Raw genomic sequence first — 144179 nt, 5'->3', positions numbered from 1 at the left:
GGTTGTTGTGAGGAGAAACTTACGTATGTAGTACACTGTTCTGAGCTCCTTGGAGAAAGAGCGGGATATAAAATGTTAATAATAATAAAAATAATAAAAATAATAATAATGGGGATGTGAGTGTGAGTGCACTATATATTGTGAAGTGTGTGTGTGTGTGTGTGTGTGTGTGTGTGTGTGTGTGTGTGTATCAGTGAGGGGACCATTTTAAAATCTTGTCTCTGGGCCCACTTTAACCTTGCTACACCCCTGCTCTCTCTCTCTCTCTGAGATTTCCTTCTCCCTATGCTTAGTAAAGTTATCTGTCAGATGTTTGGACAGGGGCGCAATTTCAGTGCTTGTCCTCGGTGCTATTTTCCCTAGATACGCCTCTGGATAATATCTCAAAGTTCCCCTATGTTTCCAAGTGGGAAAAATAAGCATTTTTTCTCTAAAGGTTGACAGAACTGTCCTGGAAAAGAAGAGTCCCTCTTCCAGCAATGGTCAAGTTGAGGAAAGAACTTATCTCTGCTAATTTTAACCGCATCAGTCCTTATTCTCAACTCCTAGTTACTATGCCATGTGCAAATCAGGCTGCCTGGAGCAAAAGTTCACTAATGAGTCAAGCTCTTCCATTCTACTATCACCTCCTTGAGACACAATCGCAAACATGGAATTTGGAAAGCTCAGAAAGGTGCTTGATCCTTTGCATTTGATTGGAGGATGGATTATGAATAGGGGGTACTTTCACTTCAGTCATGATTTCTTGATTTTTAAAAATATACTTCTGTTATTGTGAGAATTATGCTCAAACAAGAACTGTTGGTTTTCCCAACCTTAGGAAGGTGTTTCACGGCTCTCAGAAGGGAAAATTCTTCAAACGTAAGCCAGCCAAGTTAATCCAGCAGGAACACTAGGAATACTTCAACAATCTTTTTATCTTCTCTGAGGTTATGCTATAGATTAAGAGAAGTGATGCTATTCCCATGGAGATGAATGGCAGTAGCATCAGGGGACCCAGTGTTCAAAGAAAACGTATTTTAGATGGACAAAAGGTGGTTTCATTTTTTGCCTTGCTTTTTAAATTGGTCACATGTCAGTAGCTTGAGAGTGATGATTCATTTCAGTGACCTGATTGCATTATTGACCAAGATTCCATGATGACCTAGAGAACGAAGTACATTGAATTTTTCTTTCTTGTAAAAATGATGTCTATGTCTCACTTTGTCAAACTTGCTTTTAAAGATGTGAAGTTCTGATAATGGAGATGCCAACAGCAATCTTGCATCCTGGGATAGAGGAGGAGGAGGAGGAGGAGGAGGAGGAAGAAGAAGAAGAAGAAGAAGAAGAAGAAGAAGAAGAAGAAGAAGAAGAAGAAGAAGAAGAAGAAGAAGAAGAAGAAGAAGAAGAAGAAGAAGAAGAAACACTACAAGCTCTCCCTACTTTTCCTTTTTCCTCTCCAGTGACAACAGAGTAGAATGTTTATATTTGCTTTAAATCATTTTTTAAAATGATCCTTACCGCTCCTATGCAGTAAGGTTGGAGTGAGGCAACAGCCTTGGCTGACATCCAGACTAAGAAAGCAGGTGTGCAAGCAATGTGCAGCATGCACAGAGAAGGGGTGGGTTTTTAAAATTATATCCCCTGCATAGCTGTGGGCTGCATGACCCACAAGGAAATATATTCTGGAGTCACAGTCAGCTACAGAGAGACTCAGAGAGCAGCAAAAAGAGCACCCCCTCCCCAGGGGTACAATTGAGCAGATGGGTTCAAAGAACTCGTGGCCCCCAACTCCTGAGGGCCCTAGCTCCACCGCTCTATATTTTCTTCATTATCTCCCTCACTCCAAGGGGCCACCAATAGAGGGGCGAACACGGGCCCCCTCTTCCCTAGCTACACCCCTGCCCCTCCCCCATAGCACTGTGTGTTCCCTTCATTAGTCTGGATGTTAACCAGAGAAGGCAGCAAAGCAATGGTGTCTGCCTTTGCAGCTGGCGTAAGCAGGTCTCTCCATTGCTCAGACCAATTAGAAAAACTTGACTTGGAAACATCAGGAAATCAAGGTGCCTGACATACTTTGCTATATTGGTGCAAGAGGCTTCTTTGACAGATGGAGCATTTATGCCTGATGTTTCTCTTTAGCCAAACCCAGGAAGTGATACAAGGACTGAAAATTTTAGCAAAGGCTAAACCCAATTCAGAAGTCTGTCTGGCAGTCATGCAGGATAAGGAGTGGTGGCCCCCAGGGGTCATGGAGAGGGCTCCAAAGTAGTGGCCCCACACTTTGGAAAGCTCTATCTTTATGTATTTCACCACCTCACAAAGACTTGGCATTTTAGACTTGCTCACCTGCTTTGATTTTATTGTAGGTTTTGCAGATTTTAATGCTGTTCTGGCTTTCTGTCTCTCTCTTATTATTGCTGCTGTATTGTATTGTTTTAATGGCTGTGTTGGTCACCTCCTTGAATCTTTGGAGAAAGGCAGATTTCAAATATTTATATAAATCCCCAACTGCTACCCATAGGTCACTACTTCAAAAAAAGATTTAATTCCTAACAAGCATCCCAACTTCAGCAACCAGAAATCCCAGACTTGTGGCTGGAATGTAAACTCAATTGTCCATAGTTTGGAAAATGCCACAACAATATGTATGGTAAAATCAAATTTCCCTATCCTTGGTGCAGTCTCTTTTGAAGAGAAGATGTTCTAAACTGTCTGGAAAAAATAAAAACTAACAACTCACCAGAGCCGGATGGCATCCATCCAAGAGTCTTCAAAGAACTCAAATGTGAAATTGCTGACCTCCTTGCTAAAATATATAACTTATCCCTGCAATCAGACTCTGTGCTGGAGGACTGGAAAGTAGCAAATGTAACACCGATTTTCAAAAAGGGATCCAGGGGTGATCCGGGAAATTACAGGCCGGTTAGCTTAACGTCCGTTCCAGGCAAATTGATGGAAAGCATCCTCAAAAATAAAATTGTAAAGCACATAAAAGAACGGGCCCTGCTAGGCGAGAACCAGCATGGCTTCTGCAAAGGGAAATCTTGCCTCACAAACCGTTGGGAGTTCTTTGAGAGTGTCAACAAGTGTGTGGATCAAGGTGATCCAGTTGACATAGAGTACCTGGACTTCCAAAAAGCTTTTGCCAAAGTTCCTCATCAGGATGCCTCTGAGTACCAGTTGCAGAGGAGTAACAGCAGGAGAGAGGGCACGCCCTCAACTCCTGCCTGTAGCTTCTAGCAGCATCTGGTGGGCCACTGTGTGAAACAGGATGCTGGACTAGATGGGCTTTGGGCCTGATCCAGCAGGGCTGTTCTTATGTTATGCAGAAAATTGTCAAAAGCTATCACCCACTTTGATTCCCAGCTGACACTGTGCCACCCAGGATCAAGCCTCATACATCTGGGAGTGGCGTTCAGCAATAAAGGTGCAGAACACATCCATCTGGAGCAGAGCCAAGCCCTGAAGGGGTGGCACCTGCAGAAAAAGCCATGCTCAAGTATATTCCACATGCTCACAAGTCTAAACAATAACATCCATACATGATAGCATGCATGATAGTGCTGCTGCCATGAAGGGCATGCAAATAGATTATTGTGCTCTCCAGATACCACCAGGGATGTGTGAACTGGCTTGAGGTCGAGCCGGTTCACACTCAAACCAGCCAAGTTCAAGGGCTTGTCCTTGAGCCGACCCCCACCCCAGCCTGTTTGGGGCTGGTTCAGGCAGGTTTGGGTGTCCGTGACATGGTTAATTTAAAAAATAAAAATAAAAAAACTAGATCACACACTTACCACTGCCAAGGGCCTCTCCCCAGCCTCCCATGGGCCATTTTTGCCTGTTTACAAGCCACTTTAGCAAATGGCCACCATGTTCACACAGAGGGCTGAAATGGGCCAGAATCAACCGTGGCAGACCAGGGGGGAGACCAGCAGGGGAGGGGGAGGGGGAGCCACTGGAGACCCCCCCAGTTGCTGCAGCAGCCCCCAATGCTGCTGAAGCCCTCAGCGGTGGTAAGTGTGATCTTTTAAAAAAGCACCTGTGTCTGGCACCCCCAAACCTGCCCAAACTTGCACCCCCAAACCTGCCCAAACCTGCCCAAAATTCAAACCAAACCAGGCCCCTCATTCGGGGTGCCAGAAACAGTACAGATTTGAACTGAACTGGGCAAACTGGTTTTGTGTACATCTCTAGCTGCCACCACTATTCTCACTTTTTTCTTTTTTACCAAGCCACTTGGAAGGCGGGTGGTAGTGGAGCAAAGCAGTGCCAGGGAAGGGAAGGGAAGGGAATGGGACAGGCAAGGGAGAAGAAGCACTTTCCTATTTCACCTTCCTTCCTCTTCCCCATAGTGGTTGTGGCCCAGGGATCGGGCAGCAGGGCAAACAAAATGGTGGCAGCAGCAGGACATGAGTGACCCACCTGAGGTCATGCCATGACCCACAGCAACCATGTGTTGAAGACTTCTGCCCTATATGCACACTGGCATGGGGAGAAGCTACAGTGTGATCTATTATTATTATTATTTCTTGTTTACACAGTCAGACAGGTGTTATTGACTGGTTTGTTTTATCCAGACATAGAGTCCTTCCCAAGGACCTGGGATGGCTGAATTTTATTGTCAATTGTTATAGATATCGTCGCAGAATATAGGCTGTTCCCAGTAAAGCTGCTTTTTGTAATTGGCTGATGGTGATTTCTGTGGCCCCTATGGTGTTGAGGTGCTCTTCAAGGTCTTTTGGAACTGCACCCAGGGCGCCAATTACCACTGGGATTAATTTGGTCTTTTTCTGCCACAGCCTTTCAATTTCAATTTGTAGATCTTTGTATTTGGTGATTTTTTCTATTTCTTTTTCTTCTATTCTGCTATCCCCTGGTATTGCTATGTCGATTATTTTGACTTGTTTTTCTTTCTTCTCGACTACAGTTATATCTGGTGTATTGTGTGGCAGATGTTTGTCTGTTTGTAGTCGGAAGTCCCATAATATATTTACATCTTCATTTTCATTTATTATTATTATTATTATTATTATTATTATTATTATTAATTCGATTTCTATACCGCCCTTCCAAAAATGGCTCAGGGCAGTTTACACAGAGAAATAATAAATAAAAAAGATGGCTCCCTGTCCCCAAAGGGCTCACATTCTAAAAAGAACTACAAGATAGACACCAGCAACAGTCACTGGAGGTCCTGTGCTGGGGGTGGATAGGGCCAGTTACTCTCCCCCTACTAAATAAAGAGAATCACCATGGTAAAAGGTGCCTCTTTGCCCAGTTAGCAGGGGATCTAGCCCAGGACTTCTCATATTATCCCAGTGGCGCAGCAAGGATTGATGTTTTCTCGTGCAATTCCAGTTAGTAGCACAATGAGGTTTGAATAAGAGTATTGGGTGTTTCTGTAATATCTGTGTATTTACAAATAAACAAGCAGAGCAAATTGGAAGCATTGGACTCCAGCCCCAGGTGTACAGGTTCTTGTCTCTGGCCCTTATATTGCTATTAGAGGCATGACAGCCACTAATCCTAAACCAGATTCCCAAAGACTTTTCTATTTTAGCCAACTCCAGTAAAAACTCCCAACTCTATGTATTTCAGTAGCTCTAAGTCACCTTAAGTGGTGCAGCGGGGAAATGCTTGACTAACGTACCCCTGCTAACGTGGCATAGAGGCACCTTTTAACGTGGTGATTCTCTTTAATTATTATTATTTCTTGTTTACACTATTGTTATTATTATTATTATTATTACTATTACTATTATTACATTTATATCCCGCTCTTCCTCCAAGGAGCCCAGACCGGTGTACTACATACTTAGGTTTCTGTTTCACAACAACCCTGTGAAGTAGGCTAGGCTGAGAGAGAAGTGACTGGCCCAGTGTCACCCAGCTAGTATCATGGCTGAATGGGGATTTGAACTCGGGTCTCCCCGGTCCTAGTCCAGCACTCTAACCACTATACCACACTGGCTCTTAGCAGGGGGGAAGTAACTGGCCCTATCCACCCCCAGCACAGTATCTCCAGTGGCTGTTGCTGGTGTCTATCATGTTTCTTTTTAGATTGTGAGCCCTTTGGGGACAGGGATCCATCTTATTTATTTGTTATTTCTCTGCGTAAATCACCCTGAGCCATTTTTGGAAGGGTAGTATAGAAATCAAATCAATAAATACATAAATACATAAATACATAAATAAATAACAAGTGGAAGGTTGCTGGTTCAAATCCCCACCGGTACTATATCGGGCAGCAGCGATATAGGAAGATGCTGAAAGGCATCAGCTCATACTGCGTGGGAGGAGGCAATGGTAAACCCCTCCTGTATTCTACCAAAGAAAACCACAGGGCTCTGTGGTCGCCAGGAGTTGAAATAGACTTGACGGCACACTTTACATCTTACTTTCCAACTGCAAATTGCTTCTCCCTCTCTCATCGACCGTCTGCCAAATGGATGAGTGTGTGACTGGCTAGAGAGAGATTCCAGGACATTAAAGGCCATTAAAGCCTTTGTTGTTGCTAAGCTCCTGATCACCCACCAGTTGTTAGGTAGGCAACCCATAGCGTTAGACCTATTCACAATAATCAAGGCAGCCAAATGCACAGTAATGAAAGCAAAAGCAGAAAGATTCAACAGGGCTACTATAATGAAACTACTCCCCCCCCCCATTGATCTCTTTCCAAACTGCTTCAGCCACAGCCAATTGCTCCCCCTCTCAGTTAAGTACAGCCTTCCCCCATGTTGGCAGAGTAACACCAACATGCAGCAAGATGTGACTGAAATTGAAGCAAATGATCGGCATCTGCAAGACTTTTTCGGGGGAGGGGGGCATGGGGGACAAAGGCTGCACTCTACCCAATTACCTGGGAATAAGAAGCCTCATTGAATGCAATGGGGCTGCCTCAATGGGGGGGGAGATGGTTGAACTGCCCCCTTGCCCCCATCCAGGCACCCATGAGAACTCCCTGCCTGACAAACATTTCTGCATGTCTGTTCTGTAAGATCACAAGCAAACCAAATTGCTCTTGCAGAGCCTACTTTGCTTCCCATCTCTCAGATATGTTTTCCTCTAGTCCCCCTAAGTGATTAGAGGTGATAGAATTATGATGAACTTGCCAAGGGGAATGGGAGTGAAGGAAGCCAGTCAGTATATTTCGGACTTTGACCAATACCAGAACACCTAAAACAATTGTACAATTGAACAGTTGTCCATATTAATAACATATCTGTACATTGGTTCGAACCATTAGCGAGCGGAGTATGTTGCACTTGTATTGCCGAATATCGTAACTTTGCAACTGCATGAATAATAGGTGAAATGGTGCCTGCCTATTAGCAAATATTTAACATAAAATTCATCCAATTATCCTGGCAAGTTTTGTAGAACAGATCAATTAATCTTCACCTAAGACCAATATAAAAGACACATCGCAGGAGCACATGTGCAATTGACTCGGCCCCATCAGACTTTCAGGGGCAATATCTCTGCTCAATCAGAATTCTAATAGTTCTGAAGGGAGGGCATTCATACATGCCCCCGAGAAGGCCCACCTATGTTTAGGGAAGGGAAGGAAGAATAGATAATCTACTGGATGTGTTCTCATCACACCGCTAAGCAGGTGCCCTAGATGTCATCAACAGATTATTCGGAAACTCAATATCCCAAATCCTTCATTTAATCAGTTCTTTGGCCCCATCCAGTCCCACAGAGAGGATTGCTTTCGGTGAAAGACTGTAGGTATGAAGGAAGCCTAAATAAAAGGAGTGTGCTTGCTGACAAGTTGATTACTGAATCCCAGCAGCAATTAACTAACATGCAGCACTGAGAAGTTATGAAACACGTACGGAGGAGGGAAAGGTAGATCTTAATAGCAATTAAGTTATGTGCATCGGGTGGAAGCATGCTGCTTCAAGAGCATGGTTCATAGCCTTAAAAGCTGTGAGCAATTAAATGAGGAACCTGTCAAGAGGGCACCACATGCAGAATAGGATGCTATTAGCACTCCTTTAAAGTTTATCTCCCTTTGCCAATGAATGCCACCTAAGCAGAATGGCTGAAATAACGAAGTGGAGGGGATTTTTATTTCAACCAGTAAATCATACTAAAGTCTTGGCAGCCACAGATTTTTCTGATTATATTGAAACTCAGCCTTTGCCCAATTAGCCACTGTAAGAGATTTTAGACACCCCAAGACTCCCTACAGTCAGGAATAAATGGGGAATCCAAAATTCTCACATTAACAGAGACTGGATTCTTTTGATGGTCTTGGCTATTAAGACTCCCAATACCCAAGAAGACACGAGGAGAATGAAGAGGTGATATTTAATTAAAAAGAAATTATTCCTCACCAAAGTTTTCAGTAACAGCAAAAATGCTTCTCTCTGTCTTACAGCAATTAGACAATTTAGGCTGGCAACTCAAAAGATCGTCAAAAGTTCTCCCCCTCCTTGTGGTTATTCAATTCCTCTGGGCTTACCAAAAGGAACCTGATGTTTCCTCTTTCTGCGTCTAATACCTATTCCTAGACTGGGATTTAAGTACCCTTTGCCCAGTCACCTACGCATTAACAATGATTGGGTAGAGACGGGGTCCTGACCATCAATAACCCTCAGTTAAACCTGTTCCCCTTGACATTTAATATTATTGGCCAGAAAAATAGAATATGGTTGAAAACAGGGGCGAGCGACCCTTCCAAGCGGTACGCTGAGTCTTTATGCACTCTCGTTTCGAGACAGTGTAAAATGAGGAAGTTTGCCTGAGCTGACAGGCTGACTCTCTCTAATTTTAGACAAAAGTTTAGGTGGGGGCTATCCTTGACAGAATGGAAGATTACACTTTGCACTCTGTATAAGCTCTGGAGGTGTGTGCTCAACCATAAAAGGATGTCTAAATTGAACGCAATGTGGGAGAACAGGACTCCACCAAAGTGGGAGTATGTATATGGAACCGTGAAGAGGATATCTAATTTTGGACATAGTGAGGGGGATTTGGGAATTCACCTATATGACAGCATTCGCTCATGAGCTCGTGTCAGGGCCAAGGCCTAAACTGCATCAAGCAAATGGACTCATGTCAAGCGTTTATCTAACATAATATGGCTAACTTATCTAAGCACCTATTCAATATAAAAATGATCCCAATTGGATCTTTCACCACAAAGTGTATCCTCAGCTCCACAGTACTCTCAGTTTCTGTCCCCTTCTCTAATAGCTCAACAGTAGCTCTCTGGCAGAGCCAAGAGATGCTTTTCAGTACACACAAGGCCTCTGCACACAACTATCAACACCAAGGTATCAGACCTTGTACCCTGGTTTGCATGGTTGTGTGAACTCATGAACCCAGATCCCCTCAACCCAGATTGCTCAAGCAGGGTAGCCCAGCTTTTGCACCCTGCTCTTAACCAAGGTAGGAGGAGAGAAGCACTCTCCTACCTTGCTTTTCTGGTTGTGTGGATCCATTTACCTTTTCTAGCTACTGGGAACTAACAGGCCTGGAAACAATAGAGAGCTGTTGCTACGGGGCAATCTATGAATATGCCACTCTGCAAAACTTACCCTTTGATCCTATACATGCAGCTGCTTCAGCATGGCTAGGGCTGCCTGCTGACCCTTCATAGCCGATCACAGGACAGCTGCTGATGTAATAAGGCTTTCTAGTCTACTGGCAGCACTAAGTATGCTAGAAAGACCTGATAGGCCTTCAGAGGACTCTTTATGCTTCCAGCTCCTGATTTCAGCAATAGATGCCTCGCCTGGCTTACTCCTGTGTCTCCTGGGTTTGCTGACCCAAACAGAAGTTCTGATCATCAGTTGTTACTAGTCCAGGAGTTCTCTAACCCCCCACAACCCACCCCCATTTGGAACCCCCATGTCCCCAGATGAATGAAAGGCCCTACACGTGAGTTTTGGATTATATACAAATATACTAAATAAAATTCCTTCCTTCCTTCCTTCCTTCCTTCCTTCCTTCCTTCCTTCCTTCCTTCTACTACTACTACTTCCATTAGCAACATCTAGACTTTTATTTAAATTCAATTCACTCTTTGCACTGTACATACATGCATACATACATACATACACTCTCTGATTTGCACAGCCAGTTCTCCTATGAGGTGAGGTGAAGTGAGGTGCCTTCCTCAGGCAGCAGATTATTGGGGCACCAGTGAGGTGGCAGTATGACCCCACATTTAAAAAGAGGAAAAAGGGGATGAAGGTGTGCAAAGGGGAGGGGGGACAGATGCACAGCGATCTTCTGCTGCCACTTCTGATTGGACCCCCTTTCATCCACCACCTGCTTTTGTCAGTGAAACTGCTCTGGAGAGATTAGCAAACACCCTGAAATCTACCTTTTGGGCTCACATGGGGAATTTAGCTCAGAAAGGAACAGGTTCCTGTAAGTTTTAATTTGTGCAAATTTGTGGATGCATGAAACGAATTGGATGGAGGCAAGATTTAAGTTTCAAAATACAAGGAGATATTTATTGTAGGAAGGGGTACAAAGGAGAGAAATGTGTGGTTAAAGCATCATTACTATCAGAAATATGTTTAACTGCAATGAGGCATTTTAGCTTAGAGTCCTAATTTTGTACGTTCCCAGGTGGGCAAGAGAAAGAGGCTGTTAGAGAAGGAGGGGGGTTGGATCTAAGAAAGGGGAGCATAGATTTGGGGCCCAAGGAGGGGTGAAGGCTCATATCACCTGGTCTGGATGAAGGGCTCCGGGGATCACTGATGAACTTCGTTCCTCAGGTACAGGTCAGGCCAAGGCAGGTGCGATAAAGTTGGAGGGGTTAGTCATTGGAGGTGATTCCAGGAGTGTGCTTCCTCCTTGGTCCCAGCTTCCCATATTAGCAAGGAAGACTGGGCAGATCAGGCTGGGCAAGAAAGCTGATCTGTAAAATGGCACAAAAAATGCCTTGTATCATGGCCAGTAGACAATAAATCGCCCTCAAAGTTGATGGAGCATATGATGGAGTCCCAAGTGAGGGGCAAAAGGGAGCACACTGGATCATGTAATTGGGGGTCCTTCTACCCAAAAACATATCCTGGGGGCAAATTCCAATTTACTGTTGCTGTCTAACAGGTGTGCTGGGTGAGACTAGCAAGGATCCCATTGTTGCTGATCTTCCTCCCTGAGTGTAACAATGTGGGAATCACTGAGGTATGCCAAGGCTTTCCTCATGAAAACAGAGTGCATAGATGCAAGAAGGGGCATCTGCATAAACAGAAAAGGCCAGTAAACTAATCAGATGGGTGCATCTCTTAGGCTCGTATCACTTGCTCAACCTTCTTTAGCTCCACAGGCCTAATTTAGGGATTTAGCTCCACAGGCCTAATCTGTATTCATCCTGTTGAGCTTCCTGTTGGGCAAATTAGCTGACTGCTATCCTTTTTATGGGAGGAGGAGAAAGAAAAGGCGGTTCACCCTGAGTGCAGAGTGGCCTTGACAGAGTGGCCTTAATCTGTTTATAGTTAACTTCTGGGGTCTACTCAGGATTAGGGAGAGCATGTATCTGCTCCCCCTTACAGTTTGCTTGTTAGGAACCAAATCTAGGGGTGACTGGCCCACTGTCAATAAGTGACAGTGGAGAGCTCATCATGCTGTGAGGCTCCTGAGCATATACAGAGTGAGATCTCTAAGCCTGGAGACTCGAACACAAATGAGAGGGCTCCTAGGAACCTACAGAAAAGGCTTTGCTAGCAGTACTTTCTCTGACTGTCAACCCTCTCCCTTCTCCCTCATGAATCCCCCACATTTTCCCACTAGTCCTGTGCCTATTTCCAGCAGGCATCTTGGATCCTGAGATCCCTGTTCCATAGCTCTTCTCTTTTTTAGGGCATTTTCCATTAGAGGTGTCCAGCACAGGTGAAACAAAGCTTAAATATTTATGAACTAGCTGACCCCACACAGAGCTTCCATGCAGTTGTGGACTGAGCCTGTGGCACACACACACCCGCAGTGCTCTCACTCACTCGCTCTCCCCCGCAGCACTCTTGCTCGGTCTCCCCCCACAGTACTCTCACTTGCTCGCTCAGCCCCCACAGCACTCTCGCTCGCTCACCCCCGCAGTGCTCTTGCTTGCTCGCTTTCCCCCGCAGCGCTCTTGCTCGCTCGCTTTCCCCCGCAGCGCTCTTGTTCGCTCGCTTTCCCCCGCAGTGCTCTTGCTTGCTCACTCCCCCCACAGCGCTCTTGCTTGCTTGCTCCCCCCACAGCGCTCTCCCTCACTCGCTCCCCCCACAGTGCTCTCGCTTGCTCTCCCCCCGCAGCGCTCTCACTCGCTCGGTCAGCCCCCACAGTGCTCTCACTCGCTCACTCTCCCCCGCAGTGCTCTCATTCACTCGCTCAACCCCACAGCACTCTTGCTTGCTCGCTTCTGCCCACAGCGCTCTCGCTCGCTCGCTGTCCCCTGCAGCTCTCTCACTCACTCTCCCCCCACAGTGCTCTCACTCGCTCTCCCCCCACAGCGCTCTCGCTTGCTCTCCCCCCACAGTGCTCTCACTCACTAACCCCCCACAGTACTCTCGCTCGCTCACTCCCCCCGCAGCACTCTCGCTCGCTCTCCCCCTCAGTGCTCTCACTTGCTCGCTCAGCCCCCACAGCGCTCTCACTCGCTTGCTCGCTCGCTCACCCCCACAGCGCTCTCGCTCGCCCCCCCCCCCCGCAGCATGCTCACTCGCTCTCCCCTTCGCAGCGCATGCGCTTGCTCTCCCCCCCCCGCAGCACTCTGGCTCGCTCTCTCCTCCCACAGCTCTCTCCCCCCCCCACAGCCCCCATTGGGCGGGCCAGGGCCCGGCCATCCTGCCGCCACCTCCCCCCTCCTCCTCCCGGCTGATGGGGCTTTGCCCGCCGTCTACCCACCTCCTCACTGCCACCATTATTTCTCCCCGCCATCGCCTCCTCTTCCTGGCCGGCAGGGCTTTGCCCGCCGTCCACCCACCTCTTCTGGCCAGAGGGGCTTTGCCTGCCAGCCCTCCACCTCTGCATCCTGACCACTGCCATTATTTCTCTCTGTTTCAATGCTGGAACTCTTGCACGCCCTAGAGCATCTGCACATTAGTACTTGATTGCTCCCCTCACCTCAGAGATCTCCCCACCCTCACCTGAGCTTCATTCCTGCTCCTCCTTCATCCCTTTGCTTCGATCTCCCTCACCCTTCTTGGTCATGGCTGCAGCATTGCTGCCACCTATTGGCCAAGCTGCAGCCCCCTATTCCCAGAGACCTCCCCACCCTCCCCTGAACCCGGCTCCTGCTCCTCCCTGCAGGAGCAGCAGCAGTGGTTGACCAGGCTGTTCCTCGCTGCTGCCACCACCATGGCCGCTCGTTCCCCTCAGGCTACTGACAGGCCCAGGCCCATCCCTTGCCCTTCCTTCTGTCTCTCTTCCCCCTCCTTTCTTTTTCTCTTTCTCTCTCCTCCACTCGCTCTTCCCCACTCTTTCTTCCCCCTCCCTTCATGTTTTTTCTCTCTCTCCCTCCCTCCCTGAGTTAACAGATTTTGTTCATCTTGTTTCCTCATCTAATTCACACAACGGCAGCCTCCTTCTCCTGAAGGGGCTCTTTCCTCCCTCACGACCCATCTTTTTCCAGACCCCTGCCTGCTATCCTTTTTTATATAAAGATTCCTCTCCTCTACAATCAAGAACATCTTCCGACTAGTAAGAGTTGCATTCCAACTGACCTTAACCATCACAGGTTCCTCCTCCTTATCTGCATAGGGAATCCCCACTGCTCAGTCACCACAGTGCCACAGTCTCCTCCTCCGTATCTGCATAGGGAATCCCCACTGCCCAATCACCACAGTGCCACAGGCTCCTCCTCCCTATCTGCATATGGAATCCCCACTGCCCAATCACCATGGTGCTTCTGCTCTCACAGGCTTCTTCTCCCTATCTGCATATGGAATCCCCACTGCCCAATCAGGTGCTTCTGCTTGCAAACTCTGTCAGCCAATCGCTGCCTTTCTACCACATCCCCACGCATGGCCCTCCTTGGAGAATTAATAATATAGATATTCACTAAAGGTCTTCTGTACATGCCATAGCTGAAACCGGAATCTACATTAATTTTCCCGAAATCCATTTGACATCCAGTAAATAAATTCAGTTACTTTCTGAAGCAGATTTGGGGGAAACAGGGTTCACCCATTCTTACCCTAACACAGGAACTAAGCCACACCATTTTTGGAAGGGCGGTATAGAAATCGAATAAATAAACAAATAACATAAAGGATGCTTGCAATTGACAGCAACATGTGTAAAAGCCAATTGCTAGATTCCTGGATACATAAGACACAGATAGATCATTACTGCACTCATGCCAAAGAAGATGATTCACACAAACCATTTTGATTGTGACTGATACATGTTACCCTTCCTCTGTGCTTATGCAAGAACTGCTCATTTTCCCCCCTATTATCACTGAGAAAGAAATGATTGAATGCGTAAAATCTTTCCATACATCTCACATAGTTCCTCTCCAGTGACACTCATAAAATGGCACCACAGCCAATACATTACTCAGACAAAATTCCCAAGTACCCTGTCATGCTTTAGAGATATCCAATTTGATTCTTTCTTTAATGCTTTAATAATCCTTAAAGAAAAGAACAATCACCATTTAGACATGTTGCATTCATTAATAGCTTTAGGGAAAAATGTTTCTTTGTTCATTTATTAATTATGATACTATTTTATTAATTATTATACTTATTTTAGTCCATTTTCCCCATGATCCCTAAGGAAATTCAAGGCATTTTTATTTTCTGATAGAAACATAATTACTTTTTCATTCCAAACAAATGAGAAAACCCTTTTAATGAAGGTATGAATTGCACTGAATGTAATCTTAATTATTCTTAAATTGTAATTTAAAACTGTAGGAGCCGTACTGCTGTTAATAGTTGGAATGAGTACCCAGGTCTGGCTGTGGTCTTCTGTCTGGATTCTCAAGGCAAATATGATTCACTTAAGTGAGGTTTGCACTGGCAAGAGGCTTTGAGGATTCTATTGCTCATGTAAAGATTGTACCTGAAATTCTTATGGGTAAAAATGATTCATTTGAGTGCTCACAGAAGTGTCTGTTCATTCTGGTCTCACTGCTTTCTTTTATTATTTTATTTTATTTTATTTTATTTAACATATTTATATTCCACCCAAAACACAAGTCTCTGGGTGGTTTACAACAACCAACCAGAGCTTTTAATGGACTGAATAATTTGCTGTAATGACAACAATAGATTTCATGATGGCCACATTCTCATCCAACACCAGAAGTGAAGGAGCCTCTGGTTTCAATTTTTGAATGTCTGAATGCAGGCAGCTACAGTTACGGCAGAAAATGGATCTGTGATTTCCCCAGACAGAGAGTTGTACCTTCAGTTTGTAGTGAGGTTCACTGCCAGGACCTCCAGTTCTGCGGTGCCTGCGTTACATCTGAATGTGGCACCACAGTTTGGAATTGAGGGAGGAAGCTCCTCCCTCTCTCCAACTGTGATTGGCTGTGTAGGCTGTTCTTCAAGCAAGAAGGAAGCCCGCACAGCCAGTTCTCCCTCCTCTCAGCAGTCTTGCTGACTGCAGAGAGGAACTCTCTAGTATGTCCGAATATGGGGGGAGGGGCGCAGAACCACAGGTCCATTGGGCCCATGGTTCCACATCACATGCCAATATGGCTGATATTTCTCAAAGGTGAATTATCTTGAAAGTCACGTTTGAGTTTGGTCAGTTTCAGGAATTTGGGGCAGCACAGCAGTCCTTTTCTGCTCTTTGTCTTGAACTGCAGGCAAAGGCAACAGTTCCTTGGAACTTGATTTGACAACTTGACCCTTCACGTCAGCCCTGAAACCTCAGCTCAAATGCTGGCATGCTGCTGCACTAGGACTCTTCCACTTCAACCAAGTGAATGGTCTTATTTGTACTATACTGATGTGCTTGTAACCAAGCCATAGCTATTCTCATGGGTAATACAGTATATAAATGGGCCAGTGACATCTGTATATCGACACTGTTGTCATCTTCTGAAATGCAGCTCTAGGGACAGCTTCACCTGCAATTCCTTCCTATTATCCATAGTCAATCCAACATACAATTCTTCCAACTCAGCAACTCATTTTCTCCCATATTCTCTCTAATTTAAATCATTTTCCTTCAGGATATTTATCAAATTGCTGTTGCTGTGCAGATTAGCACACTGACACTACCTATGGTTTTGTGGTTTTTTAAGGCCATCTTTTCTACTCTTTGCTATTCTCCTTTTTGCTTGCAAGAGAACTGTAAGAAGATCAAAATATTATTTTTTTTAAAAAACCCACCAAGAAGTTGATGTAATGGATACTCAACTTAATCTACTCTAGATCTCTCTCTCTCTCTAAGCTCTGGGTTTTGGTCAGACCTGGTTGAGGTCTTGTTTTACCTTGGCTGACAATCCTGTCACTGTATAGCAGATGTCGAGCACAGTGTAGAGCTCTACAGTGTAGCGCAATGTAGAGCTGCTCAACTTTGGCCCTCCATCAGATGTTGGCCTACAACTCCCATAATCCCTGATTATTGGCCATTGTGGATGGAGATTAGGGGAATTGTAGTCAAAAAAACAGCTGGAGGGCTGAAGTTGAGCACCCCTCCTGTAGAGGAATTGCTCAAAATAAAAAAGGAGGGGAGAAAGATTCGGCAGTTCCCCCATCTGTACATCTGTATGGAATGCTTACACCTCACATTATATTATGAGCAGAGTGGAGCAGGCGGGCACACTATCCTGCTCCTCCACCATGGAAAAAGAACCTTTGCCCAAGTAATGCTCTGATCACAGCCATTGATATGGCTGGCCTACAAATACATCTGTACTCTTTGCACTGTTGGAATAAACCATATCCAGATAGCAAAAAAATACTCTTGTGAGATTGTTGTAGTTAGATGACTGTCTACTCTTCTGTCCACTAATTTGTCAGTAAAGAAGCGTGAGGAAACCAAGAGAATGTTTTGCTAATTGCTCAAAATTATTCTGGATGGCTTCCATACTGGAGAAGGCCACTGCTGAAAAATGTGGCAAAAGCACATACTTCCAGCCTCCTAAGAGAGGCTGAGGAAAGGTGTAGGATAACCTGATCCCCCTTTCCCCCTCCCCTGACATTTGTGTAGAAAATAGAAGGCAAGTGACTAAATGAGAAAGTGATGGATTTAAGAGCGAGCCTAGAAATGAACAGCCAAGACAGAACTATAGCAGCTCAATACAGGGTCTGCCCTCCCTAATGTAAACTGCTGCTGACTTCAAAGAATGTTCTGTTGTCGTCTAACTCCATCCGATGCTCAGCTTATATATTTGTGTAAATAAACCAAATATTACAAACACACCATCAGTCTGCACTGACTCTCATTCCAAAGGAACCAAATCCAAGTTTCAGTGCACCATCAGGGACCATGGGACTTCTCACTGCTCACAGAAGTGAGCAGTTGGAGGCAGTAGAACAATATTTTTGCTACATTTGGCAAAACAAACTAACACAGGTAATATATACATTCTAAAATATATGAATACCAATATGTATACATTTATAAATGTATAAATACCAATTCACCTGATTTTACTCAGTGTCCATTCGGTCCAACAGGTTACAACTTTAATAGTACTGTACGTATGCAAGCCATAATTCAGTGTGGCTGTGAATCTATTTTAAAAATGAAAGAATACTCAAAATCTTACAGAGCACATCTGTATGTTCAGCCTCCTTCAGTTATTTACTTAAATCCCATTTGCTGCCAGGGGAAATAACTTTTGTTTTAATTGAACAAATTTTATTGCTACGGTGGCAATATAAAGCTATGAGCTGTTTAGCAGTTATTATTGTGAATCTTAGAAACCCATCTTTTCTACTAGATTTGTTTGGCTCACAGCCCAGTACTCAATGTGTTTACTCATAAGGAAGTTGCACTGAGTTCAATGGGACTCACATGATGCAGGATTGCAGCCTTAGAATAAAAAGAGATGTTGCCGATGGAGGTTTATTCCACAAATTATGCAAACATCTTATTCATTACATTTTCAATATTTGTCAGCTCCCCCTTTGTGCTACTAATTCCAGGAAATGCCCAGAAGGTATTCACTGTAATCAGAGAACACCGAGTAAATTTTGTGTATCGTGTTGGAAATCTGCTACTGTCAGCTGTAACCAATTGTCTTCATTACTGGAATATATTTTGCCCAAGATAGATGAAGGTGGAGAACTGATATTTATAGACCTAACACTTCATCTGCCTAATGGGTTGATGCTAATGTTATGGAGGGATAAGGAAAAAATTACTGGTAAAAATGATAATGGCTGGCATACTGTGCAAGAGTGTGGCATTGCATTTGTGCAATTTGGACAAATGCAAAATATGTGTAAGTTGTGTTACATTAGAGTAAGCCCATTGGAAATAATGGGGTTACTAATGTGCAACCCATCTTGCACAAAAAAATTGCATTAGTGCAACTTGCACAGCTTACACAGATTGTGCAAATGCACTATGCCAGCCACTATGTGTAAGGAGGCACTTGGGTGACTTGGTCCTAAGAAATGGCAGTAGTTCATTAAGTACCAGGAAATAAAACCACATCCTAATACAATCAAGTGGGGCCAATCGCCACTTGCCTTCAAAATCCCACTATGACTGGGAAATAATGGAGGCTTACATTGTGTTGCTTGGTCCATAGCCAATAAGCAGTCTTCAGGATGCTGCCTAAGGACCACCTGTGTACTTCCTCTATTCACGCTTATCTTCCCCCTTGTAATTCCATTGTCTCCCCATCAGGGGAAATGTGATTTTATGACAAGCTGTCCAAAATATACAAGGGGTGGGTGGCACCCAAACCTTTGGTGCAGCAATGTGTTATCATAGGAAACACCTTCTGTAAGTGTAGGGACCTCTTGTCTGAGCAAAATTCTCCTTCCTACAATGATGCCAAAGGTTTGGATGCCACTTAGGATGGTGATACCATTTCTTGGTACAATACCGATACCTTTATCTCTTTGCATATTGGGAAAGGAGCAACAAGCTACAGAGAGAGGTGGTGCTTGTTGGTCACAGAGCCAGTTGTTTTAGGTTTCCCAGTACACATTTTTAACTGCTTTTAGAATTAGAATCTGCAACCCTTGCTTAACAAACTTTCTAACATGATTTGCCCGTGTTTGAGATAAAGAAGACATGAATGAATCCTTAAAATTCACTGCTTTAGATAAGAATGGTACAATAAGGGAAAGAATTGCTCTGCAAGGTGATCCCTGACACCGTCATGAGTTTTCAGTTTCTCATGCAAATAGGTTTGACGCTGAACATGTTCGATGCCGAACCAGTTCGGTTTGATGATTCAGGGTCAAACCGAACCACCCACTGTTCCCTCCCCCCCCCCCCGGCTCATTTGGGGAGTTCACAAGGGGTTTTTTTCTTCATTTGTTTTTGTTTTAAATTAATATTTTTTTAAACTTACCCCGGAGGGGCGATTATCAGAGGCAGTGGGGTGGGAGGTGGCTGCATAGGTTCTACCTCCCCCCACTGGCCTCCCATCTGTCCAAAACCAGCCATTCTTCAGCCCATTAGGGCCTCTTCCCCATTGGTGTAGCATCCATTTTGGAAGCCGCCACGCCTGCTCAATAAGCCTCTGCAAGGCCTTGGCATGACCCAGGCCGGATGGGCTGGATGGGCTGGTTTTGGACAGATGGGAGGCTGCCATGGGGAGGGGAAACTTCCACTGACCCCTCCACCTCGGCGCCCCCCCCCCGAGGGGGTAGTTTAAAAAAAAATTTAAAAGCTCCCACCTTCACATTTTTATATATTTATGTTTCCACCAAAGTATCCTATGACTAGATATCTTTGTTGCAAAGAAGAAGCACCAGAGGTTTCACATTTAATAGGTTTTGACTTTTCAATTTCAGGGAGAGGGTTGAGGCAGTCAGCCCCGCAGCTTATAGAACTGGGTGATGCCAGTGACTCATGAGAAGCTGCCCAGGCAGACAAAGCAGGCACTGCATGGCCAAAAATGGTGTCGGTCAATCTTTGCTGTGAGTGTCTGATCATCTAGAGCTTCTTCAGCAAACTTCCTGCTGTTGACATCATGATGATGATGATGATGATGGCAACCACAATGCCACCTTGTCCCCCCAGCTGCTCCTCTTTTCCTCCTACCAGACCACTATCCTCTCAACTGCCACCCTTGGCAGCTCCACACAAGCACAGCCCCCATTTGGAATAATGGAAGTAGTGCATGATATGCGATCTTGCAAGAGTCAGCAGAATCAGTACTGTCCTCCTGCGCAGCAGCATTACAGCATGATTTAGAGTCCTGCAGTGGTGTGAGTGGGTCTTCACCTCTTGTGATATGCTGCAGGCCTAATGGTATAGTGCTGGAGGGATGGGCAGGGATGCAGTCCCAATACTTTTTTTTTTTTTAACCTCCAGGGTCTCCACGGGGATGCAACACCCTTTGCTTTCTTAACAGAAATAATATGCTTATCTTGCTAATCCAACGGTCTGTTACATAACTGATTATCACACTACAATTGATTTTATTACCATTCTTCCTTTCTTCTGTTACAAGGTGGATCCTTCACTCTTTGTGGTTGACAATCCAGGCTGCTCTTCTGGGTTAATATCCACATGAGTTTCAAGCTCTGTACAATTAGGAAACTATCCTTGACTTCTTTTAACAGAACACCCCCCTCCAATTATTGCATCTATCTAAGTAGGAGGAGTTGCTGTTGGGGTGGGTGGGGCTGTTGGGACCCTCTTGGGCATTATGGAATTTGTGACTACCCCATGGTGCAGGACACATCAGCAAGGTCTCAAAGATCTTAAGCTACAGTCTTTTCCAGCCTTGCCACCTGAAATCCTTTTTCATTGGAGGAGCTAGGGACTGAACCCGGACTTCCTGCATGCAAAGCATGTGTCCTAATATTGAGCTCTAGTTTCTCTCTGAAATATATTCCTTCAACTCCTTTGCTAATTGTTGTTTCATCATTTACAATTACCATCAGCCCTGAGCCTTCCAAAGGTGGTAAATCATCCATTTAAACGAATGTGAGCACTTAAGCAAATGAAGTTGCCTTATACTGAATCAGAGCATTGATCCATCAAGCCCTATATTCTGTCGCTTGCATACTGGCATACTCTGAATTAATGCATGATCTTCTCAGATACCAAAATGTGATTGGAAACTCCTGTTCAATGCTCCCTCCACTTGATGGTCACTATTGCAAAACTGAATGAATGCATGAGAAAACTTACTTTGGCCAAGTTCAGACAACATAGGAAACCAAAGGTTCCTTCACCTCCAGTTTCCAAAGCCAGTCATCTGAACTCAGAAAACCGGATTTAAGTGACCTCGCCAAACTCCACTTTGGACCTTTGGTCAGAGTTGAGTTTAGCTATGTTTAACCTGGTTTTGTGGTACAACCATTATGTAAGAATGCTGGCACCAAAGTTAGAGGCCCATGGAGCCAGAGTTGAGGGAGGAAGTTCCTCCCTCACTCTGGCCAGACTGGCTGTGCAGGCTGTCCTTCTGTCAAGAAGGAAGCCTGCACAGCCAGCTCCCCCGCCTCTCTGCAGTCTTGCTGACTTCAGAGATGCAGCTTTCCCTGTCGTCCAAACACAGGCAGCATAGTGGAGAGAGGAGCACGGAACCATTGGACCTGCTCTTCCACTCTACATCTGAACTGGGCATAAATCTTTGATTGTGAACAAAAAATGTAGGGTTGCAATACTCTGGCATCACACACACACACACACACACACACACACACACACACACACACATACTTTCAGTGGGGTTCATGTCAGACTCTGGCGCAAACCCTGGCAAAACAGCTGCTGCCAATATTTCCAGTATTACCTGTGCTGGAGCATAGTGTGAGTAAAATTGCCTCCAGAAAGTCACTTGCAATGTCTTACACACTAATTACATTTCAGTTGTGGTGTGATGTACCTCTTGGTGATCTTCCAACAGTCTCTGCTTTGTTGAAAAACGGTATATAAATATTCATCGTATTTGTATTCTCTAAACATCATGCTACTTTACTACACTAACATCTATGTACTTATTTCTCTAAGAGGGGCCATGTGTGGGGACGTAGCAGAAAGGAGGCGATTGGCTGACAGAGTGGGGGGAGGAAAAGAGGCGATTGGCTGACGGGGGGAGGCGAGTTGGGAAGGAGTTTGCCGGCTGGGGTCAGCTGCACAAAGGTGCTGCGGAAAGCAGAGGGCCAGCTTGGAGGCCATTGTTACTGCCCACCCACCACACCTGCTGTCGGGAGGGAGCTTGCCAGCTGGGGTTGTGAAGCAGGGAGTTCGGGGACTGGGGACGGAAGGAGTTTGTGGTGGTGCTACATAAGGCAGCAGGGAATTTGGTGGAAGGGGATGGCTGGCAGGACTGAAGGACAATTGGACAATGACAGGCAGACACAGGCGAATGAGAGAGTTGTGTGGGGGGAGAGTGATGTGTGGTGATGTGGCAGAAAGGAGGCAATTGGCTGACAGGGGGAGGAAGGAGGCGATTGGCTGATGGAGGGAGGCAATTGGCTGACAGCTTGTGAGAGTTCGGAAAGTGAGAAGGCAGCAGCTGGAGAGGAGTGTGGGCGTCCACTTCGGAAAGCCAGGGAGCTTGCTGGCTGGGGTTGTGAAGCAGGGAGTGGGTGGGAGCGAGCGAGGGAGCCATGGGGTGGGGAGAGAGAGCCAGCAAGGGAGCCACAGGGGAGAGAGAGAGAGCAAGGGAGCTGCAGGGGGAGAGAGAGAGAGGGAACTGCGGGGTGGGGGGAGAGAGCGAGGGAGCCGCGGGGGTAGAGAGGAGTCTGGGAAACATACCAGTGGGGATTTGAACTGGCAACCTTCTGCTTGTTAGTCAACCATTTCCCCGCTGCGCCACTTAAGGTACCTAACATCTTATATATATAGCCACATACTATTTTCTGGCCCACATGTTCCACAGGTAAGCTTCTGCCTTCCCTCCAGCCCTCCCCAGCCCCAGCACCTAAGGTCATGTGAAAGACCTTACTGTTTAGTAAAGATGGGTCAGATCAGCTTTGCTAGAAAGATTTTCAAGTGTGGGTCATCTTTTAGATTATCATTTGAATGGGCAAACCTCTCTTAGGAGGTACATCTAGCAACAAGCGATGTACTTGCAGTATTATTGCACCATGCAACACTCCTGAACTGATGGTGGCTCCTGTTGGCACATATTGAGGTCATTTACGCAATCAAAAACTGAGTTCTACCCAGGTTTGGGAACTGTGTGTGCTCCCAACTTTTGGTTGTGTGGAAGCAAAGTAGGAGGAAAACCTGAGTAGAGGTGATTGTGTGGAAGCAAGATTAGAGGCAAAGTTACCCAGGTTTTCCTCCTACCTTGCTTCCACACAACCAAAAATTGGGAGCACACACAGCTCCCAAACCTGGGTAGAACAGTTTTGTATTGTGTGAATGACTTCATTGCTTATTTGAGGGAGAAGTGATATCCACCCACCCCACTAGATAATTGACACAACTGACTGCCCATGGGGAACATACAGCAATAAGCCAGGATCTGGGGTCTGGGGCCTTTAGAACATGCAAAAACTTCATAGGACCACAGAGAGCAGGCCTGGCTCTTCATAGTTTTGGCAGCAAGTTATGATGTACAATGAAGCATCTGTTTGTTATAAAGGCACCTCAGTCAAGAGAGTTGGGCTGGAACTACCTGGGTTGATAAGTTTTTAGTTTAGCAGCTAATGACAAATTCCATGGCAATCCATACACTTACTACAGGCTATTGGTTCATGAATGTAGGAGTAAGGCCAACAGCATACATATGTTTAATTAATCATCTTGGACATTTCATTATCATTTCCCATAAATCTGAGAGTGTTTCCCCTATCTGAAAAATATGTAGCCTGCATGGACATGCTCTCAAAAATCTGATGCTTGTCAGATGTGTGTGTCTTCCATCTAAAGATGTATGAAGAGAATGGAAATAGGGGTTTTCTTATCATTCAGATAAAGGGCTGATAAACAGCATGCACATAGAGGTGCCAGGTGCCTTAAGCATGGAAGCAGACTGCCAAGCAGAAAGGGAATCCTGCAAGTATTGCATGCATGCCAGTAGCTGAAAATTGCTTACTGAAGAATGGGAATTGGCATCTTGAATAGAAGCAGCTAGTCAGCGGAGAAAGGGGATACAGTGGGAGAAAAGGATGGGAAGTATTGGCTGCAGTATATATGAGGGTGAATACATGTGACCATTTACAAAATGATCACACAAAACAATAGCCCTGCAAAGGGGAATGCTGTCTGTCACATCTGCCTGTGTTCTAGGGTGAATTTTGCCACTCCCCCCACACTCCCACTTCCCTGCACCTCTCACCTGGTGTGTGAATTAATAGTAAATTGAAGAAAATCAAGCCCATCAGGTTCCATTTTCATTATTCACAGAATGAAAGCCTATGGAACCCAAATCAATGGAATGTCATTGAAGGTATTGATGTATCAGGCCCCACTGGTTGTCATAATGAAGGTGCCTGAGGGCTTACCTTGTAGTGTGGTGGAGCATCAGGTGCTTCTAAAGTTGAAAAAGAGCATTAGAACTCCCACAGCTGCCTTCTGACGGCTGCCATGTTGTTTTCTCACAATGCCCCAAAACAAAGTAACTCTGGACAAAGTCTTTTTGAAGGAAAAAAGCTCACTGCTCTGCTGCACTGCTACACAAGACCCCTCCCAAGTTCCTTCCTTTCAAAAAAAAAAAAAGGATAATGAAAATGGAGGGGTTAGTCTGAAATGGATGCAATTTTCTCAGATATCAAATAAACAGGGGCTTAAACAATGAAACACTTCGCATCTGTGAGAAGTACGAAAACAGATGGAATAGTTGGCTGGTTTGTGATGCACCCACAGCTGTATTCACATGTTATGTTCAACACACCTACAATAGCACAATTCCAATCAATATCCTGCATTTGAAGGACCTGTAGCCAGATCCACATGTCAATAAAGACATGTACATTGGTTATTCCATTCAGATATTAGAGTGAAGTGTCTGTTAGATATTAGAAAACATCTAAATGAGTTGATGTTGTTGTTTTACTGCAGATGAAACTGAGTTAGGAATGTGCAGACCATTTTGAGTCTGAAACATTCCAACTCAAAACAGGCCATTTCAAGTGTTTCGAGCTGAAAAACAGAACACCTTTCAAATGAAGAACCTGTTTCAAGCTCGGAACGACCTGTAGGGGTGTGCACAGACTGGTTCATGTTCAACGGGTTCATCATAAACTGGGCCAGTTCAAACAATCCATTCACAAACCGAACCGGCCTTCAAGAAGATAAGCCAGTCCATGATAGGATCAAACTGAGCCCAGTTCATTATGGATCAGTTTGGCGGGTTTGTAAAGAGCAATCCAGTGAGGATTCCCCTTTTCAAGCAATGAGGAAGCCTTCACAACAGGCAGCAAGACACAGCTAAAAGTAGATGATAAGGTCCTCTTCTTTCTGTCCTGGCCCACTGCAGAGTGGCGGTGCTCCCTCCTTTCAGCAGCCCATGCGCAGCGATGTGGCTCCAGCAATGACCTGGCCTCCACGCATGCATAGGTGTGCATATGAGGCCAGCTTCCCTGTAGCTACTGCACCAATGATTTCTGTACATTTGAGGAGCTGGGTTTTTTTGACAGTAATACACTAAACTGAGTTAAACAAGAGCACATACATGTGTGCAGATAACTGTTTGTGAATACAACATAACGAGGTCATGCACATGACCTCACAGCTGGTGCTAGAAGGGCTTCAGGGAAGGCAGGAATCTGCCTGCCTTCTCTGGCAGATGAGCAGCATCCGCCTGTGTCTTTGCCATGCTGCATGCCCACACGAGTGGCAGTGTGGCGAAGGCTGAAGCCAGAAGTGGGAGGACTTTACCCTTCCCTCATCCCAGGGTGCGCTGTGCCATGAACTTGGTGGCTGCTTGCATTACAGCAGCCGCCGCGCTTGGAGCTGCTACTGCTCCCCCCGGCTCACTGCTGGAGATGGTAGCGAGTTGGGGGGAAGCCTTTTAACCCAGTGGCGATTGTTCTTATGATCACCTGCTGAGGTTGAATGAACCTCCGGTTTGTTTAACCTCGGCTAAAGGCCGGGATTAAAAGTCAGGTTGGGCAGAATGGCAGCGTCAGGGTCAGACTCTATCCTGGCGCTGCACATGATCAACCCAGATCAGGCTGGTCTGCCCTAGCCTGGGTTAGGCTACTTGTGTGAATAGGCTTAGTGTCTGTTCTCTACATTGTATTCACTTCAGCCACTGTATGGATGCTTGACTAGGACCAAGACAGAAGCACTGAGGGATCCAGTGGCAACTGCCTTCTTACATAGAGCATTTGGACATACACAGCAAAATACAGCGTCAACCAATAAAACATAGCTTTTGAAGTTTCAGGGGTCTTTTGACTGGGTAGTAACCCCCAGCTTTTGTTGATAGCCATTTTTTAATTGAAGCAAAGAACGATGATGTTTAGAATGACAGGGACTACACATAGGTCACACAGGAAGCTGCTTTCTACTGTGTCAGGCCATTGATACATCTAGTTCAATATTGTCTGTCTACACTGACAGGCTGCAGTCCTAGAGAGTTTCAGACAGATATTTCCCAGCCCTATGTGGAAACACCAGGGACAAGACTGGAATCCTCTGCAAGCAAAGCAGATGCTCTTCCATTGGCCTATGGTCCTTCCCCAGCGCATGACAGCTAGATAGGGAAGTTACAGCCAGGCAACCTTCCATCATGCCAGGACTTACCTAGCAACCATCATGGCTGAAGCTGAGGTCATAGAAGAATGGGAGGAAAGTTGCAGCCAGACACTATATTGTCATGTAGGTGGAAAGATTCATTGTAGGTACTGATAAGTTGCATTTAGTGAGTAAGGCTGATGCCCTGCTTCCCATTTCTTCATTTGATTCAATGTGATGTAGGGGACAAGGATACTTAGGGAAGGAGTGGAAGTATCTAGAAGGACCCATCATTGACTTAACACCAACTAGGAAGGGATGGGCTTGGGGGTTAGATTGTTTGGGTCACATTTACATATTCATATGTAAATGTGACCCAAACAACCTAAACCCCAAGCCCACCCTGACCCCCTCCCACTTGGTGTTAAGTCAATGATGGGTCCTTCTAGATGCTTCCACTTCTTCCCAAAGTATCCTTGTGTGCAGTTCTTTTTTGGATTGAGGGGAAATGAATGCAAAGGTGGACACAATTGAACATTTGCTTTTATTGAGCAAGATCCAGACTAAGGCTGCATTCGCATAATCATAGCAATCCTGGTTAAAGAGTTATGCAGATTTCCAGGGAATCCTGATAAAACCGCTGTGGTTAAACCACATTTAACCAGGATCGATAACCAGGATGCCTGATTATCTATCCTGGTTAAATGCAGTTTGACCACAGCAATTTGACAAGAACTGCCTGGAAAATCTGCATTCTCACAAACAGCTCAATTGGGCTCAGATATCCTGGTTAACTCTTTAACTAGAATATCTGTGATTGTGAAAACACAATCTAAGTTAACCATGACTAATTCCCATTGAAATGAATGAGACTTCTTAGTAATGTCTCATGTATTTCAATAGTGTTTAATCATGACTAACTTAGTCTGGGTCCTGGCTGTTGGTTCAAAAAATAATCAAGTAAATGCTAGAAGGGATCACAGTAGAATGGCTAAAAAGGGATATACTGCCATATACTGAGTCAGACCATTGATTCATCTAGCTCAGTATAGTTCACTCTGACTGGCAGTGGCTCTCTAGGCAAGAGATTGTCCTTAGCCCTACTTGGAGATGCTAGGGATTGAACCTGGGACCTTCTGCCTGTTAGGCAGATGCTCTCTTTATGCTTTAAAATACTGCAAGCCATCCTCAGCCTTCAAATTAGGACAGGGTATACATGGAAGCAGAAATGAACAAACAAATGTAATGGCTGTGCAAAAATCATTGGCCACAGCAACTTATAATTGCAGACCTGATGCATAATTAAAAATTGCCCAAGTGTGAGGAACTGAATCATGACTTTCTTTTTGCGTTCGTTTAGGGAAACGGTGGGAGCTCATTCCCAAGCGAACGTTTGCCTGAATACACAGCGCAGGATGAGGTCCTTAACAGCTTCTGAAAAACCCTAATAAATTCTCATCAATACACGAGAGCCATCATGGATAAACTAACAGCTTTGAAATACATGTGCTTTTGATTCCATTCACTAATGACAGGCCTACTGTTACTGAAATGTAAGGGGATTGTGGTGTGTATGAAATTCCCTTTCCCCCTTTGTTAGTTAAATTAAAAAGAATAACATTCTCATGAAATGCATTGCATAGAACTCCCTAGAGGGCTGTTTTAGGAACAAATATAGCTTTGTTGTGAATGCATCATAACTGTTTTCCCTGGTCTGATACATGTGCATGTAGGGACTGTTAAAAATGCATATGGTTTATCCAACAAAGGGGAGGTTTGCTGCATTTTATAACCTAAATGTGCATTCAGACAATATTAAAAAATTGAAACAGCAATATTTCCCTGGCATTCCATTAGGATTCCAAACAATCTATTACAGTCTAAAACATAATTTTATGTGTTTTGAAGATTAATTGCAAATTCCAGTCTGTGCAAAGGATTTGCTGTAATGGGAATATGAATATCAGAAATGCAAAGCAACCAAGCCTGAGTCTTAAAGTTTCCTTGTGAGTCACTGACTGTGGAGACTGGGAAGAGAAGCAGAAAACAGAAAGGAACCACTGCCTCCAGATATAACACAAGGAAGCTCAGGCTGGGAGTGGGGAGGAGACAGGGTTGCCATATTCAAGCTTCCCAAATCCAGGAAACCTAATTTGCATACTATGCAAATTGTGCTGCAACTAACGGGGGCTTGGACTGTGTCAGCTTGTCTCGTTGACCTTGGTCTGGAGATATTTCATAGCCTCCTTAGCCACCCACCTCCCCCCAACTTGGCGTGGACAGCTCAGAGGTCGGTCTGTGTAGCTGTGCTTTGCCCTTTCGTCTTCCTGAGTGCTGGCAACTATTTCCAGCTGTGAGCACTAATTTTCATCTGCCCCAGCTTGGAGTCACCTGTGAGAGAGGGGACTCTGAGTTTTTGGGAGCCTATAAAGAGGGAGGGAGCACCAGCAGCACAGCCAGTGGCTGCCAAAGCCGGCTGCCAAAGGGGGGCGAACTTTGCTGCCTGGCCTTAGGTGTGGGACCAAGGGCCGGGGCATACTATAGTCCTACTGGTTCTTTTAGGAGCTGCAACAGCTGATTTGCCCACTTGTTACTGAGCCTAGGTTGAAGTTAATTTGTAATGTGTCTGGGTTTGTCTGGAGATGGGGAGACAGGGGGCACCTTCGTTGAATGTAGGGCAGCTATACTGATGGTGGTGGGGAATAGAAGAAGTAATGTTGGCAGGTCAGCAGGCCATTTCAGGGGAAGGGCAGCCAGACATTTAATATCTGTCTTCCCCTCCGGTTGTCCTGCCCTCCGGTTGTCCTGCCAGCTCTTTGACTTCGGGGAGCACTGCTAACAACTCACATAACTTCAACTTGCTCCTTTGCATTGCCAGGTTGGTCCAGAATAAACCTGAACTCATTCATGATTTGATTATTGATGAAGGGGCTGACCAGGTGTGTATCAACGAAACTTGGTTGGAGGAGTCTGGTCATGGCTTCTACCTCCAGGGTATTCTGTAGAGGAGCAGGTGAGGGGACACGGGTGGGGAGGTAGAGTGCCTGTGGTCTATAAGGATAACATCTCCCTTACCAGGGTCCCTGTCAGGGTATCTGACCTTATTTATAATTTTTGTTTTAATTATTAACTGATTTTTAATGGTGTTTTAATGTAAACTGCCCTGAGCCTTTTGGAAGGGTCATATAAAAGTTTTAATGATAAAAAATAATAAATAAATGTTGGCTCTGCCGGTGATCCTGTTGATGCCCTAGTGGAGAACTGGAAAAACATGATCACCAGGGCAGTAGACCCGATTGCTCCCAAGCGTTCCCTCCGACCTGCTTCAAAATTGGCCCCTTAGTATACAGAAGATCTACAGGGGCAGAAGCAGCAAGGTAGGTGACTGGAGTGAAAGTGGAGAAAGACTCGACTAGAATCTGACAGATTATGACATAAAGCACATTTAAAGATCTATGCACAGGCAATGCATGTGGAAAGAAGTAGTTCTTTTCTGCCCGTATTGCCTCTGCAAGTTCACGTCCAGTGGAGTTGTCCAGGGTTGTGAGGGGACTAGTAGGTGCCCCAACTTCCTTGAATCAGAATTTTGAGCCATCAGTTACCCACTGTGATGTGTTTAATGAATTCTTTGCAGATACAATCTCTCATATTTGGGCTGACTTAGATGGAGATGCCACAATTAATTTGATGTCAGAGCTGGAGGTGTCCAGCAACTCCTCTAATGTGGTTTGACTGGATTGGTTTCAGTTAGTGACTCCTGAGGATGTGGACAAGCTGCTTGGAGCGGTAAGCCCTACCACTTGTTCTCTTGACCCTTGTCCAACATGGCTTCTTCTATCTAGCAAAGAGACAGTCGTAGGAAGTTTGGTGGAAATTATAAATGCTTCTCTGAGGGAGAGCAGGATGCCTTCTTGTCTTAAGGAGGCAATTATTAGACCTCTTCTAAAGAAACCTTCACTAGATCCTTCAGAGTTGAGCAATTACAGGTCTGTCTCCAACCTCCCATGGTTGGGCATGGTAATTGAGAGGTGGTAGCCTCTCAGCTCCAGACGGTCTTGGAGGAAACTGATTATCTAGACCCATTTCAAAATGGTTTTCGGGTAGGCTTCGGGGTGGAGACTGCCTTGGTCGGCCTGATAAATTATCTCCAATTGAGAATTGACAGAAGAATTGTGACTCTGTTGGTCCTTTTGGATCCCTTGGCGGCTTTCAGTACTATTGACCATGGTATCCTTCTGGAACGTCTGAGGGTGTTGTGGGTGAGAGGCACTGTTTTACAGTGGTTCCACTCCTACCTCTTGCACAGATTCCAGATGGTGTCAATTGGAGACTGTTGCTCTTCGAAATCTGAGCTTATGTATGGCGTCCCTCAGGGCTCAATACTGTCTCCAATGCTTTTTAACATCTATATGAAACCACTGTGTGAGAGATCATCAGGGGATGTGGTGCGGGATGTTATCAGTATGCTGATGACACCCAGATCTACTTCTCCATGTCATCGTCATCAGGAGATGGCATAACCTCCCTAAATGCCTGCCTGGAAGCAGTAATGGGCTGGATGTGGGAGCATAAACTCAGACTGAATCCAGATAAGACGGAAGTACTTATTTAGCCTGGCCATTTGTACTTCGAATGAAAAGTCTGGATTGATTTGTTCTAGGATCCATTGGTTTGTTTCCCTGGCTGTCCACGGTATCCTCAAAAGTCTTCTCCAGCACCAAAGTTCAAAAGCATCAATAGTTTTTCTGTCCTGCTTCTTCTAAGTCCAACTTTTGAATGCATAGAGTGTCACTGGAAAAACCATGGTCTGAACTATGCTAACCTTTGTAGGTATAGAAATGTCATGGCATCTAAATATCCTTTCCAAGGCCTTCATTGCAACCCTACAAAGTGCTAGTCTATGACATATTTCTTGACTGCTGGATTGAGTGACAAAATAAGGCCTGAAAGGAAATGTGCTACTGGGGACGTGCTATTTCCCTCCAGATCATAATGCTGACAATGACTGGAAGTTGCAGAAGGAAATCAGGGAGGCATCAAAGGAGAGACAGGGCAGTAATAATGGGTGAATTCAATTACTCATACACAGACTGGGTAAATTCACATTCAGGTCATGACAAGAAGGTCAAATTTCTAGAGACTCTGAGTGATTGTTCCCCAGAACATTTGGCCATGGAGCCAACCAGAGAGGAGATGACATTGCATTTAATCCTGAGTGGCACACACAACCTGGTGTGTGATGTCATTGTCATGGACCCTTTAGGGAACAGTGACCATAGTGCAATCAAATACAGTATACATGTGAGGAGAGAATCACCAAGGAATTCTGACACAAACACTTTGAATTTCAGAAGAGGAAACTTATCTAAAATGAGGAGTTTGGTGAAAAGAAAACTGAAAGGGGAAATCAGGAGAGTCACTTCACTCCAGAATCCATTGAGTTTACTCAAAACCACAATTCTAGAAGCCCCGTTAGAATGTACTAGGAGGACCGAGAGGATGCCAGCATGGCTAACAGGTAAAGTCAATGAAGTTATAAAGGAGAACACGTCCTTCTGAAATGGGAAGGCCTGCCCAAATTAAGAGAACAGAAAGGAACACAAACTCTGGCAAAAGAAATGCAAGGTGACAATAAGGGAGGCAAAAAGAGAATTTGAGGAACATTTAGTTAAAAGCATCAGGGGGATATCAAAAGCTTATTTAAATACATCAGAAGCAGGAAACCTGCTAGGGAGTCAGTTGGACCATTAGACAACGAGGGAGTGAAAAGGATTATTAAGAAGGATATGGAGTTTGCAGAGAAGCTAAATGAGTTCTTTGCATCTGTCTTTATAGCAGAGGATACTGAGTATATACCTGTTCCTGAACTGGGCTTCTCAGGGACAGAGGCTAAAGAAATGAGGCAGAAAGAGGTGACAAGAGATGATGTTCTAAACTGTCTGAAAAAATTAAAAACTAGCAAATTGTCAGGGCCTGATGGCAGCCATCCAAGAGTCCTTAAAGCACTCAAATGTAAAATTGCCAACCTCCTTGCAAGAATATATAACTTATTCCTACAATCAGGCTCTATACTGGAGGACTAGAAAGTAGCTAGCCAATGTAACACTGATTTTCAAAAAGGGATTCAGGGATGATCTGGGAAATTACAGGCCTGTTAGCATAACGTTTGTGGCAGGCAAACTGATGGAAAGCATTCTCAGGGATAAAACTGTAAAGCACATAGAAGAATAGGCCTTGCTGGGGAAGAACCAGCATGGCTTCTGCAAGGGTATTTTCCTCCCCAACCTTTTGGAGTTCTTGAGACTGTCAAGGGGTGTGTGGATAAAAGTGAACTTTAGACAAAGTTCCTCATCAAAGATTCTTGAGAAAACTTAGCAGTCATGGGATAAGGAGACAGGTGTGGGACCAAGGGCCGGGGCATTCTATTCATTTTCAAGGTTTTCAAGAAGTTTTGTTTGAATACCTTTCTGTCCATTAAAATGTTGTATGCCCTGCTAAGTGAGCAAAGAGACACCTTTTAAAGTGGCGATTCTTTTATACTTAGCAGAGAGGAAAGCCATTTCCCCTGTCCAACCCCAGAACAGCATCCCTCCATAAATCCCATATTTATGCATTTATTTTTCTATTTAAACTGCTCTGAGAACTTTGGTTGAAGAGCGGTATATAAAAATCCATAGTAACAGTAAAAAAAGAAGTATCACAATGGGAAAGATTCTGTGGTATTTTGGGTTTCTGGCATCTGTGAAAAGGCCTACAAAAATACTTTTTCTAAGTCTTTCTTTATTAACCTGACTTTTAACTTGTTTGTTCAATTTGGTTAATTTTATTGCTTTTATGGTTTTTTGAATTTGTTTTATTGTTGTAAGCTGCCCCAAGCAGTAGTGCACTGGATGGGCAGGGTATAAATATTTTAAATAAAATAAAATAAAATATAACTGAAATATGAAGGGCCAAGCAGTGGGGAAATGCTTAAATAACTAGCAGAAGGTTGCCGGTTTGAATCCCCGCTGGTACTATATCGGGCACCAACGATATAGGAAGATGCTGAAAGGCATTGTCTTATACTGCGCTGGAGGAGGCAATGGTAAATTCCTCCTGTATTCTTTCAAAGAAAACCACAGGGCTCTGTGAAGTTGAAATCGACTTGACGGCACACTTTACCTTTATGAAGGGCCAAAATGTTGCAGACAATGGCTTCTGTTTTAGTTTTACAACTGCAAGTTGTACCAGCAATTGCAGAGTCATTAAATATTTTGGTAGACAACTTACAAGTGCAACTTTCCAGTAGCGGCCAGTGTGGGTGCTCCTGGTGAGGGGGGGGGGTGGCAGGCAGCAAGAGGCATCTTAAGGTGTACTGCCCAGCACTCCCTGCAGTGGGGGATTGACTCCACCACTCTCCTGGCTGCCAGCAGGGGATTGGCTCTACAGAGACCAGGTGAGTGGCGGAGGTGATCTGCTGCCGCAGGGATTGCTGGGAGTTGTGCTGCTGCTCCAAAGTGTGGCGAGAGTGGAGGTAAGCACCTATTAAGTTACCCTTAAAGGTGCCTCTCGCTGCAACCCACCTCGGTGGTGCCTGCACCAGTCGCTTTTGCAACTTGCTGAATTAAAAGGTTAGTGATGTTTTACCACATGGAATGCTAACATTGCTTCAGCAGCTGCAACTTTCCTTGCTTCGTGCTTTTTTCTAATGAAGTAAGATGAAACAGGGCGAGAGAGTTGAAGATGAAGCAGCTGTTCTGTGCTTAGATGATTTAATGTGGTCTTTGATGTCACATCTCCCAGCATGACTCACCAGAAAATAGCAACTGCAAACCTTATAGAAGGTAATACATTAAGATCCGCTACTTCAGAAACCAGGAAGTTTTTTTATTTAATATGTGTTGGAAATTCTCTGTGGTGAGAGAATCCCTTTCTCATTATAGCAGAGTGCACAGAGGCACAACACAGCAGATTTAGTTAGTCATGCGTGTATGCTGAGAGTAAAGTAACTTGGAGCCAGTTCATAGTTTCAAATCAATATATAAGGCATTTATTAAGGAACACCATTCTAGATAGGAAAGTGAGGAGTTAGGATCTCTAATCTATCTATCTAGCTGGATGCAGATGGATTCTGCATCCTCTCTGCACACATGGTGCAGGGAGAGGAGCTTGCCATGTTGCAAGGTAGAAGGGCAGGTAGGGAAGAGAAAGGGATTCTCTCACCACAGAGAATTTCCAACAGGTTATGGGCCCAGTTGGCCTCATTTCAGGAGGCCAACTGGGCCCATAACCTGTTGAAAATTCTCTGTGGTGAGAGAATCCATTTTCTCTTCCCTACCTGCACTTCTGTCCTCCACTGTCTGAGACAAGAGACAGCGCAAAGTCCTTTAACTTCCAAAAATATGAAGCTGGACTCTTGAAACTAATTAAAGGTGAAGATAATTATATATTGTAAGAAATCTTTAATGTGGTGATTCTCTTTATTTAGTAGGGGGAGTGTAACTGGCCCTATCCACCCCCAGCACAGTACTTCCAGTGACTGTTGCTGGTGTGTGTCTTATGTTTCTTTTTAGAATGTGAGCCCTTTGGGGACAGGGAGCCATCTTATTTGTTTATTTCTCTGTGTAAACCGCCCTGAGCCATTTTTGGAAGGGCGGTATAGAAATCGAATGAATAATAATAATAATAGTAATAGCCCTCAACTCACTTGCACAGGCTGCAGTATCCTTCACATAATCAGTGCTTCCTTTTCTTATGCATGGGGATTCCTTACTATATTCCTTCCTGGAATGTAGTCCAGTGATTCCTTTGTTTGTCATATATAACACTTCATGTGGCAAAGCATTTATAACTCAGACTCTGATACCACTAGGGGGAAAGTTAAAATTACTAAGCCTTGTGGAAACTGGACGTGAGAGAAAAGTGAAATCTGAAACTACAAAAGAGCAGGTAACTACAGGACTCAGGAGGGATGCAGAAGTTGCTCTAGATCAGGGGTTCCCAACCCTTGGTACTCAAGCTGTTGCTGAACTACAACTCCCATCATCCCCAGCCACAATAAATTATTTTCCAGCAATGTGTAGTTCTATGAGTAGAAAGCATTTGTACAATAATTCACCCTGCAATTATCTCCCTTAGTGTCACTTCAGCATCCCCCTTTAGCATCTGCTGTTAACCGGGGTGGGGAGAGTTATCCAAATCTGTCTCTTTTCTCTTTCTGGGAGAAAACTGGTAGCAGAACTTGCAGGGAGAGGGAGCAGCAGTAAAAAGAGGCAGAATGTGAACCTATTGCTAAGTATGCATAATTGCAGCAGCGGGTGGGGGGGGGGAGAGAAATCTGCCTAAGGGGCAGATCAGCCCCTGCTAGTCCCATTAGGAAGCCGGAAGTCAGCATGGGATTAGGCAGAGAAGAACCTCCAGGGAACCTGCCAGCAGAAAGCATAGGCCAGACCTGGAAGGAAGGGAGCCCTTATAGAACTTACAGAAGTTGTTTAGCTGGCCCAGGGAACTTGGAGAGGAGGGCTCCCTTTCCTCCTTTGTCATTGTTGCAGTCATCTGTGTCTTGCAGCCTGGCTTGTGAAAAGAGTGCACTGAGGATTCCAAGAACAGGAAAGGGGTGTCGCAAGAGCCAGGAGTTCACTAGCAACAACTAGGTCTACAGAAGCAGCAGGCACATAACCACAGCCAGCAGGAGGCTAAGCAAATCTGGGTGAATGAGCAGATGAACTGGGCACTGGGGGACAGAGCTAAAATCCAGTAACTACCCAGAAATCCAGAGATTACATATAGGCAGCATTTGCACATAACGCAGAACCGGAGGTTGCCGGACCAGCAGTTAATTTTTGAAACCATGAATCACATTGCAGACATTCACCCTCCATTTTTTTTATCCTCCAGCAACCTCCGTTTTCAGGGCAGTGGAGCTTCTCCCTCTTCCTGGTCTGCCAAGCTATTGAGACTTTTTTTCCAGAATGTTCTCCTGCAGGAGGCAAACTTCAATCATCCACTACAGTACTAGTTGCAGCATTCGTCCTTAACACAAATCCACAGCTAAACGGGGCAGAGGTTAGTAAGACACTGCAAGCTTTAAGCAAGAACAGCTGATAGGACCTCATCAGCTTAATTGACTCAAGGCAAATATCATGGTCTTGTAATGCCTGGGGTAAATAATGACACCTAAAATCTGATCTTCCCTGTGGGCGATGATATCTCCCTAGAAGTAGGCAAATTTCTGAGGCCACCAAAAATGTCTCCCCCTCACAATGGAATTGACACAGCAAGAATATCAGCAGTTAAGCAACTTCAGCACCAAAACATTTTGGAAAAAGAGAATTGTGAAAGTCAGTCAGGTATAGGGTTATGCGTTTTGTATTTTTTCTGTTTCGATTTGTACCAAATCCAAATCAATCTCATTTTGTATTTTGTCCGAAATTAAGCCTTCCGAATGACCCCAGTTTTGTTTTGTATCCGAATCCGAATCTGAACCCGAATTAATTCAGATTAAAAAATGGGTCATGTGGTCAAAAGAGTGAAGAGAATGACCAATGAGCCAGCGTGGTGTAGTGGTTAGAGTGCTGGACTAGGACCAGGGAGACCCAAGTTCAAATCTCCATTCAGCCATGATACTAGCTGGGTGACTCTGGGCCATTCACTTCTCTCAGCCTAACCTACTTCACAGGGTTGTTGTGAGGAGAAACCTAAGTATGTAGTACACTGCTCTGGGCTCCTTGGAGGAAGAGCGGGATATTAAATGTAAAAAAATAAAATAAAACTGCCTTGGTACTATGGAACAGCTTCAAATGTTCATTTGACTGAACTGGAGTGAGCCATAGCCCAAACAAATCAGCCTACTGTTCAGAATTGTTGAGATTTATCATCACTGCATTTAAGAAAGTGCAAAACCATGGATCATGGTTACAAGAAAGAGAGAAGCAACTAAGATTCCTGGGGATGTCAATAGATTGACAGATGTGTTCCCCACCCCCCTCCTTTTGTCTCCCGTAGTCCCATGTGGATGACCTGTCCCTGTAATGGCAAAAGTTGTGAACCCCTGGCTTAGACATCATGTTCCACCAAATTACATTGTGGCCTAAATTACATTAGACTGCTCAACTTGGGCATCAAAACTTAGACACCACTATAACTCATAAAAATCAGAAAAACAAAATAGCTCTTCAAAAGAGCCCTGAACAAGTCAAGAGATTCTTTCTAAACCTTGGGAAAGAAAAACCTGTGTAATTTCAGAACTTTCCTAACCAGCTTCTCGAAAAGCTTCTCCACACAATTTATACCATGGCTTTTAGCAAGAACTTTGGAATTGCATTGAGCTCCCAAAGATATTTGGGTAGTTCTGTCTCAAAATGCTGTCTTCCAAATCCCTTTGCAAGGTCAGTTTGCATTTCAATCACACGGAATACAACACTTAACTAAACTATTGATGCTCAATGGTTTTTGCATATCTTATCTTCTGCTAATCACTCAGTGCCTCAGCTGGAGTGGAGAGAGTCAGAGAAGTCAATTTGAATTGCAATGCTTTTCCGAAGAACAAAGCATTCTGTCCGAAACACAGTCATTTTGATTTGGAAACAAAAATCTATGTTTTTAAATTCTTGATTTTGTTTTGGTTACAAAACCTCTGAAATTGCCATTTTCGGGCACAAAACATTTTGTACCTGAATCGAAATGCACAAGTCTAGTCAGGGAAACCCAGGACAAATGCAGTGTTACTAGGTAAACATACTCTTGTGTTGTATGTCAGCCATACACCTTAATTCTGACTATTTTTGGCCTGCCCAAATGCCCCTGCTAACTTGGCAAAGAAACACCTTTTAATGTGGTGATTCTCTTTATTTAGCAGGGGGACAGTAACTGGCCCTATCCACCCCCAGCACAGTACCTCCAGTGACTGTTGCTAATGTCTATCTTATGTTTCGTTTTAGATTGTGAGCCCTTTGGGGACAGGGAGCCATCATATTTGTTTGTTATTTCTCTGTGTAAACCGCCCTGAGCCATTTTTGGAAGGATGGTATAGAAATCAAATGAATAAAATAATAAATGGAGTTTTGCTTTTCAAAATGGAAGCCAGTAATGTCAAACTGGTCACATGCTAGCAACTATGGTCATAAGTCAACTATAAGTCAGGTCTATAAGTCAGCTGTCACAAATGCATTTCTGCCAACAAAACAAATAACCTCAGTATTAATATATTAATGACTGATTAGCAAACTCCTTGGGCATTAAAGGACTCTAGTACTGAGAAATTCAGTACAATCTGACAAGAAAAAACAGACAATTGTTACCAAGCAATAATATAACTTATCTTGAAAAGTGTTTTTCTTTACCGGGTTGGGGGGGGGGAGGGATAAGCATCCTCAGGTACCAGAGTACTTTCAGGGGCCACCAGAGCCTCACCCCCCATTCCACCCCACCGCACCTCTGGGGACTGCCAGAGGCTTGTCCTCCACTCTTCCCCCTGCAGCCACTATTGCTAAGAGAGGGCACATGGCCTACTGCCATTCCAAGCCGATGCTTTGTTCAAGCCCTGACTGGGTGCTTTTTTCTCTGCCCCTGAGCAGAGGAGGAAAAGAAAGTGCTAGGACAAAGTGCTGACTGGAAGCGGCAGAAGAGCGGCACGGCCCTTATTGTAGATCGTGGCCACGTCCCCTGAGCATGATGTCATATGTAGAGCTGTGGCGGGTGCGCACTTATGCCTGCGCACTAAACAACAATACAGGGAGAGGCCACCAGGAGAAGCTTGCCCCGCAGCCACCAATGAGTTCCCTACACCCCGTTTCTTTACCAGTGAAATCTGAAATCATAGCACCACAGTGTAACATACAGTAAACGCATATACTGAATGAAGCTATTCACACATATGTGCAAAACCAGGCTATGGGAGCCTTGCCCAGTTTTGCACACACATGTGAACCACTGGGATCAGGCCCAATCCCGGCAGCTACATGGCAACAAACTTGCCTAAGTAGCCTCCCTCTAAAATGGGGTTAAGGGAGCGAGCCTCATGTTTTTGATTGTGTGTCAGCGGCAGCAGCTTGCAGCCACGGCTGGCACACTCGCTGGGGGGAGGGATCCCTAGAAAGCACCATGCATTATTGGAGCTCCAGGGGCATGAGGCAACCACCATACTCATGGCAACCCCAGAGCTGCCGGGCAGACCACTAGTCATCTGGGTGGGCCTTCTGCCTGCCCAGAGAAGGAATGAAGATCATCTGCGGGGAAGGTAAATTAAACCAACCTTCCCCACAGACCGCCCCGGAGCTCTTCTCACTGATCATGAGAAGCGCTCATATGTCATGAAGACATTTGTGTCCAAAGCAAGATTAAGGGCTCTTTCTGTATTCCTAGGCAATCACATAATGCAGCATTCATTTCTTGGTTCCTCTGCATTAACTTTTTTCTTAATTAGATTCAGGTCCCTTGGCCTAGTCATTGTAATATTCTTACTGCTCTGTGAAAATTACAAGTCTGCTTAATTATAAGGAAATCCTTTGAATTGCCTTGCTTAGAAACAGCAGCAGCTGTTACCAGCTACTAGACCAGTAAAGGCACTGTAGCTTGAAAACTATAGGCAACTGTGCATTCTTTAATTCAGGTTGCAAACCATGTTGTTATGAGCCATTCGGCTGGTGTAGAGTGCAAACAGGAGAAATAGCTTCCCTTCTTAGGCCTTGCTTTGGCCTGGCCACTGATGAACCATGAACACTAAAAGGCAGTTGATCGACACTTCCTGTCACTCAGAAAAATGTAGATGGACAGCTAGGAAAAAAAGCTGCATTTAGGACTGGGATTTGGGGAGGAATAGACTCACATTGTTGTGAATCTGGTACTGCCTATATATTTGTTTCAGCAACTTTATAATGCCTATTCAAAATAAACACTTTCACAAAAACAACTCCATGTTCTCGCTTGCAGCACAACCTGCCCCCCCCTTCACAGTTACACTCACTTACACTCACTCTCACAGATTAAACCTTCAGACTTTTCAAAGATAAGTTAAAGCTAATTAGACTAGTCCCTGAAGTTCTCCCTCCCTTCTACCGAATAATATGAGAACTCCTGTAGAAGTGAAAAGTTTGATGCTGAAATGCCTGAAATGGCATGTACTTAAAAAAACATACACCGAATGCCCTTTATTTAACCCTCATCTGAAGTTATGAAATCCTACTTGCAAGGACTTCTTACTACTGAGTAGTTCCATTGGTTAAATTACATGTCTCCCCAACACTTCCAGACCACAGAACCTACTGTACATTATTTTTATATTCTGCTTCAGAGGAGTGCTATGAGAACCCCAGCCCAGCCCAACCCACCCTAGGGGTGTTCACAGAACCGCTTTCAAACCAACCAGATTCAATCTGACTCAGTCCAGTCTCAGCCACTGAACCAGGCTGAACCAGTTCACAGGCTAATCCAGTGAGGATTCCCCTTTACCCCCACGGATGTCTCTGCCACCTACACCTTAGAGAAGGTACAAAGTACCCTTTCTCTCCCCCCCCCCCCCGCCCACCACCACCTTAGGATAGGGAATGCCACTTTACTTGTAAAGGGGAGTCCTCGCTAGATTCCCCTTTACAAGTATATCCACGAACTGGTTCAGACCGATTCTTTTAGAACTGAGGCCAGTCCAGTGCAAAATCAAACCGGCCAAACTGGGCCAGTTCTATTGGGACCACAGTTCAAATCCTGTTTCTATTCGAACCACAATTTGACTCAAGCAAGTTCTCACTTCCCGACCCCACCCCAAGCATGGCGCCCCGTGCAACCACAGAGCTCACTGAAAACATGAGCAGCTAGCTAAGAAAAATGAACATTTCAAACCCAATAGTAATGGGGATCCAAACATCAACATCTTGGTTTGTAGGATCTCAGCTGAAAGAAACACATGTGACTGACCTAAAGGCAGTCATCACTGGTATCTGGTCATGTACATTCTACAAACCAGCCTCTCACAACTGTCACATCTTCCGTTTGGTTTCCTTTTATCTTTCCTTGGGCAAAAGAAACAATGTCCAGTTTGGGATGCTGTGCTGCATGCTGCAAACGAGACAGAAAACAGGAGCAGTCACGGAAAAAACAAGCAACAAAGAAGGAAAAAATTCCTACCATGACTAAGAGAAACAAAAACACATGTGATAAGAAACCCAAACATGAGAAATGTAAATCAACATAGAAAATATATTGCCAAAATAAGAAATCAAAAATGAGTGACCAATGTATATAGATACAAAAATGAAAAGCCCATAATAATTAACCAGTAACACTAATAAACAATCGTTACAAAATTAAACAAGATAATGCCATACAGATGATATATACAAAAAACCAATACGTAATACAGGATACAGAAAATGCTTTCTCATATAGCTGAATGCACCAATAATGACATATGCAGAAACAATAAACAATGTACAATTTGTAAAGGAGGTCAGGATAAGCCGGGCAAAAACTGGGGCTGCAGGTTGGAAAAGGGCAAAGTCATGTATCAAAATGAGTGGCAGATGACAGATGTGCTACGTCAGATGTAATTTCAAAAGGAGATGTAAATATCCTCAATGGCAAAAGTCCAATACCATGAATGCAAAAGTAAGAATATAAAGTCATGAACGCAAAAAGTCTGTCAGAAACGCTGCCATGAATAAGGTGAACTTGGTCAAGGGTAAAGCCCTCTGCATGCCCTTGTAGAAAAAAAACAATCTTGATAAGTCAGTGGATGGCTCTTCCGGATAAAGGCACTCCTTAAGTCCTTACAACAAGATCCAAACTTGGTAATCAAGCAGGCGGACAAAGGGGGAGCTATTGTTCTTATGAATAAGAGAGACTACATCTGTGAAGTCGAGAGGCAACTGGCTGATAGAACCAATTATATACCACTGGACCACAATCCCACTCACCGGATCATGTCCCTCATTAGTAGTTGTATTGGATGAAGCGGACATGTTGGGTATCATTTCGGCTAATGAGAAGGGGTTTCTTCTCAATCAGTTTCCCAGGGTTCCCGTGTTTTATGTTCTACCTAAAATACACAAACCAGATCGCCCTGTTAAGGGTCGGCCCATAGTTTCTGGTTATAACTCAGTCCTCGAACCACTGTCCATCTATGTTGATTATTACTTAAAACCGTTTGTTGGACAGATTACCTCTTATATCAAGGATTTGCAGCCTCAGTTTTTGCCCGGCTTATCCAGACCTCCTTTACAAATTGTATATTGTTTATTGTTTCTGCATATGTCATTATTGGTGCATTCAGCTATATGAGAAAGCATTTTCTGTATCCTGTATTATGTATGTATGTGTATATATATATATATATATATATATATATATATATATATAGCAATAGCACTTACATTTATATACCGCTCTATAGCCAGAGCTCTCTAAGCGGTTTACAATGATTTAGCATATTGCCCCCAACATTCTGGGTACTCATTTTACCGACCTCGGAAGGATGGAAGGCTGAGTCAACCTTGAGCCCCTGGTCAGGATCGAACTTGTAACCTTCTGGTTACAGGGCGGCAGTTTTACCAATGCGCCACCAGGGGCTCTGGTATATACACACACACACATTGGTCACTCATTTTTGATTTCTAATTTTGGCAATATATTTTCTATGTTGATTTACATTTCTCATGTTTGGGTTTCTTATCACATGTATTTTTGTTTCTCTTAGTCACGGTAGGAATTTTTTCCTTCTTTGTTGCGTGCTGCATGCTGCAGCATCTAGAGGAAGATAGACCAGCACTGTTTTTATCTATCTATGAGTCCCCCCCCCCCGCTCCAAGACTGCAAGAGAACAAGCAACATTTCATCCTTGCAGACTATTGTCCCCATTCCAAAGGGCTAGACAGCCAGACAATGAAATTGTCAATGACAGTGACATCCATCATATTTAAATACAGTGCCAAAGGCCACCTGTTGGTCTTCTGTTGGAAGCTGTACATTCTCACCAGGTGGTATAGACCAGGGTTTCTCAACGTGTGGGTCCTCAGATGTTATTGGACTTCAACTCCCATAATCCCCAGCCCCAGTGGCCTTTGGTTGAGAATTATAGGAGTTGGAGTCCAATTACATCAGGGGACCCACACGCTGAGAATCCCTGGTCTAGACTGTCGATCCCACTGCTTAGTCACATCAGAATGTGAAATAATGAGTGGCTTCCTCTGCTCCCTTCCATCACCATATCATGGTGCATGGTTGACAACAAAAGGACAGTCTTGCCCACCTTGGGTACATATGATACCAATGTCTTCTGTCCATCCAAGAAATGCTTTCAGTTCTGTTAGGTCAAGGGGCTTCCACATTCATGTTTTGTGTGGATGGTTCATTCCATTGCATTTATGTCTGTTCTCTCTATTGCTCTCTCTATTGTGTTCTCTCTATCGCTTTACCTGAGAATGATGTGCAAAATATGTTCTATGTCTACAAGCATGAAGGTTTCCTCTAGTGTATCTCTGACATATTGCCCCTGGTTTTTTGTGTCTCTTACATATTGCCCTTGACACATTGTCCCTGTGTGTTCATGTATGATGTCTTCATTGCACCAGTGATGAATTGTGGTGTTGTGCCATCTCCTGCCTTACCTGCCTGCCATGTGACCTCAGTATCTTTACTGACAAAGTAAGTTAATGAGCAAAGTTCAGCAGACTGTTCAGTGCCACACATCCCACCTCTACACATTCTTGCTCTTTCTATCTGGAAGCAAGCTCCACCCCACCCTTTTTGTTGGGCTGTATCCCACCAGAAGAAGCAGGAAAACACCAGATATGTATTGTTGGCAGTTTATTTTATTTATTTGTTTATTTATTTATTTATTAAATTTGTGCACTGCCCCAAACTTTTGTGTCTGGTTAACAATTTGGTTAACAATTGCATAAAACAAGTTAAAACATATACAACAACTTAAAACAATTTAACAATTTAAAAATAAACCAGAGATCAAAACCTAAAAAAAATTAGGAAGCTGAGAAAGATTGGGTGAAAAGATGGTTTGAAAATTGCCAGAGATGAGGAGGATTGTATCTCAGCAGGGAGCACATTCCACAATCTCAGGGCAGCGACCAAGAAGGCCTGTCTCTGTGTAGCCACCAAACGAGTTGGCGGTAACTGGAGACGGAGCTCCTCAGATGACCTCAGTCGACAGTGGGGCTCATAGTGAAGAAGATGCTCTCTTAGATACCCAAGGCCTAAGCCATTTAGGACTTTATAAGTTATAACTAGCACTTTATATTTTGTCTGGAAACCTATTGGCAGCCATTACGGCCACCACTGATGCCAGGCTTAATGAGGCTGAGATGTTGTGGGTGCTGCCTGTTGTGTGATCCTTCTGTCTTTGTTCTGTTGGCTGAAATCTATGCTTCTGTGAGGTCAAATGCTTCTGAATGATTTACTTAATTCAAACACTAGATTTGACATTCTGGGTCGGCTGAGGCGAGTTTTGTGTGTCCAAATTAGGGAGCAGAAAACTATGCAGTGCCGCCCTCAGAAACTATCACTTTTCAAGGTCAATTGAGCAGGCAAGGAAAAACAAAAATTAAGTTTCCAAAGAGAAGCAGGACTTACTCTCCTTTCCCAATTGGCTTAATATTGGGCTGGGCTGGAAACTATCCCACTGGAGCAAGTCCATGCACTTTGGGGTGATTTTCTTCCCCAATTGGCTTAACACGGGGTATAACATAGAAACTACCCCAACAGAGTACCCACCCATATTTGGGGGTGGTTTTCTATCCCGTGTAATATTTGTATTTATTGTTATTCATAACAAGAAAGATCATAACTGGGTTTTGGCCACACTTCTAGATACCTTGAGGCTATTCCCACAATCAGGAGAAATTGGGCTCGGGGAGCCTAGCCTGATTTCTCCTGACTGTGGGAACCACCGGGCTCGCAGGCAAGCCCGGTGGCCTCCAGGCGGTTAACCCGCCAAGGTAACCCTCCCCTTAAACCGGGTTTGCGGAGTGAGTGCTCCGCAAACCCGGTTTTAAAAATCGTGAGTAGCCATGACACGCGGCCCCCGAACTCCCCAGCCCTTGCCGGCTCCGTCACGGCTTGTCTGTGGGGAGAGTGAGCTTAGCCCGCTCTCCCTGCTTACCTTTCCAAACCGGGTCTCACTGATCATGAGACCCGGCTCCTTGTATACCAAATGCAGGTAACAATGTTCTGGAAGGGCATAGCTGCAAGTGCAGTGATTTGCATGCTTACACTACAGTTATGCAGCGAGGGTCGGAATTTTCTCCATGACTCAGGATGAAAGTTCAAGTTAGTCTGTTTTACTCCAATAAAAAAGTATAGGCACAATGGTTATAGTTGCCAACTCTACTATCAAACCATTTTCCGACTTTTCCATACAGTCTGCATCGATCTGCTTCTGGTGCAAGTAGAATCTGGGGTACATGAACCTCAGCCTTGCCTGGTGAGGCTGTTCTTAAGGTCCGTTCTCTCAGGGGTTCTTTCTCTGCAGTAAATTGGATTTGTCCAGTCTCTTATTTGAGTTAAACCTGTTGTTAATTGGCAAAAATATTTTGTCTATCAAATTAGCAGAATATTTTATTCTGCTCTTTTTCTTCAGAGCGCAATTGTAATCCAAAGATTTGTTCTACTTCATTAAGCCAACAACTCTGCTTTAAAATGTTGACCTAACATGCCTTCCCCTACCCGCCTTCACAATAGCTGGGGTAGCATATATTGGGATCAGACATTTGCTCTCTAAACGGAAAATCTAAAAGGAGAAAGTCAAAATGCCATGCAATTCAAAAGTCACCATCTCTTTCACAGAATTTTGTTTCTCAGATGCTTTACAACAGTCTGTTTTCCCATTTCTTTTTTCTTTTGATGCCTGTTGCCCTATTTGAACAGGTCATAATGAATGACATCCTGACTAATGAAGCATCAATGCTTCTGAAAAATCCAACTAAAACAGCAACCCTGCCAGCTCCTTTTGGGTGACACAGAGGACTTCTGAGGAAGGGAGGTCTTTGGCATGCTCCCGCTGCTCCCAACACTAGCACCCGTACCGCATTCGTCTGGAAATCTTCAGACTCAGAAGCACTGGTGCCATGCTGGTGCTACTCCCATTGTACTGGTGCTTCATTGGTCAGGATGTCAGCCTGTGATAAGAAGGGAGTAAAACTATTCCACATCGTGTAGAGCTTTTACTTGCCATGCACAGTTCTCTACATGCACAGTCCCCACATCATAGTCCACTCCACTACAGCTATTACTGTTTGTATACATAATATGACTCCCATATGCTGGATGCTTAAATGCCTGTCGGATGTGGTCAGTAGCAGGAAAGTTGCAGATAGAGCACCATGACCAAGCAGTACATTAACAGGGTCTCAAGGCCCAGGCCCAAGCTCAAGAGTCTGGAGAACCCAAGCCAGATCTATGAATTCAGACAAAAACTGAAGTTTATCTGAGTCTTTATTTTCAAGCATATTTCAACAGCTTTCATAATGAACTCAAGGTGACTCACAATAATAAAACTGCAATGAAAATACATAAAACATCAGTGCAGCAATAAAATCATTCCAATAAGTGCAGCCATAAAACCAGCAATGATTAATATACACCACACAGCAGCAGGGCCCAGTTATAAAATCTCAGGGAAGGCCTGCTGAACAAGAAGGTTTTCAGTTTCTGCTTGAAATTTGGCAGGGAGAGGAGTAGCCAGAGACCTGGGAGTAGGAAATTCCAGAGAATTGGGGCCACCACAAAGAAGGCTCACGCATGTGTCACCATCAGTCTGGCTTCAGGAGGTGGTGGGATGCGCAAGAGAACCTCTCTAAAACACCTTCGAGAGGGGGAGGACAAGGGCTCAGTGTGGAGAGAGATCATCACTCATTGCTGGACTGCAAGCTTTGCATACAGAAGGTTCCAAGTTCAATCCATGCCATTAGCAGGTGGGGATGGAAAATATCAGTCTGAAACTCTTGATGGCTGCTTCCAGTCAGTGTAGACAGTACTGAACCAGATGGGCCAATGGTCTAATGTGGTTTAAGCCAGCTTCCTATGTAACTTTATGAGCAGGGCAGGACTGTGGGGCAGTAAGACGTCCTTCAGGTATATTGGTCTCAAGCTGCTTAGGGCTTAATGGTAATAACCAGCACGTTGAATCATGCCCAGATATACAAAGGTACCCAGTGCATCGGGTACAGAAGTGAGGTGATGTAATCAAGGTACTGACTGTGACCCTTGCAGCTGCATTCTGTATCCTCTGTAATCTCCAAGAGTTATATCCCTGTCAAGGCTCTGAGACTTTCTGCATACAAAAGTGCATGCTACCACTAGGCAATGGCAGCTGCCTTAAAAATTCTAAAGATGCAGATCAACCTTTCCCCAGAGTGTGGGCTTGTTTTGGTCATAAAAAGAGCCCTGCTGGATCAGACCAAAGGTCCATCTTGTCTAGCAACCTGTTCTTAGAAGTATCTAGCTGGGTACTTCCAGAAAACCAGCTGAAACCAAAGGCAATAGCTCTGTCCTCTTATTGGACTCCAGGCCACTGATGTTTAGAGAAACACAGCCACGTGTGCATCATTTCTAATAGGCGTCCATAGATTTATCTTCCATGAATAAGTATAAATCCATTTTAAAGCCATCTAAGCCACTTGCTGCCACCACTACATCATGTGGAAGCAAAATCCATAAGTTGTGTTGTTTAGTAATTGGGTTGTTTTTGTTTTTGTTTGGTCTTCCCAGATCTACTGCCAACCAATTAAACTGGGTGGATCCAGGTTCTGGTATTGTGAGAAAGGGAGAAAAACGTCTCTATACAGTTTCTGCACACCATACAGCCATGGGAATTGAACCTATGCTATTTTAAACCCAAAGCAATGCTCATCCTCCTAGACCAGTCTCCCAGATGTTGCTGAACTACAACTCCCATCATTCATTGTGAATGTGGATGATGGAAGCTGTAGTCTAACAACATCAGGAGATCCAAGGGTAGGGATCCAGTCCTAGAAAAACAAATCTAGCCTTGAGTTTTAAAAGCACTGAACGATACCCATCCCACTTAGCTCTCCTTGTTGAAGCTTCAATTTGCAAGCGTTTCATATGAAGGATATAAATCCAGATCCATATAACATAGCATCAGCAACTGAATATACTATAACCTCTAATATATAACTGACACTTATGTATTATTTCTCTTTATATGTTGCCTTTTGACTGTTCTGTATCATTCTAGTAATCATCTTTTTGGGTTTAGTGAGAGGAAAAATGTAGCACACAATGCTCACCATAGGTTACATGTTTAAAGCTTGAAGATAACATGTCTTCTTAGATGAGTCAAACACAGCACGGAGCTTTTCTTTACAAAAAGTGCAGCTTTTTGACCTGTTCAAATCCTTTCAAAGACTTAACAAAATACTGGCTAAAGGACAAGCTATGGATATAATTTGTTTAGACTTTCAAAAGGCTTTGGATAAAGCTGCTCAGAAGAAGCTATCAAAGGTTTTCTGCCTGATCTTTATCTCTTCTGCTTCCTCTGGACTCAATTTTTCAGCTTCTCCTCCGAAGGAAATCTTTTAGCTATCATACTGTGATGCCTGGCACATTCCAACATATACATACAAAACAGATGACCTTGATATGTCCCAAATAATCCATATATTTAGTTGCTTCCCTAAGCCAGACTGCAAATGTCAAGCTTCCTCTGATATCAATTTCACTCAGTCCACATTCACACATACATGAAACCACAGTTAAACGAGGCAGAGGTTGAAACTGCATTACGTCCAAATGTGTGTCGAGGTCTCTAGCTGTCCCTGCATCCCAGAGTGACAGCACACCACCCCTTCTTGAAGATAGCTTCCTCCTCTGTCCAGCATGGTGGTCTAGTGCCAACAACTGCAGGGCCCTTATAGCCGACCATCCCTGCAACACTCTCCAGGGTGTCAGAGGTGGCTGCAAGCTCATTTTTTCAGGGACCACACACACACCCCTATTGCTTCCCCAAAGCACACAGGTGTGCCAAGGCCCAGGGAAACCTTGAGGGAAGGCAGGGGGTATGACAATGCAGAGCTTCTAATTATCATCCACCACCACCTTGTGCAGCCTGCTGTGCCAGGCTTCAGAACCTACATTCTCCTGGATCTGCACAGCACCCAAGTAGACCCTATAATATTTTCTAGATTTACATCCCCGGAAAGTAGGCCAGCACTAGGTGCCTCCTTGAGGAACAGTTGTGCTGTGCTACACAAGATAACACACAGTCTTATGGTGACAATGCCCACCCCTTGGGGGGAAGTGGAAAAAAATTTGTGGCATGCCCACATCTATGCAAAGGATTTATTGAAGCTACGTCTTACAGCTGTTTTCCTTCTCCATACCCCCACTATGCAACATCACCACTCAGAGAAGATCCTGGCCAGCCAATACCTCTGGAGGAAGTATCCGCGAGACCTGTCATGCTCCACTTCGTACTTCCCTCCATTGTGAAAATTCTCCATTTATACCTACCTTCTGTTTCCTGTCCTTCAATCAGTTACCAATCCACACATGTACTTGTCCCCTTATCCCACGACTGCTAAGTTTTTATGAGGAACTTTGCCAAAAGCTTTTTGGAAGTCCAGGTATACTATGTCAACTGGATCACCTTTATCCACACACCTGTTGACACTTTCAACATGTCGACACTTTCAAAAATAAAAATACAGGCTGCATTCCAAGAAGGACAGACATGAGAGGCAGGAATAAGCATGGCATACTAATAGAAGCTTTCAGCCCTCTACAGTCACACCTCTTATTATGCAGAAGACTAACACCAATGGCAAAATATGTGATACTTCCCAAGGGCCACATTTCAGGAAACAGGTGCTCATTATGCAGCAACAAAGACATATATATCTATTATATTAATTCTCCTGGGTGTGCCTTGGAATGTGCGTCCCGGCGCCCAGCTGATTGGCTGGGTGGTAGAGGCACCTGTTTGGCTGAGGCGCACCCAGGGGAATTGGTTGCCATGGTGGCAGTAGTGGTGGGCCCGGCCGGGAGGCCAGGCTGAGGCGGGCCTGGCCGCAGCGGGCCAGGCCATGGAGTTGGGTGGGGGGAGGGAGAGCGGGCAAGAGAGAGTTGTGCGGGGGGGAGGGACAAGAGAGTGGGCCAGGAGGGAGGAAGGGAGATTGGTGGGCTGGATGTGGAGGCCAGGAGGCGGCAGGCAGGCCGCGGAGTTGGGTGGGGGGGATGGGGGGAGGGCAAGAGAGAGTTGGGTGGGTGGGAGGGCAAGCAACCGGCCCCAAAGAGCGCACAGATCCTCTGTGCGGGTCGGCTAGTACATAAAATTTTGTAAGGCATACCCGTGGCTAATCCCATGCATGGCAACTCTCACGAGAGTTAGCAAGCAGAAGCATCATGGTGATTGGGCAATGGGCATTCCATATGCAGATATGTCAATTTAAAACCTGCTCTGCAACCTTTTTGATTTTAAGCACCAGCAGTCTGGTTCCATCCTGGTTCAAGTGCAGCCCGTCCGTTTTGTACAAGCTTTTCTTGCCCCAAAATGTATCCCAAGGCCTAACAAATCTAAACTCCTCCTCCTGGCACCAGTGTCTCATCCACACGTTGAAACCTCTCAGCTCTGCCTGTCTCACTGTACCATCCTGCATGTGGAATTGGTAGCATTTCTGAGAATGCTACCTTGGGGGTCCTGGACTTCAATATGCTACCTATCAGCCTAAATTTGACTTCCAGGACCTCCCAACTACATTTCCCCACATTGTTGGTGCCGATGTGCACCACGACAGCGGTCTCCTCCCCAGCACTGTCTAACAGCCTATCTAGATGCTGTGTGATGTACACAACCTTCGCACCAGGCAGGGAAGTCACCACGTGGGTCACAAACCCATCTCTCCATACCTTTAATGATTAAATCACCCACTACAAGGAGGCCCCTGCCTTCCAGAGGAGTGTCCTCTGTGTGAGACGATGGCAGTGCTCTCTCCTGGGACTGCCAGATGTGGTGTCTTTGCTAGCTATCCCAAGAAGGATCTGTTATCTGTGGTAACTCTATATCCTCATGATCCCATGGCAGGATGTTGAAGCATATGTTGCACCATCTTTCATTGACATTATGAGCCTAGTAGCTGAATCATTTCTACTCTAGAAGAAATTGATTGTGAAATCATTGTCATCATAATTATGCACAATTTTGATTACAGAGTTTTTACCCTTGTGAGATGCCTGCTGTTTTTCAATAACGCTGCTTTGGTTCCATCTCACAGTAATACCTCAGAAGAGGTATTCATTTACTTTGACTGAATAAGCACTTACCATAGCAGTTAAAATAAGAGAGCACATCCCTTCCTATGACTTATTTGCACTAATCAGCTTATAATGAAACTGCAATCACAAAAGCCAACGTGTGTGGTTAAAAATACAGATTGGCATAATACTGTGGTGTAAGGATCTGCTGTCTTTTTTTTTTAAGTAATGACCCCAAATTCACTTATAAAATGTCATCAATGCTATTAGAATGATTTAAATGAGCATGACAACCTTGGCCCCAAAATGCCCATTAATAATTTCTACTGCATTTGAAACATTTCCAACACTTAATTTCTCTCCACTATATCAACTATATTCACATTTTTGCCAACTTCATTTTTAAAAAACCATGATGCTGTTAAATTGAATTTGATCTTGTGAACCAAGTATATTAGCCAAACTCCTTAAATTTGTCTTTTAGAAAGGCAATTCAGAAAAATAGCCGGAGAATACATAGGGATCCTATCTCTGCCTTTTCAACACAGTAGAAGTGTCTAGTGCTGGAGAAGTCCACAAACTATTAGGGAAGCTTTTTGGATAGTGGCTGACATTCAGACCAAGGAAGCACCAGTGAAGCAAGAGAGCAGCCTAAGAGAACTCCCAATCTTCAGGGACATGTTTTGGGGGGGCACCCAGGAGCCCTGGGAAAAGAGAGGGCATCAAAAAATGGCTGCTTCCGTGGTTCATCAGTGCACTTAGCTTGAAAATCCTGTTAGGCTGTTCTCTCACCGCATTTGTGCTTCCTTGTCCTGAGTATTAGGCATATGATATTTGCATTGCCTTCTCCAGTTCAAAGGAAACATCTTAATCTCTACATCTCAATCTCTAATATGAAATGTAGTCCAAAACTGGTGAGTTGCATAAAGTTAGCCTGCTATTTCAAAGATTGCACTACAATGCAAGTGATGTTTATGGTATTATAAAAGAATATACAATTAGTTTATTTTATAATTTATTCCATCCCTCAAAGATCAGAGTGGTTAGCCATAGCTGACCACTACTTCTTACAGGGGCATGCAAGTGGTGGAGCACTGGTCAGGCTCTGGATCGTGTGGGAGAAGGTAGGTAGTATCTTGCCTTCCACCTCCCCCCGCAGCCCCAGCAGTCATGTGAATGACTTTATCGTCTTGGATTGCTGCTGGAAGATGCTTTGGTGAGCTTCTAGAGAAAGGGGTTCCAGAGTTGGGTAGCGGCCACTGTCTATGTCTGTCTAGATGGCCTTGCCATTTACATTTTTTGTGCAGAAGACTCTATTAAGAGATGGCATGTATTTTTTCTCAATTTTGTTGTAGTTTGCACCCGTCCCCCAAACATTCTCTTTCTTCTATTGGAATTTTGACAGTCCATTATCAACAACTAGAATTTTTTCTGACACTTACAAGGAAGAATTTTGTAGTATAACCTGAGAGGGAAGCATTCCTCGCTGCACTCATCAAGACCTATTTTGTGCTGCTTCACAATGAGAAAGATATGCCATTTGCCTCAGCAGTGTTGCTAAGCTATAATAAAATGTGTTTATAACAAATTTCATTATTTGCATGCATTTATTAAAAGGAGCATATCAACTGCTGAGAACACAGTGTTCTTTTAAAATTCTCTCTTCAGAGCACCAAAATATGAAGGCAATGTAGAAGAGTATGTAATTTATAAAATTACTGTAATTGCAGTCCCTGTTACATTGAGAAGTTATAAATCATCAGAGCCTCCTCACACCATATAGCAACGTTCTTGCTTCACAATGCTGGATTTGTAAACATCGGTCTTGTATTGTGATTGGAATGGTCTAGCCTCTGAAACTCTGTGGTGCCAGTGCAGTGGCACCGGAAGTTGAGATTCTTAGTAAACAGTTTGCTGTCTAGTGTCAAGAACATAACAGCCCTGCTGGATCAGACCCAAAGCCTGTCTAGTTGATCATCCTGTTTCCCACAGTGGCCCACCAGATGGCTTTGAGAAACCCACAGGCAAGAGGTGAGGGCATGCCCTTTCTCCTGCTGTTGCTTCCCTGCAACGGATATTAAGAGGCATCTTGCCTCTGAGGCTGGAAGTAGCCTATAGCTACCAAACTCATAGACATTGATAGACCTGTCCTCCATTAATTTGTCCAAGCCCCTTTTAAAGCCATTCAAGCTAGTGGCCATCACCACATCCCATGGCAGATGATTCCATAGAACTGGCAGAATTCCTGGCCATCAATTTCTTGGGTTCTAGAACACCTGGTTCTAGTGTTGTGAGAGAGGGAGAAAAAATTCTCTTTGTCCACTCTCTCTATTCCATGCATAATTTTATACACCTATATCATGTCTCCCCATAGTCACATCTTTTCCAAACAAAAAAGCCGCAGAAGATGTAGCCTTGCTTCATAAGGAAGGTGCTCCAGGCCCCTTGTAATCTTGGTTGCCCTCTTCTGCACTATTTCAAGTTCTATAATGTCCTTCTTAAGATATGGTGACCAGAACTGTACACAGTACTCCAAATGTGGCCACAGCATATATTTGTATAAGGGCATTATAATATTAGCAGTTTTATTTTCAATCCCCTTCCTAATGATCCCTAGCATGGAATTTGCCTTTTTCACAGCTGCCACACAATGAGTTTGGAGAACTTTGTCAAAAGTTATTGGAAGTCCAAATGTACTATGTCAACCAGTTTTTACACATGGCTGTTGACATTCGCAAAGAACTCCAAAAGGTTATTAAGGCAAGATGTGCTCGGAGGAACTCAGTTCCGGAGCGGATATATGGTCAGTATTCTCTGCCGTGAAGACAGATGCAAATAACTCATTCAGCTTCTCTGCAATCACCTTTTCCTAAATAACCGCTTTCATGTCCTCATCATCCAAGGGTCCAACCAGTTTTCTGCTTCTGATGGTTTTTGTTTTTTAAGAAGGTTTTGTTATTCCACTTGACACCTCTAGCTATATGCTCCTGAAACTTTCTTTTTGCATCCCTTATTTTTTCCTTGCATTTCTTTTGCCAGAGTTTATGTTCCTTCCTGTTCTCTCAATTTGGGCAAGACTTCCATTTTCTGAAATAAGTCTTCTTCCCTTTTATTGTTTCCCTGACTCTACTTGTAAGCAGAGGTGCACCTAGGTAATTTTGGAGCCTGGACCTAAAAGCCTTTGGAGGGCCCCCTCCCCTGCAAATTAAGCGTCATCATACTCTGCCAGGTGACCACACCACCCAGGAGAGGCTAAAGAGGATTTGGAGCCCCCCAGGGGCTGTAGAGGCCCTGGACTATGGCCTCAAAGTCCAAGGGTAAAAGCACCTATGCTTGTAAGCTTGTAACTAGTTCGTCAGTTATAAGTTTGTATCTTTTCCTGCTTACCTTTAGGACTGTTTTTTAATGCATATATCACCTTATTTCTTCTCTAAAAAAATCTCTTATGAACCTGGTGGCTACCAGCTGAATGTGTGAAATGATTCCACTGAAAAGCACTGCAAATGATGTGACATTTGGTGATATGACTGCTTATTGTTTGTTAAATCTGTGATGGCCCATTCATACATGCAAGTCATCACTTAATGGTGCAGTTATCAGCTGATGAATATGATCCCTTAGTAATGGCCCTGATACTGAATCCATCCATGGCAGGGACTGGCTTTGAGAATGGAGTGATGGCTACATGGACCAAAGCTACTGCTATGTCCACTCTAGTCCCTTACACAGCAGTATTATACCATGTAATACTATTGAAAGTTTCTGCTGAGATAAATATGGGGAAGTTTTTACGGTTCTCATTTACACTACTTTCATTTCACCTTGAAACTAACAGATTCAGGTTAAAATCCCAGAACAAAAAGGGCACACAATTATGATTAAAGCTATGTTGTAGCCCTGGCTACAAACTGATGCATTATTTTACACTCTCCTTCCCCTAAACAAAAGGCAAGTTCTGAGAACCTTAATGGGGGCAATTTTCTAGAAATTTTCTACACATGTATGGTGTACTTCTTGACATTCCTTGCTGCTGACAACTCCTGACAAATTTCTGACATGCTTTGCTGATACACCTTCCTTTTTTGAGAAGATGGAATAAAGAAGGAGGTGCTTGGCTATTGGAAATTATCAGTAGGAATCTGGAGGGGAAAGCAACCATGTAATGCAGGAATTCTTGATCTTATGAAAAGTGAAAGATGAGCATTGTCAAGCATCTACCTTGGTTTTCATAAGCTCAGAGAAATACTAGGTAGGATCTGTTGGAAGTGAAGTACTCTCCGCTGGCTCATGCCTCAGTGACAGAAGGGGACAGACTAGTGAGTCAGAAGGTTAGAGGGGTCAAGACATTGGTCATCCCTTCTCTACTGCTCTGACACTTTCCCTTTGGTATGTAGATTGCTACTCTCAGGGACTTCCTGCCTGCCTGCCTTCGTCACTTCCTCTCCCCTTTCTTCTCCCTTGCAACACACACCCTCGTCTCTCCCTGCACCATGTGTGCAGAGATGCAGAAACTATCCCTCTGCACAGGGCCGGACTGGGGGCACTGAGAGGGTGGGGGAATTTATGTGAGGAGGGTGCCAGGTTCATTATTTATTTATTTATTTATTTGATTTTTATACCACCCTTCCGGCGGTTTACAATTTTTTGAGCAGAATGGGTGGATTTCACCATACTTTTTTGGTTTCATTTAATACTTTTTTTTTGTTAACTTTTGATATCCGACCTCTGTTTTCTGTTACTTATAGGTTACTATAAATATTTCAAAGGAAGTATCACTTGTAACTATTAAGAAGCACATTTCTATACTAATAAAATAGTTTGGATATATGTGTTCCTATGTAGTCCAGTTCCTGCAAGTTTGTTAGAAAATGAAGTGGATGGCATCTTAATAGCACTGCAATAGCCCTGTTTTAAGGTCTCTCTCCCCACCAATTTCTACAAGATGCCTGCCCTCTCACCCCTCAGCCCTATACACCTACACAAGAGAGGCAAATTGTTTTCAGTTCCTAACAATATGTATAGTGTCAGATAATTTCAAAGTATTTAAGCATATCATTGCAGAGAAATGGGGGTGAAGAGAAATGACGGGGGGGGGAGAAAATAAATAACTGGTGGAAGGGAGTGGATAAATGTGTGAGACAAGGGCAGCTGGGCTGCAGGAGCCAGCCTGTAGTGTTTGGTGTTTTTTTGTGGGGGAGGGGGAGAAGAGGAGAGCCTCACATCAGAGCCAGGTGCCCCAGCCAGGCCAACCAGCTCTGGGTCCTTCCATCTCCAAGCAGGGAGGGACTCCCCAACCGCCTTGCTGCTTCTCCATCCAGCCTTCTGAGGCACGAGCCCGAGATGTGTGTCTATACACTACAGAAAGAAAAGACACCATTTTGATTTCAAATAGGACAGCAGAATGTCATATATGGAGTAACCCCAATTTTGTAGAATTTAAAGACAACCAATCATTTCATAAGAACATAACAGCCCTGCTGGATCAGGCCCAAGAAGGCCCATCTAGTCCAGCATCCTGTTACAGTAGCCCACCAGATGCCACTGGAAGCCACAGGCGGGAATTGAGGACATGCCCTCTCTCCTGCTGTTACTCCCCTGCAACAGGTACTCAGAGGCAAAGGAGTTTCATGGGCAAAGGAGTTTTAAAAATGAGTTTTTTGTGAACTGATTTGCAAAGCCTTGTTTTGAAGCAAGTGTACAAAAATAGACTTTTGGTGGGGGAGCCTGCTACAAGCACAAAGCAAAATAAAAGAAAAATGTTTAAAAGGGGAAACATGTTGAGACAGCCATTTTCTCATCTTTTGCTATTTAAGCCATTTTGAGAACTCTGTTGCTTAAAAAAGCTGCATATCAATATTTTTAATAAGGGCGGTGAGGGGGAGAAAGACACCCACACACAGACACCAGATTAGAGATAGGGACAGGAACAAAAACAACAGATCCATTTTTTAATTATTATTATTTCTTGTTTACACAGTCAGGCAGGTGTTATTGACTGGTTTGTTTTATCCAGACATCAAGTCCTTACCAAGGACCTGGGATGGCTGCATTTTATGGTCAATGTTGTTGCTGTTGCTATAGATATCATTGCAGAATATAGGCTGTTCCCAGTAAAGTTGCTTTTTGTAATTGGCTGATGGTGATTTCTGTGGCCCCTATGGTGTTGAGGTGCTCTTCAAGGTCTTTTGGAACTACACCCAGGGCACCAATTACCAAGGGGATTATTTGGGTCTTTTTCTGTTAGCAACTCATGAAGGTGGTTGGCAGCCTTGCTCTGGGCCACCTCAGCACCCCCCGAGCGCAGTTATGGGGCTGCTGAAACCTCCATTCTTCCTTATGGAGAAAAACCTTAAAGCCACTTGTGGGGTGCTGGGGTGGCCCAGAGTGAGTGGTGGTCTAGTGCAAAGAGGGTGCCAACCACCCCCATGGGTTGCTAACCCATGGGGTACAGGGTTTTGTTGTTTCTGAAGTGTTCTGAGTGTAGATTCTTTGGTAGCATATAAGATTTTCAGTGACAAACCATGAATCCACTCTCATTGCTAACCTTAAAGACACATAAACTTCAAAAATCACTTAAAAATCAGCCCTTTGCCCAATTCCTTTCAAATAATTCTGATAGCTTCCTTGCCCACCCTAGGAACTACCACCCACCACACTCCACTCTATGACACCCCTTTCCCCCGGACATGAAGCTATACATTTGCTGCAATCCTAATTATTCCCTATGAGGAATTCAAAAATACTTTAACAATTCACCAATAATCAGGGGAGTGTCCAATTGCCTTGGGATTTTGTGGGTGGTAGGCACCCCGTCTGTATACCACCCACCCCACTTTTGTGCCCCTAGGTGCTCCACAATAGGGGATATGGACTGGTTCTGGTCCCATTATACTCTATGAGAAAAATAATTGAAAATAATTCAAATATTCATTAAAAAATCGTAATACTGTCCGATTGCTTCAGGGTTTGGGTGGTTGTTGGCACCCATGGGTGCTCCACAATAAGGTATAATGGCCTCCTTCGAGTCCCATTATACCCTATGAGAAAAAATAAAAATAATTTTCAAAAATTCATTAAAAAATCGTACGAGTGTCTGATTGCTTTGGGGTTTGGGTGGCAGGTACCCCTGGGTGCCAGCTACCATCCTACCAATTTTTGGATGTCCAAACTGGTTTGAACCAGTTTGAATCGAACCACCCCCTGGTTTGGTTCGAATTCGAACCTGCAGCTCAAACCTGATGGCTGGTTCGGTTCGAATTCGAACCTTCGAACCACCCCGGTTCGAATTTGAACTGGTTTGAATTCAAACCGGTTCGCACATCCCTATCTTTCACTTATTAATTCTGCTGTTATTATTAGATCTTGCATTTGTTGGTTACATTTTTTGACCTCTTTCATCCAGCCTGCTTTTTTGTTATAATCTATTGGATTGTCCCATAATTTCCCCAGAACTGCACTGTTTCTTCTTTATTTGGTGTTTCTATGTTTCCTGCAGTTTCTCCTTCTGTGCTTTGGTAAAAACGTCTCTGATTCGACTGGAATTGGAGATTCTGCCTGTGTTGTGTAATTCTGGCTTCGTATCTGCTAATCTTCTTTTACTCTGCTTTTATTTGCTGCTTTATTATTTCCAGGACTTCTCTAATTTTCCTTGAATCTAGTGGTATCTTTGGATCAGATACTGTTTGGTGTTTTCATTCTTCAGCTTCTTGTCTTTCATATATTTCAATTTACTAGCATCTGATCTAAGCCTGGCAATTTTATTTTCTAATCTAATCTTCCATTTAGGTGATATACTACTTTCTATTTCTTACAGGTCCATTGATCTTATATCCGAGCTCTTGTGTTGTTGTTGTTGCTGCACTGTACATTAGTTGGTTTGTTTCTTGCAAATTCTTGGTTGTTATTTCTGAAAGTGCAGTATTTATATCTCTCTGCTGTAATAGAAGGGTATCTCTTACCAGAGAGAATTCCCAACAGGATCCCATCAGGGCCAGCTGGAGTGTCTGTGTGACGCTGCCTTGGGGAGCACCCAGATCACCCAGGGCATGCTAAAAGCAACAAGAAAGGCTTGTTCAGATATTTTTGAAGTAAGACAAAGAGGAAGGGTACACCCAGCCCTCCACTCAGTAAGATGATGAAATGTTAACAGGGACAAAGACAAGGTGAAACTCAAATCTTGCTTCCATCTTCTCCAAATGTGGAATTGTGTGCAACCTCACAAAAGCAGAGTGAATGGGGAGGGGATAGAATTGCAGTTTAAGGTTGATAAGAGATTGATCAGGAAACTGTCCCTTAAATGAGTTCCAGTCTTCAGGGCCAAATGAATTGGGCTAAAGAGCTTGCTGATGTACTTTATTGTCTTTGGGAAACCCTAGAGAATTGGGACAGTGCCACAACACTGGAGATGGATTAATGCTGTCCTTATCTTCAAAAGTGGGGAAAGGAGGATCTGGAAAACTCCACAGCAGTCAATCTGACTGTAATGCCAGTGTTACAGGGTCTGGGGTCCAGATATGGGACTCCCTGCACACACCCTTAGCTACAGAGGTGCTTCATTTGGGTTGACCTGCATTTGAGAAACAGAATATTTGTGGAGGAAACAGTGCTTAACACTGAAGCTAAGAGCAGCCTAGGAAGTCAAATAAGGAAGGAAACATGCATCCTATCCCCATGAGAGTTTGTATAAAGCGCCACAACACCCCCAAAATAGATTGTTTGCATGGCCCTCTTCAACATTCCTGAGATCCCCAGACCAGGCAATCATAGCCATTCTTCCTTGCCGGCATATCTGGCATATTTCATTTAAGTGTTAAACCACTCAACCCTTCTTCATGGATCTGCCTAAGATGAAGGTATGTCACACAGAAGAAAGCCAACTGATCTTAAGAGATGGTGATACTGTATGAGATTACAGCTGTGGCCAATGGGTGGGCTTAATCATAGCCTGTGAATTTAATCTGATTTCATGAAGTTTTCCTCAGTGTGGCTAAACTAGCTTACATGCAAGTATTCCATCTTAATTAGTTTATGGAGGGGTCTAGGTTGCTATCAAATCACTCTTCTTTTCAGTTCCTTTTCTGCCACAGAGTATATTTACGTTTGCTAGATGTTTAGGCAACTGAGACACTTGCAGTCAGCTGTATCTTAGAGAAGGCTGCTCCCAAATTTGCTTTGTTCAAAATGACTGTTGCTTATTGACTCTCACAAAATAATTGGCAGTATAATTTTATACCTGTCAAGATCTGACATATGCAATTGTCTAATTACAATTTTGAGTGTATGCAGAGGTGCAAAATCGATTTAACAGCTTTTGTAATGCAAAGGATTCTTTCATGAAGCCACTGAACAGTAAATGAAATTGTTTATTATCTACAGTCTCCAGTTTCCCTTTCCTTTTTAATTGTTTGCTTATGTTATTATTATAAATTGTGCTCATTCTACAGTGCGCTGGTCACTGCCCAGAAGTTCCTAAATATGCTCAACTCCTGGGAATTTGATTTTAGGGCTTCTGCTCTGCCATAATTTATTTTATTTATTTAACTTATTAAAATTATTGATGTTTGGTGCCACTCATGAGGATCAATTAATCACATCCTATGAACAAGTGAGTAAAACAAAAGTTTAATGTAACTCTGTTGTTATTATTGAACATATTTATATACCACTTTTCATTTTTAAAAAAGTTCTCAAAGTGGTTTACATGGCAAAACATATAAGAAAATGGTTCCCTGTCCTAAAAGGGTTCATAGTCTAAAAATCATATATATTCTGATATTTGGACATGTATAGATGAAATGCAAAACCAACCAGAAAGTTCTCCTGCACATAAAAAATAGGAAGACTACTGTCCTCTTCATTCATTATACGTCATTCATTTGGTGGTGGGAAAAGAGACACCCACTGGCCACAATTCCAGCATCCACAAATTTAGCGTTCGAGTGGTAGGCAGCCTAGGTATGTGCATAGGACTCCTCCATGAGACCCGACACCCTGGACAATCAGTGGCTGGCATCCTGGCTAAATTTCTCAACAGTAGTACTCAAGGAGTAGTCTAAAATTTCAAACTTCCTCTAAATTTCTCTAGGATTCTTTAGGATTGCCCCAGGGCTCTGGAATGCACTTCCAAATGAAATCAGAGCCTCCCAATCTCTGGCTGTTTTTAGAAAACTCTGGGAAACGCATCTGTTATATCAAGTTTTTATTTTAAAATATTTTAAATTGCAATTGATGGGTTTTTAAAAAAATTGTATTCATTCATTTGATTTATATTCCGCCCTTCCAAAAGTGGCTCAGGGTGGTTTACATCAAAACAATTTTAATTTGTTTTGATGTAAAATTTATTTTAATTTGTTTTATATGGTTTAAGGTTTTAATTATTGTTGTGTTTTAATCTGTAGACTGCCCAGAGATTTTAGATGGGGCATTATATATTTATTTATTTGTTACATTTCTATGCTGCCCCATCCAAAGGCTCTGCATCGCGCACAACATGTAAAAAGCAAGCAAGCAAGCAAGCAAACAAACCAAAAAACCCCATTTAAAACAAACTGTTTAAAATAATGTATAAACAAATTTAACATAATTCAAATCTATTTAAAACCAATTAAAAATACTTTAAAACAATTTAAAAACCTTGGAGAGCCAGGCCAAACAAACAAGTCTTTAGGGCTCTCTTGAAGTCCAACAAAGAGCCCAAACAATGGATATCTGCTGGGAGTGCATTCCACAAGCCAGGAGTAGCTACAGAGAAGGCCCGGTTCTGGCTTGCCACCGGACATGCCAGTGGTAACTGGAGATGGACCTCTCCAGATGACCACAACATGCTATGGGGATCATACATACGTAAGTGTGGTATAATAAATAAATACATTTAGTCAGGGTATCAGCCAGTGTTCCTAACTGTTTGGAGGAGCTGTAGGTATCTAGGTCCCTGTTCAATCATGCTAAGGTGCATGGACATCAGGACTGTGGCCAGCAGGTGTTTCAACATCAATGGGCACAGTCCTATTTCTCCTATTTCTCCCTCATTCACTAGGGGGTGAAGGAATAGGGCTCCTAAGCAGATCTCATTCTTCTTAACAGAGCTTGGACAGGGGACCTCTCTGGTGGATTGCGCCTTTCATTTTTATACCTTTGGTCCCCAGCAATGTGCTTTAGTCTCAGATACTTTGAAAAAAAAGAATGCACCGAGAAAGCAGACAATCTTTGAACAGGGGTGTGGATGGACAAAGTGTTGGAGATGCAGCTCCTAATGGCATCAACTCTTAGCACCAGCAACCCTATTGACCACTAGGGGGCAGCCAGTAAGGGCATTCCCTTTCTGACCATGCTTTCTCTGTCCTCTCATTCCACTTAGTTAGACTGATAGTCTCAGGTTTCATTCTCACACCTGGAGAGAAAGACTTCTGCCTTCTGCCTTCCCCTCTTTCTGTATGTAGCTAGCAGCCAAGCATGTAGGCTTAATCTATCTCCCTGACGGATTTCCTCAATGAACTATTTTATTTAGAACTTTAACTCCATGTCTCTGGACAATATTAATTAGCAGGGCTCTCCTTTCCTGGGCACTTCTGCTGCAGAGCTGGGGTAAAGAAATCTCCTTCCTAGCTCTCTAACACAAAGAAGGCTCCCAGGTAAGTTTAGACTAGGGCAAGGAAAGGAGGAGTGGGTTCAAAGGGACCATGCACCTTCATGTATTTCCTTTGCTATGTCTGTACATTGCTTTTCTATACAAAATTGGGGCAAAACATTCTAACAAGATATAAAGCACGGCACTTTTCAACACTTACAGGAATCGTCAGCACAGAAAACAAATAGCAGCAAGAAAAGCAGCAGCAGCAAAAAGCAGACAATCTATATAGAACAATAGAACAGAAACCAATTGCCTGTATAAGAAATAGGCTTCAATTGCTTCATGAAAGGCAAGCAATGAGGAAGGAAGTGAGATCTCTCATACGAACATAAGAACATAGAAAGCTGCCTTATACCATGTCAGACCATTGGTCCATCTAGCTCATTGTTGTCTACACAGACTGACAGTGGCTTCTCCAAGTTTGTTTATCATATTTGTATACTGCCCAAAACCTATGTCTCTGGGCGGTTTGCCATAAAAACAGTACAAATTAAAACAGAATTAAAACATTAAAACAATTTACAATTTAACACAATGTTAAAGTTGTTAAAAACCATTAAGAGCTAATAAATCTAATTAAAAAGCTTGGGTGAACAGATGTGTCTCAACTGCCTTTTCAAAAGTTGTCAGAGATGGGGAGGCTCTTATTTGTCTCTCTCAGCCCTTTCTTGGAGGTGCCAGGGAGGGAACTTGGAACCTTCTGCACATAAGCATGCAGATGCTCTTCCCAGAGCAGCCCCATCCCCTAAGGGGAACATCTAACAGTGCTCACGTGTAGTCTCCCATTCAAATGCAAACCAGGGCAGACCCTGTTTAGCAAAGGGGACCATTCATGCGTGCTACCACAGTACCAGCTCTCCTGAGACGGTGCTTCACTATCTAGCTGTAACTACAGAAAAAGCCAGATTTCTTATGCCTGTTCTTAAGGATCAGACAAGTTCATGTGGGAGAAGGCAGTTCTCAGGGGATCCAGACCAGTGTTCCCTCTAACAGGGATCTCCAATGTTGTTGACTGCAGCTTCCAGCATCCACAGCTGCAGTGGCCTTTGGCTGAGGATTCTGGGAGTTGTAGTCAACAACATCTGGGAATTCCTGTTAGAAGGAACATTGATACAGACCCTAGACTGCACAGGTCTTTAAATGTCACCATGAAAATGAAGGCATTTGAAAAATAAAGGTAGAAATTGTAATTATGAAAATATTAAAAACAGTGGCTGTCATGATACAAGGTGTTATAGCGTCATAACACTGCACCCTGGGGCAGCCCTGATGCTGTTAAGAATGGGATGTAGCACTAGCCATGCTTCCACATTTCCAACAATGCACAACTCTCACTAGCGCAAGTGCTGCTAATGCAACTGCCCATTCTTAACAGTTTCAATTGACAGTGCCTTAGGAATCCATAGCAACCCTGAGGCACAGCATTACAGCTTTGTAATGTTGTGCATCATGTCAGTCAATGATGTAACATTTTACCATGAAATATCGGGTGACTGAGTATCCAAGCCCTGGAGGGTCAGGTCTGCAAGGGCCAGAGACAAGTACATATCTCAGGCTAGTCAAACAATGCCCAGAGCAGCAGAGGGGCCAGAAGCAGGTGCACAGGTAGTCAAATTTCTGGAGGCAAGGGTGTTATGAGAGAGGGAGAAGAACATATATCTCTCAACTCTCTCCACACCATGCATGATTTTATAGACTTCTATCATGTCTCCCCTCAGACATCTTTTTTCTAACCTCAAAAGTCCCAGGTGTTATAGCTTTACATCATAAGGAAGGTGCTCTAGGACCCTGACCATCCTGGCAGCCCTCTTCTGCACCTTCTCCAGTTCTATAAAGTAACCTTCATAAGATACAATAACTAGAACTGTACGCAGTACTCTAAATGTCGCCGCACCATAGTTTTTTATAAGGACATTATAATACTAGCAGTTTTATTTTCAGTCCCCTTCTTAATGATTCCAAGCACAGAATCGGCCCTTTTCATTTTAATTTTTTTACACCTAAAGATCAGCAGGGATGACTCTATTCTACTGTCCCTGTACATCTTTCAGTGCCTGTGTGTTCTGTTCAACACCTTTGTGATTGCAAACAGGGAACAACAACAAATATTTATATACCACTTTTCAACAAAAGTTTCCAAAGTGGTTTACATAGAGAAATAATACATAAATAAATAAGATGGATCCCTGTCCCTGAAGGGCTCACAATCTGAAAAGTAATATAAGATAGACAGAAGCAACAGTCACTGGAGGTACTGTGCTCGGGGTGGATAGGGCCAGTTACTCTCCCCCTGCTAAATGAAGAGAATCACCACGTTGTACATCATGTCATAAAGGTGCCTCTTTGCCCAGTTAGCAGGATTTTCTAGCAGGGGCTAGCAGGGAATTGTTTTTATTCTAGAGACCCTCAGCTTTCCCCCAGCTAGGAAAAATAAGATTATGCAAACCTGCAAATTAAGAGAGACATTTCTAGAATGATATACATTTACCTCACATACTGTGGCGGCTGAAGTAAATGTCAGCCCCTGATAGAGAATACAGAGACCTGCATAATCAGTCCAGTGCTCACAGGTGGCCAAGCAGCTGTAGTGTACTGCTCCTGGGCTAGTTAGCACTGATTTTAGCTTCAGAGAAGTTAAATGACATTTAACAAATACTCTTTCTGCCCTGGATGTTTGGCATATGGTGGGAATACATCTTTTTTTAACAACAGCAATTACAATGCTTAACTAGAATTCATTCATCTTTCCAAGTCACTCCTATTGCAACAAAATACCTTGATTGTTTACACTTCTTGGAACTGCTGTCTTGAGAAGGAGTTGCTGGGTTGTCACAGATTGCATCTTCGCTGTTTCGGTGGGTTTGAAAAACTCAACATTGCCGCTATTGCCACAACAGCACCTCGGTATTGTACAAGTCATTCAAATCAAAGGAAAGGAATATTAAGAGTTGAAAAGAACAACCTTTAAATAGCTGAGGAAACCGACAGATCAAGAAAACAAAGAGGAGGTTTTGTGCTTTAATAGAAGCTACTATGACAGTTGAATCTAGTGGAACCAGCATGTTTCAATCAGTCATACTAGTAGTCCAAGACAGCTAAATCACTGTTATCAGCTATTGTCAATGAACAGATAAATCATTAACACCTTTAATATTTTTCTTAATGCTCCACAGTAATATTTTGCCATCAAGAATAAGGGATGTATAGGACTTTCCTTCAAACTGAAGCACCATCAGTATGGGACAGAAACAGGCTGAGAGGAAAGCAAAAAAGATTAAACACTTGGGCATTCCAAAGCTTTGCTGTGTCCTTTAAAAGTGCTTAGAAACCAGGCAGGGGGAAGGAAGTAGTCTGCTTTCAGTGGTGAAGGAGCAGACAGTATTTTTCTTTGTGGCCGCATTCACACGTAACGTGAAAGTGGAGTTGAAGGTGCCAGAGGTTCCTAAACCTGTACATCCAAATGCAGGACACCCCTTCCAAACTTCAGTTTTGCATGGAGAATGCCCTGAAGTTCCGCTCTGCAAACTCCTATTCGAACCCTCAGATTGTAGTGAGTTTTGCCACCCCAACCTGAGGTTGAACACCACAGCCTGCGTTATGTCTGAATGTAGAACTGCAGACTGTGTTCCCTGAAACTGGAAATGAGGGAGGAAGCTCTCTCTGGCTGTGATTGGCTGTGTGGGCTGTCCTTCATAAAGAAGGAAGCCCACACAGCCAGTCTTCCCTCCTCTCTGCAGTCTCGCTGCTCTCTGTTACATCCAAATTCAGACAGGAGGGTGAGAGGTGGGTGGGGAGTTGAACTGCAGGTTCAATGGTCAGCACAGCTAATCATAAACTTCAAATTACAGAAGACACTGCCTGCTCCCAAGCTGCCAGAATTGAAGATACAGGCAAGTGGCCTGTTTCCTATCCCCTGCCTGGTCTTGTAAGGATTACGAGGGAGGGAGGGATGGTCAATGTAAAGCTTCAGAGGGCCAAAGATTTTGGCTCAAAATGAGGTAGGAACACATGCATTCCTCCACCAGTGTGTCCAAATCAAGTAGGGGACCTGTCTGAAGCACAAAGGCAATCTCTGAATTATATTGGGGCTGCTTCACACAACCCTAATTTTTATATTTTATCATACATTTATTTATTTATTTAACATATTTATATACCATCAAAAACCTGTGTCTTCATTATCCAAGAACAGGCTGGCTACATTAAATGTAGTGCATATTGTCTTATTAGAAACTTTTAATTTTAATGTTCTGAGCTTTTTTATAGTTTTTCATTTTTTATAGTTCTACATCAAAGGCAAAATGAAATTAACTGTCTATAATAAAAAATGTGAATCTGCCCTGCCAGAGGGAGCAAATTCAGTGCTGATTCTGCTCCTAAGTGACATCATTTCTCCTTTTTTGTCACCCAATGTTTAAAATTTGTCATTTTTACAGCAGACCTAGGAATAGCTTATGCTATCAAATTCCTCCACATGATTATGTGCACAGGTACACAGCCACAGGGGAAAGCAAGTGTGAAGTGGATTACACACGGGAAGCTGCAAGTCATTTATGTAATTGTGGCTGTAATTTGTCCATCAATCATGATTATGGAGATGCCTGTCAGCTTTGTAGCTGTGAATGGCAGAGGAGTCGGCCAAACTGTATTTTTCTATGCATTTGGCATTCCTAGCTCCTCAGTATTACTTTCATAGGATAAGTAGATACAAAATAAACACAGGTAGCCCCCAAACCTCCCTGCAAAGTATTACTAACTAATAACCAATGAAACATTGGCTTACATACCATACAGATATCCATCCATGTAAGAGGGGGGTGCATGTGCAGTTTGCAAGTCTCTGTAAAGCACACTTGTGCTGCTTCCAAAGGTGAGAATACTGACAGCCTACTAAGCATTGGGGGAATGCAGTTGCACAATTGCATTTTTTGAATGCTTAGTAGTGAGTTTAGAGCTGCCAACCCTCCAGGATTGGTCCGGAGCAGGGAATCCCAAGCTGGTTTCCTCCAGATGTTGCTGAACTACAACTTCCAGCATTCCCAGCCATAATAAATTGTAGCTGGGGATGCTGGGAGTTGTAGTTCAGCAATATCTGGTGGAAACCAGGTTGGGAACCACTGGTCTGGGGTCTCGAGGAATCAGCATCACTCTCCACGTGGCTACTAAAGGCAAGCCTGACTGTAGTGGCTGGACACTGGGGGTAATATTCAACAAAATAGAGGGTGGGGGATCTCTAGAAATAGCTCCAGTCAGAATTGGGAGTCATAGGTGAACTATATCTCGGTAGCTTACTTACTTAATTACCTACTTTATTTACTTACACACGCAGTTCATTCAACAGTGGTAGGAAAAGGCTAATGCTGGATTTGTCTCCCAAAAGTACACCAATATTATGTTCAAAATAAAGGCTTGAATGTGTGTGCCTGATTGCCTTTAACTCCCACCTGCAAAAACAAGCCTGTGTATGCAAATAGGTAAATAACAGACTTGGATCTAGCTATGCTAAAAGGTGGCCTAAGTGAAGGAAGAATGAGCAGACTCTTGGTGCAGAAGGGTGAATCTCAAATTGGCTCAGTGCTTGAAATCTTATACAGAATTATACCAAGAATGATTTGAAGCTCAGCCATCTTGGTCATTAATCATGTCGATAGCACTTTCAAGTGTGACTGACAACTCTCATCTCCTTTCTCTTCACATTAGCTATGGGAAAGATGTCACCATCACTCCCATTTTACGGATGAAGAACCAAGCCTGAGAGTTACTGACCTGCCCAAGGCTGTTCCATTTCAGCAAATCCGAGGCTGATCCAGAATGTTAACCCAGCTTTCAAGCTGCAAGCCACTCTGGCTTCCATACACTCATCTTGCATAGAAGTAAAGGTAAAGTAAAGTGTGCCATCAAGTCAATTTCGACTCCTTGTGACCACAGAGCCCTGTGGTTTTCTTTTGGTAGAATACAGGAGGGGTTTACCATTGCCTCCTCCAGTGCAGTATGAGATGATGCCTTTCAGCATCTTCTTATATCATTGCTGCCTGATATAGGTGTTCCCCATAGTCTGGGAAACATAGCAGCAGGGATTCGAACCAGCATCCTTCTGCTTGTTAGTCAAGCATTTCCCCGCTGTGCCACTTAAGATGACTACTGCATAGAGGTACTGTAGGTTATTCAGTTTCTTTGAGTAACTGCCATAGCTCCACTGAAAGTATAATGTGCAGAGACAGAGAGCTTTTTCAGGGGCAATGCTGCAATGTTTAGTCATTTCACATAACAACTCCACAGGGTGAGGGTCAGCCAGGTTCAGCAACAAAGTCCCATTTCCATTAGTTTGAAGCCTACTCTGACAAGAGCAGAAGCGGATTCAGGAGGTAAGCAAACTATTCTAAACAAAACAATATAAAGCCTTTCCCCTTCAAACTAACTAACAGGAGGAGAGGAGATTCTGAGGGGCTGGTTTCTGTTTAAGGGAGAAGTCCTAGTCTGTGTGTGTCTGTGTTTGTTTCTTGCCAGGGCTAGCATTTGCCAGGGCTTGCATTGAGGGCTCTGTGACATTTAGTTGTTGTTTCTCCCTGCCTGGAAGGGGACAGAGGGAGGAGTCAACTAGGGCTGTATTGAGTTACACCTGGTGCGAGGGCCAACATTCCTGTGTCACAGTTTGAAGAAGCCTATTCTCTATATAAGAGGTGAAGGCCTGAGAACTTAGCCAACTGGGCTAGCAAACAGCGCATTGGAGTTTTGAGTAGGGAAGTGTGTTTGACCAGGGAAGTGTGTGTGGGAGCCTGAGATGAGTCCCCTTGATCACAAGGAGCCCAGTGGGAAGAGAAGGTAAGTACAACTCCCACCTTCATATTCTTGAGTAAGGAAGTTTGAAGCTGACCAATACAGCTCAGATCTAACTTTCTAATAAACTATCTCTAAATACTGTAAACAGCCAACAAAACCATTTATGAAAATAGAAAGCCTGCAGGGGAGGGGACACTTCCCAGTGTAATGCAGAATGTCGCATGTATGACTATTTGCTCCATGCACAGAGGACATGGGTGTGTGCTACGTTCAAGGAGCTCCTGGCTCTCAGGGAACAAGTATGTTTCCTTGAGAGCAAGGTGGTGGATCTGGAGAAGCTCAGAAAGGCATGAAGATGAGACCTTCAGGGACAAGGTAGCGGCATCCCCCTCCAAGGCTGATAGCTCCTCTGTTGTCAGGGAGAATAAAGGTCTCAGGGAAGGAGGACATCACTCTGATGATGATGAGCCCGTATCCTCTTGAAGAGGGGATACTCCTCCAGGGGGTGGGGTGGGGACCTCCTTGTAGTGAGTGACTCAGTCATTAGAGGTGTAGAGAGATGGGTTTGTGACCCGCGTGTTGACTGCACGGTGACTTGCCTGCCTGGTGTGAAGGTTGTGGACATCACACAGCATCTAGATAGACTTTTGGGCAGCACTGGGGAGGAGATAGCTGTCGTGGAGCATGTCAGCACTAAGGATGTGGGTAAAATTCCTCATCAAAGACTCTTGAGAAAACTTAGTAGTCATGGGAAAAGGTGACAAGTACATGTGTGGATTGGAAACTGGTGGAAGGACAAGAAACAAAGGATAGGTATAAATTGAGAGTTTTCACAATGGAGGGAAGTAAGAAGTGGGGTCCCCCAGTACTCTGACTGGTGCTGTACTTGGACCCAATCTTGGGGTTGTGGTGGACAGCTCGTTGAAATGTTTTCTCAATTCGTGGCAGCTGTGAAAAAGGCCAGTTCCATGGTATGGATCATTAGGGAGGGGACTAAAAATAAAACTGCTAATATTATAATGCCCTTATACAAAACTATGGCGTAGCCACACTTTGAGTACTACATACAATTTTGGTTAGCACATCTAAAGAAGGATATTGTAGAACGGAAAATGGTGCAGAACAGGGCAACCAAGATGATCAGGGGCCTAGAGAACCTTCCTTAGGAGGCAGGGCTACAACACCAGGGGCTTTTTAGTTTAGGAGAAAGATGACTGTGGGTAGACATGATAGAGGTTATAAAATCATGCATGGTGTGGAGAAAGTGGATAGAGAGAAATTTTTCTCCCTCTCATATAACATTAGAACCAGGGGCCATCCCATGAAATTAACTGCCAGGAAATTTAGGACCAACAAATGGAAGTACTTTTTCACACAACACATAATCAACTTGTGGAATTCTCTGCCACAAGATGTGGTGACAGCCAGCAATCTGGATGGCTTAAGGCGGGGTTTGGATAAATTCATGGAGGAGAGGTCTATCAATGGCTACTAGTCTGAGTGCTATAGACCACCTCCAGCCTCAGAGGCAGGATGCCTCTGAATACCAGTTGCAGGGGAGTAACAGCAGGAGAGAGGGCATGCCCTCAACTCCTGCCTGTGGCTTTCAGCGGCATCTGGTGGGCCACTGTGTGAAACAGGATGCTGCACTATATGGACCTTGGGCCTGATCCAGCAGGGCTCTTCTTATGTTTTTATCTAAGAGCTCACCCAACCAGGATGAACTCCCAATACTGATGAGAAGCAGTGGCGCAAAATAGCGAAGACATTCACAATTTATGTTTCCCCAAAATCCGCTCAACGAAGAAGTGTCCCTCAGAGACTCCTGCGTCATTGCAACTAAAGTTGCCAACATATTTTCTGGTGCTTTTCCAGTGCTGTTAAAAAGAGCCTAACACATAGAAATAAAGCCAGTCAAGCTCTTCTTGTTATTTTATCTCTATGCCAGGAAAAGGCTCACTTTCCCTCTTTTGGCATATCAAGCTGCTGTTAAAGGTCTGGGAGAAGACACACGGTGGCTCATATACCACATGGCATCCCGCAGCCATTTTGCACACCACTGAGGCTGCTGCATCTTCCAAAATCACTTGCACAAAAGCTGAAATTGGAGTTGTGTGATAGTACAGTCATTGGAAATAATGGTTGTCTGGTTGCGGCACAACTCTCTTGCAAAAAAAAAAAATTCCATGTTTGCACACATGCACTCTAGAGCAACTTGCATATGGAAGATGCAGCAGTGTACATAGTGCACAAAACTCCCACAAAATGCTGCACAGCATGTGATCTGCTAAGTTTACTGCTGGTGGACACAGAGACCAATGGCATACTTGCAGAATGAGCAAACTTGCACCAACATAAGAAGTTCGCATAGTTGTACAAAAGAGAGAGATTTGTGCAAGAGCACTGTAGCACCACAGCAATAGTTTCCATTAACGCAAATGCTGCAAACGTGCTTCTGGTGGTAGAAAACTAGGATCCAGACTTAACACAAATAGCTAGCACAACAGTTCTGTGCAAGCCCCACGTGCACTATTGCTCTGGACACAAACCACGGTAAACTGCCGTGTGGGTCTTTGAGGTTGAAAGGCAGGGTATGATACCTTTTAAGCAAACCACCTGCAGAAGCCTGGCCTATTAACTGTAATTCTATTTATTTCATACTGTTCTATGTTTTATCCTTTTGATTATTTTGTTGTTAATTTATACAGTTTTTATTATTTTATCTGTTTTATTGTGTTGCTATTGTTATAAGCTGCCCTGAGCAGTACTGCACTGGAGGGGCAGGGCATAAATATTTTAAAGAAATAATATTTGTGGGCACATCTTAAGACTCCAAGCATATGTCCTTTTGCAGAGAATCCTGCTCTGAAGAATAAGCCTGTTTCCATCCTTTCTGAAGGCAGGCAACACATCTCGTTCTATGGGAATTTGCAGTCTTAATGGTCTTATACAATTAATCCATAACATGGCAAAGGCAGCATGGAAACAGACGTTGCTTAGTTTTAAATCAGCATTAATATATTTGTGCTGTTTTTGGCAGAGCATGGCTTCCACAAACATTTGGCTGCCAAGATTATATCTATTAAAATTAATGATCTGTCACTAGACATGCCTATGTTCTAATGAAGCACTTAGTCAAGTAAGAGTGAAGTCAGGTGTGAGAATCTGCCTTTGCCTCATCCATGATAAAAGCCTTTCTCCCTCTTCCCCCACCTCACGCAAATTCAATTAAGTGGGAGCGAAAATTTAATTACTGCTGTGCACCAATTTTGCATTTCTGATCAAATAAAAGAGCTTTTGTGAGGTTTATAGTCTCCTGCTGTACAGGAAAGAGTGATAAGTGTTAGATAAGCCAAGCCAGGAATTAGAATGCAATTATAATTATATTTTTGTTGTGTCTGAGAAAGAGGGTTTGTGTGAAATTTCTTGCTTGCTTGCTTTTTATTCATTACATAAAGGGAGGGGGGGGAATTACCCACCAAATGAGCCAGCTGTTGAACACAAGTCTAAAGAAGGAGCTCAAGAATCCTTAATAATCTTTCAGAATCCTATCTCATTCACAGCAAAGCCTTTATTAGGTTTGTAAATTAAACAGGAAAAATAGATAGAAAGGGGGAGCAGGCTATATAGTTTTGTACTAATTACTTTTGCAGAACTATGAAGTACATTTGTCTCTTAAACCAGCAAGGCAAAAGAACTCACATTATGTATTAAGAACACAAAGAGGCAGCACAGGTGGCAAATGGTTCTGTTTGACCCCAAAACATGCACAGGCATCCAAGTTAGCTTATGCTGAACCATGTTCTTCCCACCTTTTTCATTGCTAGAAACCTAGCACACAGGGGATAAAGGTATTCTGTTTCTCGCTCTGTGTGATCTGCGTGCTAATATTTTGGGAGGGGAAAATATATAGAAAATCAGCTTCTGTTTCCTGTCATGATGATGAAGAACCATATTCTGAGCTCGCAAGCATAGTGCAGGGAACAGAATGCAGAAGCACCCTTCACAATGAGATAATTATACAGCGGTAAGGGCTGCCAACATTTTGTTATGACAGGGCTCTAATGACTGCATGAAAAGACAAACATTCAAAAGTTGAACTACTTACTGGCATGCAGATGGAGTGACAGAAAAGTTCACCTTTCCTGGTGAAAGTTTGAAGCCTACTCTGGGAAGAGGAGGAGCAGATCTGAGAAGGTAGTAAGCTTTTCTAAAACAAAACATTTTTACTTCATACAGGAGGAGGGGTTTTTTGAGGGGCTCATATCTCTTTAGGGGAGAAGTCCCAGTCCCGGTGTGTGTGTCTGGGTCTGGGCTTGGGTTTTTTTGCCAGGGTTTGCTTTTGCCAAGGCTTGTTTTGGTGGCTGTGTGGCTTTTAGTTTTATTCTCTTTTGCCTGGAGAATGAAAAGGGGAGGAGCCAGCTAGGGCTGAGGTGAATCACACCTGGTGGGAGGGGCCACATTATAGCTGATCCTGTTTCTCTCGGTTTGAAGCCTACTCTCTACAAAAGAGGAGGAGGCCAGGGAAATTAGTGAATAGAACTTTGTGAACAGGAATTAGCAAACAGGTATCATAGAAGTTTTGCTTGGAGTTCAGCGGAGAGCTTGAAAGGAGCCCATCTTGATCACAAGGAGCTCAGTGGGAAGAGAAGGTAAGTACTACTACCTTTTTTAATATTCTGGCGGGGGTGGTGGTAGATTTAACCTATTGAATAGCTGGCAACTTCAGCTAAGACCTAACTTTCAAATAAACAATCCCCAAATACTCTAAACAGCTAACAAAACCAGTCATTAATGTAGAAAGCCAGTGGGGGAAGGGGCGCTTCCCAGTGTATTGTAGAGAGTGCTCCATGCATGACTGTCTGCTTAATGGACAGAAGTTGTAGGTATGTACTTGGTGGAAGGAGCTCATGGCTCTCAAGGAACAGCTTTGGTCCCTCGAAGCCAAACTGGCTGATCTGAAGAAGCTCAGAGAGTCAGAGAGGGAACAGGGATAAGACCTTCAGGGCTGTGATAGAAGCATTCCACTCCCAGGCTCATGGTTCCTCTGCTGTCATGGAGAATGAAGGTCTCAGAAGAAGTACATCATTCCAAGGAAAAGGGAAACATTCCATTAGAAGGGATTCCTTCAGTGGATGATGAGCCTATAGCCTCTCGCATAGGGGATACTCCTGGGGGGGGGGGTGTGGCTCCTAGTAATGGGTGATTCAATAATTAGGGTTATAGTGAGATAGATCTGTGACACATGAGTAAACCACACAGTGAGTTGCTTGCCTGGTATGAAGGTTGCAGACATCATGCAAGCAGGTTTCTAGATAGCCTGTTAGGCAGTTCTGGGGAGGAGTCAGATGCTGCGGTGCATGTCAGGAGCAATGATGTTTGGAAATGTCGTTGAAGGGATCGGGAAGCCAAATTTAGGCTGCTGGTAGCATACTGAAGTCCAGAACCCCAAAGGTCACATTTTCAGAAATGCTACCTTTTCCACGCACACGGTGAAGTGAGACAGGCAGATCACTGAGGGGTCTCAATGAGTGGCACTGAGGTGGTGCTGGAAGGAGATTGGTGGAGCTGGAAAGAGGGGTTTAGATTTGCACTGGGATACATTTTGGGACAAGATGATCCTGTACTGAAGAGACAGGCTGCACTTGAACTAAGATGGAACCAGACTTCTGGTGCTTAAAATAAAAAAGGTTGCAGAAAAGCATTTAAAATGACACTTGGGGGATTGCTGAAAGGAGCTGGGCAGTATCCAGTTCAGCAAATGCCATACCTTAAGGTGTGAGGGCGTAAATGATAAATCAGAAGAGGACAGAGTAGAACCAGGTAAAGAGCAGAGAGAGGGATGTGCTAGTTGGTCAAAGAGAGCAAATGGGCATAAGAAAGACAGCACACACCAGGTAAGAGATTCAGCATATAGGTGCTTATATGCCAATACCAGAAGCCTCCAAGCCAGATGGACGAGCTGGAGTGCTTGGTTGCTAATGAAAATATAGATATCGTGGGGGAAACGGAAACATGGTAGTACAGTGAAAACCAGTGGGACACTGGTTATGCCTGGATATAAACTCTACAGAAAGTGGGGGGTGAGGGGACTGAGGGTAGAGTAAAACTGCAAGTTAAAGAAGGGATATAATCTAACAAGCTAGAAAACCTAGGAGGACCAAAGTCCTTCACAGAATCACTGTGGGAGGCAATACAAGGCCAGAAAGGAAATATGCTACTGGGCACATGCTATCACCCTCCTGATCAAAACACTGACAGTGACTGGGAGTTGCAGAAGGAAATCAGGGAAGTGTCAAAGAGAGACAGAGCTGTGATAATGGGTGACTTTAATCACTCACACATAGACTGGGTAAATTCACATTCAGGTAATAACAAAGAGGCCAATTCCTAGATAAACTGAACAGTTGTGCCCTAGGACAGTTGGTCATGGAACTAACCAGAAAGACGGTGACCTTGAACTTAATCCTGAATGGTGCACAGGGCCTGGAATGAGATAGCAGTGTCATGGAACCTTTAGGGAACATTGACCATAGTGTGATCAAATCCAGCATATATGTGAGGAGAAAACGCCAAGGAAGTCTAACACAGGTACTTTGAAATTCAGAAGAGGAAACTTCTCTAAAATGAGGAGTTTGGTGAAAAGAAAACTGAAAGGGGAAATCAGGAGGGTCACTTCACTCCAGAAGGCATGAGGTTTATTTAAAACCACAATAATAGAAGCCCAGTAGTTTACCAAAAAGGAGGAAAGTTACCACCAATTCCAAGAGGATGCCAGCAAGGCTAACAGGTAAAGGAAGCTATGAAGGGGGAAAAGAATTCCTTCAGAAATGAGAAGGCCTGCCCAAATGAAGAGAACAGAAAAGATCACTAACTCTAGCAAAAGGGGGAAAAAGGCAAGGAGACAATAAGGGAGGTGAAAAGAGAGTTTGAGGAACAAACAATAAAATAATTAAGGGGAATAACAAAAACATCTTTCAATACATCAGAAGCAGGAAATTTGCCAGCGAGGCAGTTGAACCATTAGATGATTAAGGAGTAAAAGGGATTATTAAGGAGGATATGGAGATTGCAGAGAAGCTAAATGAGTTCTTTGCATCTGTCTTCACAGCAAAGAAGACTGGGCACATACCTGTGGCTGAACTGAGCTTCTCAGGGGCAAAGGCTAAAGAACTGAGTCAGATGGAGGTGATGAGAGATGATGTTCTAAACTTTCTGAAAAAATTAACAAATCACCAGGGCCAGATGACATGCACTCGAGACTCCGTAAAGAATTCAAATGTGAAATTGCTGACCTTTTAAAAAATATGTAACGTATCCCTACAATCAGGCTCTTTCCAGGAAATAGAGAGTATCTATAGATGGACAGCTTTAAATGGAGGGGTGAAAGAAGTAGAGCCCCCCTGTACTGTACTGGGACTGTTGTGTTTTAATTTATTCACAAATGATCTCGAAGTTGGGATAAGCAGCGAGGTGGCCAAATTTGCAGATGACACCAAACTATTTAGGGTTGAAATTCAAAATCGATTGTGAGGACCTCTGAAATGTTCATTCCATACTGGAGGAGTGGGCAGCAAAATGGCAAATGCAGTTCAGTGTTAGCAACTGTAAAGTGATGCAAACACACACACACACACACACACACACACACAGGAAAAAAACCCAACTTCACATATGTGCTGATGGGATCTGAGCTCTCAGTGACTGACCAGGAGAGGGATTTTGGGGTCATGGTAGACAGCTTGCTAGAACTGTCCATTCAATGTGTGGGAGCTGTGTAAAAGGCCAGTTCCATGCTAGGAATCATTAGGAAGGGATTAAGAATAAAACTGCTAATATCATAATGCCCTTATACAAAACTATGGTGGTGCCACATTTGGAGTACTGCTTACAGCCAGAGAGCCAGCGTGGTGTAGCAGTTAGAGTGCTGGACTAGGACCGGGGAGACCCGAGTTCAAATCCCCATTCAGCCATGAAACTAGCTGGGTGACTCTGGGCCAGTCACTTCTCTCTCAGCCTAACCTACTTCACAGGGTTGTTGTGAAAGAGAAACTCAAGTATGTAGTACACCACTCTGGGCTCCTTGGAGGAAGAGCGGGATATAAATATAATAATAATAATAATAATAATAATAATACAGTTCTGGTCACCACATCTCAAAAATCAGAAATCAGCTTTTATTTCGATCAATGACCAGAACAAAATAAGAGAGAGAGAGACATCATAAAATGGCAATACGTAGCTTGCATGCAATGTAACAAAACTTGGCCACAGAATTAGTACTCATACTATCAAATTTAGACAGTAATAAATCAAGATAAAAGTCATCTGAACGGCCAGGAAAAGACTTCAACAATGGTGAAATAAAATCTAAACGGGCATCCCTGTAGAGGTCACAGTAAAGAATAAAATGTGCAGTAGACTCAATAGCACCTGAGCCACAAGGGCAGAGGCGCAAAACGTAAGGAGTCCCCATGAACCTTCCCTTAAGAACAGATGTTGGAAGAACATTAAGACGTGCAAGGGTCAAGGCATGCCTAAATTTAGGAAATGTAATGCTACTTAGGTAATCAGCAGGCTTAAGATTGTAGAGCTGGTTACCTATATACAAACCTCTAGGTATTTTGGCGGCTTCAACCTGTAGATCAGTATCAATTATTCGCTGTTTAATAACCTTCATAGCTGTGGTAAAGCCCATCCTAGCAAGTTCTTCAAGTGGGATCCCATAAAGTTGAGATTTTATTTTGAGCGACCGTTTCCATCTCGAATCAAAGGAGTCGGTCATAGTGAGAGGGACTAATCCCACTTGTGAGAACTTCAATTTTAACCAGAATAGGAAAATACATTTCCAATAAACCAATTCCAAAGTATAGAGGCCTGCCTCCCGTCTAATAGCGGCATTTGAGACACTATTTGGGACCTGGAAAAAGGATCTAAGAAATTTTGTCTGTATGGCCTCCAGAGGTGAAAAATTGCAGAAATGGCCCAATTGTGCACCATACATAAGCTGTGGATGTACTTTAGCTGCAAAGAGTTTAATGGCAGCAGGTATATATGCAGCGCCCTTCGTGAAATAAAAAGATCTAATTGAGTTGGCCGAATGCTGGGCTTTCTGTATGGCATAGTTCAGGTGGGCCTGGCGGCCTCCCAAAGCATGGAAGACTATGCCAAGGTATTTAAATATTTTAACTTGTTCAATTAATTGGCCATTTATTTTCCATGCATGGGGCTTGGGGCGTTTGGCAAATACCAGTACTTTAGTTTTCTGGTAGTTTACCTTAATGGCCTCCTCTGCACAAAAAGAGCTGAGTGATGCAAGCGCCCGCCTTAGGCCGACTGGAGTCAGTGACAGGAGAACCATGTCATCGGCATACAGCAAAATTGATATATGTTTATGAGCCAGTTTGGGCGGATGAATAGAAGGAGCATTCATATGGGTTACTATGGAGTTAATATAGATGTTAAACAAGAGAGGGGCTAAAATACACCCTTGTCTGACTCCTCTATGTGTGGGGATTTCAGCAGATAAGTGACCCCCGTACACTACAACGAACTCTTAGGGACGTATTTTCATGTAGCTTATAAATTAATAATAGGAGACGCTTATCTATGGATAAATCCCTCAACTTAGCCCAAAGGCGGCCCCTAGAGATGGAATCAAAAGCAGATTTTAAGTCAATGAATGCCGCATAGAGGGCAGAGCCAGGTTTGCAAGTATATTTCTCAGCCAGGTGTTGGAGTATAAAAGCCTGCTCAATTGTCGATCGGCCTTCGCGAAATCCGGCTTGTTCAGGAGCCAGGATGTTATAGGCATCAATCCAGTCAGCCAGTTTTGTCAGGAGATGTTTCGCATATAATTTAGAAATAATGCTCAAAAGGCTAATTGAGCGGTAATTTGCGGGATCTTGTCTACTCCCTTTTTTATAAATAGGGATAATTAAAGCAACCCCCCAATCCTGAGGAATTTTGGCAGTATTATCGATAAATGAGAATAATGAAGCAAGAACAGGGGCCCACCATTCTAAGTTAGAGCGTATAATCTCAATAATGATGTGGTAGATCCCGGGAGCTTTACCGGGTTTAGTTTGTTTGACAAGGGCCTTAATTTCTGAGCATGTAACCGGGTTCCAATGGGAAAGGTCAGGAGTATTTAATTCTAACTTCGCTTCCGTGGAATCAGTTTGACTGTAGAGTTTATGGAAATGACGCTCCCATAACTCCGCGGGGACAATAAAGGTCGGCGAGGAGGGAGCTCTCACGTGAGAAGAAGAAATCAGTCGCCAGAACCTTGTTTGATTCCTTGATTTAGCCGCATCAATTAGTTCAGACCATTTTTCTTTAGTAGATTGAAATTTCTTAAATTTCATCAATTTCTTGTATTGATGCCTCCGATTAAGTAAGTCCTGCGAGCTGAATACAGAGGCACCTTCAGCATGGGATTTAAAGGCCTGAATGAGGGCCCTCTTGGCAGCACAACACTCGGAATTGAACCATGAGCGGGAGGGGGTTCTATGGCGCTGACTAGCTGGTGGACAGGAGTTGGTGAGCATGGGTGAAAGAAGACTAATTAGACTATCATAAAGATCTAAGATAGCTGAAGAGGAAATCTGTGGTCCTCTCCAAATTAGGGCATCTCGTAGAGAGATGGCATCCTGAGAATTTAGGAACAAATTAACTTGATTAAGCAGGAAAGGAGACCATCTCACTCTCTGGAGTATAGGTCCATCATTCCTGCAAAGGTCTTGTCTGCAGTCTAACCTAGCAAGGCCTTTCCAACCAATATTCAGAAGCAGGGGGAAATGATCGCTCTCTGGTCGATTAACAACTTGAAAATTCCTAACAGCTGAGGCCAAACCACGAGAAATAGCCACATAGTCAATTAAAGAAGGTCTAGCACCGGCCCAGTGTGTAAACTCTGTGGGAAAATCAGTGGGAACCGCTCCATTAAGACAGTGCAAATCCAACTTATTAAATGACTGAAGTAAATTTAAACCAGAAGCATTAGCTCTAGAGTCTTTAGAGCGTCTAACGAGTAAAGGGAATGGAGGTTCCACAGTTGGAGGGTAACAATGAAATTTGGCATAAAGAGCACCATCATCCAGGCCAATGTGAGCATTGAAGTCTCCCGCCAGTACATAATGTAAATTATGCTATGAAATCTGGATATCAGAAAGGAATGCTTCTAAATTTAGCCAGATCCCCCTAACAAGAGTGTGTGAACCTAAAGGTGGGATATAGATATTTATCAGCACTAAATTAAAAACCCCAGAAGTGAGTAGAACAGCACATCTGAAAAATGACATTATAGAACTGGACAAGTTGCTGAAGATGGCACCTCCTTTATTACAGGCACCTTCCTTACAAGGCTACAACACCTGGAGCTTTTTAGTTTAGAACAGATGACTGAGTGGAAACATGATAGAGGTCTTAAAAAATCATGCATGGCATGAACAGAAAGGAGAGAGAGAGAGAAATTTCTCCCTTTCTTACAACACAAGAACCAGAGGTCGTCCCATGATAGCCAAGAAATTTAGGACCGACAAAAGGAAGTACTGGTTCACACAACGCATAATTAACCTATAAAATTCTCTGCCACAAGTTGTGGTTACAGCCACCTGCCTGGATGGTGTTAAGAGGGGCTTTGATAAATTCATGGAGGACAAGTCTATCAATGGCTACTAGTCTGGTCATGGTGGCTATAGTCTGCCTCCAGCCTAAGAGGAAAGATGCCTCTAAATATCAGTTGCAGGGGAGTAACAGCAGCAGAAAGGGCATGCCTTCATCTCTTGCCTGTGGGCTTCCCAGAGGCCTCTGGTGGGCCACTGTGTGAAACAGGATGCTGGACTAGATAGGCTTTGGGCCTAATCCAGCAGGGATGTTCTTAGGTTCTTATGCTCACCTGCTGAAATTGTGTTTCAATTTAAGTGTGGGGGAGGGGCAACCTAACGACAGACTACGCCCTAGTATGGGGAGAACCATAAACAGAAGCCATTCACTGCCATCATTTTTCGAGAAGAGCCTCTGCTTTTAAAAAATATGGCTGCTGATAATTTATATAATAAGCATATTGTACATTCATCCTTCTAATGCATTCTACATCAGGTGGAAATGCTGAATAATAGATCCAGATGAGGTAGGACTAGCTTTTGTGTTCCAAGTTGTCTTCTGAAGCATTTGCTACCATCATCTGAAATAAAAATTTAAAAAATCTTGATATTGTGCAGTTGCAGCTGGCTGACAAGCTTAATATAACTGAGACTACATACTGAACACACTCCTATTTCTATATGGAATATTGGCACACATGCTTTCTGCCAGAGGTGGTTGTTACTTTTTGCCTGCCCGCAAAATCCCTTTCTGACTCCATTCGTCATTATAAATGACATCTGCTATAAAAGATGAGTCATAGCTATCTGTCTGTCATTAGGCAAGCCATCTCATAAACAGCCCATCAGTGAGTGCCATTTACAAGCATGTCACAGAAAATCAACAGTTTATCATCAGAATGTCTTAGTTTGCTGTTAAGTCCTCTTCTGGATCATCCTGGTGTTGTTGTTTTTTAGGTTTTTTTTAAGTGTACATAAAAATAAGTTATGCTGGCTATTAAGGCTCTGGGGCTTGAGAGACAGGTCATATCACAGCAAAGCAGCAAATTGACCTCTTGGTCCCCAATGAATAAGCATCATTCCCCCCACATCCTTCCTTTACACCTTAGCCTTTAAAGAGCTGTTGTGTGGCTAAATTGGACCCTGCAGCCCTGACATCTCTTTTTACTTGATTATTTATCTTCCTTGTCCATACCATTTCACATTGTTTCCAAGTGCAAGTCCATTTCCTGCTGTAGTAACTTGCTTGGCAAATGGCTGGTGCAGAATCTCCTCACTCCAGTCCAATGCTTCTTGTTGGGGGGCGGGAGTGAAAAAAAACCATCAGCCTGTCTGTGTTTGCCCTCTCATTCAGGGGAGAGGAGGAATGCAACACAGAGATGTAGCATCAAAAAGAAAGGGGTCCAGGAAAAAACAAGAAGAAGATAGCTGTGCCCATTAAAAGAGAAGAGGAAAACTCATCCCCTCTGTACTTTTGATTCCAAAGCCCACAAGTGAACCCAAAATTATCTCTGGTGTTTGGGTTCCGTTTTCACATCAAAAAAGTGATCTTGAGCCACTCTCTGAAATTGAAGGGATAAAAAAGACTAGCTCTGTGAGGCTTCCTGTGCAACACTCTATGAACAGTGTTTTTTTAACAAGATCATAGACCAAAACTACAGAAACCCTTTCCCCCCTTTTTCTATTATTTCCATGCCTATTTGAATTATCTTGTAGTTTTATCCTGCTGTCAGGGAACTCAACACAGCTTGCATGGGTCCCCAGGTGGTCACCCATTCAGGCACCAGACTCGACAGGCTGAGCTTCAGCAAGGTGGCTATCATGTTCTCCCAAACCATGGCTGAGATACCAGGGATTTAAAAAAAAAATTAAATGGCTATGTCAAATATGCAAAATTTGGACTAGCAAAATCAAGACTTACACAAATAGAGCTCATCTCCAGAAAATAGTTTTATAATTGACCACAATAAAATTCTACAGGATTTTGGGATGGGGGCGGGAGAGCCCTGGTTTTAACCCTTAAGGGTTTCATCTTTCTCTGATGGATGTACCATACTGGAAAACTAATTTGATTCAGTCAGGCAGACACTATTAGATCAGCTGTCAGAAGCTGACAACTGAAGCTTTCAGAATTTCGTCCATCATTTTAAAATGAAAAGTACTTTTCAATACTTTTTTTAAAACTGCAAATGTTTCATTTAAAAGTACATTTATCTTTAAAACGGCACCACATCCCATTAAGATGAATATATTACTTTGTGACAGATCCACAGCTAATGAGATGAAAAGAACTTATTAATAAATCAAATGTTTAAAAATTCTAATATTTTACAGCCTATTTAGAGAAGTGGAAAGGAGTATGGAAGATTAATGCCACATTGATTCTGAATTAGGCATTACAAGCATGGCACGCTTACTGCTGAAATCCTGACATGGAGCTGTACTATTCAGAAGAAGCAACCATGTGGACCAGCTAGACCACATGATGATGCATTATGGCTGTGTATAAGGGGAAGTGTGGTCGTATTGACTTAACATGCAGCTTGGTCAATCCACATGGCTGCCATTCAGGAGCACTGAGTAGCATCCACAGGGATGCTCCTATAAGGCCTTTTTGCAGTGGTGGTGCTATTGCTTACACAACCAATAGTGGAAGAAGAACCTTCTCAGAGACATATACCAGCTTGTGCAAGCTATTACACAATGTGTTGTGCAACAATAAACTAGTGCACTATGTGGCCCTGCTGGTAGCACTACATTTTTTGCTAGTCCATGGACTAGTCTGGAGCAACAGCCTAATGTTATGCACATGTTATGTTATCCTTGTGCTAGCACAACAGAATTTTCACTACCGCAGGATTAATGAGCTGGATACAAGCAAAGCTACTGTATTTTCCATTCACTGCAATAGCCAAGCATTCTTCAAAGGCAGCCTCATGCAAAGTGCATTGCTGCAATCCAGTCTAAATGTGATGGCAATATAAATGAGCTGTCATATCATTATGGGACTGCTCTTAAGAAGCTGTGTGTGTTTGTTTGTGTGTGTGTCTTTCACCCTGTGCTGCACTCTTGGGTTTGCAGGCAATCTAAAGGCAATCTGTGCAAATTTAGGCACCACACTCCTTTACATTTGAAAACTTGATAGTGAAGACAATTTGCTCACTGGAAAGGAATTCCATATCTTTCACTATGTGTGCATTATGTGTATATGTGCGTATGAGTGTGCTCAGCTTGCCTTTTGCACTCAAGGATCTTTAGAAAAAGGCCTTAGTGTCCACCATCAGTTCAGTATTTTCTATGGAAGCTTGACCAAACATCTCCCCTATGTGTTACAGATAAATTACTTGTCCTCTATGTACCCAAGCCAGTACATGGCTATATTTAAATAGAGAAGCATACCCCATACAGAAAACTGAGACCATGTCTATGGAACAATCCCAACACTAAGCATTATTGGTTTCTCAAATAACAAGTTCTGTGGCAGTGAATGGTATATTTTTAGTAGACTTCTGAATAGGAAAGAGGGTGCATGTAGTACCAATGGAGGAGAATGAATTCTGTGCAATTATCAGAGCACAGTAAGGTAGGATTTCCCCACAAGAGGCTGACACACAATGGCATACAAGTTCAAGGATGCTTTGTCTTTCTCAAGCTGAGGGATGTGGATCCAAGATGCCTCTAGCCATATCTTTCTTCTAAGAGGTTTTCCCTCTTGTCATTGTGCATAAATCTTGTTTGGTCTTTGGGCCATGGTCTGCTACACCTAAAATCAAAAGCTTTTCTCACTAGCAAGCTTCTTTGACCATACAGCAGATAAATCCTCAGAGACAAGCTAAAATCTGATAGCCTCCAGAAAGATTTTTCCCATCATGTTGAAATGGTCTTTGAAAGTTTTTTTTTAAAAAAGGTCTTGTGTAATTTTTTTCTTTTGGCCTTTGACTAATGTGCACTGTTACAATGTGCCTCAGCAAAGTGTGTGTGAGTGTGTTTACTCTGTGTGTGTGTGTGTGTGTGTGTGTGTGCGAGCACTACAACTTTAGATATATAGGATTCAATCTTCAAAGTTGAGAGATCATATTACATTGTAATTGCTTGGTGCACAGTGCTTAATATGATCTATTCTCTCGTGGGATTGAGTCACATGAAATTGAATGCAGTAGGACATATGGTTTTCCGCAAGATAAACTGTAGCTGTTGTGAGATGTGATTCTGAAAAGTCATTATGGCGTATCATCAGCTCATTGCCTACAAGAGAAAGCAGACAAAAAAAAAAGTTGCTCGAAAGGGATGGCCTGTGATAGCTGATGAGCAGGAATGGTAATGTAGAAAACCCACCACAGATCTTGCTCTCTACTCCCAAGGTGTGTGGTACAAGCTGTGCTTTATTTTATTTATTTATTTAAAATATTTATCCCCTGCCCTTCCAAAACACTACTGCTTGGGGCAGCTACCAACATTAAAAAAAATAGGTACAATATAACATAATTAAAAAATAATTTAAAAGCATATTTAAAAGTTACAAATTGTAAAAGTTACAAATTAAAAGTTATAAATAAAAAGCTAAAACCAAAAAAACTAAGAAACCTACCAGATATAAGCAGTGGATAAAACATTAAAAAGCCTCTCTAAAAAGATGTGTCTTTAATTGTTCTTAAAAAAAAAAAAAAACACTGAGGGAGGGAGCATAGCAAAGTTCTTCTGGGAGCGTGTTCCAAAGTTGAGAGGCTACAACCAAAAAGGCCCTGTCTCTAGGTCTCTGCTAACCAGATCTTGCTTGCTCATATGCTTATATGATCGGTGCTCGCTCGTATTTGAGAGAATTGGGATCTTCACATGTTCAAAATTGCTCTCATTATTTTTCTTAGCTCACATGGCTGAGTCTTGGAACACAAAGCAGTTTGCTTGTAATTATTTATCTATGTATTTATTCATTTGTTATTATGTTTGTTTGTTTATTATCAGAGGGCTGTGCTGAATATCAGCCTGTTGATGTTGTTTTTGTTGTTGTTGTTAGTGGACAACTAGGGATCTGCACAGAACTGGTTTTCCTAGTTCAGCTGAAATCCAGACCGGATTTGAGCCACCCCGGCTGGATCTGGCTCAATTGAGCTCAGGGGCAGCAGCTTGTAAATGATGAGCCCCTGGTGGCGCAGTGGTAACACTGCCGCCCTGTAACCAGAAGGTTACAAGTTCGATCCTGACCAGGGGCTCAAGGTTGACTCAGCCTTCCATCCTTCCGAGGTCGGTAAAATGAGTACCCAGAATGTTGGGGGCAATATGCTAAAATCATTGTAAACCGCTTAGAGAGCTCCGGCTATAGAGCGGTATATAAAAGTAAGTGCTATTGCTATTGCTATTGCTATTGCTATAAGCATAAGTAGATTCATTTAACGTTATACTGATCTACTTTATTTAGAAGTACATGATGATAGAAAAGACCTATAACTAGCTGCTAGTTACATGGTGGTCAGAAAGAGAGCTATAGAAACATTTCTGGTCAGAGAGAGACCTATAGAAGCATTCTGAGAAGAATTAGAAGGAATTCACTATCAGGAAGTTCCTGCGTACATTCTTTCAGTTGAGGTGTCATAGAGGCAAACAGGAAAGAGAAGGAGACCCTAACTATCTATCTCTACTCCCAATGGCCCTAGTGGTCATTAGGGTTATTGCATCCAGACCCAAGGAGACATGGACACATTGTGCATTTGGTGAAATTGGCCACTTTATTAGGGGTAATAATTCAAATAGTGCCTGTGAGGCACAGCAGCTGGGATCGGTGCTCCATCAAGCAACCAGTGCGGTCCCTAGCGGGTCAGCCAATCCTATGGCCACCCTGACCTAAAAGCCTGTGGTGCTAGCACCTTGGCTCCAGGAGGCCCACCGTTCCCAGACGGGGGCGCCCTTCTTCACCGACCTAAGGTCAGGTCTCTGTAATTAACGCCACCCGTCCGACGCTGTCCAGCCATACGGAAGGATGTCATTTGCAGAGAGGTAGGAGCCAAGCAGCAGCCCTGATCTGCCAAGCCTCAAGGTATCCGCCCCTCCTCCTTAAAGCCAAAAGCTTACCTAAGGTGCTGCACCGCTTTCTTGCTGTTCACAGCTGCACTGTGCCTGCCATGGTGGGCGTCAGCCTAGCTTGATGCCTTGCACGCCCCACAAACCCTCCAATACCGTGGCCAATCCCAGCTGCAGATCATCCACAAAAAGCCTCATGCCCATGAGTGACAGATGAACCCCGTTGCCTCTGTATAGAAGTGGCAGTGAAAACTTGATATCCTCATGCGGGATGCATCCGCCGCCCTCAGAGGCCAATAAATGTGTGATTGCCATGTTTACCCCCCCGTCTGGCCCTATCCACCTTGTTCTGCTTAACGGCTCCCCTCCATAGTCTCCGCTGGGTGATATCAGACCAAATTATGATCAGACCGGGGCACCAGGTTAACACGACCGCCAGGTCTTGTATTATCTGCTGAGAGAGTGAAACACCAGACTGGCTAACTAGGTCATTCCCTCCAAAGTGTAGTAGCAGGATATCCGGTGCCGGATTTTCCTCCAGGAATTCACGCAGCATTGGCAACAGCTGGGCTCTCCGCATGCCCCGCCATCCATGCCAATCTACCATGACCCAACGCCACAGGGCTGACTGTACCCAACTGTGGCGTCGCACAGATGCCTTAGGAAGGGCTTGCCAGGAGCCACTACCCTGCAGGCGAAGTTAAGGAGGCCCACCAATGACTGTAACTGGCGTAATGAGACCTTCCTGGCCCCACTGCAGACCTTCAGGAGTTCCCTCAAGGCATTAAGTTTGCTGGCAGGGAGGCGTGAGAGCTGACCTACAGTGTCTAACTCTATGCCCAAGAAAGTTAGCTTTGTGGCCGGCCCTTCGGTCTTGTCCTTTGCTGGGGCATGCCCAGCTCGTTGCAGAGGGCCCTGAAAGTGTGCAGCAAGAGTGAGCATTGGTTAGATCCTGCCCTTCCTCCAAAAATAAAATCATTTAGAAAATGAGCAGAGGAGCTGAGCCGGGCCCTGCGGCACAGCGCCCACTCTCTCTGTGCTAGTGAGAGACAGACTGAACCGCTGCAGGCGCGCTGCCGGCTCGCTCCTCCAGGCCCCACCCAGGAGGCTCGTCAGGACCAATGGGAGTTGGCTCCCAGTGCCACGTGCTCCTCCCAGGTGGGGTCTGGGGGCAAATGAGCCGCGCCGCCTAGAAAGGCGGCGATCGGCTGGCTTGGTGCAAAAAGGTCGATGGCATCTGGAGCTGGATCTCCAACATTCAGCGCGTGTGCAGACACCATTTGCATCACCACGCAAATTGTGTGGTGACACAATTGGTCTCTACACATGTGTGGAAGTCACTGTAATGGCCTCTGCACATGCACAGAGGCCCAAATTGTTCTGCAGCCTGCCTGGCCTGTCATTTGGGAGGCCAGCAGGGGAGTTGGGGAGCCCTCAGCCCTGCCGTTCCCGCCACTGCCACTGATCCCATCCCTGCCACTGCCACCTCCGCCTTCCCCACCACCGCTTTATTTCTAAAGGTAATACTACCTTTTCTCCCCCACCCCCAATCCTTCCTGGATACCCTTTTACAAGTATACCCAACGAGCCGCTCGAGCTGGCTCACAAGCCAGCTCTTTGAGCTGGGCCCAGCTCACCTCAAGCTTGGACCAGCTTCACTTTTTATGGGGTTGGTCCTGCTCGAGTGTGAGCCTTTAAGCCGAGCCAGCTCAAACTCAAGCCCAGTTCGATTTGAGTTGGCCCGCTCACCCCTACTGACAGCCAGCACAGCTCACTGGCCATGGAAGGAGTGTTGCAGTTCCACAAGCATCCCTGTGCTGAAGACTTCTTGACACAGTGAACTGAGCACAGAGGAGTTGGCGGTGGGGGTGGGATTTTCACCTCTCTCCTCTTTCTCCCAAGGTTCTGTCAACTGGTATAAATAGCTTCCTAAGAGCTACATGGCAATATATGCATCTAACTCTGAGGTGTGTGCACTAGTGTTGTATACTATGCACCATTGATAATGCAAGCTTGTAGCCTTGACAAGTGGGCCTGTTGATTGAATGTCACAATCTTGTACACGGTTTGAACTGTGTGGTTATCATGGCACCATTTATAGGAGGTTTAATAAAAGAAAGAAAGCTGAAACACTGGCTAGAGACAAAATCTCCCTCCCCCTGGGTTAATATTGCTCCACACACAGGCAATATATAAAACGCCAAGCTCTAGTACTCCTGCCAAATCTTTTATTCATTGCTTTTTTTACCCTTGGGAGAGATAGAGCAACTCTTTTGCTTATTAAACCTTTCCTTTAACATTTTTTTTTTTTTGCTGGTATGCACACACTGATGTGTCCTCTTATTTGGGAAGGAGCTGCACACAACATGCCCTTTGCTTTCTACTCCCTTCTCTTTCTTTCTGCAGTTTAAAGAGAAATACACAAACTTCACAAGACATTCCAGACTGCAGGGCTTTTATTTGCAGAAGTGTTCTAATGGTTTTACAGCAGCATTATGTTCTTTCCTCATGCAGTTTAACCACACATCACTCCTACTGATGGTTTCACCAGTTTAGTTTTAAGTTATTGCTTCCAATGCAGAGAACAGTCTCAAGTTTCTATTGACAGAGCTCTGTTACAATGCTGTCGTGAGTCTATACACTGCATTGATGATAGGATCTACCTCAAGATCTGGAAGTCTTGGTGTCATTTGCCAACTCATCCATGAATTCTTCAGGTAACCCAGGGCCAGCCAGTGTCTTTCAGTCTCACCTCCCTGATTATATTATGACACTAGTTATGCCTTCAGAGTAGGACTGAGACAAGGATTGTAAAGCAGATGCTTCAACAGAGGCCACACAGCCCTGGAAAGAGAGCTCATGCGGAGGAGTGAGGGGCAGAAACATTGCTTTTTCTGTATCTTATTTAAGCTTAAGCCAGCATATATGTGAACTGCCTGTACTTTCACCTGCTCATCCTCAGAATGAATTGGCAGATTTGGGGGTGGGAGGGAATGGGGAAGTATCACCATCCCAGTTATATTTTTTTGCCAAATAACTAGTATAGAACTTTGGTTTTAAATAGCAATAAAATTTGATGGGTTGAGTTTTGCAATTACATAGCCTCCTCCTCATTCATTCCAGAGCTCAGGCAAAACAAGAGCCCTGTTCCAGAGCCATTTTCTGAACCCAACTCCCACATTCACAGAATTCATGAAGGGGGAAATGGGAACACCCTACCACTGATGCCCACATGGCATGATGCCAGGTTACTCATCCTGCCAGATGCTCACATTCTGGTAGTGATTATCTCTGCAGAAATCAAGCCATTCATTGCCAGCAAATTTTGACTCATGTTTAGAAGTATATAGGATTATAAGGGCAATGGGTGTGGTGGGGAACATGGTAGTCACTTCCATTCCCACCCTTCAAGCAGAGATCTTCCATACATCAGTTCCCATTCCCCACCCCCCAAAATAAGGATACACCATCTGGAATTCAAAATGTGTGAGAGGAAGCAAGGCTCTCAAGCTCAGACTCAGCAGCAGTCTCCCAGCCTAAAAACCCTTGCCTGGTTAGCATGAAGGTCTGTCTCTTCCAGAATTCTGTCTTTGATTGTGGCAGTCTAGGAAAAAACTTCTGGGAATTAGGAACATAGGAAGCTGCCATATACTGAGTCAGACCATTGGTCTATCTAGCTCAGTATTGTCTTCACAGACTGGCAGCTGCTTCTCCAAGGTTGCAGGCAGGAATCTCTCTCAGCCCTAACTTGGAGGAGCCAGGGAGAGAACTTGGAACCTTCTGCTCTTCCCAGAGTGGCTCCATCCCCTGAGAGGAATATCTTGCAGTGCTCACACATCAAGTCTCCCATTCAAATGCAACCAGGGCAGACCCTGCTTAGCTAAGGGGACAAGTCATGCTTGCTACCACAAGACCAGCTCTCCTCCTAATTATATAAGCGAGGTGTGTTAATGATAGCCAATTCCAGTTGCTGCTACCCCTGGAATTGCTGGTGAGTTGATCTTGTGAATGCTCCACAGCCGTGGCTTGGAAGGAGTGGAACCCTCTTCAGACCATTCACTAGAAAGATACAAGGCTACGAGCCTGTAATATGACTGGTCTGCAGCAGTCCTGTCTAGGATTGGCTGTGGGCCACTGTGCGAAACAGGATGCTGGACTAGACGGGCCTTGGGCCTGATCCAGCAGGGCTGTTCTTATGTTCTTATGTTCAGTGTGTGTTTAAAGGGAAGATCCCCTAAAGCAATTTGTTCTGCTGGCACCTCCCTCACTAAGACTGAGATTCCCCCCCCCCCCCGCTTTTCCTGAATCTCTGTTATCATCCATTCTCCCCATCAGCATTTATTCCTGTTTCTCATAGTCTCAGCCTTCTCCATCAGCTCCCCTGATGAACCTTCATTGCAATATAACTTTCTAAACCAGATCCCCTAATCCTTCTGTCTCTTACTTGATCCAGAAGAATGAAAAGATTTTGGATGAAGCTGATAGTGTCTTGACTAGTCTTGACAGGGTGCCACCAGCAATGTGGAGCACACCACACCAGAACGTCTGCAGAGAAAATTTCTGGATGATAAATTGTTTGGACCATAAACCTAGAACTCTCTTATACTGCACACAAGAAAGCATAAGCACTAGAAAGCATCCTTCTTGCTAAGTTATGCATTAGATCCCATATGGATCAAAAGCCGTTAGAGACATGTTGATTAAGTACCAGCAGTTGCTTCAATAAATAGATTTTATTAGTTGAATGGTAGCCGTGATTCCTTTTTAGGTCTTTTACTGAGGTTATAAACTATATTTGGTGATTTATAACAGTAATTACATTTTAAGTAAATAGCTGCCATAGATATGTAGAAAAATTGCTCATCCTTTACAGTTTAACTATTAATTTTGTCTTAATGATGCTTGCTTTAAGTGCACATTATTCAGATGTTTTTCCTTCCTCCAAGGTAGAACAAGCATAGCATTTATTTATATTTATTTCCCTTTGACCAGGGATAGCCAGATAATTCCAATAAGTAAGAAACTGTATTCAATTTAATTTTATCTGCAATTTACAGAGCATAGGAGAATCAGCAAGCCAAGAATGCAAATCAACAAACTTTTTTTCTCAAGAGTGTGTTTGGAATTCATATTCTGCTCCTGCAACACTGATCTGACTTATTACAAAGACTTATTAGACATCAACCTTCTTTAACTCTTTAAACACAACTCAGTGGCTCCTTCACCAAAATGGCCGCTTCTTGGAGGCCACTTGAAAACCACAACCACTAGAAGCAGCCACTCCATATGGCAAGTCATTTGTGTGCACTGATTCATCACATTGGACAACTTCTCTCATGTGGTTTGTCTCCATGTGGATGCAAATTTCTGTCACTAGTTTGTGTCAGTCCGGCCACCAATCCACTGCACACAACTATCACATGGAGAAGCTGTCATGAACAGAATTTAAGACAGCACTCATGCAACTCATTGTATATAAAACAAGACTGCTATATGTTCCTTGAAATGTGATTGACTTGACTGTTAACTGTATCCTAAATTACAAACCTGCGTTTTGTTCTAATGCTCATCAGAATAGGACAGCAACACATATCCATCTTCTTCCAGAAAGAAGGCCAAAGTGATCTTTCCCATATTTAAAAATGTTACTCAGGGGCATAGGAAGATTGACAATGAGACAAGAAGTGAAGTTGAGCCATGGATGGGACAAGAAGTGAAGTTGAGCCCCCGAACCCCCTGCCAAAGTTCATGCCAAAGGCTTTGCTGCAGAACAATTATATGACTTGGAGGCTTTACAGGGAGTGCTTCTACCCTGAATCTCCTTCAGAAGAGAGTGTGTTCATTCACACACCAGCCAAACTTACCCCAAAGTCCCTTCAAGATCCCTGGAAGCACTCCACACACAAATCGGGCTTTGTCTTTTGTATTCTAGCTTATCTTGATGTATTTCCATTTTTTAAAAAATGCTGGTTTTAAGCGACTTTTTCTGAAAATGCCAGAGCAAATAGGGTGAGGCACTGATGTAGAATCATTAGCATGATAAGAGGGATACTCTCTCTAGAAATGCAGATATAGCTCTTTAGTAATCTCCCCCCCCCCAACCCGCATTGGCTAGAAGGAAAACACTGAGGCATTCAATGTGAACTTGCAAAAACAGAACTTGAGAGCAGAGGGGAGGAGCTGCTTCTCTCAATGCCATGAGTGTAATTTGAAGCAACTTCACTCAACACTTACCCCACAGCATGAAGCCATGTGCGAATAACTCCTTTGTGAAAAACAAAACATTATTGGCATGCCCTTTCTCTCACCATTATGCAAGGAATATCACATACTCCTTAAAGGAGCCAGCAACTTGTCACTTAGGAGGGGAGAGTGAAGAGTTGGATGTTTCCTGGCCAGCACCCACCCACCCCCACCCATGGACTAAGGGACCTTGGCTGCCTTCAGACATAAGGCAAACCAGAGGCAAATGTGCCAGAGGTTCAAGATTGTGGTCATCCAAAAGTGTGAACCTGTGGCTTCAACACTGAACCATGGGTCGCTTTTCAATCCCAAATCTTCAGTTTGCTTTGAGTTTCACCACCAAAACCTCAGGTTTGAAGGCAGCATTGTGTCGTCTGGATCCTGCCGCCATGTCTGCAAGCTGCACAAACCAGAGTTAAGGGTAGGAAGCTCCTCCCTGTCTCCTGCTCAGTTGGATGCTGTGGCTTTCCTTCATGCAAAGGAGGAAACCAATGCAGCCAGTTCCTCCCCCTTTGCAGTCTCCCAGACCGCAGATCATGATCATCTGGGATCCTGCCAGGGGAATGGAGGCAAACTGTGGGTCTGTTGGACCCACAGTTTGCCATGATGTCTGGAGGCAGCCCTTCTGTCCCCCCACTTTGTTCAATTATAGCAACACCCCTGGTGCTGCTTCCTTAATCTATCTGCAACACTACTCCTTCTAGGGGGATAACCTAGACTGAGGTGATCTAAACTAAAGCACTTAATTAATTTAAAAAAAAAAAAACACCTAACCCAAAAGCACAACAGAGCAAAGTTTTTCTTCTGTGCTAAAAAGAGTTTTCAAAATTCCTTTCTTTTTCTTGTGCAGAAAAGTACTTAGCTTTACTCGGAGTTTTACACAACCCTCCTCCTGCATGCACATTTGTACACACACACACACACACACACACACCCCTCCTTCCAACCCATTCCAGAAATAGTTCAGGGAGCTCAGATTGGTTTGACAGTCATCCTCCAGGTATAACATATACTGCGGACAAAAGTCGTGAGAACTACATTTCCCAGTGTTTCTGATGTCCCCAGCTGGCACTCCTACATATGCTCAGATCAGTCCGTTTAGACCCTAAGAACACCTTACTACAGCACTTGACATAGACTTTAGTAGCTGCCAGTATATCCTGGTAAATTAGAGAAAGAAGAGAGCACAGTAGGAATGAGAGTTCAGTTGAGGCACTGTAGTAAGTTCGGGCCATAATAGATCCAACTGGATTCAAGCTCAGACTCTGAAGGGGACAGGGTCTGATCCTAATAGGATCTGGGGAACAGCTGTCAGGAATTCAGTTCCCAGTACATACATAGCCTACACACACACACACACACACACACACACACACACACAGGATGCTGCCGCATCGCTACTGAGCTGTTCAGTTTTCCCTAGTATTTGCAATGCCCCTGACTGAGTGTTGCCAGATCTGGGGAGTCTGACAGTAATACAGGGAATCATCAGTTGTTTCTATCTTATCTGTTGATGATCTGGAGTTCATGACTGAATGTAGACTCTTTCTTAAAATGCTTACTAGAGGCTAGATGTGAGCTGCTTCAGAAGGGTGGACAATAGGACTGGTTCAGCCAAGAATCAGAGATAAGGGGTTAGGCCACGAAGAAACGAGCCTTATGGAGCAAGGCAGCAGCTTCACCAGCACTTGATGAACCTCCATCTTATTTTCTACATTCCAGCCCTGCCTCTGATTATGGACATTAGTGCTGAGTAATAGCAAGTGATGGAATTTTGTAAAGCATTGGAGGAATCTAAAAGTTCAAAGTGGTTCTCAAAAGTTATGATGGCTTTATTTCCTTAACGTAAAATGATTCATAAAATAAAATTGTAATATAACCTGGGATTGAAGCTAAATCAATAACAGAGTAATATTTCAGTTCTGTCAGCACATATTATGCAAACAGAGAAAAATCCAAAATGTATACTACGTTACGATTTTAATACATCAGTGTACAAAATGGAGAAATATCAAAGCAGGTTATGGGGCATTATAAATATTATTGTTTTTTATCATTTCCAGTACTAAGGTAGTAAAATATTTATAGCTAATCTCAGTGGCAATTATCCCTTTGGAACTTTCTGCTCTGCCTCAGTTAAAATGATACTTGCTGAGTAAGAGAAACAATACTATTCTAACTGCTGTACTGTAGGGATGTGCGAACCAGTTCGGCCAGTCCAAGTTTGAGCCAGACGCCCCCCCCCCCCAAAAAAAAAGTGTGGTGCCGGTCTGAGAACCAGCAGGATCTGTCCCAGTTCTAAAAGAACCAGTCCGAGCCAGTTCATGGGATGTTCTTGTAAAGGGGAATCCAGCGAGAATTCCCCTTTACAAGTAAAGGGCACTCCCTATACTAAGGTGGCGGGAAAGAGAAAGGGTACTTAGTACCTTCTCTTTGCAGGTGTCAGAGATGGTGGGGCCTTCTCCAACCCCCCTGCCAGCCTCCTGAAGAACAGCACAGGCTGGCTGCGGTTCAGCCCGGGCCTCTGCGCACACATGGAGGCCGTTTTCATGACCTCCATGCATGCATGGAGGTCATGAAAATGGCTTCTGTGTCTATGCAGAGGCAGACACTAGGCCACAGACAGCCTGGGCTGTTCTTCAGGAGGCCCACAGGGGGCTTGGAGGAGCCACATTTGTGTGGTCATGCAAATGGCCTCTGTTCATGTGCAGAGGGCATGAAAACGGCCTATTCACCTGCGGGAGGCCTGAACCAGGCCACAGAAAACCAAGGCTGTTCTTCAAGGGGCCAGTGGGGCGTAGCCACCATTCGGCAACTTGGTTCAAAGAACCCATGCTGCCGCTCCTCAGGAGCCGCGACATGCATCACCTCCCACCTCCACCTCCCCTCCCCCCTGTGTCTGACATCAGATGTGGGGGATGCTGGTCTAGCTCCCTAGTGGGGCCGTGGGGCCCCGTTCAGGAGTTAAATGGCCGGTGCTGCATTGGCAGCTGCATTCCCTGCCTTAAAGGCAGGGAGAACCGCTTCTGGTCACACTGCAAATGCAGCGCTGGCCCCGATCTAGCTCCCAGACGCTGAAAACGCTGTGCAGCCCCATTTGGGAGTTGGATGGCCAGCACTGTGTTTGCAGTGTGGCCAGAAGTGGCTCTCCCTTCCTTTAAGGCAGGGAAGAGCTGCGCCTGGCTGCGCTGCAAAAGCAGTGCTGGCCTGGATCTAACTCCTAAATGGGGCCACGCAGCCCTGTTCGGGAGCCAGACCCCTCCCTCCACATCTGACATAGGGGCGGGGCAAGCAGGGCTGCCGCAGTGGCAGGACATGGGCCGCCCCTGGTCTGGCTCTGCTAGTGGGAGGCTGGCAGGGAGTTTGGAGGAGCCACATTTGTGTGGTGATACAAATGGCTTCTGTGCATGCCACAGCCTGAACTAAATCGCAGCTGACCCAGGTTGTTCTTCAGGAGGCTGGTGAAACATTTGGAGGAGACCCCACCACTGCCTCTGCCACCAGTGTCTCCACTGCTACCATTCCTGCTGCCTGCAAAGAGAAGTTACTAAGTGCCCTTTTTCTCCCTGCCCCCGCCTTAGTATAGGGAATATCCCTTTGCTTGTAAAGGGGAATCCACGCCAGATTTCCCTTTACACGTATATTCCCCAAACTGGCCCACGAACCAGCCCCCAAACCTATTTGGACTCAGTTTGGCCAGACACAGAACCAGACCTGGCCGGATTCTAATTTGAATTAAACTGGCCAAACTGGGTTCGTGCACATCCCTACTGTAGTGATATTGAAATACGTATCCATCTCACCTGTAATCATAGCCACGGCAAGAACATGTGCACCCCGATATCACTAAAGGAGTGAAGGCTTGCACTCCTCCTCCTTTCCATCACATCTCTCTGGCCTGTTGCCTGCCCTGCACTGGACAGCATAAGGTACCAGGTGCACGGCTGTCCTTAGGGCATGGCAAGCAGGGCGACCATCCCAGACCCCGCTCTTTTAGCCCCCATTAGAATTAACTGGGAGGGGGGCCCACACTGGCTGATTTGCTCCAGGACCCACACCCCGCCAGGGCTCCCGAAGGACAGCCCTGACAGGTGTGCCAGAGGCTAAATTCACAGGGAGCTCAGGCTTAGTGTATGCTGTCTCCTGCAGTTCTGGAGTTTCTAGCTCAGCCCAGGGGCTCCACCCTGGCTGGCAAGCCCAGGATCCAGCCTGTAGGGGCTGGGACTGTGTCTGGGGTGGCTCTTCCAGCCTGTCTGCTCCCCACTCCTCAGGCTCATATTTGGGCTTTTGCTCAAGTCCACTGTCATGGCAGCCCTTTGCTTATATAGGGGACAGTGCATTTGGGAATATTATTGGGCTAACCCAGCTTCCTTGTCCTGGTGAACACCTCTCTACATAAGGTCCTGTGTGCTATTTCTTGCTCCAAGGTTTTATCATACTCCACACTAGAGTGTGACAGAAGAACCTTGAGAAGCAACCAGTACAATAGGAGAGAGTGACCAGTCCCTGTTGCTTCCAGAAGTATTGAGTTCTTCACACCATTGTGATATACTCTGAAGTGTGGGATGATGCGTTTAATGAATATCAGAAATTGTAACCATGGGAATTGTGTACATCTTTGTCCAGTCTGTCAACTGGAAAGCAGGGAGAGGACTATAACTTCACAAAAGTAGTGAGGCCCCTAATGTTGTCTGAGCCTCAAGGAGCTTGCTACTAAATAATGAATAGCGTTACTTTTCATCAACAGACTCACCAAGTCTGCAACTTGGCTCTCCACAGGCAAAATTGCTTTTCCACTGCACTGGTCACTTGTTGATGTCTCTACAGCCATTATACTCTTTCATATAAATGTGTTTATTTTACAGCCTCATCCTACTTAACCCATAGCCTGTAACGTCTCCCTCTGGGTTATTACCATCACTCCAGAAAAATGCATTATGGATACATAATACTTCTTATGACTGTTTTTATGCAAGGCACTCCCAGCCTTCCGCCCAACTTCCCTACCCCCAAATGCTTTACTTTTAAAATTGGTGTTTATTATGGGTTTTCTGGCTGATTACTGTGAATGGGCAGATCAATATGGTTCTGCCCTAAAGCAGAGTGTCAAATTTGCCAAAAGAATGTTTATGTCCTTTATGGCACAGGATGGTCATTTGATGTCTCTAAATGATTGCCAATTATTAGAAAATGGTTTCTTGACATATGAAGTTGCTTATACTGATCAGACCATTAGTCTTTCTTGCTTAGTACTGTCTAAACTGGGAGGGGCTATTCAGGGTCTGTCCCGGACCTGCTAACTGGTAATTTCAACTGATAATGCTAGGGACTGAAGCAAGTATTTTGTCACTGAGCTATGGCCTCTTCCCTCCAGAGTTTCATATATTTTTGCAATGAGAAAGCCATCAGAGTTTGTGGGTGGTGATGCATCACACCCTTTCCAGTTAAAGGGAGGGGTGTGTGTGTGTGTGAGGGAGAGAGAGAGAGAGAGAGAGCGCAGAAATCAATAGTTTATAAATTTATTTATTGCTACAATTCTATACTGACTTTCATTTTTAAAAACCCAAGGCAGTTCACAAGGTATGTTAAAAAATAACTATAAAATATTTAAAAACAAAAAAGCCCACAACCAATAAAATATGCCACACAAAAGCAGCAGCAGCAAAACAATGAAAGAAAGAAAGAAAATTGAAAAACACCCTTTAAAAAACAAATGTCTGAATAAACAGCCAGGTCTTTACCTGCTTCTTAAAAGCAGTGAGGGAAACTGAAGGGACCATATTCCAAAGTCTGGGTGCAATGACTGAGAAGGTCCTGTCCTGTGTGCACGACAATCAAACCTTCCTTGGGACATAGAGCAGAGCTGTCTCTGATTACCTTGTCAGATGAGCAGAAACATTCAGGAGTAGGCGGAACTTCAAATATTCAAGGGTAATAATAACAACAACAACAACAACAGCCTATATTCTGCGACAATATCTATAACAACAGCAACAACATTGACAATAAAATTCAGCCATCCCAGGTCCTTGGGAAGGACTCGATGTCTGGATAAAACAAACCAGCCAATAACACCTGTCTGACTGTGTAAACAAGAAATAATAATAATAATAATAATTAATTAGCAAAAGTCAAAAAATCCACAACAAACAGCAAGTGCCGCCTTTGTAAAGAAGCAGATGAAACAGTGGACCACCTAATCAGCTGTTGTAAAAAGATGGCAGAGACTGACTACAAACAAAGGCATGACAAGATAGCAGGGATGATACACTGGAACATCTGCAAAAAATACAAGCTACCTGTAGCCAAAAATTGGTGGGACCATAAAACTGAAAAAGTTGAAGAAATTGAAGATGTAAAAATATTATGGGACTTCCGACTACAAACAAACATCTGCCACACAATACACCAGATATAACTGTAGTCGAGAAGAAAGAAAAACAAGTCAAAATAATCAACATAGCAATACCAGGGGATAGCAGAATAGAAGAAAAAGAAATAGAAAAAATCACAAAATACAAAGATCTATAAATTGAAATTGAAAGGCTGTGGCAGAAAAAGACCAAAATAATCCCAGTGGTAATTGGCACCCTGGGTGCAGTTCCAAAAGACCTTGAAGAGCACCTCAACACCATAGGGGCCACAGAAATCCCCATCAGCCAATTACAAAAAGCAGCTTTGCTGGGAACAGCCTATATTCTGCGACGATATCTATAACAATTGACAATAAAATTCAGCCATCCCAGGTCCTTGGGAAGGACTCAATGTCTGGATAAAACAAACCAGTCAATAACACCTGTCTGACTGTGTAAACAAGAAATAATAATTTTAAAAAACCCCAGAGCTTGCTCTTTGATTTTGACCCAGAAACAGATTGGCAGCCAATGCAGCTCTGGACAAAATAGGCATTAGGGTCCCAACAGGCAGCCCTGGACAAAACCTTCTGCATTTTGCACCCGCTGAAGTTTCCAAATATTCTTCAAGAACAGTCCCACATGGAGTGCATTGTAGTAATCCAGCTGTAATTAGATATGACTGAGGCATGGGCAACTCTTTCCAGACCTGCCTTCTTGAGAAGCAGAACCATTTGCACAGTAACAGAAGCTGGGCAAAGGCACCCCTGGCCACCACATCCACCCAGGCATCCAAAAGCAGATCCAGATCCAGCAATACCCGCAAACGGCACACCTGCTCTTTCAAGGGGAGTGCAACCCTATCCAGAGCCAATTAAATCTCCTCATCCTGATTGGCTCTCCTGCTGACCAAGAGCACCTCTGTCTTGTCTGGACTAGTCTCAGTTTACCAGCCTGCATCCAGTCCATCACTGTTTCCAGGCCTGCACTCCACTCCAGTTCAGGACTTCCACTGCCTCTCTAGGATCAGAGGACAAAGAGAGAGATAGCTGAGAGTCATTTGTATATTGATGACATGTCAGTCCAAATCTCTAGACAACCTCTCCCAGCAGTTTGATATAGGTGTTAAACAGCATGGGGGACAAAACCAAACCCTGTGAGACCCCACAGGCCAGTGGTAAAGGGGTTGAGCAGTCATCCCCCAGCACCATCTTTATTTATTTACTTATTTATTTATCATATTTTTATACCACCTGATATGTATATCTCTAGGTGGTGTACCATGGTCAATGGTATTGAAAGCCGCAGAGAGATCCAAAAGGAACAGCACTGTCGATAGCCAATTGTAGATCATCCATCTGGCCAACCAAGGCAGTCTCAGCCCCATAGCCCACACGAAAGCTAGTTTGAAATGGGTCTAGATCAGGGATTCTCAACGTTGGGTCCTCAGATGTTACTGGACTTCAACTCCCATAATCCCCAACTAAAGGCCACTAGAGCTGGGGATTATGGGAGTTGAAGTCCAACAACAGCTGGAGACCCAACGCTGAGAATCTCTGGTCTAGATAACCTGCATCATCCAAAACTGCCTGGAGCTGAGAGACCACTACCCACTCAATCACCTTGCCCAACCATGGAAGATTAGAAACAGGTCTGTAATTAGCTAACTCTCAGGGATTTAATGCAGGTTTCTTCAAAGGTGGTCTAATAATAGCCTCCTTAAGACTAGGAGGAATCCTGCCTTCCCTTAGAGAAGCAATAGCAGACCCTCTCTGATAATATGATTATCAGATGAGATAAGCCAAATTGGGCATGGGTCAAGAGAACAGGTTGTAGGAGACACAGTCCAAAGCAGTTTGTCCACTGCCTCAAGAGTCACAAACGGAAAGTGATCCAATCTAATCCATTCTTTGCCAGAAAGCTGGGCCCTTGCCTGGCGTGCAAGTCCAATTAACACATCAAGAGAGTGGAGGTCCAAACCAAAAACCAGTTTATTCTGCAGAATAACAAAGGTGGCACTTTGGGAATAATTTCACAAAGCAAAAGCACACGCCTCCTTCCTCAGAGGAGGTTTTTATCCATTCTTTAAATGATTACAGCATTTTACACATGACAAGCTGCCCCCGCCTCCTTTCTCCCTCCCAACCATTACTTAATGCTCCCTAAATATTTGTGTTAATATCAGCAAGTTCAAAAGAGCACATTAATGCAATCATATCTAACTGGCAAGGGGTCATGTAGCGATGCCTAACTTTCTACTTCCCTTTTCCCCAGACACTGCATCAATCCGCATGTCAGTTATAGCTATTCTTGTAACATCCTTTAAGCAATTCTGATCATAAAGCCCTTAGCTGTCAACTTTTAAACTGCAAAGAACTAAGTAGGGGGCGAGAGGCTTGTTTACACACAAAATGGAGTTAGTCTGGCCTCCTCATATCACTACAGTTGGGCTACAGCCTCTCCCAAAGGTTTGCTAAATCATTGGGCCCCTTGTAATGAAGTCCATAGTGTTCAGTTATGTCAAGCCATTTCAGTTATAGCATCCTTAGTATGATTACAGACAAGGTCATTCATTCATTCACCTGTACAGAATATGGTGAAAATTATTTATTTATTTATTTGAAATATTTCTATACTGCCCAAAACTTATGTCTCTGTGGGGTTTACAATTAAAATCATTTAAAACATTAAATCAATTAACAATTAAAATCATTTTAAAACACATAGGCTATTAAAGGATAAGCAGTAAGTTCACACCCGTCTTTTGTTTTCTGTTAGAGTTACCGAATAAGCAGGCAAAGTTGTGAGTCATCAATTTCTGCTTTCCTCTCTTCCCCTTCTTCTTCATGTGCTGATCAGATACCTGATTAGATTTAGGGAGTGTTTCGCATATAAGAGTGTGGGTTTTTAAACATGGATCACTGGAGTTCAAGTCTGTACGTCAAAACGTTTGTTCTTTACTTGCAGGTTTTATATTTTTCCTTTTAATCTATGGAATTTTTTTAAAAGGTCTGGAGGGAAGTATTTGTTTGTTTGTTGCATTTTTATACCACCTTTCTGCCTTGACAAAGGCAGCCAAAGCAGTTTACATTATTAAAGGACAAAGAAATTACATAAGCTTCAAAGCATTGCTGTCTCAGTCTGTGGGTCTTTTCAGGCGCTGAGGACAAGAGCTCTCTGACCGGGGCGCTTCCTTTCTTGCCTTCCTTTCAGAGCACACAGGTCTTTCAGGACCCTGGGAAGGTGAGGGAGGGGTTGCCCAACAGTCCTCATTGTAGGGATGTGCAGAACGTTTCGGGTACAAAACTATTTGTACCCGAAATGAGTCATTCGGGTGATTTGTTAACAAAACAAATCACCTCTTTGCAACTTCCAAAAATTTCGGCCACAAAATAAATCGTCCCTGTTTCGGCTCCCAAAGTGTTGTTGTTTTGGAGCTCCACTTTGTGGTGTTCTCTGAGTCAGCATCCATTTTGTCTGTGATGTCGATTTGAATTTCCTGCCTTCAGAGCAGTGAAGGAAAGCATGGGCTGATGGCCTGATGATTCCCTCCTTGTTCCCGATTGCCTCCTTTGGTTCTTGCCACTTCTGACTGACCCCACATTGGCCAGGGGAAGGGTCGAAGGAGGGGCAAGGGTGGGAGGGAGGGAGTTCAAGGAGAGATTCATTCATGCATCCAGTGCCATTCATTCAGATTTAAAGAGGCAGCAGCCTGCCAGCCCCCATTCTGCCTTGTTCAGCCTCATAATAGGAGAGAGAGAGAGAGAGAACTTTGCTCTGCTTTGCTTGCCACCATGCTATTGCCACTATGCCTGCCTTGCCAGCCAGAGCCCAGCCTGCCCACCCAGCCTGCCCGCCTGCCCCTGCTGGCTAGTGGCTAGTGTGGCTACCAGCCTGGGAATGGATTTTAAAAATTATCTCTGCTGCATTGCTTTTTTCTTTTCGTTTTTTTAATCCGGAGAAGAATTCTTTTTTCACCCCCTTGAGAGAATCACTGCCTGCTTGTGCCTGCTGTGTGTGCCAGTAACCACCATCCCTAGCCCCTATGACCACTGGCCACCTGGCCAGCCACCCCCTTTCCCCCAGATTTTCCAGGCTTTTGCCTCAGCCCCTCCCCTCAAATCTGAAGACTGAAGAAGGAGAAGAAGTCAAGAAGAAGACTGAAGAAGAAAGAATAGACTCAGAGACCAGACCACAAAAGTGGACAACTGGATGAAGCCCTAGACTGAGTGAGACCGAGAGATGCAGGTTTGGAGTGGTATATAAATATGTTAAGTACTTTAAGTACTTAAATATGTTAAGTACTTTAGTAGGCACCTGAGCCTGCCAGTCATGAAGTTGCCTGCCATTATGGTTACAGCCTTTGCCTCTTCAAATGGAGGCTGCAAGTGCGGCAGACCTGCCTGGGGGGTTGGGTGATTGATGGGGCTTTTTCAGAGGCTGCATGTGAGTATAGCCTCCTAATTATGATGTCACTCTGAATGAGGCTAGAGAAACACACAGATTGAGGCTTGAATGGAGACGCTGAGGCAGCAGCTCGCTTCAGCTGGAGCACCTTGGGAGCAGTGTTCCCTCTAACAGGGATTCCCAGATGTAGTTGACTACAATTTATTATTATTATTGTTGTTGTTGTTGTTGTTATTAATTTACATTTATATCCCGCTCTTCCTCCAAGGAGCCCAGAGCAGTGTACGACATACTTAAGTTTCTCCTCACAACAACCCTGTGAAGTAGGTTAGGCTGAGAGAGAAGTGACTGGCCCAGAGTCACCCAGCAAGTCTCATGGCTGGATGGGGATTTGAACTCGGGTCTCCCCGGTCCTAGTCCCGCACTCTAACCAGTACACCACACTGGCTCGCTACACCACCAACTCCCACAACCCCCAAGCAAAGGTTATTGGATGCTGGGAGTGGTACATCTGGGAGTCACTGTTAGAATCACTGCTTGGTTTTTCTCTGGGAACTTATGTAATCCATCGCTGGCTCGCAACCCTATCTAATGCTTACTTTTATATTTGTAAATAAGCCCAATATTACCAAGTTACCATTAACCAGGGGTGGCCCTTCCACAAAGCAGGGTGTGGTGGGTGTGGATACAGGGAATGGCACAGGAGGTGCCACAGGACGCAGCACCCCACCATGCTCAACGGTCATCCGTTGTTGCCCTACTGGTGCATGCTGTCCATTTTCCCTTCACTTTGCTGGGGTGCAGCTCTCCCCCACCCCAACTTGAGTTTGCAACTACTGCCTGGCTGGCTAGCAAATCTGAGTGTGTTTGCATGGCACCGTTGCTGCTTCAGCATCCTGGCCTGAGAATGCTGAGCAGCCTCCTGCAGGTGGAGGGGATCATAGTCAGTCAGTCAGTCATGTTTATTTCCAGTCATAGTCCAAAATTTAAAGCATACATAATAATACACAGATGATATAATAGTAATATATGCAGAGATCCAATATTATCTCATCCTAATCAGCAGTTTCCAGTTTACATAATCTGGTTGACCATCTGTTGTCTAGCATTCTTAGCTGCCTCACAAAACTTAGCAACTTTAATTGTTACTTCCTCCTTCTGATCTGAGAGCAGATAGTTGACGTTGAATACATCTGTGTGTCCTGGAAAGTCAGCCAGTAATGAGGAAATATAACGAGATCGAAAATCCCTATAGAAGAGGCAGCAGAGTAAAATATGAAAGATAGACTCCTGTTCTCCAGAGCTGCAAGGGCATAGCCTCTGCTCTTTTGGTATCCCTCTAAATTTACCTTCTAGTTCAGCTGAAGGTAGCACATTAAATCTGGCCAGTGTGAACATCCTGTGGTACTTAGTAATCGTAATCTTGTCCAAGTAATTCGCAGGAGGAGGGGATCATATATTGTCTTCACCTCAGGCAGTTTTGGAGCACTCCTGCCTTCAGGACCTCCAGAGGAAGCCAGAATCTTGAGAAACACTGCATCCCTGGAACTCCCCACCACTTGGGAATGTGGGGACCATGCATAACAATATATAATGAATATGGCAATATAATGAGGCTCTGCTGGGAGAGTGGGCTTAGCCCGCTCTTCCCACAGACGAACAGGAAGCTCACCCTGGGCAGCTGGATTGGCCGCCCACACAGTTAACAGCTCTGTCATGGAGCCGGTAAGGGCAGTGGGGTTCAGGGGCTGCCCGGTCCCTGAAAGTCCCAGAATGCTCCACATGAGTGTGCAGGGCATTCTGGGGAGACCTGGGAGGCTGGGAGGCTTGCTATCTGTCCTGGTTTATGCTCCACACAGCGAATGCTAAAATACTCTTCAGATTTGTGCCAGTGTGGGTGCAGCCACAGAGTTATTGCTTGTAACCAAGAAATGTGTAATGTAATGCACCCTTGGTTTTGCAAACTGTGCCTGGGAGTAATAGGCATTGCATCCATTATTACTGAATAGAGCGCTTCTAGTTTAAGAGAGTTGCATGGAGTGTACTGAGATAATATTAGGTGACAGAGGCTGGCGACTGTGATTCAAAGACCGTGGCAAAATCACAAGAGGGGACAGAGAGAAAATTGGCCTTAGTAACCATATGTTAGTGTGACTTCAGGGGATACCCTGGTGCTGTGAACTCTACAACAGCCTGGGATAACAATCTCAGAAAATTAGAATATTACATGGAACCAAGAAGACAAGGATTGAAGAAAAGAACAATATCGGACCTCTGAAAAGTATAAGCATGCATATGTATTCAGTACTTGGTTTGGGCCCCTTTTGCAGCAATTACTGCCTCAATGCGGCGTGGCATGGATGCTATCAGCCTGTGGCACTGATGAGGTATTATGGAAGACCAGGATGCTTCATTAGCGGCCTTCAGCAATTCTGCATTGTTTGGTCTCATGTCTCTCATCCTTCTCTTGGCAATGCCCCATAGATTCTCTATGGGGTCAGGTCAGGCTAGTTTGCTGGCCAGTCAAGCACAGTATACTGTATACTTTTCAGAGGTCCGATATTGTTCTTTTCTTCAATCCTTGTCTTCTTGGTTCCATGTAATATTCTAATTTTCTGAGATTGTGGATTTGGGGTTTTCATGAGCTGTACGCCATGATCATCACAATTATAACAAATTAAGGCTTGACTTATCTCGCTTTGCATGTAATGCGTCTGTCTCATAGATCAGTTTCACCTTTTAATTTGCATTACTGAAATTAATGGACTTTTGCACGATATTCTAATTTTCCGAGTTTCACCTGTACATTTGCAGACTCCTTGTCTGTTTCAATGTCTCTCTCTCTCTTGGTCCATTTCCATTAAGGCTGAACCTTAAGAGACTTTGGCTGGGAGCCTCTGTTCCTCTAAATACAAACAGGTTTCAAACTGATACTTACTTCCAACATGGTAGGTTCATTATAAGGTAAAGGTAAAGTGTGCCGTCAAGTTGATTTCAGCTCCTGGCACCCACAAAGCCCAGTGGTTGTCTTTGGTAGAATACAGGAGGGGTTTATCATTGCCTCCTCCCATGCAGTGTAAGATGATGCCTTTCAACATCTTCCTATATCGCTGCTGCCCGGTATAGTACCAGTGGAGATTTGAACTGGCAACCCTCTGCTTGTTAGTCAAGCATTTCCCCACAGTGCCACTTAAGGTGGTTGGGTTAATTATACCACCACCACAATTCTCACACTACATGGTATACAGTAACCAATGCACAGCTGAGCTGTGGAGGGTAAACTGCTGCACTCACTTATTCAATCTCTGCTAGAAGAATTTGACTTCTCTAATCTTGGAACCCTAGGATGCAATTTATTCAGCCCTGAAGACTTGAGATCTCAGGGGAGGACATCTGGGGTTCACTGCTATAGTAACATCCTTCACTTCAGGGACAAGGTGGCAGCTTGACTTGAGTCTGCTCATCTAGCAGCTCAATCCAAAACGTCCACAGTATAAGGGTGACATATGTACACAGAGGTCCAAGTTGGGATGATTGAGCTATTAGTGAGTAGAAGCATCTCTGGCTGCATTCAGGTGTGGTTGGTAGAAGAGGAGGAGTAGGTGTGGAGGAATTGGTGGTGGTAAACATGCAGAGGAGGAGGAGCCATCAAAAACATAAGGACCAGACATTTTAGACTATAGTTTAGAATTGGCACAGCCTTCTATTCCTTTGTGGTTTATTTCTAAAATATCAGTATCACACTTCATAATATTGACTGTCAAGTAAAGGTGCAATAATGGCAAATTCCAAAGTACCCCTTATGTTAAAAATCCTCATCTGGCAACCAAGCTCCTTGGTTGGCAGCTTAAATGTGGCAAATAAATACAACAGCCCTTGTTACAGTGATCCCTTGATTTAGAACAGGTGAGCATGAGCTAGGAAATAATGGAGTGAAATATAGATGAATGATGATGTAACAAACAAATGCACTAATGTTTGCCTTGAAACAATCCTGTCCCCATGATGCATGTTCATCATGCTACTGCCCTCCAGTGGTAGTCAAAAGTTGATTTTATAGAAGGGATTCAACTGAAGCAATCCAGATTTAGCTTGAGGCTATTTAGAGACATCAGTGTATGGTTGTGACTCACATGCTCTAGGTGGGAGTATGCAAAAAGAACTGGAAAAGATAATGATGGATGGGAAATAGGGGTTGGTTTGATGGGACGAGGTATAAGATGAGAAATGTTCCAGTGCAAGGAGAGGGGGCAAGGGTAGACAAGCTGATCACATGAAGGCAGTTGGTTAGGAACATAGGGACACTGAGAGCTGCTTTATACGGAGTGAGACCAAATGTCCATCTAACTTAATATTTTCTACACCGACTGGCAGCAGCTCTCCACAGATTCCAGCAGGACTCCCTCTCAGCCCTGCCTAGAAATACCAGGGATTGAACCTGGGACCTTCTGCATGATTATGGGGGGGGGGGGGCAATAGGCATCAATTTACACTTGCTGACATTGAACCGCATTTGCCATCTTTTCCCCCACTCCCCCAGTTTAGAGAGATCCTTTTGGAGCTCCTTGCAATCTGTTTTGGATTTCACTACCCAAAAGAGTTTGGTATCATCTGCAAATTTGGCGACCTTGCTGCTTACCCCAACTTCTAGATCATTTATGAATAAATTAAAAAGCACCAGTCCCCGTACAGATCCCTGGAGGACACCACTCCTTATACCCCTCATAAGAACATAAGAACAGCCCTGCTGGATCAGGCCCAAGGCCCATCTAGTCCAGCATCCCGTTTCGCACAGTGGCCCACCAGATTCTTCTGGAAGCCACAGGCAGGAGCTGAGGGCATGCCCTCTCTCCTGCTGTTACTCCCCCACATACTCCCCCTCCATTTAGAGCTGTCCATTTATACCTACACTCTGTTTCCTGTACTTCAACCAGTTACCAGTCCACACATGAACATGCCCCCTTATCCCATAACTGCTAAATTTCCTCAAGTCCTTGATGAGGAACTTTGTCGAAAGCTTTTTGGAAGTCCAAGAATGTCAACTGGATCACCTTAATCTTCATGACACTCTCAAAGAACTCCAAATGGTTGGTGAGGCAAGATTTACCTTTGCAGAAGCCATGCTGGTTCTCCTTCAGCAGGGCCTGTAAATCTATATGCTTAACAATTTTATTCTTGATAATGCTTTCCAACAATTAGCCTGGAACAGATGTTTAGCTAACAGGCCTGTAATTTCCCAGATTCCCCCTGGATTCCTTGTTGAAAATTGGTGTTACATTAGCTACTGTCAGTCTGCTGGTAAAGAGCCTGATAGTAGTGATAAGTTACATATTTTTGGAAGGAGGATGGTGTCTGGCTACACGTTGGATCAGGAGCCTAGAGCACTTTTCTTATGAGGCAAGGCTACAACACCTGGGGCTTTTTATTATAGAAAAAGATGACTGAGAGGAGATATGATAGAGGTCTATAAAATCATGCATGGAGTGGAGAAAGTGGATAGCGAGAAATTCTTCTCCCTCTCACATAACACTAGAACCAGGGGTCATCCCATGAAATTGATTGTTGGGATTGTTGGGTGGGGCTGGCTATGGGTTGGAGAATGCCTTGGTTGGCCTGATGAATGATCTCCAAATGGGAATTGAGAGAGGAAGTGTGACTCTGTTGGTCCTTTTGGACCTCTCAGCGGCTTTCAATACTATTGACCATAGTATCCTTCTGGAGTGTCTGAGGGGGTTGGGGGTGAGAGGCACTGTTCTGCAGTGGTTCCGCTCCTACTTCTCGGGCAGGTTCCAGATGGTGTCCCTTGCAGACTGTTGTTCTTAAAAATCTGAATTTTTGTATGGTGTCCCTCAGGGCTCCGTATTGCCTCCGATGTTCTTTAACATCTACATGAAAACACAGGGAGAGATCATCAGGAGATTTGGTGCAGGATACTATCAGTGTGCTGATGACACCCAAATCTATTTCTCCATGTCAGCATCATCGGGAGAGGGCATAACCTCCCTAAATGCCTGTCTGGAGGCAGTAATGGGCTGGATGAGGGATAACAAACAGACTGAGTCCAGATAAGACGGAGGTACTCATTGTGTGGGGTCGGAACTTGAGAGATGATTTTGATCTGCCTGTTCTGGATGGGGTCACACTTCCCCAGAAGGAACAGGTATGCAGTATAGGGGTGCTTCTGGATCCGAGTCTCTCCTTGGTGTCCCAGGTTGAGGCAGTGGCCAGAGGTCCCTTCTATCAGCTTTGGCTGATATGCCAGCTGCGCCCAGTTCTTGAGATAGATGACCTCAAAACAGTGGTACATCTGCTGGTATCCTCCAGACTGGATTACTGCAATGCACTCTATGTGGGGCTGCCCTTGTACATAGTCCAGAAACTACAGTTGGTCCAGAATGCAGCAGCCAGGCTAGTATCTGGGTCATCTAGGAGAGACCATATTACCCCCGTATTGAAAGAGTTACACTGGCTGCCGATATGTTTCCGGGCAAAATACAAGGTGTTGGTCATAACCTATAAAGCCCTAAACAGCTTGGGCCCTGGGTATTTAAGAGAACATTTTCTTCATCATGAACCCCACCGCCCATTGAGATCATCAGGAGAGGTCCGTCTGCATTTGCCACCGACTCATCTGGTGGCTTCTCAGGGATGGGCCTTCTCTGTTGCTGCCCCGAGGCTTTGGAATCCACTCCCTAGTGAAATAAGAGCCTCCCCATCTCTGACAACTTTTAAAAAGTCTTTAAAGACGCATCTGTTCACCCAGGCTTTTAACTGATATTGTTTTGATTGTTTTAATGTTGTTTTTAGAATATGTTTTAAAATTTTAAATTGTGTTTTAATTTCTTGCTTTTAATTTTTGTTTTTAATTAATGTTTTACCTTTTTAATCTTGTTGTAAACCGCCCAGAGATGTGAGTTTTGGGCAGTATAAAAATATGCTAGCTAAGTAAGTAAGTAAGTAAGTAAGTAAGTAAATCTATGACCAGCAAACGGAAGTATTTTTTCACACAACGCATAATCAACTTATGGAATTCTCTGCCACCAGATGTGGTGACAGCTAACAACCTGGATGGCTTTAAGAGGGGTTTGGATAACTTCATGGAGGAGAGGTCTATCAATAGCTACTAGTCGGAGGGCTATAGGCCAGCTCCAGCCTCAAAGGCTGGAAGCTTCTGCGTACCAGTTGCAGGGTAGTAAGAGCAGGAGAGAGGGCATGCTCTCAACTCCTGCCTGTGGCTTCCAGAGGCATCCGGTAGGCCACTGTGTGGAACAGGATGCTGGACTAGATGGGCCTTGGGCCACCCTCAAAGGTAAGGGTGGCTGGTGTGGCTGGAGAGTCGGCAATTTCACATTTGAGTTCTTTAGGGTCTCGGTTGGATGTAATCTGGCCCTGGCAATTTGTTAATATTTCAGAAAGTTTAGAATGTCATCTCTCATCACCTCCAGCTGACTCAGTTCTTTAGCCTTTGACCTTGAGAAGCTCAGTCCAGCCACAGGCTCAGTCTTCTTTGCTGTGAAGACAGATGCAAAGAACTCATTTAGCTTCTCTGCGATATCCATATCCTCCTTAATAATCCCTTTTACTCCTTTATCATCTAATGTTGTTCCAACTGCTTCCCTGGCACATTTCTGGCTTCTGATGTCTTCAAATAAGTTTTTGTTATCCAAACTTATGCTTTTAGCTAAATGTTCCTCAAACTCTCTTTTCACCTCCTTTATTGTCACGTTGCATTTCTTTTGCCAGAGTTTGTGTTCCTTTCTGTTCTCTTCATTTGGGCAAGGCTTCTAGTTTCTGAAGGGATTCTTCTTCCCCTTTATATATCCTTGGGAAATAATCATGGACTATATTATATTGTTTCGGATATCAGTGTATCCCAAAATGAATCCTGAAAAGGTAAGCCCCTCTCATTTTCTGTTTAGCTGATGCACGGCGACATAAGCTGGCCTACTAACTGTTAATAATACTGTTACTAAGACTGGCTATATGTCCTCTATTGTATGTATTTTCCTCTACTAGAGTTGTTCCCCCCCCCCAATAATTGAAGAGATGCTGAGCACTCAGACTGGACAAGGGCCAAGAAGAGATTCACATTCAGATCTCCAGCATTCATCTGCATGAATGAAGCAAAGCAGTAGAACAGATGGAAATTTAAGCTTAGGGCTTTTGAAGGAGCCCTAAAATGTTTGAGGTCTTGTTATTGCCTAAAGGTTTCAGAGTCAGAAAATAAAGTGAACCAAAACTAGCTACCTCAGGCCTTCTTGTATTCTTAATTTCAGCTACTCATGCCTCAGTGATCCATGCAATGCAAATCTTAGTGTTGTATTTATACATTTGATGTTTCTACATTCTTTTTTGCTACCTCTAACCACTTACAATGTTTATTACCTATCTTGATGAACCTGTGTTGATCCAAGACATCTTATAAAATATAGTCCTGTTCTTTCTTTGAAAGGAGTTGTGATAAATACACAGTGCAAGTAACATAGCTGAAACAAGTTCTGCAGACAGTAAGTGTTAGATAAAGACAAGCCCAATTTCTTTTTAAAAAATTAACTGATAATATGTAGCAAAAGAAATTTAAATGTCTTGAATGTTAATGGTTTCAAAAACTACCTTTCAGACCATAAACTCAGAAAAAATCAGAAAGCCAGATCCACTTAGTCCTGGAAGCAGAAAGAAGAAGCAGAAGGAGGATGAAGGAACAGCATAAGCAGATAAAATATTTTCAGTGTGCATCCCAAAATCACAAAATGGTTTATGATTTGTGTTAAGCCAAGAACTCTCAATCATTTATACTTTACATTCTTGCATTTCACTTAGGAAGCTATGCTTATTTTAACTTTTAAGATTATAAAGAAATTACTGAAAATGTGCCCAAATGGATGAAGCCAGGGGCGTATCTAGGGTAGGATAGGCAGGGCACGTGCCCCGGGCGCCACTTGAAGGGGGGCACCATTTTTAATTTTTTTTAAAAAAAATTAGAAATTGCCACTGAAAACAAAATGGCCACTGTGCATGCTCAAATGGCCTCTGTGAGGCCCTAAAAATATATATATATATTAAAATGGCCACTGCACATGCTCAAATGGTCCCTGCAAAGCCCTAGAGGCCAGCGAGGGGAGGGGGAACCTTTGCAGACCCACCCCACAGCCTTTAGGAAACCACCAAATGGGATACAGGTATTTTTAAAAATTTAATATAACATAAGTCACTGTACACATATTCAGTTTAGCACCATGTACAGAGAATCAGGGCTTGTGAATAATGAGCTGAAGCTTATGAGCTAGGATTGTATTCATTTGCTCTTACTTTGCTTCTTGTGATAAGCGAGTTAAATGTGATGCCTTAATAATATGGCTATTTAATGGAGAGTTTGTCTTTGAATCACTGTGAAATCCTTAGTATTAAGGCCCACTGGGAGTTTCTTGCTCTCTTTCTCTCATTTTAACTGTCTTTCTGAAATACTAGACTATATTCCAAGCAGTGACACTGTTTATTCTGCATATCCTTTAATTATTTTCAGAGTATCTGGGAAAAGTCAAATTCTCCATTTATTTTTAAAACTTATGTAATAGTGATGCTACAATGCATAGTAGAGAATTAGACATTAGTTTTCCAAGTACACCTCCACATAGTATTTGGGTATTTCATGAGCCCCAGCATACTGAAATGTGTAGTTTTCCAGCATTTTTTGGTCTGGCTACATCCACTGCTAAATAGTTTTTGAAATATTAAAAGATTAACGAGTTTGACTTGTATTTTTGAGCTGATATTATGGTAAAGTTATCTGAAAGAATGGTGTCAGATGTTTGGACAAGGAGCGTAATTTCAGTGTTTGCCCTAGGCGCTATTTCCCCTAGATACGCCTCTGGATGAAGCAACATATGATTGATCTTGTGTTGGGGCTGGGGTGGATGGGATGCATGCCTACATTTATCAAGAAGAAGATACTTTCAGTTGCCATTAAAAATACTGGCTGACATCCTGACTAAATTACTCAATGGAAGTCCCATTGAAATTAAGTAGTCCTTTAGAGTAACTCCTGAGTAGTACTACTGAATAACTTCTGAGCAGTTCCACCTCAAGTCACTGAACAACTTGATTCAGTTATGCAACACTGAAAAATGACTCTGAAATCAGACCTCAGATCTCAAGAACTATGAATAATGTCATCACTGATACCTGGACCCACAACTATGCCAAAAAAATCTGTAGATTGCATCACCATGATGTCAAAATGACTGTGAAAAGACCTTTAGTTTTACATATTTAATTAAGTTACCTAAAATGTAGGTTTAAAAAAAATCAGTCACACAGTTAATTAGTCTATCAATCAGTCAATAGTCAATCAATCAAACAATTAATAATATGGGCGAGAGAGGCTTTATGAGAGAAATGTGTCTATAAAACCTATTGTGACTAGTTTCTATAACAACATATTTGAAGTAGCAATGTGGAAACTAAAGTATCATCAGGTTGCCCTATAATGCATAGCTGAGAGATTGCTGATCTTAGTGGTAAAACAGTCCTTTGTATTCATAAGATACTAGATGCTAACTGGGCAAAGAGGCACCTTTTAAAAGTGTTGATTCTCTTTATTTAGCAGGGGGAAAGCACATAGCCCTGTCCATTCACAGCACAGCATCCTTCCAGTAGCTGTTGCTGGTGTCTATCTTATGTATCTTTTTTAGATTGGGAGCCCTTTGGGACAGGGAGCCATCTTATTGATGTATTTATTATTTCTTTATGTAAACCACTTTGGAAACGTTTGTTGAAAAGCAGTATATAAATATGTGTTGGTGTGGTAGGTGGTGGTGGTGGTAGTAGTTATTCATTCATTCATTCATTCATTCATTTGATTTCTATACTGTCCTTCCAAAAATGGCTCAGGATGGTTTACATTAAAAACACTAAAATCATTTAATTGTTAAAATAAATTAAAAAAAAACATGAAACCATTATTAAAACAATTAAAACAGTTTTTAAAACCCTGGAAAACCCTGGTTGTTGTTGTTAGGGGAGTGCACAAAACCGCCTGGCCCGGTTTGGTTCGAGTTTAAACTGGACCCAGACTGGACCAGTTTGGTTTTGCCCCCACATCGAACACACCCCCTTTGGTTCAGTTCAGGGGGGTTCATCGAACATTTTTTTCTTTTAAAGTTACCTTCTCTGAGGTGTGTGGGGGGGGGTCCACGGAGGTTTCCCCTCCCCCTGCCAGCCTTCCTTTATGCGAAAATCACCCAGTTCGGGCAGTCTTCAGTCTTCAGTTTCTGGGCCTATTCCCCAGCACAGTGGCCATTTTGGAGGCTGCTGTGCATGCGCAGTGGGATCCTGCATGGCCTGCATGATGACTCAGCCATGCAGGGTTCCACTGCATATGCATGGCTTCTTCCAAAATGGCCACTGTGCAAGGGAATAGGCACAGAAAGGTCCGAAGACCGCCTGAACTGGGTGGTTTTTGCCCAAAGGAAGGCTATCAGGGAGAGGGAGAACCTCTGCGGACCCCACCCTCACCTTGGAGAAGCCCCCCAGAGGGTATAAGTTTTAAAAAAGGTTTTAAAAGTTTTTTAAAAATTAAAAAAAGCTTGATGAACCCCTGAACTGGGGAGGGCCGTGTTCGGTATGGAGTCGAGCCATACCAGGGGGTGGTTTGGCTCAACCCCAAGCCTTCAAACCAAACCAGTTCAATATTGAACCAGTTTGGATTTGAACCTGTTTCACACCCCTAGTAGTAGTTGCAGTGGTGGTGGTGGCGGCGGCATCTCCATTTAAAAGATCTCAGGAAGCAGGACTATAAAAGACCTGTGCCTGAGATCTTGGAGAGCTGTTGCCAGTGAGAGAAATCAGTATTAAGCTAGAGAGTATTGTTTAAGGCTGCTCTTTATAAGGCTGCTGCCTAGACTGATAGGTACATGTTCTGCATCACTGCTGCTCTATGGTTTGTTGAATCCACATGGCCCCAGTAACATCTAAGTAATGGATTCATAAAATCATTGAATCATAGATGTTAGTTAGATTCATGCTGGATGGGCAAATCATGTGGCAAGGTGAAGGTCACGATTCCATATGGTCTTCGTATGGGATCTGTGCATCTCATGACTCTGTTATACAAACATTTCTAGAGCAGCATGGGATGTAACCACAGGAAAGTGGCAACACACCGCACAGACATTTGAATTAGAATCCTCAAGTGAAAAAGACTCATCCAAATGTGGTGTAGTGGTTAGAGTGCTGGACTAGGACTGGGGACACCTGAGTTCAAATCCCCATTCAGCCCTGGAACTCACTGGGTGACTCTGGACCTTTCACTGAACTCTCAGCCTACCCTAATTCACAGGGTGGTTGTGAGGATAAAAATAACCATCTACACTGCTCTAGGATCCTTGGAGGGAAAGTGGGATACAGGGGCAGAGCCACTATAGTGCAAATGAGTTCAAAACCCAAACTGGTGTGCTCAGGGGCCATGACTTGCACCCTAGCCATGCCCCCTGTGACTACGGGGCATGGCTGGGGGGGGGGCCCACTGGCGGCGGGCTGAACTGGGGCTGCCGCTGGCCACCCTACACCACTGGTGGGATATAAATGTAATAAATAAATAAATCTGTGGTAACAGACCATATCAGTGTTCATGGCCATAAGCCTATAGGGCAGTTAATATGCCAAAGCTTATTTGTAAAATTAAGACAAACTCCTTGTGAAGCAAGGAGAGATGTAGGACAGATTGCCAGACAGAAAATATTGTTGACAGAAATATCAATAATGAATTGTAACTTCTGTCTGCAGTCATAAATTCTACCCTACCGTTCTCACTGTTATAGCCCCATAGATGGGCTTTGCAGGTGTATAAATGCAGTCAATTAGCATGTATCACGTGAGGTTTAATTTAAGTTTACTAAAATAAAATAACCCAAAATGAGTCATATGTCATAATACAATTTAAGAGGAATACAGCCTATGTATCACCTCTCCTGTTCTCCTCAGATTCATTGCCTCTACATAAATTAAATTGTTCGCTACATATATTCAGGTCGGAGATCCATTTAGAATGCCATATTTTAGAGAAAGCAATTACATCTGGTCATTGATATATTGCCCTAAGATTCCAATGCCTCCTTTTTTGTAAGCAATGTCAAAACCTAGATGTCAATATGACAAATATTCCACCTTGATAACTGTCTCAAGGCCTTCTCCACAACCCCATTGTACTGGGCACTGCTGGAGAGCACCATGCTGATTGTCCACCAGCCTAATCCCACAGTAGCTGCAAATTCTAACCATGCCTGGGATGGGAAGTCTCTGGGAAGAGCAGATGTAACAATTCATAGGTTGGAGTTGCAGGCCCCAATATCCTGTTTCCTGGCTGTGTGTGAGCTGTTGCAGCTCATCCAACTAGTCATGAAATCCCTCAGCCATGAACAGGGAAACTTGTCTGGGGCTTGCTGGCACTTGGCTGCTGGCCCTTGCAGGGAGGAGATTTGGTGGTGTTGGTTTTAGATCGCCTTGGGAAGTTGTTCTCAGGTTCAGTTGCTCCTTTACAAAATGAGATTGGCTGCATCATAGAGGAGTTGTTACAAGAACGAATGAAATTGGGAGAAGATTCCCCATCTTGGCTCTTACGCAGCCATTTGGAGCTTCTTTGTTCTCATGCATCTGAGAATACAACTATACAGGAAAAGGTCTTATGTGATCTTATACTTGCTTCATTATTTCGTGGGTATACTCTGTAGCGATTTCCAGACCCATAGCCGGGGGTGGTCAAAGTGTGACATCCCCCCGCCACAAAATGTTTCTTTCCCCACCCCCACCAGCTGCAGTTCCTACAGGGCAAGTTCTCTGTGCCTCCCGATTTCTCTTTTTTTCAGTCGGGAGGAGAGCAGATGCAGAGAAGGGAAAAGAGTTAAACCAGCCTTGTCTTCTCCCAGCTGCAGCCGCAACAACTATTGCTGATTGGTCCTCCTCATCTTGAGCTCCTCTCCGGCATGGCAACTTAATGCAGTTGTTTGAATGGAGGAGCTGGAAGCTAGTTGTCTGTTGGGCTCAAGTAAAAAGGAAAGTCAAACAAACAAACAATCCTTATCTGTTTGTTTTGTGTGTGTGATTTCCCCCCCACCCAGAGGCCAATTTCCATATTTATGGGGTGAGTGAGTGTGTGTGTGTGAGACAGACAGACAGACAGACATTCTATCCCCAACTGAAAGCCTTCCTTTATGTGTCTGTTCCCCCCACCCCACCCCAGCCCTTGTTTGTGCCTGAGATATGTTTAACTTTCAAAAAATGACTTTAAATGATTGGGTTCTTCCTTCTAAGTGCTGACCCATGTGATCTTCCCCTCAGAACTTGCAATGAGTCATTTTCCTCTCTGTGGAAAGGAAAGAGCAAGAAGTAAGAGAGAGAGGGTGGAGAAGGGTTTATTGGTTGGTCTGTGGTAGTGGTTGAAAATATATTCAATTGTTTTTCAGCCAAACAAGTTCTCAAAATTGTATATATAGCAAAGCATTTTAGAAACTGTTCCTTGCTCTCACAGTACTTGAGAGTTGGGGAAGAGTGTAGTTAGCCTAGCAACCTAGATTGCTTGCTAATTTTAAACTGGTTTGCTTGGATATCCCTTCACCTCTGCCTTGCCTTTCTTATACATACACCTCACTTTTAAACAAAAAAGTCCCCAAAGCAGTAAGTGATTTTCACCAAAAGCTGGTTATTTCTTTGAATGCAACAGCTTCAAAAAGTGCCATGGAAATTAAAGCTGAGTATATCTGCGTATCATAACATGTGCATATGTGGGGGGAGGGGGAAGCCACTGTTGGTGTAAGCTGATTACCAGATGTAGGGTAGGCAACTGCAATCTAATAGGCACTTCTTAAAAGATGTAGCCACCTAATGGCGCGGCGGGGAAGTAACTTGCCTAGGGAACAAGAAGTTGCTGGTTCGAATCCCCTCTGGTATATTTCCCAGACTATGGGAAGCACCTATATCATGCGGCAGCAGCAGCATAGGCAGAAAGGCATCATCTCTTAATACGCAGGAGATGGCAATGGTAAACCCCGCCTGTATTCTACCAAAGAAAACCACATGGCTCTGTGGTTCCCAGAAGTCGACAACGACTCGACAGTACAACAACTTCTTAAAGGATACAAATGGGAACACATGGAAAAACCTCAAGGCATGGCTGTGTTGCATCCTGTCAGGGTGGTATATGGGGCCCCACAATAGAATGCCACACACACGTGACCATAGACCAGTCTCTATCTGCCCTTGCAGCTTAAATTATCCAGTTGGGATGACATAGAGCTCCAGCTAATCTGCTCTTGACACAGAATGTGCTGAGATGAGGCATAGAGGCTTCACTGGGTATCTACAGTTGGGTTTCCCCGGCCGTGTGTAGATGCTATGTGTGTACAGTTTGCACATGAGTAAGAACTATCCAGACATTTGAGTGTGTACATATACTCAGGGGACTTGCCAACACACTCACACCCTTTGTGTTTTCATTAGTGCCCCAATCTATATCAGGAGTGCACAACTCAAATGCCCCAGTGGGGCATGAAGTGGTGTTTGGGGGCCAAGGTCAATTTTCAGCACATTATTACCTTAAAATTAATTATTACTAATATCAATGGAAGCAATTCTTAGTTACTGGTGGATCTTTCCCCCTCATCAAGAGACCCACAATTTTAACTAAAGAGAGTGGGCCAGAAAATAGGCCCTGCCCCTGCTCAGTCACTGGGGCACCTGGAGTGCATGCCAGCCCCAAACAAATGTCAAGACCTCTTCTCTCCCTAAATTGCTGTTGCTTTCAGGTTGCAATCCTAGGCATGCTTACATAGGAGTAAGCCTCGGTGGATGGGTGGGTGGGGACACTGTGGGAATATTTCTGAGTAAATGTGCATGGGATGGTGCTGTAAGGCAGTTTTTGAGAGGACAGAGGATGGCCTGATTGGTGAAGAGGGAACTGTCTCAAAGAGTGGCCCTATGCCTTTCTGGGGTACAGTTGCTGTAGGATATTCCTATCTGTGGACCAGCAAAAAGCCCCCACAGGCTGGATATGGTCCCCAGGCCTTATTCTGTGCAGGCCTGATATATATGTATGTGCAAGTTGATTGACTGCAGTGGTATTTCACATTTGCCATTGCAGGGGCATAGCAAGGTTGGAGTGGATCCAGAGACAAGCTTTTAAAATGGCTCCCCCCTCACTGAAGCTCAGCTCATGAAGTAAAGAAATCTTAAATGGGGCTGAATAGTGGTAACAAAAAGCATAGTGTGTGTGTGTGTGTGTGTATACACACACACACACACACACACACACACACACATACACACACACACACCTATGTGCCACAATAGAACATCATCCTAAATTATTTTTAAAAGGTTGTGGACGATGCAAATCACTTAATGGAACTAGAGAAAGACATGCTGTTCTGGTAGCTCCAGGTCTTAACACTTACATCAATTTTGGAGGATGAATACAACTGAAGGAAGCCTGGGAGGGTGCACAGCTGGGGGAGTCAGTCATGTGACTTGCCTCGGGGGGGGGAGGCAACAACTGTCTCCTCTTGCCCTGTTATAGTTATGCCCCTGTGCTGTTGAATCCCAAACATGTGTTTGCTATCTGATTATTGTGAATTGGGTCTGAAAGGGTCATCTGATAAGCAATTTGACAAATGAATGGTATGTCTCTTTATGGGTATGGAGCTTTCCTGAATGGACAAATGGGCAAACCTGGACAAGTGGGGCATCTGAGATGAGGGTTGGTCAGATTTTGTGTGAGAAACAGCAATATTTTCAATTAGAAAAAAGAATGGGCAGGAAGAAGAGAGGTAGCTGTGGGCTGACTGAAGCAGAAGCAGCTTGGAGAGCATGGATGGTCTCTTTTCAGTGTGCAGCCAGACGCAAAAAAATTGTTCAGTTCCAAGAGAACATTTGTGCAAATCAAATCTTGCAAGTCATGCAGAAGTTGCATCATGTAAGATTATGTAAAAAATGACTGATAAAAATGAGAAAAGGAACGTGAGTAACCATGCTGCTCTTGAACTCAGACCTTGATCAAGCATATCCATTTCTCTTCCCCTTGCCAAAGATGCTCCCCATAGGCTCCACTACTATCCCTTATGGAGATTTATGGCCAATGAAAACAACACAATAGTGCTGTCAAATTCTTACTTCGGAGGATTTCCACCCACTCTTTGTAGGTTTTTAAGTGTCATGGAATGTGACTCTAGGCAAGTATGTGTGTCTGTGCAAAAACAAGGAAAATGCACAGCTGTGTGCTGAAGCAGTCCACACTGTGCAAACACATTATACATGCATATCATTGTACAATTCCAAATTTTCCTTTTAAAAAGCACTGGTGCGTGGTCCAATATGGGGAAATTCTGATAAAATGTTCAGATATTTCTTCTTGGAAGGAACCCTAATGTCCTCTCTGAATGGCAACTTCTTATTGAAATGGTTCCTCTTTGGAGGGACCATGACATTCTCTTCAAGTTCTTTGGAGAAATGTTGGTTCTGACTGCCTTGTGGGAGTGCTTCTGTGCCTCCTCATATGCTTGTTCTGCTCATATATTGCTTCTCTTCTGGGATTCTTTAGGGCTTCTGTAGCATTGCACTTGGCAATTAGCTGGAAGTGGAATGAAAACTGGAATGCCTCACTGCACTTGATATAGGGTGTACTAGCACCTAACATAAAACTTGAGGTTGCTGAACCCATGATTAATTTCTCTAACCATGAATCACATTGCATACGTTCATCGAGCCCAGCAACCTCCATTTTAAGGGCAGGGGAGCCTTGCCCTTCTCTTGCTCCACTGAGGCCACATCCCAGCAAGCTCCATAGCACTCGTGTCACCAGACTGTGGTGACACAAAGTGTCAGAATGTCTGCAGGGCTGCAGCCATTGGTCACGATCTTCAAGGGGGTATGCTGAGCGTGATCATGCCTTTTCAAAATGGGTCCTCCCATCCTCGGCAGGGAAAGGGCATTTAAATCCCTTTTAATGCCATGCAAGCCCTTCATCTGACAGCAATTGCACCACCACCCTCTCACAAAAGTACAATTGCTGGCAGTGAGGGGAAGCTGAGGGGCCCTATTTTCCCCATTCCAGGAACTGAATATGATGACTTTCTAGGGAGGGCAAAAGATCCTGGGTTCTGGTCCGCTGTGACCAAGGATGCTCTTGCAATGGCTCAGCCCAGCAAAGCAGTTCATGGAGAAAAAAACACACTCCTACTCCTGTGAGGGCCAGTCAACTGGAGAGAACTCCAGGCTGGAAGACCTTGTGTCTTCCATTGGACTGCACGCTCAGTAGTTCAGCCCTCCAAAAAAGGGGAACCCACTTGTGTGGGGCCCCCATTCTCTGGTTAATGGTAGAACTTATGCACAGTGCCCCCCACTCCAGGGAAGCCTTTGACACACCCAAAGGAGAATTTGATGCTCCATGTGTACAGGCGTTGCAGGGTGGGCAGACTGGGGAAAAGCAACAAGAACTAAAGCAAAAAAATATAACTGAGCACATGAACCAAACAACCACCAGGGTTCGACTTCCAGCTCTAAAAACAGTTGCCAAAAAACAACTTGCTCAGGCATTAAAAGATGTCAATGCTGCACTTGCAGAAATAACAACCAAGAATTTGCAAGAAACAAACCAACTAATGTACAGTGCAGCAACAATAACAACACAAGAGCTCGGATATAGGATCAGTGGACCTGTAAAAAAAGAAAGCAGAACATCACCTAAATGCAAGATTAGATTAGAAAATAAAATCTCCAGGCTCAGATCAGATGCTAGTAAATTGAAAGATATGAAAGACAAGAAGCTGAAGAATGAAAACACCAAACAGTATCTGATCCAAAAATACCACCTAGATTCAAGGAAAATTATAGAACTCCTGGAAATAATAAAGCAGCAAATAAGAGCAGTGTCAAAGAAGATTAGCAGATACGAAGCCAGAATTATACAACACAGGCAGAATCTCCAATTCCAGTCGAATCAGAGACATTTCAACCAAAGCATAGAAGGAGAAACTGCAAGAAACTTCGAAACACCAAATAAAGAAGAAACAGTGCAATTCTGGGGGAAATTATGGGACAATCCAATAGATTAGAATAAAAAAGCAGGCTGGATGAAAGAGGTCAAAAAATGTAACCAACAAATGCAAGATCTAATAATAACACCAGAATTAATAAGTGAAAGAGCAAAGAAAATTAAAAATTGGACTGCGCCAGGCGACGATCAACTGCATGGCTTTTGGCTTAAATAAACACCTAACAAGCCTTCATAAACAACGATCAAAACAGTTCAATCACATTTTGCAAGGAGGTGATATTGAACAATGGCTAACAACTGGGAAAACTCATCTCATCATGAAAGACCCAGCAAAAGGTGCAGTTCCAAGTAATTATAGACTGATAACCTGCCTGCCAACCATGTTCAAATTATTAACTGGAATAATAGCAGGTGAAGTGGTGCAACACTTATTAACTAACAAACAGCTTCCAGTTTAACAGAAAGGAAATTGCCCGAACACCAGAGGCACAAAAGACCAGCTGCTGATTGACAACATGGTTTTAGAAAATTGCAAGAGAAGAAAAACAAATCTAAGTGTTGCATGGATTGACTACAAGAAAGCCTTCAATTCATTGCCTCACACATGGATACTAAAATGTTTAGAAACTACTGGTGTCAGCAAAAACATTCAGATATTTATTTAAAAAGCAATGAGCATGTGGAGTACACAGTTAACAATCAATGGCGAGACACTTGGACAGGTTAGCATTAGAAGAGGCGTATTCCAAGGGGACTCACTATCCCCTCTGTTGTTTGTAATTGCCATGACCCCACTTTCACAAATACTCAACAAAACAGGCCTCGGATACCAAACATCTAAAACATCATGTAAAATCAACCATCTGCTGTACATGGACAATCTGAAGTTGTATGGAAAGTCCCAGTCAGAAATTGAATCACTGCTAAACACTGTCTATATATTCAGTAGCGATATAGCAATGGAGTTTGGACTAGACAAGCGTGCTGCATTAATAATGAACAGAGGAAAAATAACAAAAACAGAACTACCCAATGGAAGCAACATCAAGAACCTGGAAGAGAAAGAACCTTACAAATACTTGGGCATTCTCCAGGCTGATAACCTCGCACACACTGAAGTTAAAAGAAAAATTGGAAGTCAATACATCAGGAGAGTTAGAAAAATCCTCAAGTCCAAACTCAATGGCAGGAACACCATACAAGCCATAAACACCTGGGCTATACCTGTTATCAGATACACTGCAGGAACAATAGACTGGACCCAGGCAAAGCTAGAGATGCTAGATCGTAAGACCAGGAAAATCATGAGCATCAATCATGCTCTGCACCCCCGCAGTGATGTAGATAGGCTATACCTCCCTCACGGCTCAGGTGGAAGAGGAATGCGGGCAAGTCCATCAAACAGTAGAGGAGGAGAGAAGAGGCCCTGAAGAATATATAAGGGACCGTGAAGAAGATGCACTTCAAATGGTCAATAACGCGAAACTATTCAACACCAATGAAACAAAGCAGGCCTACAAGAAAGAACAAGTCAAGAACCGAGCAGAAAAATGTAAAAATAAGCCCCTGCATGGTCAATATTTGCACAATATAAGTGGAAAATCAGACATCACCAAGACCTGGTAATGGCTTAAGAATGGCAACTTGAAGAAAGAAACAGAGGGTTTAATGTTGGCTGCGCAAGAGCAGGCACTAACAACAAATGCAATAAGAGCAAAAGTAGAAAAACCAACCACAAACAGCAAGTGCCACCTTTGTAAAGAAGCAGATGAAACAGTGGACCACCTAATCAGCTGTTGTAGAAAGATTGCACAGACTGACTACAAACAAAGGCATGACAAGATAGCAGGGATGATACACTGGAACATCTGCAAAAAATACAAGCTACCTGTAGCCAAAAATTGGTGGGACCATACAATTGAAAAAGTTGAAGAAAATGAAGATGTAAAAATTTTATGGGACTTCCGACTACAAACAGACAAACATCTGCCACACAATACACCAGATATAACTGTAGTCGAGAAGAAAGAAAAACAAGTCAAAATAATCAACATAGCAGAATAGAAGAAAAAGAAATAGAAAAAAATCACCAAATACAAAGATCTACAAATTGAAATTGAAAGGCTGTGGCAGAAAAAGACCAAAATAATCCCAGTGGTAATTGGCGCCCTGGGTGCAGTTCCAAAAGACCTTGAAGAGCACCTCAGCACCATAGGGGCCACAGAAATCACCATCAGCCATTTACAAAAAGCAGCTTTACTGGGAACAGCCCTATATTTTGCGACGATATCTATAATAACCAACAGTACTGATGATAAAATTCTGGCATCCCAGGTCCTTGGGAAGGACTCGATGTCTGGATAAAACAAACCAGTCAATAACACCTGTCTGACTGTGTAAACAAGAGAATAACAATAACAATAACAATAATAATAATAATAAATTCAATTTCTATACCACCCTTCCAAAAATGGCTCAGGGCAGTGTACACAGAGAAATTTTTTTTTTTAAAGATGGATCCCTGTCCCCAAAGGGCTCACAATCTAAAAAGAAACATGAGATAGACACCAGCAACAGTCACGAGAGGTGAACATACATCTTTATCATTTCATTTCTGGATAGCAAAGCACATATTGCGTGTCTTGCCATTCCATCCCCTGTCTTTCCCAATTGCCTGGAGGAGAGTGTTGGAGATGAACTTCCAGTGCATCGACCTTTTGCACCAACTATCCTAATGACCACCAGGGGCATTGGGAGTAGACATAGTGAGTAAGGGTCTCCCTAGCTGTTCTACCTCTCTCCACTCTGTGACCCCTGATCTGACTCTTCTGCACTTCCTGTGCTGAGTCACAATCCTTCCTTTCCTCCTAGGGAACAGATGGAAACATCTCTCTTACCTATTCATTATGTAGTTCTTTAGATTAGTTTTAGGTTTTTCCTATCCAAGTGTACTTAACCAACAAACACTTGGTGTTTAGTTCTAGAAGGATCTCAATGTGTTTTCTCTAAATAGCTGCAACAACTAAACCATCCTCTGCTACCTACTCTGTAACTGGAGTGTGTGCCCATTCCTTAGTGCTCTGCTGTTTTACCTTAGTGGGGTGAAATTAACAACCTTTAACAGAGGGAACAAGGGACATAGTGGGAAGAGGGCATGCCCCCATGGGACTTTCCTGCTTGACAGGCTTACAAGCTTGGGATGGGACATGGTGGTGCCTCTGCTGCCGGGCAACTGCTTTATTAGATTGGAGACATTTATTTATTTATTTATTTATTGTTCAATTTATATACTGTTTTTCATTAAAATGATTGCCAAGCAGATAACAATATAATGAAAACAATGCATAACTAAAATACAAAAGTACAGATGATATAAATATAAAAATATCTCTCTTAAAAAAATTAATAACCCTTTAAAAACAATAATACATAAAACACAAAGCAGCAGCAGCAGTAAAACAATACTTCCATTTAAAAGCCTGGGTGAAGAGCCACATCTTTACATTTTCCCTAAAAACTGTCAAGGGGACTGTGGGGCAGATGTCAGTTGGGAGAGCATTCCAAAGCCTTGGGGCAATGACTGAGAAGGCCCTGTCCTGCCTGCTTGACAAATGAGCCTCTCTCACTGTCAGCACACAGAGCAGAGCCCCCTCCAATGATCTTGCAAAGCGGGCAGAAACCCTTGGGAGCAGGCAGTCCTTCAGATATCCAGTTCCCAAACCATTAAGGGCTTTTAAAGTCAAAAACAGCACCTTGAATTGGACCCGGAAACAAATTGGTAGCCAGTGCAGTTCTTTCAGAATGGGTGTAATATTATCCCAACGAGCAGTTCTGGATAGAATCCTAGCTGCCACATTTTGCACTAGCTGCAGTTTCTGAATATTCTTCAAGGGTAACCCCACATAGAGCATGTTACAGTAATCCAGTCATAACGTGACTAAGGCATGGGTAACAAGTACTCGGAGAGGTGGCCATTAAGAAGCTCCATAAGCATGAAGTGGGTACAATCCTGGGAACATCTGGGCCACACACTCTATGATTACGTTTCCCGAAATATCATGAAACTGCACTTATGGGACATCCACATTCAGATGCAATGCTGCCACTGCAAAACCTCAGACTGGGGCAACGAAACTGACTACAAGCCAAAAGTTCAAATTGGAGTGTGGTGAGGGAAACTGCAGGTTGCTTTTGCTGCGAAACTGTGGTTTAACACATTTGGGTGTACACACCTCTGCCCCATTTAACTGCAGTTTTGTGTTATATTTGAATGTGGCCATAGAGTCATAGTCCCCATTAAAGTCCCACAAACTCATCCCCATGTTCAAAATCCTAGTGTGTGCAAGAAGAAGATGACCAATTCAAAAACTAGTACCAAGTAGAAACCTCCATACTGCTTTGCTGGTATGCTTCTGATGCAGTTGTGTGTGTTTTAATTATAACAAAAATGCCACAAATCAGGTCTGAAAAAAGATAGGAGGACAATTTTAAAAAACCAACAACCCAAGAATGCAATGGCTTAAGAGCAATGTTGTCTGGTTTCCCCACAAAAATGAATGAGTGAGCAGGTTCATGAGTGAATGAGTGATGTGCACTGAGTGAATGATGTGCAGGGAGTAATGCAGTGCTGAAGAAAACAGCTAGTGTGGAAGCAAAACATATATCTCTAACCCTCTCACATTCAAAGTTAATTAAATCCTTAATTTAATTAGTGCTGTCCCTGGGACTTCTCTCTACATGAGGAAAAGGGGGTGCATAAAAATGTAAAGCCAGGACAATTGACCACATATGCATTATGCATTCTCAAACTTGAATCCCCAGATGCTGTTGGACTACAACTCCCATCATCCACATTCCCCATGGGGAAGATGGGAGTTGTAGTCCAACAACATCTGGGGACCCAAGTTGGAGAATCCCTGCATTAGTAAAACAACATGGTTTGTCAGAGGGAGGGAACTCCATTATGCTATATTACTTCGTTTCCAGTGATTATATGCACAGCTGATTACTTGTACACTGAATTAGCTTGAATGTTGTGTCAAATCCTGGAAATGGTAGAGTACAAACACTACCCCTGTGGTTATAGATGCCACAAACTACCCCTGCAGTAGAACATGGGACACAATTTTTATTTATCCTTTAAAAAATACTGATATATTGACGTTTCAGCAGTGCTGTCAAATATAATGCAGCAATTTACTGCAGCAGAAGAAAATCTCTCCTTCCTTCCCTGAAAATTTATATTTAATGAAGTTACTGAAAAGCCATTTATCATGCAATTCATAGGATTAAAAATATCAAAATGGAGATGAAGAAATGAAAATCTGGCAGAGAAAAACAGAAACAGTTTAAAAGGCTGAAATCTGTAACCAATTAAATGTATGCAAGTAAATGTATACTGAATTCAATTATAGTATAGTGGGGGTTTTTTAAAGTAATAATGCAGAAGTAAAACTGAATATATGGAGCTGTCATGTAAAGGCCACTTTCACACATAAAAGGAAATTGCAGGTCCAATGGACCTGCAGTTTCCCTCCCATTCCCCCTGCTGTGCTCCCAGATGATAGGGATGTGCAAGCCGGCTCAAGGTTGAGCCGACTCGCACTCAAACTGGTTCAGCTCGAAGGCTTGCCTTCGAGCCAGACTGGGCCTGGGATCAGGTTCCTGCTGGCCTAGGCTGGTTTGGTTTTTTAAAACATTAAAAAAAATTGTGGACTTACTGCCACTGAGGAGGGTGCTGCCGTGTGTGTGTCTGCTGACGTTCCCCCTCCCCCTGCAGGCCTTCTCTGGTCTCCAACAGTGAGTTTCGGGCCATTTTCAGCACATTCCGGGCATCTGTGCACTGGCAGTGGCCATTTTGTAGGCCGCCAGGCATGCAGCTGAAAATGACCCAAAATAGGCCATTGGAGGAGGCCATCAGGGGGAAGGGGAACCTCAGCAGACCTCTCCACAGTCATGGCAGTTCCTCCAAAGCCTTGCAATGGACTGGGCTTGGCTCTAGTGTGAACAGAACCAGACTGGACCCAGTTCAGTTCAAGTCTGGTTCTACTCGAACAGGGTTTTCCAGTTTTGTGCACATCCCTACCAGATGATGCCAATCTGGGAGCCTGAAAGTGGGAATGAGCTGGCTGTGTGGGCTTCCTCCACTTCATGAAGGACAGCTGTTGCAGCCAATCAAAGACAGAGGGAGGGAGGAGCTTCCAACCCTCCCGTTACAGCTACAGGTAACCTTTGGACAACATGCCACCATTTTCAGTCTGGAGGTTTCAGCAGCTAAACTGAAGAGGAACCAAGGGTGTCAATTCAAGTTTGTGGCTGGAAACCTTGGGTTGCTTTTCTAATGGAACTGAGGTTTCCTGCATTCAGACAACCACAACCCCAAACCTCGGGCATGGTTGCCTCTAGTTTGGCATGCTGTCTGAAGGCAGCCAAAAAGCCATACCAGCTGTCCAGGTAAAACAGTTTTCTGAAGAAAAATGCCACAGATGTGCACCATTTGCCATTATCATCACCACCACCAATATTTATATACTGCATTTCAACAAAAAGTTCTCAAAGCTGTTTACAAAGCAAAATAAAACAGAAGGTGATTCCTTTTCTCAAAGGGCTCACAATAGAAAAGAACAGCAGCAGCAAACCACAAGGAAGACAGCAGCAAAGCCACTGAAGAGAAGCTATGATGGGATGAACAGGGTCAATTGCTCTCCCCTGCTACATATAAAAGCCACCACTTTAAAAGGTGCCTCTTTGCCTATTTAAAAGGGCATTAAAGTGGCCCCACTCCATAGAATAACATGGGTACCACAGGTCTACACATTGACTGTTGCTCCCATTCTGACTATAGGAGCTGAGGCTACAACATGGGTGTCAAAATGGGATAAGCAAAAATTCATAGCGTGAATTTTATAATGTGCCCAAGAATATGTGTCTCTTGTGATTATTACAACTATGAATATGTGTCTCTTGTGATTGTTACTAATTTAACTGCATGGCTATACTGAAGCCATGTTAAAATTGAAAATGCCAATTTAAAACGTAGCAAAAGGTTTCTGAGTCAGACAGCTAAATTGGTTTGCCTGTGGATAGCTCTCTCTAGGATTTGCACAAACCAAGGTTTGAGCACTGGCTTGGCACCTCAGTTAGGGGAGCGGCCAGTGGGAGCTTTAAAAAAATAGCAGAGCAGGTCCTTACCTGCTCTCCGCCACCCCATGCACTTCCTGCTGGGGCGGCACTCATCCCAAGTACCTGCACGCAGCACCAGCACACACATGGCATCCACACATGCACAGGAGCCGTTTGTGTGGTCAGCATGGTGGAAGCTGCATGGGGTGGAGGAGAGCAGGTAAGCACCTGCCCTCCTCTTCTTTAAAGTTCCTGCTTGCCACTCCCCCACTGTGGCATCGAACCAGTTCGGACCTTGTGCTCGACGCCGAACCTGTGCTCCAACTTCGGTTTATGCACATCCTGTTTTTTTATATTGTTCTCCTCTTTCTGAAAGCTTCTGCTCACCGCTCCCCTCCCTGTGGTGGCGAACTAATGCTCAAACCTTGGTTCACACACATCCTTATTCCCTTTGTTCTCTGATTCCTTGTCCTAGCAGCTTTTCCAAGATATGTTCCAAGATTCAAAGAAAGGTTCCCCCATCTTCCCAATTTAGATGTGATAGGTTCTCCTTATGACAGACTGGGAGTTCCAGCTATCTAAATATTATTTCAACTACTGGAGGTGTGGTGAGTCCATACTCCTGCGGAAAGCCACAAGCACAAACAAGGCTCTATCATTGGCTCTTCTGAACCCTGCTTCCACCCTTCATCCTCCCTAGAACAAGGCCAGATCCCTGGGAAGAGTAACTGTCACAGTGTGGAGATAGACTGATACAGGCATTTCACTTCAGAGGAGTTTGAATAGTGAGAAAAACAAGGAAGAGGGTTTTTGCTACAGAGGATTTATTGTTTTAGTAGTAGTAGTCACTGAAGCTCATAAGAACACATATTTCATTCTGCTACTGTAATTAAACAAGAATAGGAGGTCAATGTTCTCAACACATTAAAAGCCTCCCTACCTTTTCTCATAATCAGATATTTCCATATACCGTGTTTCCCCAAAAATAAGACAGTGTCTTATATTAATTTTAGCCAAAAAAAAAATGCACTAGGGCAATTAGCGGTACATCAGAAATTACTTCTAGGTCTTACTTTCGGGGAAACAGGGTATGTATGACTTGTGCTGCACCCTGTAGAAACACAGTTTGGATGTGGCTTCTGAAGGTGTAAGGTTCCAGACAGCCTCACAATTATGCCCACTGTGGGAGTGCTATTCCACCATAGGGATGTGCACAAACCAGTTCGGAGGCCATGTTGGAGGCCTCTGAACCGGTTCGGAACCGGACCGGTCCGGCGGTCCAGCACTGAGGGGGGGGTCTACCTTTAAGGGCGGGGGGGTAGTACTTACCCCTCCCGCCGCTCTTCCCCCTCCGGCGCTGCATTTAGGAACGAAGTTTCGGGGGTGGCAGCGTTCCTCCCTGCCGCCCCTGCCCCTGTCGTTGCCCGGAAGTCTCGGAAATATGAGCATGCATGCGCGCAGTGCAACGCGCACGCACCTGTTGCTGCCGTGCGCGCACGCCGCATACGTGCGTGTGATGTATGCGGCGCACATGTGCACGGCGGCAACAGGCATGCGCGCGCCGTGCCGCACGCATGTGTGCTCGTATTTCTGAGAATTCCGGGCAATGACGGGGGCAGGGGCGGCAGGGAGGAACGCTGCCACCCCTGAAACTTCATTCCTAAATGCAGCACAGGAGGGGGAAGAGCAGCGGGAGGGGTAAGTACTATCCCCCCACCCTTAAATGTAGACCCCCCTCAGTGCCAGACCGCGCTGCAGCAGTTCCATGCACACCACTATTCCTCCATCCAGCAATCTGTTCTTTTCACAGACTACACCAAGGAACTGCTGCTTCCAGCTCTCCAAGGGAGTCACAGAACTCCTTCTTCTCCTACTGGACTGGCCCCTCATCACTGGCCAGCTCTGGTTTATATAACCCTTGGCAGGTGGGGCAAGTCTCATGAGAACTCAAGCCAAGATCTCACATGAGTTGCCCCTGATCCTGTGATGACTCTTCAAGCTACAGCACGCTGCTATCCTGTGGGGGCCAGGCAGATGCTTTCTGGCCAGGGCAAGCAGCCACCTCCAGGGCTGCATGGCCAGGAAGGACCGACACTGGCCAGGCTGGGAGGGTAGGTTCCAGAGTGCCGGCCCGATCTCTTGTGGCAGCCCACAGCCCGTTGGGGGATCCCCAACAGAAGGCCTGTGAGAAGAACTAAAACTGGTGCAGGTTGCTTGTGAATTTCATTAAGTCTACCCCCCGTTTTTTCCTCAGGATGCAAATACTGGCTTAGGGGACAATACATTAAATATCTCACACTTTTAAAGGTCTTTGTTTAAAACCCAACTGACAAGTCAGTAAGGCTATTCACATAACTGGGCAGGTGCAGGGGGAAGGCAGGATCCAATTCACCTTGCCCCCCAATGAGCAAGGAAACGCTGCTGGGAGCACAGCTCACACTCCCATACAATCTGCACTGCTCCATGCCGTGTGGGCGTTCACCATGATGTGTCCTCCCGATATCCCACAATGCACTGCATTTGGGGGATACCCCCATGAGACAGGTGCTCTAGGCACCCTCTTTGTGTATGATTGGGTTGCACTCAGCCCAAGCATACAAATGACCCTGTACCTTAGATAAAGGGATAAATAATCTTCAGCGCCCTCTTTAGATACATTGCATGGGTCCACACAAATATTTTGTTATGTAGAAATCCTCTCCATGTTGGACAATCCTGCTATGTGAAGCAGACTTGAATCCCATCATGTACTGGAGCTATTTGTATGCTTCTATAAATGTGTGTCTGTCACCATGACGGGGGGGGGGGGAACCTGATTATAGAAGCATCCTTCATACTCGTATTTAAAAGGATAAAAATATACACAGAGCATTTGGCACTTTTATAAAAGATTTATGATGAATGGGGGAAAACATTGGCAGGTTGGGAGAGCACATAATGACACTTTGAAATTTCACAGGTGTTGGGAAGCTGTAAAGGAAAGGTGGGAGCAGATGGATCTTCGCACCCGCTTTTCAGGGTGCATTTTAAACCTGGTTAACTGACCTTCAGTTATCTGAAGTATGGCTTTCACCAACCTTTGACCTTCTGAATGATCTTTCCTGCGTTCCCCATTTGGGAATACAGGCAGCTGTCGCCATCCATGCAGAGGGGAGACAGAGCCAAGAGACAGCAGGTTTCTGTGTGTTGCCAGCTCTAAGGCGATGTCCTGGTTTGCACATTCTAATTCCCTGCATGGGATAAGTGATAGATGATGACCCAGTCCTCAATGACTGCACTTCATCATGCAGAGGACCAACCACACACTTTCTCTCCTTAACAAAAGATAAGAAATAATATGAGGGGCCTTCAGGTGAGTGGGAACTGAGGTGGACTACCAGTTCGTATATTATGATGTTGCTGTGGTGATGAAACTGTGGTGATGAAGCTGCACAGAGGAGTTAGGGGGTATTAACTAGGGCTATGTTAACCGCTCTTTCTGTACTTCCTGATAATATTGCAGAGGACTTCTGCACACATTCTTTTCAAAAATTAAACCATTTTGGCCACAGTCCATCACAGAGCTAAGTGCTCTTGAGTCTTTCAAAACCAATGTGGTTAAGTGCACTTAATTCTGTGTTGGCTGTAGGGTTGCCAATAATCTAAAAATATTGGGGGGAGTGAATTTTTCCCCAGCATTTTTCACAATTTCAGTGCATTAAAACCTCCAAAACTGCTTGCAAGAGTCACCTGGAGATTGATGCTGATTCCAGAGGCTGGGCTGGGAGGAAGGCAACCCTAGATGGATGTATTGTAGCTCATACAGATAAATGCTGCTAGCTGTATAGATTTACGTGGAACACTGAGCACATGATTAATATGTTCAGCTCCAAAGGCCTAATTGCAAATATATTGAGAGCTGAGGGCCAGTACAGGAGGACATTGAGTGTGTCCTGAAGTGTGCACTTTAATTCACTGGAGCTATGGGAGGGCCCAGCTGGCCTGGGAAATGCTGACTGTGAACTGGGTGTGCACCTTAGTATACCGGAGAATACACAGATGTCCAACTGGGCTTTGCTTAACTACTAAATGAAAAAAAAATCTTATTTGAGGTAAAATAATAAGCCATACCTGTATTCTGTTTATATAGAGAACAATAATGAGGTCATTATCACACAATCAAAAACTAGAGCTCTTCTCATGATCAGTGAGAAGAATTCCTTCGAGGTCTGAGTGGAGAGTGGGTTTCACTCACTCTCCCTGCAGATGATCACTTACCCTTCCCTGGGGGGGGTGGATCACCCAGCAGCTCCGGCGGTCGGATGCAGGGAAGCACTGCCACATGTTGCCCTGCCACAAATCGCCCTGCTCTCCAGAGCCCCAAAAATGTACCGCACAAGTGTGCGGTACGTTACTAGGATCCCCTCCCCACCATGACCGAGTGTGCCCAGTGAGGCCGATCCTGAGGCGAGCGCTCTCTTAACCCCATTTTTCTGATCATCTGCCAGCCCCAAGAGCTTGCAGCCAGGGCTGGGAGAGTGTGGGGCTCCCGGATGACATTGGGGGAATCCCCATAATACACTGCATACTTGTGTGGTACATTGTGGGAGTTCTGGGGCCGAGTTGATGTCTCCTGGCACCCCGACCCTCCATACTGCCAGAGAAGGTAGTTGCACATCTGGGCGTACAATCTCCACACCCAGACCAACAGAGGGATCGTGTGGGGGAAGTAAGCTTTTTTGAGGCTTCCTCCCCTGCCCCTCCAAGCCCTTTTTCACAGATTGTGAGAAAGGCTCTATATAATGGGCAGCATCCTGACTAATGCTTCTGCGAGTAGTTCTGCCCATGCAAGGGTGGAGGGGCCATTTGCACTGATCCCTCTTCCCTCTGTAGCACCCTGTGCTTCTCGAAAATATATCCTTGAAAATTGAAGGACCCTTACCACCCCACCCACTTTGGTGTCCCTTGGAGCTACCCATGGGGAACAGGTTTGTTTGTTTTTCAGTTTCCCCATTGTTCTCTATGACTGAAACACTCAAACACTTTTGAGTTTTGTTCCATCAAACCAAGTCGACTGCTGTTTCAATGAAATGTTCCAGCTGTCTGCATTTTCTTTCGAGCTCGAAACAAAATGCAAAATACATTTCACACACATCCCTAATTTCTACTGACAGCATAAATGCAATAAAGCAGGGCAAAGGAATTTGTTTCTGGTACCTTTTGACACCTGTGTTCTCGACTTTTGTGCTACACACACACACCCCACTGCACCTGTAAGGACAGATGGTAGATAGGAGCCATACCCAACATATCCAGATAAGAACACATTTACTAGACAGATCCCTTTGTATCTGGCTTTTAACAAGCCTTTTGTGTCACACTCTAAAATAAATAGTTTCTAGCAGTGGCGTCACTAGCATTAGACAAGGGGAGACAGTTGTCTGGGGGCCCCCACTGCCTCAAGGGCCCCCCAGAGGCATGTCACATGACTCCCCACCTGCCCATTTTGCACCCTTATTGAGTCTCTTGGAGATCGGCACTTCAGCAGTAGCAGCGAGTCAAGAAAGGGCTCACTTTTCTCCCAGCCCTATTGGTTCTCCTGGCATCTTGTGCTCCTCTTCCACTTGGAATTTGTATGGAACTGCATAGCCCAGGAAGCTGGCTGTTGGCTTGTTGGTCTCCCTCAAAGAACAAAAGTAAGAAGACATTTTGTAAAAAAATCAACCCTTTGCTGTTTGGTTGGTTGGTTGGTTGGTTTGTGTGTGATTTGTCTCTCTTGGTCAAGCTACCATGATGCTCACACTCTCCCCCCACTCCCATGAACTGTGTGTATATTGTACATGTGAGAGAAGCCCCATCCTCTCTCTCTCTGTGTGTGTGTGTGTGTGTGTGTGTGTGTGTGTGTGTGTGTGTGTGTAACATTTGTATATATAAACATTTTCAGTGTGTATATATAAGTGTATATATATAAACATTTTCAAAGTATGCCAAAACTATTCAAGTGCAAATTTGTAAGAAAAACCCTCCCCATCCCAACAGTATACCTTCTTGTGAGAAAATTAGTTAGTGCAAAAGTATTAAAAGCTTTGAAATGAAGTGGGGGTGGAATGCTCTGAAAATGGATGTTTTTGATTTTGTTCCTTTTTATTCCTGAAGTTACACTGCTTATGTGAGCCCTTTGGGGACAGGAAGCCATCTTATTTATTTATTATTTCTCTGTATAAACCTCCCTGAGCCATTTTTGGAAGGGCAGTATAGAAAGCGAATTAATAATAATTATTATTTCTTGTTTACACAGTCAGACAGGTGTTATTGACTGGTTTGTTTTATCCAGACATCGAGTCCTTCCCAAGGACCTGGGATGCCAGAATTTTATCATCAATACTGTTGGTTATTATAGATATCGTCGGAAAATATAGGCTGTTCCCAGTAAAGCTGCTTTTTGTAAATGGCTGATGGTGATTTCTGTGGCCCCTATGGTATTGAGGTGCACTTCAAGGTCTTTTGGAACTGCACCCAGGGCGCCAATTACCACTGGGGTTATTTTGGTCTTTTTCTGCCACAGCCTTTCAAGTTCAATTTGTAGATCTTTGTATTTTGTGGTTTTTTCTATTTCTTTTTCTTCTATTCTTCTATCCCCTGGTATTGCTATGTCGATTATTTTGACTTGTTTTTCTTTCTTCTCGACTACAGTTATATCTGGTGTATTGTGTGGCAGATGTTTGTTTGTAGTCGGAAGTCCCATAATATTTTTACATCTTCATTTTCTTCAACTTTTTCAATGTTATTGTCCCACCAATTATTATTATTATTATTATTATTATTATTATTATTATTATTATTGCTCTAATCTGGTCTCTGTGTGTGTTGCTTTCTCCCCCCCCCCCCCGCCCTTATTCAAAATATTTATATGCTGCTTTTTTTGCAACAGAGTTCTCACAATGGCTTAAATAGCAAAATATGAGAAAATGGTTCTCTTAACATGTTTCCCCTTTTAAACGTTACTATATTATTTTATTTTGCTTTGTGCTTGTAGCATGCTCCCCCACCAAAAGTCTCTTTTTGTACTGTGTACACTTGCTTCAAAATAAGGCTTTGCAAATCATTTCACAAGAAAATCATTTTTAAATTGCACATGAAATGATTGGTTGCCTTTAAATTCTGCAAAATTGGGGTAACTCCATATATGACATTCTGCTGTCCTATTTGAAATGGACAATCAAAATGGTGGCTTTTCTTTCTGTAGTGTATAGACGTACTATACATTGTATATATACTGTAGTATATCGACATACACTATAGTTCATATGATTTTTTTTTTTGCATATGATTTTCTTGCTTAAATGAAATGTACTAAATAAAAGATCAAATTCAATTACATGCTGCTGTGATTGGTGTAAAAATGCTATTTGAATGTGCTTCTGAGTACATGCTCAGGATTGGAGTGGCCCAGTGAGAGTGTCTCAGCTAAAGTCCCACAGTGAGTTTCATGACTGAATGGGGAAAGCAAGTCCCGCAATCCTAGTCTTGACACTCTAATCACTACACCACACTGGTTCTCAGCTGTGTGTGTAGGATACAGCAAAAATCTGATGGAGAAAAAGGAGATTCATTTTTTGCTGTGAAGCAAGCTGGTGGGGAGGAGAGTGTTGAATACCTTTAAGAGAGCATGAAAGGGTTTCATTCTCAAAATGCGGGGAGGCTGTGGGCCCAAGCCCTAGATCTTTTAAGTATCTAGCAACACCTTTGTAAGGGAGAGAGGAAGAGTCATAGGATTTTCCATGCAAAAGTTGGTTTTAGGAGGTATGTTCCGAATTTCTTCTAAAAATAAAAAAATCAATCTTTCCCTGAGTGTATTTTAGTGTAAAAAGTAGTGAATTCGATTAATTTAAGAACGGGGGGGGGGGGGGAGGAAGAAAAGGAATGAGAGAAAGAGCAGAGAGGAGGAGGAAGATAAGGTTAGCGGTTGTTGATTTTTACCCACAATAGGTAAAACAGCAGAGCACTAAGGAATGAGCACACACTCCAGTTACAGAGTAGGTAGCAGAGGATGGTTTGGATATTGCAGCTATTTAGAGAAACGACATGGAGATCCTTGTATGACTAAACACTAAATATTTATTGGTTAAATACACTTAGATAGGAAAGACCTATATCTAATCTAAAGGACTACATAATAAATAGGTAAGGAGAGAGAGAGAGATGTTTCCATTTGCTCTCTAGGAGGAAAGGAAGGATTGTGACTCAGCACAGGAAGTGCTGCAGAGTCAGTTCAGAGGTCATAGAGTAGGGACAGATAGGGAGACCCTGACTGACTGTCTCTACTCCCAATGCCCCTAGTGGTCATTAGGGCAGTTGGTGCAAAAGGTCGATGCACTGGAAGTTCATCTCCAACAGATAGGTGGTGTGAGGTGGGCGCAAGGCTATGTGTGGCTCACCAGAGGTGCATCAGAATCTAATCTGGCCCACCACCAAATTTTAGTTTGACACCCCCTGGCATAGTGCATTTGCAAGAGAGAGAAAATCCAAGCCCCAAATATTTATATTGGGGGGGAGCAATCTTTTATGGGGGGAGTTCTTGTTGCACTCCCTGTAATTTCCTGCTGGATCCGCCCCTGTGAACTAGATTCAATGTGAACTAGATATTCACCATATTCATAATGGGGATGTGAGTGTGAGTGCACTATATATTATGAAGTGTGTTTGTGTGTGTATATCGGTGAGGGGCCCATTTTAAAATCTTGTCTCTGGGCCCATTCCAACCTTGCTATGCCCCTGGTTTCTAGCTGTGTTGGTGGACGCTCCAGTTGTTTTATACCTTGAACATATCTCAGTACCTTCTGAAATTTGCAGAGGTTCTAGGGTGAACACTCAGGGATTTCTCAGCAGGCAAGCTGAGTAAAAAGTGCTCCCTAAAGACAAAAATCTTCAAAACATGGATCTATATTAATGGGAGTAAGTTGTATATTCTCCTCCGTTCCTTATGTAGACAGAGTGTATGAGTCAACCAGAGCCTAAATGCAGAGACAGATTCTTCCGACTGAGCTGCAGAGAGTTCTTACACTGAGCTCTAGTGGTCTTCATCTCCATCCCTCGTGGCCACACACTGATGGATGCACAGAGCTTCTCCCAAAATGGAGCACCTGTTCATTTCCCCTAGGCAAAGCAACTACTTCATCCAGAGCATTTTAAAGTATACAAAAAACTGTACATGTTCTCAGACTGTGTGGACAATCCACAAGGGGAATACCTGCTATAGAGACTTAAGCGGAGGTTATATTGCACCAAAATCCCAGGCTCAGACTGGAACCAATTAAAATGTTTTCCAAAAGTCTGCAGTTGTTAATCAATACCTATGATGCCAAAATGGAAATCCCTTTACAACACTGGATCAGCAAAGAAGGCCAGTCTCTCATAGTTGCTCAGGAGCCCTGATCTAGCGAAGAGAAAGTTTTTGTTTCTTTTTTTTCTCATGGCAATGCCCCATTTACCCTCTTTAGACACCCAATTCTAATATTTTCCCACTTTTAAAAAGGACCTGGCACTATTAAAATAAAATAATCACAGCCAGCCATCTCCAAATGACAGTTTTAAAAAGTCATGTCTTATTCGGGCACCTGAAGAAGTACAATGTCTCGACAGGTCCATCCAACAGGTCTCCAGCACAGGGGCATTCTACAATGTTGGTACCGCCATTGAAAAGGCTGCGCTCCTGGTAGATGGGCCACTATACCTCTGACAGCAAGGTATATATGTTCATGGTGAGATTCAAGTTCTGTCTGTGGTGTTCTGTCCATGATTATCCATTCACACATGCAAGTCATTGCTTGATGGTGCAGTTATCAAATGAAGAATATGCATGTGGGAAATATCAGCCCCCAAAGTAATGTTCTTCTTTGGCCTGCTCCCTCCTTACCCAGCACAACAAAACACACAACACCCTTATGACAAGGACTTAAGCAGTCCCAAAGAAGTCTATCACACTTACAAGACTGAAGAAACCAGTATTCTTATCACAAGGCTCCAACTAAGTTTGAACCTCTGCTGTGCTTAGACAAATTCACAGAAGACAGGTCTATCAGTGGCTACTAGTCCAGTGGCTATAGGCCACCTCCAGCCTCAGAGGCAAGATATCTCCGAAAGCCAGTTGCAGGAGAGCAACAGCAAGTGTGAGGGCATGCCCTCATATCTTGCCTGTGGACTTCTTGGGGGTATCTGGTGGGCCACTGTGTGAAACAGGAAGCTGGACTAGATGGGCCTTGGGCCTGATCTAGCAGGGCTGTTCTTATGTTCTTTCATAGGATGTGCCTATATTGCCTATATTGCTCCCTGTATTGTGTTACTGACTCCCCAAACCTTTATTAGGATTTTTAATCAAGATTTTAATCATCTACCTAGAGACTTCAGTAGTGGGTGGTATACAAATATGTTAAACAAACAAACAAACAAACAGATCCACCATTTCTGTATACATTATCTGTTGAGCCCGTGATAATAAATGCAACACATATGTGCCAGTAACCTGATAATCCACCCCACACCATTTCAGTGACCTAAATCTGCCTCCTGACCCTCTATTCCTTATGCAATCTAATGATTAATGCTGAGACCATGCTGTGTTAATACAAATTTATTATAAGCAGAAATGTACTGTGCACTTTACAATACCCTGAAATATTCTGACTTTCATTCCACTTTCCTGTATACAAGTTAACTCCTGTCAGGATCTCAAGGGATGACATAAAGCGTTCTGCTGTCATATGGAAATATGAGGTGTCTGCATATGCCTTTAATATATGCTGAGCCCAAGTTCTGAAAATCTTTCTCGTTCTTTTAAAGACAGCCAAATACAAAATCAATGCAATTTTCCTCTGAAGAGAGAGTTGCATTTTTATTTTTTGCCTAGCAGCACCAAGTTATTAGAGGCTTGGCTATTTTTATAATCCTAATAACTGCATATCTTTCTTATATTCATGAAATATTTCTATCCAATAGACGTAAGGATGAGGGTTAAAACCTGTGTCTAGTAACAAAAATTATGGTAACCATGCCCCCCTGGAAATCTGCACATGGTTTATAAACAGACTCTAATCCACTTGGGTCAGTACTAGGAAAATGGTATGTATACAATCAAGGGCGTAGACCGAAGAGAGGTGGCCATGTTTCCATATGGGTGGCTTCTCCACTCACAGGGGTGCCCCCCCCCATGCGGTGCACTTATGAGCATGTGTGTGCACTCCCACTCACCTGGCTTCCCTCATCCTCCTTCCATCAGCCAGGACCCAGGATGGGTGCAGGGTAAGCAGCTAAAGAAGGCAACTAGCAGCGTGGAAATTTGCATGGTCATCCAAATTGCCTCCATGCATGCTCAGAGGTAACACAAATGGCCTCCTCTCATCTGTGGAGGCCAGAACCACATTGCCAGGCTGATGGGGGGAGCACCGGAGTTTTGAGGCATGGCCAGCTGCTGCCACTGGATTCAGTAAGCACCTTCTTTTAAAGGAGTCCGCTCACCACCACCACCCCAGCCACCCTTAGAAGCCTGGATTCCCCTTTGTTTGTAAAGCGGAATTCTGACCGGAATCTCCTTTACAAGCATAGCCCCTTGGACCATTGGACCAGGTTGAACCGGTCCACAATGGACTGGGCTCAGTCTGGTTCGATCATGGACTGAACCGCCTCTCCTGGAGGCTGGTTCAGTTTATGGTTGAACAGGCTCAGTTCATTGTGGACCAGTTTGATGTTGAGCGTTTTGTACACCCACCTAGTGCCCTCAGTTATAGCTTTTTATTAATCATTTTTAATTTGATACTTTCACAATAATTGTAATTTTAAATGTGGTTTTTAGCCTGGTCAAGTGGCGCAGAGGGAAATGCTTGACTAACAAGCAGAAGGTTGCCGGTTTGAATCTCCACTGCTACTATATCAGGCAGCAGCTCTATAGGAAGATGCTGATGCTGAAAGGCATCATCTCATACTGCACGGAAGGAGGCAATCGTAAACCCCTCCTGCATTCTACCAAAGAAAACCACAGGGCTCTGTGGGTGCCAGGAGTTGAAATTGACTTGACAGCACACTTTACCTTACTTGTAACTTGTTTAACTTTATTAATCTTTTATTTTACATTGTATCAATTTCATTTATGTAGTGAGTTGCCCCAAGCAGTGGTGTACTGGAAGGGTGGGGTATAAATAAATTAGATAGATAGATAGATAGATAGATAGATAGATAGATAGATAGATAGATAGATAGCACTCTGAGTGCATCTTGTTTCGGCCATATGAAGCAATGGGGAATTCAAAACACCTTATTTTCCCCCATGGGTAGCTCCTAGGGATACCAAAGTGGGTTGTGTGGTAGGGCATGATGGGTGCTACATATCATTGAACCCACAAAATCGACACGCAGGTGATTTTAACCAAATTGTTAACCTTTTAACCATAGGATCCTATGAGGTTGGGGGGGGGAGGTTTTTTTTAAAAAAATTGCCCACTTGCCCATTTTGTTTGTGGGTTAGGTGGTATGTAGCACCCATCATGACCTACCACCCAAACCACTTTGGTTTCCCTAGGAGCTACCCATGAGTAATAATGGGTGTTTCGAGTTTCTCCATTGTTCCCTATGGCCGGAACACTTCAATCACTCAAATTGTTTCAAGGTTGATTCATTAAAACAGCTGGCATGGCTGCTGTTTTGATGAATCGATTTGAGGATTTTGTGATTCATTTAAAGCTTGAAATGAATCGCAAAATCCATTTGTATACATCTCTAGTGTGATTGGATAGTTCCAGCAGGCATGTTGAAACTCCAACAGAATTCCATAATGACAGGAGAGTGTGAAATCTCCCTGTTGTAGGGATGTGAAAACTGTTTTTAGCTTGAACTGGATTCAAACTGAACTGGCCCAGTTTGACTGGGTCAAGTTTGAACCAGACCAGCTCTCCAAAGAAGTAGGGCTGGTCTGAGCTTGAGATGAACTGGGCCCAGTTAGGATCAAACTGGTTTGACCCAGTTTCACCAGTTCTAGTGCTTGCAAAGGGGAATCCGGTAAGGATACCCCTTTACAGCACCAGGTAAACCCTACAGAGTTTTAAAAGGGCAGGTAGTGGGTGAAAGGTTATATCACATGCTGCTCTACACTG

At 43.9% G+C, this 144179-nt stretch overlaps 1 protein-coding gene across 1 annotated transcript; it reads left to right on the top strand.

The window, feature by feature from the left end:
* The first annotated feature begins 139 nt into the window (after positions 1-139).
* LOC128348282 (ran GTPase-activating protein 1-like) lies at positions 140-1997 on the top strand. The gene is made up of 2 exons (XM_053304088.1): positions 140-673; positions 1225-1997. The coding sequence occupies exons 1-2, from the start codon at positions 480-482 to the stop codon at positions 1454-1456; spliced, it is 426 nt and encodes a 141-aa protein (XP_053160063.1). The 5' UTR covers positions 140-479; the 3' UTR covers positions 1457-1997.
* The last annotated feature ends 142182 nt before the right edge of the window (positions 1998-144179 follow it).

The sequence above is a fragment of the Hemicordylus capensis genome, chromosome 2 (assembly GCF_027244095.1).
Source record: "Hemicordylus capensis ecotype Gifberg chromosome 2, rHemCap1.1.pri, whole genome shotgun sequence".
Classification (NCBI taxonomy): Eukaryota; Metazoa; Chordata; class Lepidosauria; order Squamata; family Cordylidae; genus Hemicordylus; species Hemicordylus capensis.
Note: the sequence above shows the minus strand (reverse complement) of the source record. Positions and strands in the feature narration are given on the sequence as shown.

Coding starts and splice junctions, on each gene's coding strand:
- LOC128348282 (XM_053304088.1), top strand. CDS start 480: ATGGTCAAGTTGAGGAAAGAACTTATCTCTGCTAATTTTAACCGCATC. Junction 674..1,224: donor AATTTGGAAAGCTCAGAAAG/GTGCTTGATCCT, acceptor TTGCTTTTAAAG/ATGTGAAGTTCTGATAATGG.